The sequence below is a fragment of the Tetrao urogallus genome (assembly GCF_951394365.1).
Source record: "Tetrao urogallus genome assembly, chromosome: Z".
NCBI lineage: Eukaryota > Metazoa > Chordata > Aves > Galliformes > Phasianidae > Tetrao > Tetrao urogallus.
The window spans coordinates 71,317,673-71,441,418 of record NC_136816.1 but is presented as its reverse complement, the minus strand read 5'-3'; the positions used below and the strand labels follow the sequence as shown (position 1 = coordinate 71,441,418).

Genomic DNA, 123,746 nt, shown 5'->3' with positions numbered 1-123,746 from the left:
AGCTGAATGAGTACACTGAATGCCTCTTCAAAATAATTTTAAAAGACAGGAAAGTTTTTGGTTTTTTTTTTTTTTTTTTTTTTTGGTAACGTTTTCTCTAAGCATTTGAAAACACCCTGCTCTCAAAAATTTCTTAGAAATATACCACAAAGTCCTGTGTGCAATAACAGGAAACACATGTAATTTGTACCTCTGTCAGATGAACAAGACCAGCAACCGCTGCAGCCAACCATAATTAGTACTAACCATAATTAGTACTCCTTTAAAGAAGAGGCACCTAAAGATAGGAGGTACTGCTGTGGCTACTCTGTGGCAGATCTGCCAGATAATGCAAATACTAAGTGATTAGGGTAATGCAGATTCTCTGAGCAGCACAGACCACGAGGAAGACAGGTGTTAACCGATGTTGTGTGTAACAAGCAAATTTGGGTAATACACTGGAACCACCTGTGGGCCTTTTAGAGCTCTGGTGGATCTTCCTCCATCAAAGCAATTCTGTCTGTCAGCAGAAGCAGCAAAGACCAAGACCTGTTTCACAAATAGCAGATTCATAACCAAATCAGTCCTTCTTATAACTGGGAAGGACAAACAATTATTGAAAAAGTAACAAGCACTCACGTGCATTTATGAAGAGGTTATTACTTTGTTGACCATTCAAAACAGATTCATTAAGCACTCACTATGTGGTACAAAAGTCAATTTATTCCTGAATCGAGAAAACTCAGTAGTGAAAATCCTTTCAGAAAGCTAAGAGTTAAAAACATAATCCTCTACCACGCCATGTCTCAGCAGGTAAGATTAAACATACAATACAGAACAACTCAAGACTGTAATAACAAAGAGTTTATTAGAGTCAAGAATATATAATCACTGTACAGAAAACATTCAGAGTTAACGTGTGAAATACTGAACTGCTCACTGTGCATTACGGTTGCTGAGCCGGTTAGCGATCATTTAATTGACTGCCTACAGCTGGCTAACTTATCAGCAGATAAAAACATTTCTGTAAGCAGGGAAGAAATGATTGTCCTTTCTAAACGATAACGTTTCCCAAGGTCAGAAAGAAAGGATCATACAAATTATATTTAAAACTTACTCTTGGAATAAAGGTGGTAGGGGGAGAAGAGTGGTTAACAATCCCATGTTCTTCTGCAGTGAGGAACAGTTGCTGCACTTTGTACATACACATACTTAGTACAGTAACTATTTCCATTTTTAAATAAGGAAATATTGCCATCAAGTCCAGCACCTTCCAGGTGAACTGGGAGGAAGTTGTGTACTTCAACCTTTGAGGCTCATACATTTCACCAGAAAGAAATACCAGAGTACCCATGCCTGATGGATGGTATAAATAAACATTGGTTAAAAACAACAACAACAACAACAACAAAAGGTTATTTTTAAACCTTCAAAGAATAAAGACTCAAAAAGCTTCTGAGCTCCCAGTTCTCCACGCTCCTAAGTCTTTAACTTCTGCCTTTCAGTACTGCTTGGTGAAATCCATAAAGGCTTGAGAAGTTTATTCTTGAATATTTGCCGAGACCTGTTTCCACCCATCGGGAAAGGCTTATTTTCTCCAGTACTAAAAGGGAAGAAAAAAAAAAACAGGAATTTGTTCAATCTTTACTTACTCTTAGAAACCAAAGTTAAGAGTAAATTGAACTCTAGGTTTGAAAGACACTGAAAATCACTTCCCAAAAAGGCAGGTGATTTTCACAATCCTTCAAGAGAACAGACAACTTAGAAATCAACTCTACCTGGCATTGGACAGATAGTATCATGCAATGTACACAGTCCTGGTGGTGGATATTCCATGTTTTATTCTGACAAGCAAGACTGGATCCCACCAAAAGGATAAAAACCAGAAGCACTGTCTCGAGTAAAAAGAATCACTGCTGCATTCTGGGATGTAGCAGTACTGGGAACACAGCTTTGGGATATCCTAAAGCCTCTTCACATTTACAGTTTAATTGAGTTTGCACCTTAACAGGGCACAGTCATTAGTACAATCCCAGCTGCACAAATACATTTTAGGTGGGACACTCTTCATCTTCCAAGTTTTCCCTTTTTAAAAGTCAATGCTTAATATTAGCCCAGGATACAACTGATGTGAGTTGTACATTCACAAGGAACAAATGTGAAGTAAGTTACTCCAACTGGAGAGTGTTTCCCCCTTCTGCAGAAATAATGCTAAAATGAAAGCAACTTTCCAGGGAAAAAAATAGCTATCCAGCCTTTATTAGTATCAACTGAAATTAGTACGCACTTTTTCTCATTTCTCAAGCAATGCAGCACTGCACCATTCACTTATTCTAAATATTAAATTTATTTAATCATCAAGAGTTCGTTGATAACCATTATGAATAAATACCACATAAAAAGGTCTGTAAAATACCTAATAACACATTAGAAACTAAAGGCTTCACATGAACTGAATCCAATTCACAATATTATTACAAGAGAACTCTACCATGCTGATGCCAAAATACCTAGTCTATTTTACAGAAGAACACTACTACCTACAGAGTGACATATCGAGTGTTCATACACAATGGTTATTGCAACAACCAACTTATTAAAAAGCTTTTAACTGTTGCAGTGGAAAGCACAGATTCCCTAAAGGGCTATTTTGGAGGCAGAAGGAGAATAAATACCTATTGATAAATTAAAACAAAACCAAAAAAAACTTGAGGGCATTTCAAAAATGGAAAATCGTGGTTTTTTAGGACCTAATTTAAGTGAGTACCATTACACCTGCATAGGTTATTTGTTTGGGTTTTTTTTTGAGACAATTTCTATGACTATTTAGAGGAAGGTCATCAGCAATTCAATGCAGTATTGTACACGAACAAACCAAAAGCTTCAACGAGCCATTGTGTAAGGTGACTACTGCAAATTCAATTATGCATTAATTGTTCATTTGTTCAACAATTTACAGCCTCCAAAGACTTCAACAGCAAATACTTAAAAAGAAGACAGCTTCGGAAAATGTTGATTATTGAAGTAGTAAATATCACTACAAAGTGTCCTACCTCATTTTGTAATATAAAGAGAATAAACTTACACTTTTTTAAATTTTTTTTTTTAATACAGTCTCTAGAATGTTAATTCTTATGAACTGCCAATTCATCTGTGACTATTCTTTTTGTATCCTCACACTGACACGCATTCAGCGTTCTGCAAGGGGAAGCCTGCAGCTGTAGCTTTTTACAGTGTAAGAATGAAGGCAATAATCAGAACTCCAAAACTAGCCGAAGACTCCTATATCACATGGGGCTAAAACATTTTAAGCACATAATCGCAGGAAATAAAATAGAAAAAAAAAAGCTAAAGGACATAGATGTCAAACACTACAGCAGCACAAACTCTGCACACAGAGTTCACAGCCTCATGAAAAACAGCTTGTTGCTTAAAACACCATTCTAGATCTAGAAGCCTCAGGTTCATACTCTTGGTTACTGTATGTATTCTGAACAAATCTGTCTTGCAATTATAAGAGCAGTTGTAAGGGTTGAAGAAAGGTCAAGTTAGAATAAGTCTGAGTGGAAAAAGAAAAGGTCAACTGAATCAGATCCATAAACTCTGACTTACTAAAACAGTTTCACAAATGCAATAACAATTATGTAGTACAGACTGGCAGTCACCCAATACCAACGAAATAAAAAGATATGTCTTAAAAAGTCACTGTTGGTATGTGATTAAAAGAAAGGTCTACACACATACTGGAGGCACTTGAAAATTTTAATCTTGGATCTTTACAAAGGCCTTATTTATTTATAAGATCCTGAGTTGTTAGGCATTTTTCACTTTTTAAAATAACCATTCCACAACCTATGATCAAATTCATCCATAATATAACAAATTTTGAAGCATTTTCATTTTCCAACAGAAAATGTAAAATCACCTTTATAAAATACATAGGCAGATGAAAGTGACATTTTTACTCTCTCCCCTGCACTGTAATGAAGTTTTTCAAAATAAAAATTTAATTTGTAGAACAATAAATTCTTTGGAACTCCTTTAGCAATATGAATAGCCACAGAAACTGAGGACATCTGATTTTATCAGTTTTTGATCACTCTTCTGAAGGATTAAAAAAATATCGGTATAATGTCAAGCTTTTGAAACCACTTTTATCTTTTCTCTCAAATCTATTTCTTCTCACGAGTCTAATATTCAAGTACTGCAATATCTTAAATCTCTGATAAGCACAAACTTCAATAGCTATACGGAAAAAGCATTTTTTGTTAGCACAACTTCACTCAAATATTTAACTTCTTTTTATTTACTATGAATTATACTAGGATAGCAGCCATACATACGGTTAACAACTTAGTCTACAAACTCTAGCAGGAATTAACTTCATTATTAAGAGACAACATTTTGCTCCTTTATTTGGTGATGCAGGTTCTCCACTACTTGACATCTTCTGGAAGCAAGGAGCCCTTTTCCCATTGTCCCAGTACAAGGTCTCAGGCCAAGCTGCATTCCTGAATGAACTCTGCCTGTTTGGAGGTGCCTAACGTAACAGGGATAGCTGCTTACATAGCTGCTGGGGACAACACCTTGTAGTGCACTATCACTACTGAAGAGAACCTTTATGATTTTTGAGCAGAGATCCTGGCCCCTCCTATGCACCCTGTTGTGCAAGCTGCTGCCTTAATTACAAAGGTAAGTAATTGCAACACACAGGTCAGGAATTATCACAAATTAGGAAAGGAAGGAAATCTATCAGTACTTTGGGAATGAAAGATACAAGAGTTCTTGACTTTTCTCTTGTAGAACTCCAATGTTCCAATTTGCAGTTCTTACCTTTGGTAAGGCAGTCAGTTACATCTCAACAAGTATGTTTGCTAAGTGCCTAAAAGAATTTTCTAGAACCACTGAGAGCTTGCTCTGCAGTGCTGTCAGCAAGAACACATTTTGAACTTGCTGAAAAATAAATTAAATCAATGGTAACAATGAAGTCTTGAACTTGCCACTTTGAATCTGACTTTACTCAGTTTTCAGAAAAAAACACCAAGGAGCTATCTCACCTGTGCAAACTTATGGATTTGTTCCACCACAGCTGCAAAGAGGGCATGGACGCTTTCATCAATTAGGCTCTGCATATAATGGACGGCTTCTTCATCAGAAAGGTCCAAACGGAACTTGTCCTGTACCTGAAATGGGGTGTTCATGTCAAACAGGAATTTAATTCAACAGTTACAGCATACACAATTGTACCCAAACCAACAGTAGCAGACATTGGCATTAAAACTGTAGAATTTTAGTAAATAATCTATTTAACTTCTAAATTACAGCAGATTACTGGCAATTAGCACTTTTATGTAAAATGCCAGATTTCTGAACTGCTTTAAAATGTCATTAAAATGTGTATTTAAAAAAGCAAGAATACCCTCCCAACACTATCTCCATGAGTGGCTAGGTGGAGACACTGCTATTCCATACACTGTTTTCTTTTAAAGCAACATATTTTAAAAATTGTATCCATTGTACAAATAAAGCATTTTGCCTGTTAACTGCAATTTGTATATGAATTAAAAGCCGAAAGCAGTGTAATTAAAAATAAAGCAACAAGATCTATACTGCCCTATTTCAGCCGTGGCAATAACTGTGATCCATGAATATTTACAAAGGCATAGTGAATGCCTTTTTGTGAATTCCAACTAATTTCAAGGCAACTATCAGGACTGCTCCAGATGGCAACATCTCATAAGCACCGCTACTACAGACCTGCAGATTTTTCCTTTAGTACACAGAACTGGCAAGAGCTGAAACATCTAAAACAAAGCAAAAAATTTGCTTCTCAGGAGCTAAGTAAGTTTAGTAGACAGTACTTTTTATCCCTCGAGAACATAATATGAGAGTCAGGTGCATAAGTGAGCACATTGGATGAGTTCAAGTAATTGGAGGGAAAGAATTGATATAGTATTACAAATATCAAAACATAATTTCTAAGTTTTACAGAATCACAGAATCATAGAATCACAAGGTTGGAAATGACCTATCGTTTATATTCCTATCTAGACCAACTGTCTCCTCATCACCATTGCACCACAAGCACTAAACCATATCACACAGCACATCGTCCAGACGCCTCTTGAACACTGCCAGGGACTGGGACTCCACCACCTCCCTGGGCAGCCATTCCAGTGCCTGACCACTCTCTGAGAGAAAAAGTTCTCCCTTATGTCCAACCTAAACCTCCTCTGGTACAACTTGTGGCCATTTCCCTGGGTCCCGTTCATTGCCTGGGAGAAGAGGCCAAATCCTCTTCAAATTCACCACAACCTCCCTTCAGGAAGTTGTAAAGTGCAGTGAGGTCTCCCCTGAGCCTCCTCTTCTCCAGACTGAACAATCCCAGCTCCCTCAGCCACTCATAAGACTTGTCCTCCAGATCTCTCACCAGCTTCATTGCCCTTCTCTGCACACGCTCCAGGACCTCAACATCTTTCCTGTAGTGAGGAGCCCAAAACTGAACACAGTACTTGAGGTGCGGTCTCACCAGTGCTGAGTAGAGGAGGATGATCACCTCCCTGCTCCTGCTGGCCACACCATTTCTAATGCAGGCCAGGATGCCATTGGCCCTCTTGGCCACCTGGGCACACTGTCGGCTCATGTTCAGCCGAGCATCAACCAGCACCCCCAGGTCCCTCTCTTCTTCACAATCATCCAGCCACTCATCCCCAAGCCTGTAACGCTGCATGGGGTTGTTGTGCCCAAAGTGCAGAACCCGACACTCGGCCTTGTTGAACATCATCCCATTCACCTCAGCCCAGCAGTCCAGCCTTTCTAAATCCCTCTGAAGGGCCTCCCTACCCTCAGGCAGATCGACACCACCTCCCAGCTTGGTGTCATCTGCAAACTTACTGAGGGTGCACTCAATCCCCTCATCTAGGTCATCAATAAAGATATTAAACAAGATGGGCCCCAGTACCGAAACCAGGGGGACACCACTTGAAACGGGTCGCCAGCTGGACTTCACTCCATTCACCACTACCCGCTGGGCATGGCCCTGTAGCCAGTTCCTTACCCAAAGAAGTGTATACCTGTCCAGGACACGGGCAGCCAGTTTCCCCACAAGAAGCCTGTGAGGGACCGTGTCAAAGACTTTGCTGAAGTCTAGGTAGACTACATCAACAGACCTTCCCTCATCTACCAGTCTGGTCACTGTAAGACATTATTCTGTTAACATCAGTGTCTCAAAGCTTGCTGGGGACACAGATGGACTTGCTCAAGTCCAGGCAAGTCCTGGGCAAGGGTTGTGAAATCCTTTGTCTGGGGGACACAGATGGACAAGGCCAGGGGCAAGGAGAGAGAGGAGCTGCAGCTAAATAGCTGTGAAGTGCTCTTTTGTGTGGACTTATCTCAGGATGATGGCCATCTCAGGGGGTACTCAATGACTCTTGCTCAAGGCCCATCCTTGTCACCTAGGCAGGAGAACAAGGAGGATAAAAGAGGAACCGAAAACCATGAGAACAGGGTTTCTGCCAACAGATTCCTCATGAAGAAGAACAAGGATTTCTGACAACAGATTCCTTATGAAGAAGAACGAGGATTTCTGACAACAGATTCCTCACGAAGTGATGCCTGCATGCTGACGTAGAAGAAGAGGTGTCTGAGATCAGATTCCTCACACTACGGAATTCCCGCATGCTGTCGAACTCTCCTGGGCATGCTGCCTGAGCACTGCTGCTTCCTCCTGGATTGGCTCCACGACCGCCTCTTGCTACCTGCTTGCTGCACAAGGCCAGCCATGCTGCTGCTCTCTTCCCCCCTCCCTCCCCCCCTCCCCACTGCTTCTGCCTCGGACCTTCAAATGTCGAGCAGCGGGACACTATGCACATGCCGTGCAATCTCATCCAAGATGATTTGCTCCATAACCTTTCCTGGTACTGTGGTCAGCCTAACAGGTCTATAGTTCCCTGGATCCTCCTTATGGCCCTTCTTGAAGATGGGAGTCACATCAGCAAGCCTCCAATCCTCTGGGACCTCACCAGTTAACCAGGAGCGCTGATAGATGGCTGAGAGGCGGTCGGCAATATTATGATATGATGCATGCGCAAGAAGTTGTTTCAATGATTAAGTTTTTCATAGGGAAAAACTGTGACTTATTTCCTATCCAAACTTTCCCATTTTCCATCTCTGACAGTTGAGCTCATTACTTTTTTTTTTTTTTTTTTTTTTTTTTCCCCCTAGGAATTCTGCAGCACAAATCTCTTATAAAGGGAAATGTCAAAGTCTTAAGTTCCTTCTAGAACTTCTCCCAGATAAAACTGAAGACAGACTGTAAGCCAAAATGAAGTTTCTTTTGAACATTTTCTATTAATTTACCTTTATGCATTGACAAAAATGCCAATTTTTTTAGCAATGTTCTTAATAAAGCCATATTAATGATATATCATAATCTTTTCACCCCCTTTTGTATCCTTTTTATATATCAAGGATACCACATATGCATCCACCCTTTTCTTTATGACAACAAAACCATCTAAGATTTCAGTTAATTATTACTCTGCATTCTTTCCAAAGCAAAGTATTTTAGAGAAGTACCTTTCAGCACTACAGTAAAAGCCTAAATTAATTGGCCAACTGTGGAAAGATAACACTGCTGCACTCAAAATATAGTTACAACTCTATTCTTATTTTCAACATACCAACAAAAAATTAAATTCTTCAGCAATATTATTTCAAAAAGAAGCATGATCAGTATGGAAGGAAAGATTAAGCTGGAAACATTCAAAATCTCAAGAAAGCAAACAGCAGGAAGGGAATTAGAGAATACTTCAGACTAATGCTTCTATTTTCATAGTAAGTGTTTGTTATCTCCCATATACATGTTAGAAGTTTGACAGTAAGATGCAAAATAGAATCAAGCTGAACTTAATGGACTTTTCACATGCTTGCAACTATGCACAAGCTTAAATACTTCCGCAGCGGAGACCACAGGCTTCTATCATAATTATTTTCATGTTTACTGGAAAGGTGATTTGAGATTTTAAGCAAATTTCTATTGACAGCTTCTAAGAAACAAAAACAATTCCTCAAACACTATCACTTTTTAACTATAGTCTTCAAGCATTTCAGCTATTTTTTGATGTTCTCACAGGAGAACTCAAAATCATACATCGTACATTATGATGCTACTTTACTCTAGGGGATTAACGACTCAGCTACTTCCCACCTTCCCCAGGAGCAGACTGAGATGGTTACATATGCGGAAAGATTTACCCACAGTTACATTCTAAAATCAACTTGCAAGTAACAGCAGGATCAAATGCTGCCGAGTATGAGATCCTTACCTGAAAGTTTTTCAGCACTGCAATTAAAAATGACTGCTGCAATCTAGCTGAGAAGAAGCATGGCATGATGACAAATTATCTCTAGAGCTGCAACATCATCAAGAAATTTAATATACATTGACTTATGGTTCTTGTAACAAAACCGACAGTAATTGTTGCTTGAAATCTCTCAGCTCCAAAGTAAACCATGTATTCTAAAAGCCAATAGCTTCTCACAGAAGATGTGCAACTAGCAAAAGATTTTTGCACAATATTATGCAAATATGGAGGTCACATTCTGATGAGTTACACAATTACCTAATTTTACACAGCTAAGAATAACTGTCGCTATGAATATATAAAAAATATTCCAATTGAATTATTTACCAACAGTTCTCATTTTGTCATTTAAATTAAACAGCTCTTATTAGTTTGCTATTAGTTTTATTCAAAGAGAAAATAAGTATATTTGATGAAGACATTTAAGTTTTTGTTTTTGTTTTCAGAAAAGAAAGTTTTAAACCCCAAACTGTATACATACAATAACTTTAAATTTATTTCATAATGTTTCATTATTAGAACTTGAACTGTTATGGGTGACAGTATGAACTACAGTATCTATGAAAATACTAATATTAAATTTCAGTATCTTAAGTAGCCACTTTCTGTCAACCTGCACACTGGATAATGTAATTTAAAAAAGAGAACAAACGAAAAAAAAAGTAGTTACATGGACTCACAAGACTTAGAAATTCAGAAGGGAAAGATATAATGAAGATGAACTAAGCAGAACTGCTCAGAAAACAATATAGGAGTGTGGAAATTTAGGGATAAATACTTAAGTATTAATTAGTTTTAAATGAATTGATGAAGGGAATATAAAAGCTGACCATCACTGCAGAATCTTATGGAGGAAGAGGGAAACTCCTGCAGGTGGCAAGCCAAAACAAAAAAACAAGCTCTATAGTATAACCATGAGTAAATACTGCTTAGCAACATGATCATCACATGTAAAACCATAGGCTTAGGCTTATCAACTCTTGCTGAAATAAACTCAAGTGAAAAGCACTACAAGAGGAGAAAGTAGTTAAGTGCCAGCTTCTTCCCCAAGTTAAATGTCAAGCACAAGCTGAAAATACAGCACGGTAACAAAAATAGGGTGCTCAGTTAGTTTTGATTCCTACATATGGATCAAGTCTTTACACACTGAAAGACTGCTAACATACTCAAATTCAGTTTAGAATTAGTGCAGTTAACCAAATTCATGTTTTGTGAACATCTGCAGATACAACTGACAGAATTATTGAAAAAAGAAGCAATATATTTTGAGCAACTTACTGCATACATAAGAAAACCCTCTTCATGCTATTTCACTCTCTAACTACAAGCCAGCAATTCCAAAGACTGATGGCCACTCTAGCATGTATTCTCACAGTAACATGAAGCACCACTGCTGAAGTTTACTGCAACAGCTAGCTACAGATCTAGCTGTTAGCTATTTTTATCACTGTAATACAGAATTGCTCACTGCAAAGTCGGCTTACTCAAATGTAAGACAAACTTCAGTGCTCTCTTTGGTGACAGTACGCATCGGATGCAGGAATCAGCAGCTACAAAAACCTCAAATGAAACCATTTAATAGTCAAGAAATTAATAAAATTTATTGAGATCTTTTGAGTTTTTACTGTTACGCCCTAAGAATGATAATAACAGCCAGCATTCACTGCTAATATAGCAAAAATTGGCATTTCATTCTTGGCTCAACCCTTACCACATTGTATCTTTCTCAAAAAGCTTTCTCTGCTTTCTGTTGTTTGATTACAACACAGTTCAAACAACTCATGATACGAACTATTCAGATGCTCTATTCACATGAGTAATTTCATTTGAAAGGCTATCCTGACAATAGCTTTTGTTTTGAAGGCTTTGATTTGAACAGGTTATAGTTTTCAAATGAGCTGCTATAAGCTTCAGCATTATTGTTTTTAAGTAAAAGCCAATAAAGATATCTCTAAATTGATCTTACAGAAAAAAATTGGGTTTTAGCTCTCGCAACATACAAAGATCACTGTTACATTTTAGAACTTCCTAATACTGGCCAAATACGTACTTATGATCAAATGAACAGCATAATATAATGAAACAAGAACACAGGAGTATTCTTGTACTCTATTCACTCTGGTTTATTCCAGCCTTTTTGGATTTCAAAATGAATATATATACAGAATCAACAGCCTATAAACAGTAAAGCTGGATGTGCAGCTGCAACATCATTACCCAAATGAACTTCTACCTAGGTAAAATGAGCTCAGTGTCACTGTGACAGTATTACAAAGAATAAACCTCAGAGGAGGAGGGAGTAAATACAAATTCTGAAATCAAGAGATTCCAGCCAAGCAAAATTGAGTTCATTTCTCCTACATAGAAATAAGAAATCTCCTCTCAATATTAATAAATCTCAGATATGTTTCCTAGCTCCATCTTTCAACAAATATTAGTACTTTCAGTTAGGTGGAAAGGGACAGAATTCCTCTTTAAAAAGAGGCATATCAGACAACAAATTAGAAGTCTTTCCACTGACTTGAAAACTCAATTCTCATTTATCCCTTGTGACAAAGAGGAAGAAAGATGACAAGGAGTTTTACTATAATCCAGATGAGAAAAACAAAAACAAAAACAGAAGAACCTCATAAATGAACTCAGGTTTGGAAACAAAGCTAGTTCAGAAACCTTGTCTGCCACCTTACGTCCCAGTGTATTTGTTCCAGATTCTCTGCCTGTAGAACAAGAGTAATTTCACCTTGATGACTTTAATGTAAAAGAAACATTGAGCTACTTTCACAAACAGCAGTTACCTTCTGCTTACAGGAAGACAGTATTTATGCCACCTATGTTTCCTTCACCTTCACCTATAAATGCTACAGTTGCAGCATCTTTACAGTGCCTTCTTTTAATCAATGGGAATCTGAAACATAGTTCAATCAATTATAACACTGTCCTTCAATGCCTGCCGAGTTCTTTGTGTGACAATGAATCACTGGTCCCGGTATTTTCTAATTCAAACCTCAAATTTGCTATGAAGGACAGACAGAAGCCATCTGGCGTTTCCAGCAGAAAAATCAAAACCTTTTTTTTTTTTGTTAAAAATGATAATACTGAATATTTTTCTTATGCCTGAAGAGTGATAATCTACTTCCTCTAGGCAAAGCTGGCTGTATAATTCACTGCATATTTTAGTTATCCCTCCTTAAAACTAGAGCATTATGTAATTTTGAAAATTAACTATTAGCAATAAGCATTGCAGCTGCACAGAAAATAAAAAGGCTAGTTAATAGCAGTGGCAAAAAAAATGTAGGAGTGGATTTGCATTGTACCATCAGATATTCATTGACACGTCGACCTAAACAGATTTTGGCCCAGTCCTTTTCCAGGAAAATGAGAAGTGGAAAAGAGTAAGCAAAGACTGGAAAATTTAAAGGTGGTAGCTTCAGAAGCTAGAGAAACTGACATGAGAACATACTGGGGAGGATCTTCTACTACTGTTCAATTTAACTTCAATTTTGAGCCAGAGTAGTTTTTCAGAGAAGCCTGAATCAGAGCACTGCAATAGGAGATGGTGTCATTAACCATGAGTTGAAGCACACTAGACTGACAATCTTCCTTATGAGTAGTACAGTGAGTATAAAAGGAGACAAAAGGTTGAAAAAGAACTAATTTTAAGCCTTGCTGCTACTTTTTCTTTTTCCTATTGGGAAAAGCACCAAATGAAACTGGATTGAGGGAAATGAATCACTGAAACAGTATTTTAAATTTGAAAAGTACTACCTGGGCACAAAGTGAAGGTGGATATTTGGTTTAAAATAATATTCTATATATACTGAAAGAACAATCACGAAAGCTGAAACTGCAAATGTCCTCCCCCCACCAAAACCAATGCGGACGTTTGTTTTTCAGTCCACTCTTAGGTGTGAGAACGTATCACCAAGGTCTGCACTAGTTTAATTTCTGAATATAGATGTTATGCAAAGTAAGAAGGCACTGTCAAATTTTAATGTGTTCCAAATCCACATCTCCACCTGAAATGACTGGAAGTTTTTGGTATGTTTTGTGCTAACACTAACAAAACAGCCACACTGCCTTTATCTCCCTGATAAACAAAATTAGCCTGTGCAGATTTCACTCTCCTTCAAAGAAGAAGAAAGCACCTTCAAAAATGACAGGAACAGAGAGCCCAACTCCACTTACATCATCCTGCGCCACAAAACATGTCAAGCAGGTGTAGTCTACACTTATTATACAGAAAATTGTACATGAGAGGCTGCTATTTCAATTCTGTCTTAACTCAGTACATACTTCTCCCAAGATGTATCAGAAACACTGGACAGAAATGTCACCCAGACAACAGGCTTGTTCTTTAGGATGTTATTTTCCTTAAGAGCTATTTTCCTTTTGCACTCAAATATTTCTAAAAAGTCTCAATTAACACAGTAGAATGAAAGTGCTTTAAAAAGACTAAGGTCACCCAGTGCCACGTTAAAGGGAAAACACATAATACTTTTTTCCACTGTTTTCTTTTGTGTTCTACTTGGTCCAAACCTACGGAAGGCAAACTTTCAACCACCTTTACAGCCTGATTAGTTAGCATTATGTTATACCAACTTACACCACAGGAGGTGACAAAAAAACACAAGAAAGGAAGCCATACAAAATGGTTGCAGAGATCTTTATGATTATAGTATCATATACAAAAATTTTATTTTCATTTAGAACAGTTATATGTTTATAAAGCTTTTAACACGCATTCAGGCTGTAAGGTAATGCTATTCTAGAAGTTTATAAAATAACACTATGATATTTCTAATGCAACATTTTACTTGCCAGTGTGCTTTTACATCCCATTGTTCACGAGCTTGCACATATTTTGTGCAACTTACAGTACTTCCCTGCGTATTAGGAAAAAGGAGGACACATTATGCTGCTTTGTGAAGTGATGGATTAGACTGCAACCCAAGCTACTGCCTAACATAATGCTTTAACTCTGAGGAATCACATGGTGGTCATTCATGAAAAATCTTTCTTATTGCTTCAACCCTATGCAATGTACTCTGATATATCTGCTTCAATAGTAACAGAAACATGACACACAACCAGTTCAGCAGAAGAATTTGCTCAGAATACAGTAAGTATGTTATAAACTGCCTGCTTTTTTCATCTCATTAAGCCAAACTGAAGGAATTGGCTTCTCTTACACCACAAGAGGGGTACAGCTGCATCTCATGAAAAATTATAACTTTAAGGAGTGCTGAACAATTTAAGCAATACACAAGTTTCCTTGTAGTTTAATGACAAGTTGTACTCTTGACTTATCAACAAACAAAAACAATCTTTTATTTTCTAAATGACTTGACAGCTGTCTGCAAGATCAGAGCCTAACTAACTCAATGATACCTAAATATTAAAAAAAAAAAAAAAAAGACTGAGTATTGCTGCATTACCAGTAATAAAAATGCTGTCCACAACATTCCATCAACATTACTATTCAGAATGCCTTTTTAGATAAAGAAATATTTGTGAATCTCCATCTTTGTCTTCCACTAGTGCGGAATTAAGGTTGAAACAGCTATTGACTCAAGTAAGAAAAAGGTAATTTAATTTTACTGGTCAGTCCCAAAAGGATCTTTAGCTAATGTGAGTCTGCTGAAATATGCATCGATTTTTTGTTTAAAGTTTTTTTTAAAATAAAAAAAAAATGATAAAAAAAATCAATTGAAATACTGAAAGCATTTATTCAATTTTCCTACAATAAGGTATAGTGTTATCTTACTTCTTAAATGATCTAAGAAACCTACCATTCAGCGCAAGAGACAAAAGATACAGTCTTCTTTTTTTTTTTTAATAGCACAACTAAAATTCAGAATTACTTTCAGGCAGACTAATGGGCATTAAATATCCAAAACAAATTTTCTAACACATTATCTAAAAAATCACCTGTTCACTTTTTTACAATGGATTAAGATTATTTAACAATTTTACAGTGGATTTAGGATGGTTCTGCTGCTCAGCCATTTTAGAAAGCACTTTTGTAGTTACTTTGAACACAGTTTAGTTATGCGTAGTTATGTCTAGAAAGACAAGGAAAGTTTTCCAGTTACCTTTTTTACAGTCTTGTCAGGCTCAAGAGCAATATCTGGAATGTTGGCATCTACCATAAGGGAAAATAAGTTCAAGATCAAGTTGGAGTACCTGAAGAGAAGAGCAAATTAGGTAAATGCACTTTGCAGCCTGTACAAAAGAAAACATTTTGTGAACAATTTAGTTTAAAGAGAACAAAATCATCTTAATATGAGTGGGTAACATTTCAGAGAAGTTTCATACATGTTATTCTCACATATTTGGATAAACATATGCTAGAATGTCAATTCAAAGGTTTTCTATATTAATAAGGATAGTAGCGATGCAGTAGTATTATATAAATTAACAATCAAACAAATGAAGTCCTCACAATAAGAAACAATTTTTCATTTTGCTGCAAGGGCTCCTGCCATAACAGGTTATATTTAAGTGGTTTAACCAGATCTACATATGCAGTTGCCCAGTTCAGCTGAAATAACTCCAACAGAGTATTATTCATAACCATTTGAAGAGAAAAAACAGCAGTTTTCAGCTTTAACAAGGTGCTGGTGGTACTTCCAAATCTTCTAAGGAACATCATTTTACCCTTGCAGGAAATTAACTGTAGGTTGCTTACTGAAAGGATAATTTCCAAGCCGTTCAACATAAAGTGAAGCTTCCTTTGCTCTCTCTGAAGACATCTTATCTCCTTTTAGAGTAAATGTATGCAACAATCTTCAAAACCCCAAATACTACTTTCCTAAAAGCATTATTAAGCTTTTTAGATGGTAGAAAATGAATTAATAACAGCAAAACCTACTAGAAAATTTCAGAATATATACAAGCTGGCAACTTTACAGAATACAGAACTAACTCACAAAATCTTTTGCACATAATTATTTTAATTATTAACAGGAACTAGTATTTCCTAGACCATTCTGTGAGAATCCTTCTTTGTTTTTTGGCTCAAAGCTTGCTTCCTGAGGTATTTCTTGTTATAAGACTCTGATTGATTTGTTGAGGAGGCAAGTGATGGGTGCTAACCGTGTGACAATCGATATCACTTTGGGAACATTTGAAAGCCCCTTCCTCCAGAGCTGCTTGCTGTGTAGAAGAGAGGATGAGAGTGCTCAGGAGTGTTCACTGGCAGAAGACCTGGCCTGTGACTAAACAGCTCCAGCTAGGTATGGGAAAATTGGGGAATGATACCATCATGTTCTGTGAGAAACAGGATGCAGATGGGCATCCCTGCTCCCTCTTATCTGCTGGCAAGGCCCGAAAGATGAGAACAAAGGAGGTTCTGCTGAGATCCCAGAGCCAGAAGCTGCCACCACAAGGAGAACTGACTCAACCACTTTGGATTTGAGCTGTCATTTCAAAGACAGCTGACTCGACCACTTTGAAAGCATTGAAAAGGGGCCATCATCGCCATGGTCATCGTCCTAGTCGTAGTCGTTGTCAATAGAACGACTCTGCCTGACGACCCACCACTACTGAAGATCAAAGACTGAACTACGAACCACACTGGATCCATGGTGGTGACTATGTCCTTCTTGCTTCCTATAAAGACTCCTTGCTTCTTCTTCTTTCCTATCTTTTCTATTACCCTCCTTCCCTTCCCCATTACCCTAATTCATAATAGTGTCTGTCCTCCCCTTCCCCTTTCCCTGATTAAGATTTGTAATAAACTGGTCGGACCAACATTTGAACCGTTGCTTCTTAATCTCACGCTGGGTATACAGATATTAAAAGAACCTCCTGTCCCTCCTATAAATTGGAGCAAGACACATTCCAATATAAGGTTTAACTCTTTAGTACACAAGCAATTATTTTGAACTGTTTGGAGAGAAAAGCTTCAGCTGTTCTACCTCATTTTCATGAAGGCAAAAAAATTACTTTTAGCACAGATTAAATTAAAAAGAAATAAAATTTACTTTTTTTTTTTTTTTTACTTTTTTTTTTTTTTTTTTTTGTTTAGTTTTCGGTTTTAGTTTTGTTTTGTTTTCCAAATTGGGCAAAAGAAATATGGCAGCCAAGTTGCAGTAGAGCCAGAAATCACCATAAGTTTTCATGAAAACTTGTTCTACTTGCTTGAGACTATCAAGACTCATGTTAAACATACTTAAATCTTGCAGCTTTACTCTATCAAGACTGTTTCTAAGTCATCGGTAGCTTACAGCAATAGCAATTTCCAAAGACGTACTTCCTTCTTTGCTTCTACTGCTCTTTTGTAATCAGATGAAAGCAACTTCCAGAGGGACAGGCTTGAGCAGAGGATCCAGCTGAATCTCATGAGATTCAATAAATCCAAACAGAAGGTCTTGGTTGCCCTAGGTTGAAGCAACATCCACTGTCAAAACAAGCTGGAGGATGAGAGGGCTGAACACAGCCCTGCCGAGAAAGACCTGTAGTATTGGTAGATGGGAAGGTGACCATGAGCCAGCAACGTGCTTCACAGCCCAGAAAGCCAACTGTATCCTGGGCTATGTCAAAAGCAATGTGGCCAGAAGTGCAAGAGAGGTGATCCCTCTCCTCTACCCTGTGCTGATGAGACTTCACCTGGTGTTCTGGGTCTAGACAGGGAGTCCTCGGTACAAGAGAGACATGGACGTGTTGGAGCACGTCCAGAGGGCCACAAAAATGATTCAAGGGATGGAACAGCTTTCCTACAAGGACAGGCTGAGAGAGCTGGGGCTCTTCAGACTGGAGAAGAGAAGGCTCTGAGATGCCCTGATAGCAGCCTTTCAGTATTGAAAGGGGAGCTACAGGGAAGAAAGAAAGAGACACTTCAGCAGGGTCTGTGGTGATAGGACAAGAAGAAATGGTTTCAGGCTTAAAGACGGTAGATTTCAGTTGGACATAAGGAAAATGTCTTTTACAGTGAGGGTGGTGAGACACTGAAGCAGGATGCCAAGTGATGTGGTTGATGCCACGTCCCTGGAGAATTTCAAGGTGATGATGGATTGGGCTCTGGGCAACCTGATCTAGTTGTGCATGTCCGTGTTCATTGCAGGGCAGTTGGACTATATAGGTCCCTTCTAACCCTAATGTTTCTATGATTCTACAAACTTGAATTATGTGGTGAGAAATTAAGTGGACAGCAATGGGAGGTAAAGCAGTACAGAATAAACTGGACAGTGAACAAAAAGTGTAAAGGGATGCAGCTGAAAAATGGTGAGATTGCAGATACTGATGGTAACTCCTGAAAAGTTCCTGTGTAGAACTGCAGTTCAGCAGAAAAAAGAAAAACATGATCAATAGCCAGATGTAAAGGTGTGTACATACTGACGTAAGACACAAGGAGAGAGAAGGCCAACTGCCAGGTGACAAGAAATCCAGACATGGTCAACAACCCAACTCTATCCTAACATCAGAAATTCTGCTGAAACAGTAGAGCTAGAAATCTGATTTGTAGAAGGATGAATACCTTGAGAATCTCCTCTATTTTCTTAACGGTTCTAAGTGATGTTTGTACCTTGTTATTCATGCCACATCCTTAACATTTACATTGACAAGGCCTCTGTCATGGGTAGCCTCAATCCACTGTCAAAGAATTATTTTCTTTCCACATTTAAGAAGCTTATATCAAGCACATGAAATTAACCCTGAAATGTTCTCACTTATTAAACTTGCTTTCTCAAAGCCCAGTACAAATTAATTTGCAAAGGAAGGACTGTTCACCTGCACTTGATTCACTGGTTGATTAAACGCATGGTTTGAACAGGAAGTGCTAAAAACAGTGAAGTTCTGTAAAAATATATGAAATCCAATTAAACTCTTCACCCACAAAGAAGCTTCATGCATGTTGTATATGTATATAAATTGACTCAAAAATTCTTAAGTTTTAAAATAGGATAATCAGAATCATAGAATCACTAAGGTTGGAAAAGACCTAAAAGATCACCCAGTCCAACCGTTCACCTATTCCCAATAGCTCCTACTAAACCATAACCCTCAACGCAACATCCAGTCTTTCCTTGAACACCCCCAGGGTCGGTGATTCCACCACCTCCCTGGGCAGTCCATTCCAGTGCCTGACCACCCTTTCTGAAAAGTAATACTTCCTCATGTCCAGCCTAAATCTCCCCTGCCGTAGCTTGAAACCATTCCCCCTGGTCCTATCACTAATGACACGAGAGAAGAGGCCGACCCCCAGCTCACTACAACCTCCCTTCAGGAAGTTATAGAGAGCAATAAAGTCTCCCCTGAGCCTCCTCTTCTCCAGGCTGAACATTCCCAGCTCCTTCAGCCTCTCCTCATATGGCCTGTGTTCCAGACCCCTCACCAGCTTCGTTGCCCTTCTATGAACACGTTCCAGGGCCTCAATATCTTTCTTGCAGTGAGGGGCCCAAAACTGGACACAGTACTCGAGGTGCGGCCTGACGAGTGCTGAATATAGGGGAACAATCACCTCTCTGCTCCTGCTTGCAACACTGTTTCTGATGCAAGCCAGGGTGCCATTGGCCTTCTTGGCCACCTGGGCACACTGTCGGCTCATGTTCAGCCGAGCATCAATCAATACCCCCAGGTCCATTTCCTCTACGCAGTTCTCCAGCCACACCGCCCCAAGCCTGTAGCGTCGCCTGGGGTTGTTGTGGCCGAAGTGCAGGACCCGGCATTTGGCCTTGTTGAAACTCATCCCATTGGCTCCAGCCCAGCTCTCCAGCCTGTCCAGATCCCTCTGTAGGGCCTCGCTACCCCCAGGCAGATCCACGCTTCCAGCCAATTTGGTGTCATCTGCGAATTTACTGAGGGTGCACTCGATGCCCTCATCGAGGTCATCTATAAAGATATTGAAGAGGACAGGCCCCAGCACCGACCCCTGCGGAACACCACTCACGACCGGTCGCCAGCTGGATTTGACTCCATTCACCACCACTCTCTGCGCCCGGCCCTCCAGCCAGCTCCTTACCCAGCCAAGAGTGTACCCATCCAAGCCTCTGACTGCCAGCTTCTGCAGGAGAATGCTGTGGGAGACAGTGTCAAAGGCTTTGCTGAAGTCTAGGTAGACCACATCAACAGCCTTTCCTTCATCCACCAGATGGGTCACTAGATCATAGAAGGAGATCAGGTTGGTCAAGCAGGACCTGCCCTTCATGAACCCATGCTGGCTAGGCCTGATCCCCCGGTCACCCTGCACATGCCGCATGATCTCCCTCAAGACGATCTGCTCCATAACCTTCCCTGGCACCGAGGTCAGGCTGACAGGCCTGTAGTTCCCCGGATCCTCCTTACGACCTTTCTTATAAATGGGAGTCACATTGGCAAGCCTCCAGTCGTCTGGGACCTCACCAGTCAACAAGGAGCGCTGACAGATGATGGAAAGCGGCTCGGCTATCACCTCCGCCAGTTCCCTCAGCACTCTTGGGTGGATCTCATCTGGCCCCATCGACTTGTGACAGTCCAGCTGGAGCAGTAGGTCTCTGACTGTTTCTTTCAGAATCACAGGGGGGTTAGTGTGCTCCCCGGCCGAGATTACCAGGTCAGAGAGAGGGGTATCCTGAGGATAACTGGTCTGACTTTTAAAGACAGACGTAAAGAAGGCATTCAGAACCTCCGCCTTTTCCTTATCCTCAGTGGTCACATTCCCAGCCTCATCCAGCAAAGAGTGGATATTCTCCTTTGTCCTCCTCTTACTGTTAATGTATTTATAAAAGAGTTTCTTATTCCTTTTCACACCAGCAGGGTGAATGAGGTTCAACAAAAGCAAGTGTAGAGTCTTACACCCAGGGAGGAATAATTGCATGCACCGGTACAGGCTGGGGGATGACCTGCTGGAGAGGAGCTCTGTGGAGAGGGACCTGGGCATCCTGGTGGATGACAGGTTGGCCATGAGCCAGCAGTGTGCCCTTGTGGCCAAGAGGGCCAATGGCATCCTGGGATGCATTAAAAAGAGCGTGGCCAGCAGGTCGAGGGAGGTGATCCTCCCCCTCTACTCTGCCCTGGTGAGGCCTCATCTGGAGTACTGCGTCCAGTTCTGGGCTCCCCAGTACAAAAAAGACAGGGATCTCTTGGAAGGAGTCCAGCCACAAAGAGGGCCACAAAGATGGTGAAGGGCCTGGAGCATCTCTCCTATGAAGAAAGGCTGAGTGAACTGGGCCTATTTTAGCCTTGAGAAAAGAAGACTCAGAGGGGATCTGATCCAGGTTTATAAATATCTGAGGTGTGGGGGCCATAGTGTGAGGCCAGACTCTTTTCAGTGGTGAGTGGAGACAGGACAAGGGGAAACGGACATAAGCTGCAGCACAGGAAGTTCCGCACGAATGTGCACAAGAACTTCTTTACAGTGAGGGTGACGAAGCACTGGAACAGGCTGCCTAGGGAGGTGGTGGAGTCTCCTTCTCTGAAGATATTCAAGTCTCGCCTGGACGCCTACCTGTGTGACCTGGTTTAGGGAACCTGCTTTGGCAGGGGGATGATCTCTAGAGGTCCCTTCCAACCCCTACAATTCTGTAATTCTGCGAAAATCTTTTCTGCTATGTTGCTTGGGACCTTCTGAGACTAATTCTGTCTCTTCCAGACATGCATATATATATATTCCTCAGTCACTACTGCACCCAACCAGCTATAACACACTATGGTATTATTCTTCCTAAAGTTGTTCTTTATAGTGAAAACTTCATCAATACTGATTAGATCCCACCTATTTCACATTATCTCTTAACAATCAAACCCCTTCTTCTAGAAGACTATACAGTCCTTGCATTGCCTAGCTACTGTCCTTTCAAAGAATCAGTCCTTTCCAACAGTCATCACAGCTTTATATTTGCTACTCAGAGTTTCTTCATTCTTTACATTACTACCCATCTTCTGTCCATGATACCATCGTGAATAGTCTAGGAAAAACACTCTGATCTACCTGGTTGGATATTATCATTTAGATTGAACAAATCTCAGCTCAAATTATAGATTTGGTCCATAGTTACTACCTACTCTTTTGTTCCCACCTATAACCACTTACTCAAACTGCATGCCAAACCTGGCGAGGAGTAATGTAACCTCACTCTAAAACAAAACAAAACAAACTTACAGATGTTGATGCTAGATTCCTTTCTACTGGATCCTGCTGAAGACTTGTAAACTAGGAATTTACTGGGGAAGGGAAAAACTGATGCAACAGGACTTGAACATTTTTAAGTAAGCTCAGCATGTATAGTGAGAGTGTAACATGCAACTGCAAATCAAGTGAGAACTAAAATTCTCCAGCCACAGTCTGCCCTGCAGCAGTTAGCACTCAGAGGCTGCTACTTCATTAGAGTATTGCTGACAAACACACAGAACTGATCAGCATTCAGAAAAGTAGGAAGATGCATCTCCCAGGAAAAAAAGTAAATAAACAAAAGAACCAAGAAAAGCCCTCAACAATGATCACGTACCAAACTACTTCCTATCTAAAACAAAAAACAAAACTTTTTCCACTTCCAAGTTTTAAATTATTTTTGTTTTTGCTGTGCATGCACATCCTACCAGAAACACAAAAAGACTGAGATGCAGCACTTGAAGCATGCAGAGAACTGTCTATAACCCAGTGAAATTAAGAACATAACAAATTGAAGATGAAAAACATGGTGTCTGAAATTCGACTTAGTAAAAAGGTTATGATTTCACCATACTTCACCAGAAGACATATCTGTGAATAGGTTTGCCTCAACATATAGAACTGTTAGAGCTAAGCCATTCCTCTTTATTCACTGACTCTCTTCCTAACCCATTACACAAGTAATCATGACCATTTTTAATTCTAGCTGTTGAATGTAATAGTTACTGTAATACTAATATTATCCTTCTATGTTAAAAGCCTTGAAAATGTACATCCAGAACAATTTAAAAATACTTTCCTATTATCCTGAAGAAATATTGGAGAATAATTACAACTACAGTTCCAGAATTAAAATGAAAACATTCTGATTTGCAGTTCAATTTTATTCCAAAATCACCACTATACTTCATGTTTAACTATGATCTCTGCAGCAAATTCTAGTTAATGTAATGGATAATTCTTCATCAATATAACAGACCCTTCTACTGAAATAGTTAGATTTAATCAGCCTAACTCTGAATTGTCTCAAAACTAACAAATACAATTTTATCAAAGAATTTTGGAATTTAGAATATTTAGAATTTTAGCATTTAGAATATGGAATACATGTCAGCCTTTCTGACCGTTCTCTTAAGTTATATGTATTGTTTGCCAACAGTGCATCATTATTTTTCCTTCTGCTGCACTGCTTTTAATCTATTAACATCAGTCTACAAAAAAAAATCCTTATTTTTACTTCATTTCACTATTAGCAGAACTACCTGTATCTTTTTTCTGATATTTCTTATCATTGTATACGTATTACATACGTGTAATTTTCACATTCTTTTCATAAAACTGATATTTTTTCACATACTTGGAGGTTCATACTATACGATCCAGACACTGAAGGAACTTTAACCATTATGTCAATCATTGGCCACAAGAGTGCCCACCTGTGTTCTGTTGAAACAGATCTAAAAGAGTGATTTGCTTGCCTATAAATAAGTCTAAAAAGATTTAACCTCTTGCAGGTATCTGCAGAAGCTAACATACTTGACTACTACGCACAGCAGCTTGCAGGACCTTCATCCAGTTAAGTTTAGTTTCTCAAGACAAAGAATTTGATTCTGATCATCACTAGCCTAAACCGGAGGAGGGTAAAGCAGTAAAATAGCACGTGACTTAAGTGGATAGTTACTTGATAAAGAATAATTAGAGAAAAAACTGCTTAAGGGCAAACCAACATCCAAAATGCAAGATAAAACTTCATAACCCACAGAATTTACGAAACAGCTGATAAGATTACTAAACAAGCAAAACCGGGGATCTTAACTTAAAAGACAAAAAAATTCAAGCTCCACATTATACAAGTGCTATTTTCAAATAACTTAGCATTGAAATAGTATCGTTACCTGCGGAGATGGAGAAAGGCTGTATAGCACTGCTTACGGAACTCCTGGTACTGTTCACTCTGTGTGCCTCCCATGCCTTCCACCATCTCCTTATTCAGCTTCATTGGGGGAGGTAGAGGCTTAGGGTCCCGACCCAAAATATAACCAAAGTCAATGTGAAATAGTTTTCCTGTAAGACAAAAGGTGAATGCAATTCCTTACTTCAACAACTCATATTGTATCAAATCTTGATGACAAACAGTAATAAAAAATAGATAAATCCCTAGGCGAAACTTCCAGAAGATAAATTGTTTTCACTGAGCACAATTCACTGCTTTCTATAATGCTTACACCTTCAGCTATCAAGCTGAAACTACAGACTTAAAGCTAATATCAAATTCACTCAGAGCAGTTAAAAAAAAAGTTTTGTGCTTTTTTGGAATACATTCATAAAGATTCAATCAGTAATGAAAACAAAGAGACATAAAATATAGTTACATAATACTCTTTGCTCCTTAAGAACTTGTTACAAAATAAAAATATTAATATACATAGTGCACTGTTTTTAGTATTGCATTTGGTTCTCTGGCATGCAATATGTTACCTCAGTCACATGTTAATTTTACCACAGGAAAATAAGAATAATGGTCTTAAAATCCTTTGTTTGGATGAGGTTAAGATTTTTTTTATCATATTTCATAATTGAGTAAACATGATTACCATATCAAACGTGCTTTAAAATTGAGGAACTTTCTCCTGAGTTTTTCCAACATTAAAATACAAGTTACAGCATTTGAGCACTACCTTTCCCTTCTCAGATCAACTATGTCTACAATGTTACTACAGAACTATCTTGAAAAAAAAAAAAAAAAAATTAGATACCCCATCTCAAAGGAGGCAACTTTAGTTACTACCTGAAGCTTATTTGAAACAATGTTCACAGTATTATCCATAAATCTATTGGGAAGCATTCACTGTCTGTCTCTTCATAGAATCATAGAATGGTTTGAGTTGGAAGGGATCTGCAAGATCATCTAGTTACCACTCCCCTGATATAGGCAGGGACACCTCCCCCTGCCCAGGTTGCTCACAGCACCATCCAACCTGTCTTTGAATGCTTTCAGGGAGGGGGAATACACAACTTCACTAGGCAACCTGTTCCAGTGTCTCACCACCCCTAAAGTAAAGAATTTCTTCCTAATATCTAGACCAAATCTACCCTCTTCCAGTTTGAAACTATTTTCCCTTTTCAATACTACTGAATCTCATGAGAGATGCAGAATGGAGCAAAATAAAAAAAAAACAGCAACTTGAAACACCAATTTCAAACATAATATTATAACGTTTGCATAATCTAAAGATTATATATATATATATATGCAAACAAAAATGCAGTCATCAGAAATGTAAGAATTCATCAATTCTTAAGAAGCCACTTTCTAGAAACACTTCTGACTTGCTTTTTAAATGGTAAATATTAACCATATAAGGCAAAAAGTGTTTTTGAAAATGTTCTACAGATTTTCAGTTTGAAATTAAATTTTGAAATGCATCATTTCAAGAATACTACAAGCTGCATAAAAAAAAAAATAGGTCAAAATGTTTTATACTAAAAAGGAAAATATTAAATAAAAAATCACAGAACCACAAAAGCATAGAGGTCGGAAAAGATCTTAGAGATTAGCAAGTCAAAATCTACCTATCATGTCCCAGCATTAAACCACATCCTTCAGACATTGTCTATACGTGGATGGAGACTCCACCATTGCTCTGGCCAGTCCACTCTAATGCCTGAATGTCTTCTTGATATCCAACCTAAATCTCTCCTGAAGAAAATGGTATCAAGTATCATCAACTCTTATCACTTGTCACCTCAAGAGATGGATACCTGCATCATCTCAACTTCCTTTCAGGTGGCTGCAGAAAGTGTTGCAGTTTTCTCTCAGCCTCCTCCAAAATAAACAATCCCAATTTTCTCAGTTGTTTTACTCAAGTCTTGTTTTCTCATCCTTTCATCAGCTTTGCTTCACATACATTCACACTATTCAAATTTCTCCTTGCATCCATGGACCCAAAACAATTTTCAAGGTGTGGTCTCCCCACACCTTGAATGTACACTCATTTCCCTATTACTGCTAGTCTGCTGAACAATTTCCTTAAGACAGAGAGAAACCGTCTTCCTGCAGTCAGCGTGAAGAAAGAAAGGAGGTAAATAAAGGACAAACAGGTGTTTGAAACGTTAGCTGAGTTTTACGTCCAAAGCAGAGTTCCCTAATGACACTAATACGTTTAATATTACATTTTCTTCATAGAGGAAAATGAAACGTGGATGCAGAACTGAAGAAGTTTTCAACATGAAACTAGAAAATGATTACTATAATTTATTTAGTCACAATAGCACAGAAGCAGAAATAGATGTACTAACTCTTGCTTCAGCATTATGGAACTGACCAGTTATGAACATGCTTTTCTGTTTCTTTTCACAGAGAGTGATGAGAGAAGTGGAGGCTGGAAGCTATCTTGGACAGAGTGATCATGAAATGACATAGTTCTCTATTCCTCATGAAGTCAGGAAGGGAGACAGAAAAACTGCTACCTTGGACTTCCAGAAGGCAGACTGAACTGTTCAGGAGACCACTAGGGAGAGTCCCTTGGGATTCAGTCCTGAACAGCAAAAGGGTCCATGAGGATTCCTCAAGAAGGAAATCTTAAAGGCACAGGAGCAATCTATTCCCCTGTGCCACAAGATGAGACAGCGGGGAAGAAGACTAGTGAAGATGAACAAGAAGCTTTTTCTGCAGATCCTAGAGAAAAAAAAAAGTATCTACCTTCTGTGGAATTAGGGACAAGCAACTTGGGGAGAGTACAAAGAAGTTATTAGGATGTGCAGAGAAAAAATTAGAAATGCAAAACCCCAGCTTGAGCTCAACTTGGCTGCTGGATTAAAAAAAGAACAACAACAACAACAAAATTACAAATATATTAACAGTGATAGGAGGGCTAAGGAGAATCCCCATCCTTTACTGGATGCAGTGGGAAATGTGAGCACTGAGGATAAGGAAAAGGCTGAGGACAAGGGGGCAGGAAGGCCCTACAGAGCAATCTGGACAGACTGGATTGCTGGGCTGAGGCCAATGGGATGAAGTTCAACAAGACCAAGTGCTAGGTCCTGCACTTTGGCCACAACAATCCCACGCAATACTGCAAGCTTAGGGCAGAATGGGTGGAAGATTGTGTGGAAGAAATAGAATTGAGGCTGTTGGTTTATGCATGGCTAAACATAAGCCAGAAGTGTGCCCAAGTGCCAAGACAGCTGATGGCATCCTGGCTTGTATCAGGAATAGTACTATCAGCAGAAGCAGGGAGGTGATCAACCCTCTCAACTCAGCTCTGTTGAGGCTGCACCTTGAGTACTGTGTTCAGTTTTAGGCTCATCATTACAAGACAGACACTGAGATCCTGATGTGACCAGAGAAGGGCAATGAATTTGGTGAGGGTCTGAAGCACAAGCCTTAAGAAGAGGGGCTGAGGGAACTGGGATTGTTTAGTCTGGAAAAGAGGAGGCCAAGGGAAGACCTCATAGTTCCCTTTCCTATCTGAAAGGAAGATGAAAGAGGATGCGGCGAGGTGGGGGGGTCAACCTCTTCTCTGACATGCCTAGTGAAAAGACTAGAGGGAACTGTCTCAAAATGCACACAGGGAGATTCCCATTGAACATTAGAAAAGATTTCTTCTCCAGAAGAATGGCCAGATGCTGGAACAGGCCGCCCAGGGAGATGGTTGAGTCACCATCACTAAAGGTACTGCATTCAAAAAACATTTAGATGTTTTATTAAGGGACATGGGATTAAGGGATTAGTGGGGAAATACTGATATGAGTAGACAGTTGGACTGGATAATCTAGGAGGTCTTGTCCAACCTGTTGATTCTACGATTCTGTATTTGTTTGCCAGTATTAGAACTTGAAGCACCTCTATTCATTTCAGCAAGCTTAAATGATCAACATTCTTGAAAAAACTGTAACAACTAGTATTTTTTCAGCTAGTCATCTGTCTGTCTGTATCACTGAATAATAGATTTTCCGTCACCAGACAAAACTGCTTGAGATCTGTCATAAGTACTCTTCAACTCAAGAAACAAATTCCATCATGGTCAATTTTCTGAGAGAAATCACAAGGATACTTAATAAGCAAACTAAATATTTGCTAGTTGATAAATGTCACATTCATGACATTTTGCATATCTAACTGTGCTAAAAACTTCCCTGAATAGTGTTTTCACACTGTTACAGAAGTTAGTTTACAAAAATGAATTTTAAAAGTAAGTTGTTTGAAGTAGACACTGATATATACAGATATCTTCATTGCATTATAGAAACTGTTTAATTAAAGAGTCTGGGAGAGGGTCTGTTTTCAGTTCACTTATCCAAATCTGTCATCATGAAGAGTTAAGGGACAATATTTGAATAAAAGAATAACTCTACTGGCAGTAATTACATCTTTTCTTAGCTTGCTTTGGAGGTAAGGAATAAGAGGCGCTAATTAATAATGTAAATTAGTAACTAAGATGTACCTGAACCATTCAAAAACATTAACATGAGTGTATATGAACACGTATCATTTCATACAAAGAATCACACACAGAATTCTAGGGGTTGGAAGGAACTTCATCAACTTATGCCTCAGTCCTAAAAATGAATAAAATAAAGATGAAGCCATCTTTTATTATTGTTACAGTTTCTCTAGTTGTGGTTCAATATTCAGCAACATTCAGCAGATTTTTAGGCTATGACTCAAACGTACACCGAACGTTTAAATTTGAATACATTCAATATATTTAGTTACATGAAAAATAATAAACAGGTTTAATTTATTTTTATTTGGTTAGCTCCAAGATCAATTAAGCCTCCATACTAAAATATGAAATAATGATAGAAGGCTCTCTTGGTGTTTTTTAATCAAGGGATGACACTTGGAATCCCACTCTAAAGAAAATGATTGAGATAGTTGATCAAGAACCTCAGGAGGGTTCCTGGATCTTTTAGAAGTTTTTACATCCCAAGTTAATGATGCTGAGGACAGTGTTATTCTGCATCATCCCTGAGAATTATCAAACCAAAACTTCTGAGAGAGAACTCTGACCATATTTAGTTAAAATTTTTATTCTGAGAATTGACTTCTACAGTGAATAGTGTATTTACTTAGCATAGTCATTCCTTCTGATACACATCTGTAAGGAAGGAGCCAAAAATCAACAGCAACTTTTCTTCACATGTACAGCTCCTCAAAACACCATTTATTTAAAATTTGTCAGCCTCAGGTGTGACGATACTTGAAAAAATAACCTTAGGTATGAATTTAAGTTGTGCAGCAGTCTACAAGAGTGTCAGCATCATATTTGACAATACCAAGCTGAGTGGAGCAGTTGACACAGCAGAGGGAAGAGACACTATCCAGAGGGATCTGATCAAGCTTGAGAAGTGGGCTCATGTGAATCTAATGAGGTTCAGTAAGACCAAGCACAATGTGGGGCAACCCCAGATATGTACTCGAACTCACGGAAGAACTCATTGAGAGAAGCCCTGTGGAGAAGGCAGTGTGGGTCCTGCTAAATAAAAACATTAATATGAACCAGTAGAGCATATTTGCAGCTTGGAAGGCCAACAATATCCAGGCCTGCACCAGAAGAGGGGAGATTTTGGTAAGTGAACTTATCAAAAAGAGGAAAATTATATTTTTTACACAGACAGATGGACAAGACAGAATTGTTTTACAGTAAAAAAAGGAGAGATTTAGATCAGATGTTTGACAAGAAATTTTTCACTGAGAGGGTGGTGAGGTGTTGGAACAGGCTGCCCAGAGAAACTGTGGATGATCCCTGGAGGCCACGCTGGATGGGGCCCTGGGCAACCTGATCGAATGCCCAATCTAGTGGCTGGCAGCCCCACGCACAGTAGGACGCTGGAACTGCACCTGTACTTGTGGTCCTTCTCAATCCAAACCGTTCTATGATTTCATGTTAGTTTAGTAGCTATTGAGTAAAGTCTTTCAGTTCTGAAATAACGTTACAAAAAGCCGTCATCGATTGAGAGTTCCTAGAGTTACATAACTTGACTGGTAAAAAAAGCCAATCAGATTTAGAGGATTGCTTATGTCATAGAACAGATCAAGTTGGAAGGGACCTTCTGGAGAACATCTCATCCAATTTCACTGCTCAAGTAGTGCCACCCAGATCAGTTTGCCCAGGACCACATCTAGAAAGCATTTCAATCACAAGGATGGAGACTCCTCAGCAAACTTTGCCAGGGTTCAGACACCTTCACTATGATTAGTATTTCATGCCACATAGCATGATATTTATATATAATTATCTATCCTCTCAGTACCAGACATCTTATGAACTTCATGCTTCTTTTAGAGGCTTTTTTCCCCTTTCTTTAACATACAGTGAGTGCCACAATAATGCACATCTTAGGTCGTGGTCCAACTTGATGATCTTTAAGGTCTTTTCCAACCTGAGTGATTCTATAATTTTATTTTATGACTCTATTCCATTTTCTAATCCAGTTTCAGATTTATTACACATTAATTTGAAAAGGTTTATAATTATTAGGATGCTTATAAATTAAAGATAAAGACAAAACTGGACAAGTATTGATTTATTACTTTTTCCAAATGACTGTTGAATTTCTATACCATGACATTATTCATTTAAAAAAATAAAAATTAAAAAAAAAAAAAGGGAAGATACTTTAAGAGGTGAAACAGATCTGATCCCGAGACATTTTTGTAGGGCTAGAAATAAAAGACATGGATTTCTAGTTCAGGGATACTGAAAGTAATAAATTCAATTGCTTAAATATAAACAAGAGAGTATGCATATATGATCATACCATTTAAGAAAGGTGTTTCTAGCTTACATTCCTTGAGGTAAGAGGTTAGCTTTCCTAACTTATAATGTCTTGGCTTGTGAAAGAACAAAGGTAGCAAATGAAAATAATTTCAGGCTCTGAATTTACTGTGGTTCTGCACTGCCCTCTGCTGTTCTGTTTAAATTGTTCCTGTAAGTCAAACTAAGCTACAGTTACTTCCTAACACAGCTTTACCTCTAAAAAACTGAGTTATTATCAGTCTGACTATGCAAACAGTAACTGTAATAAAAAACACTTTATACCCATGTCATATAAATAATTCAAACTTCCTGACAGATTTTTGAATGTTCATCTGCACAACTGCGATCAAATAAGGGAAAACATATTTGCTTTAGCTGTTATCCCACAAGCTTACTTCAAGACATTCTACCAGAATTAATTTCCAACACTTTCGTATGAAGTACTCTGAGTCACTGCATCATATGCCTCAGGCATACTGCAAAGCAATCCATGTGGATATGTCTCATTTCCCCATATAAGATATTTTATTTACACTTTTGTCATTCAGTAGATGCTTACTTTACTATAAACACTTAACATCCAACTTTTCTTCATTAGTAAATGAACATATCTGAAGTATCAAAACACCTACAGAAGCTATGGTTCAAAAGTAAGCATGCAAAAAAAAAAAAAAAAATCCATATCCATATTTATTAAGGGTTTCTGCACTTCATCTAGCTATGAAGTTACTTTCAACTAAAATATTTTAACTTCTCCCATCATATGATATTAATGGTATTAGTTAGAATAGCTTGATGGTAAACTCTCGTACTGCCACTTAGTTGAGAAACTCAACACAATTCATCTGAGACTATTTTCTTCCGTACTTGCTAAGTGCTTTCTAAGCATTCAAACAGAGAAATTCCAGAAGATAGGTTGATCAACAAGGCAAGCTATCTAGAATTCCTTGAAAACACAAAAACTTGAAATACAGAAGATATCCAGCATTTTTATTTTGCTACACAGGAGGCAGGGAAGAGAATTAAATGAAATATTCTAAATAAAAAAGACAACAAAATGGATGCTTTTTTGAAAAGCAGTTTCCTAAGTAAGAAAGCATTTCAGGGTTTTTGTTTTCATTGGCATTTTGGGTTTTGTTTTTAAACCTTCCAAACTCTTTCAAAAATGAAATGTTTAACTTCAAATTAGAGATTATATATAATACTATTCAACTTGAAATAAACAGACTGCACCTCTTGAGTCCTAATCATTATTTTAGCTGAAACCATGCATTATTTCTTTTAAACCATTACAGAACTTAGTAATTTAGAATCACTAACATTATGCACTCTACATGGCCCATTATCAGTACATATCATGCAACAAAAAGTAATGATACAAACAAAACAAATTAGAGATATTCAAAATACATGTCTGTTATTTTGAACTGCCAAGACACATGGGTTTTGTTGCAAAGGAAAAGATGCCATCTTTTTTTTAGCAGCATTCCTGTATGTAACGGAGGTCTACAAGAAAGCCGAGCAGGAACTCCGATCAGGGAGTGTAGAGACAGGACAAAAGAGAGGATAGATTTAGACTCGAAACTGGAACAGGCTGCCTAAAGAAGCTGTGAATAGATGTTCCACAGCTGGAAGCGTTCAAGGCCAGGTTGGATGGGGCTAGTCCAGTGACAGAGGATTGGAACTAAGATTTTTAAGGTCCCTTCCAAACCAACCCATTCTATAATTCTGTGATATATCTCATTTAATTAAATGATAACTTCTACTACTTCTGCTCCCTCAATCATGTATTTGTAACGGGTAGGACATTAAGACCCTAATCACTTTTACAAATAGCTGGGAAAAATAAAAACCCAGCTTCAGTAGGGCTCTGGTATGATCCTGACTATCAGTTATTCTGATGGAACACTTGGATTATTACTTTTCTGGGGCCTGGCTTTCTTTAAAAAAAGAAAGAAAAAAAAAAAAAAGTGTTCAGAAGCAAGAAAAAATTTTGGAGTGAACGCTGCTCTGCCAGGTCTTATGTGGCATTCCCAGTTTGGGGTTGCATCATGTTTTCAATTCCTTAGAAAAGCACCTGTAAAGTTCACAGTACCATTTCTTTCAGAAGAAAGCAAAATCTGAGAGAATATCAGATATCAGGGAAGTTATGAAGATTATATCTAATTCCATGTGACAACTGAGAATACTTGTCATAATATCTACTGTATTAGGAACAGTGTACATAAAATATTAAAATGCAACTGGCATGCAATTAGTACGTCTTGAAATTGCTTTTAACTGCATGTTAGGAAATCTGAAAAACAGGAACGTAACAATTTAATGAATAATTAAATTGTTTGATGAAGATCAATTAGGATATTTGGAGTTATAATTACTTCACAGCTACCTACTACAGCATTACTTTTTTCAGCTTTGAATAAGCTGTTATAGAAAAAATTGAAGTATGATATTTATACAAGTTTAAGACAACAGCAACAGGTTTTTTGATCCTAGGAAAGGCAAACAAGTTTCATCCTATACTATGCCCATACTACTTTCAAAAATGTCAGCATCACTTAAGAAAAAACTCCTGTTCTTAAACAGCTCTGAAGTCGAGCTTTCGTGAGTACAAAAATTCCAAAGTAGAACACAGGATGGTAAAATAAACCAAGAGAAATCTGTACAGAAAGCTAGTGTTTGTAAACATTTCTTTGTTCAAAAGAATTCAGACTTCAGATATATATAAGCTGTGGTTACACAAACATCAATACCACATACCAGCTAAATGTTATCTCTTGCCTAATTTGATTAATCTACTTGTTTCCTTACTATTCATCTGTCATGTATTTTATTTTATTGGGGGGTTGGAAGTAAATGATCTTTTAGGTCCCTTGCAAAATAAACTCTTCTTTGGTTCTATACTACTAGTAATTTAAACATACACAAATGACATTATAAAATTATACTAGTAAAAGGAATTTACCTGTTTTTGTTAGTAAAAGATTATCCAGATGTCTGTCTCCAACTCCAAGGATGTAAGTAATTACACAGTAACCAGCTGTAACGAGTAAATTGTAAGCATCAATACAAGTACCTTTCCTGGAGAGCAACAAGTTCTGTGCAGTTAACAACAGCATATAATGTAACCGTAATTTTTGCTCACAAGCAATATACCACAGAGGGTCAGAAGACCGGGACGAATAATCCAGATTATCAGCAATACGAAGAATGCAAAGTAATAAACTAAAATTTGAATTTACTCAGAAACCTAAATTAAACTTTTGCTACACAGTTATATGTATAATGGCGTCAAAAAATCCAGTGTCTTTCAATACTTGGATTAAAATATTTCAAAGCACTTTGGGCAAATTAAATGTACACACTTCAAACATTTAAAGATATTTATCAAACTGTAAACAAGCATTAGACATTGATATGAAACTGAATGCACGTGTCAGTAGTAGTTACAAGCTAAGAAGAAAGCTAGGATGTGATAAATAAATTATATCTAATGCAAACACATTTCTTTCACCAACTAATCAGAACCATTTTAGGAAGTTCTAACGACTGCATCAGAAAAAATAAAAAAGACACTGTAGAGCAACAATTGAATGACATTTTTTGTAGGAAAAAGCTGTTCAGTTTAATGGACAGAAAACATGATTTTGGACAGAAAACAGGTTTTAACATGTCTCTTACGCATCTTTTATGCATCCATTTACAGAGCAAAAACTACACTACCACATTTTCTTTTAATCCAAATGGAATAAGAAATTAAAGTGTCATCTAAGAAAAAAAAAAAAAAAACACTTCCTTTACTAGCAAATTAGAATTTTCTATCTCAAATACAGACGATTAATTATTGAACAAATGTTTTACACCTCCCTGAATTATGAAGAATCTAACTGATGAAATAGAGGAATTGTAGATAAGATTACTGCTAGAAAGAAAGGCATTTTCAACTTCTAATCTCTTCAAGAAAAAGGAAAGAGGGCAGAGGAGAGAAAAAGTATACTTCATGTCAAACTCAAAATTACCCTTTTATTAGTCAGCAGCATTCCCCCTTGAGGGCTTTGCAGACTCCTTGATCGTAATGGGAAAAAAGCTGAAATGTTTTGCAATACTCCTCCTTTTCACATACCCACCTTCCCCCAGAAAGGCACTAGGTAGTAAGAAAATTCGGATTTTCTTTCATTATCTCAAAAATCTATGTAATGATGCTAATTACCAAAAAAACTCATGGCCTCTAATTCTACCCTGAAAGCTGCAAGAAACCTGAACATTGCTGTAGTCCTGACAAATTAATGACTAGCTTTTTGTTCATTAGAATCTTTCAATTAAAAATGAAAGTTAAGTTTAATAGCAAATCACTTAATGACTGGTCTGCTGAATAAACTTTAGACCTCATCGGCTATACAAGCAAGATCTACCCTTGCTACAACAGAGGTTCTCACAGCATGCAGTTGTATAGTCCTCCAGCTGCTGACATCTAAATTGAAGTGCCTCAGTAACTCATCAACCCCAATTATTATATTTCAGAAACAAAATTATCAGTCACAGTATCATTACTGTCACTTACCACAGCTCTTAACATACGTGTCCATCACCTCTGCACTTATTCCATGAGGTCCAGTCTCACTAGGTGCGTGCTTTCTGAAGAAGTTCTGGGGAAGTCATCAATACATTTAGTTACCCTTTATCACCCGTAACATGATTTTTATAACTAGTAATTCAAGACATAAAACAAGACCACAAACAACCAGTAGCGTCAAGTTAAGGTAACAGCCACCTCCCAATTCCCACCAAAACTAGTAAGATCTATTTAATTCTACATTGCTGTCTTTACATTTCATTTTAATCATCATATTTGCACACTCAACAGAAACAGATATGAATTTTAAATTGAAAAGCAGATCTTTAAAATAATCTCAGAAAATTAAGAACGCATTAAGAATAACCATGAATACAAAAGTACGTCTGTTTGTGACAGGTCAGGAAAAAATCACACTGAACTAAGTTCTGTGAAAGAAGAATCTGAAACAGCTAGCTGACAATCAGCTGAACATGAGCCAGCAGTGAGCCCAGTGCTTCCTGGTCCACCCAGTGGCCAAAAAGGCCAGTGGCATCCTTGCTTGTAAAGAAAGTGCTGTCAGCAGGGAGCAGGGAGATAATCAACCCTTGCTCAACTCTCCTGAGGCTGCACCTTGAAAACTTTTCAGTTTTGGGCCACTCACTAAAAGACACTGAGGCAATGGAGTGAGTCCTGGGAAGAACAACAAAGCTGGTGAGGGGTCTGGAACACAAATCTTAGGATGAACAGCTGAGATAACTCGGATTGTTTAGTCTGGAGAAGAAGAGGCTTAGTCCTTATCATTCTTTACAACTACCTGATAGGAAGTTGTAGCAGTGTGGGGGTCAACCACTGCTCTCAGGTAACTGGTGACAGAATGAGAGGGAACAGCCTTAAACTGTCACAGAAGGTTCAGATTATAGGAAAAAACTTCTCAGAAAGAGTGGTCAGGCACTGGCACAAGCTGCCTAAGGAGGTCATGGAGTCATCATACCTGGAGATGTTCAAGAAACATGGGGATGTGGCACTTGGGACATGGTTAATGGGTATGGCAGCAATGAGTTCAGTTGGACCAGATGATCTTAGGTCTTTTACAGCTTGTGCTATGCTTGAAGCTGTATGATTTTTTTTTTTGTCTAACACTATTCAACTACATGTCCCTGTTTAATCTAATGAATGATACAGATGTCAAAAATTAAATGGACAAAATATGTTGTTGCTCAATCTAAAAAACATTACTACATGCTTTAACAAGGTATCAAAATCACTGAGTAAACAACAGAAATATCTTAAAAACAGAAGAATACAGAAAAGCGTCTGGCATTACTTTCATCATTACAGGAAACCCACAATTTCAGTATCACAACTAAAGATTGAGTTTAATTATATATATGGTGTTACTCTTAGGTCATGAGACAGTCATGTGGCAATTAAAGTGTGGTTTTCTAAAGCAAAAAAAAAAAAAAATCTAGTCCATTTGAAGTCTACACCTGTCTTCTAAACAGCAGACACAAAAAAATCAGTGGAGACTGTAAAGACTGATGCATAAGATCTAAGGCTGCAATTTACACTGTCTGATGAGTAGAAGACCTAAGTACTACACCACAGACCTGTATACTTTCCTCAGTAGCAAGAACTTCTGCAACTGGCACTGACTGAATAAACTGCATGAAGCCTGCAAAAGAAACAACAAAAAATTTGAGTGCACAGACATCTGAAGATACAAATTTTTATTAAAAGGTTTCACTAACACATTCACTCAACTGGTTCTCAGCAAACTAGCAAAGCAAAAGAAAAAACACAACACTTTTTTCCCCGAATTTTCAGGCCTTGATAACAGTACCACTTATCCTAACTCCCAATCAGGACAGAAAAAGCCAGTTTCAAACTTTCAACAGAAGAGAAAGTTATATCAGTGACATTCTAAACGCTTATCCACAATGGATCTGAAAGCATAGCCAAGTTTGATGTTGTTCTGTTTTTTTTTTTTCCCTCCAGTCAATGCAAAGGTCAGTAGGAGAGTTCATGTGATTTGTCCAAGACCTCGCAGCAAACCAGCATGAAAATAATGTCTGGAAATAGTCTAATGACTGTCACATATCACAACCTATGGAATACCGTGGTCAATTAAGTTGGTTACTTCAGTAATTTATATACTTTATCTTACACATTTGAGTTCTTTTTCCAGAATGCTGTATATTAAGTAAAGTATCTATGTCACAACAGTCAATGAAGGAGAGAAAGAAAAATACCCAATACTGCATTTTTGGAAAACAAAGTACTCATACCATGTTTTGTACTGGTAGCCAGCACTTTATACGGCGTCAGTTTCAAATCCAGATTTTCTTTTCTTAGCAGCTGGGATGGAGTAGAAGGAAGTATTAAAATGAGAGCAACAAAAATCAGCTATGTTTCTAAAATAATACTGGACATTGATCTATGAAGTTCTTCACTGTAATGAGTAATGAATAAAAGCTGATTTAAGAATTTTTTTTTTTTTTAAATATAAACAGAATCTGAAAAGATCTATAAAAAAAAAGTAAGGTCAGAAAAACCCTAAAATGTATTAGCTATGTCAGTAGCCATATTAGACTCATTAACAGTTTTTACGAGTCTTGCTGTTGAGAAGAATCAAGAACTCAGAAATGCCACATGAGACAGCAATCCTTACCTTATCCATAAGTGAAATTATCTGAAGAATAAGTTGATCTTGACGTAAATCATCCCCGTGCTTAAAAATTACAGGATATTTGCTTCCATCTTCTGTCTTGAAGAATAACTGAGCGGGCATTAAAGCACTCTGGAACAGAAAATCCTACTGAGCTGGCTCAAAGCAACATCCACATTAACATCTTGCTACAGTACATTTCTAAAATGTAAATCCATATTTACAACATTATAAGTAAGTGAAATAGGCAAGAATAAGGCATAAGGTATAAAACTGAGTGACATAGAAGTCTCCTTGGTTATTAGCAGCATGGCAGCAAGGACCAGAAGTTTCTTAATGTTCCTCATTATCTGTCAAAAAATAAGCAAATCCAAAAACTTCTTAAAGTAGTTACCGACTATTCAGGAATCAATTAGACTATGTCATTCTCAGATATCACAGTTGTGATCTAAGCATGTTATAAAACATAAAAATAAATTAAATCCCTTCAGTTCTTCACTCTTTAAAGAGAAAAAAAAATAGTGAAGTGTAAACGATACACTCCCTAAATGCTACCCCCAACCCATGCCTGAAGACAAAAGGGCAGAAGGATTCAAATTGTTTGCAGGCATTTCATTCCAATCAAAATGAAAGCGCTGAGCAAAAGGTCACAACAAAACAAATTTTAACTGACCAGATCAAAAAGACACAATTATAGGATAAACATCAAAGAAATGCTAGAGGCAAGTCATCTTTAAAAATTAACTGCTTCCTTAATCTATTTAGTAAAAGCAAAAATGCCATTTTACGTTGTCGTTAGTGAAAATCAATTTAATTGTTTGTTGTTTCTTCAGATAAAATGGATTGAAAGGGATCAATTATCGACATGAATAATTTCAACTAGTGCAAATGACCAAGTCGCTTCCCTCAACACAAAAACAATAAAAATCAAGGACACTGTTTAATATTTTAGCAGCAATGCTATATTTTTCACATGGAATACATTTTTTTTTAAAGTTCCATAAATCTGCCATGTGATGTCCAAAAGCACCAAAAATTAGTCATTCATCTAGGAGTTCGATTTTTTTCTCACAGAGCAAGATTAGTGATTAAATGGAAATCAGTAACCATTCAGAATCAGGCCAAAGTTATCTCCAATTTAAAAACAAGCTACTTGAGCCTGTAGTGGGAGATGAGTACTCTTCAAAGTAAGGGATACAAAAAAAAAAAAGTGAGTGGGGTATCAAAGTTGTCAAACATTTTACATATTTGGAAAAACGTTTCCCTAAGTTGACAGAAATTAATACATTTCACAATCACCAAACTTTGCAGGTATAAATAAATTTACAGCCTGGTAACATGCTGCAAGAGCAGCTAGAATCTTTTTTTCCTTCTTTAAAATTAGCACTTAAGCTGCTGGTTAGAGGCCTGACCAGTAAAACATATTTAGGTTGACTACATAATTAAAGTTAAATTTATAGGGAGGTACTACATTATTGAACACAGGTCCAGGTTAGCATAACCATCCACAATCCAGGTAGCATAAGCAGCAAAACAAAACTAGTTCTTTTAACAGCATACTGACTGTTCAGTAACTACACTAAGGAATAGCCATATAACCACAATCAACAGAACTGGTATAATTTAATGAGTTATTTATCCTTAGGTTACATGATCTACCAAGCAGTCCATTGCTACAAATGAACAATCATTTTTCTTTCCAGCCCCTAACAAGAGGTTTATTTTAAAAAGGAATACATGCTCATTATGTATCTCAGGTGACTTGATTTGTAAGATTTTTGATCATAAACGATATTCCTGCTGACCAGAGACTCATCAAGATTCAGATAAATTCTGAAGCATTGTCAAGTTGGGAAGAACATCTCTGGCTGGTGAACCACTTGCATTATTGAAGTTTTGTACAAAAATTTTTACCCTTTTCTAAAGGAGAACACAGCTACTTCATAACATTATCAGTCTTTCAAAAGCTGTTTGAACTTGGTGCCTAAAAATACTTCCAGAAAAACAAACTAACAAACAACAAAACTGTTATTCAGTCACTTTAAGAACATGTTACAGTTAGATCTTGCCTTGACTAGATCAGATCATTTCAACATTCCAACTGATGTTTCCAAGCTTGGTGGCCATAGTTTGTATTGCATCTATTTAGATGCCATTTACCTTGAAGAGTGTGGCTTTTTCTGGGATTATTCCTTTAATTTTCACCTGAGGTTCCAGAGGAAGAGGAATAAGTTCCATGTCTGCTAAATTCATCTTTTCATTATCTGCTAGCAATGCCTGAAGCCTCTCATTCTAAAAGAAAAAGAATCAAATGGTTGTTTTTTACTCAAAGCATACTTACTAGGTACACATGAACAATTAAAGTCTTCTAACAGTAGATATATAATAATTACTAATAAATCACTATTTTTTTCAATTCTTTATGCTTCAAAAATCAAAGCCGTGTGGTTTAGCTTGAAAAAAGAACATCTGAAAGAACACTACCAAAACACTGCACAAGCAGGCAATACATTCCTATGGACTAAAAAACCCTTCAATCTCTTTAGGTGATTATACCTTTCTTACCAGCACATAGCACTACCATAAAATTTCAGAGAAGTTATACAATGCTTAAATGTTTCATTTTCCTCCACAAACATATCCCAAAGACAGAAAAAATAGTGGAAAATCACACCGAAAACTCACCTTAAAGAATAATAGTATACATCAGAAGAAAAGAAAATAAATTTCTCCAAGAAATTCCTTGGAGATCCTGCTCCTTCTCCATACCTGTCAAGCTCACCCAGAATTTTAAATTAGAGTGGTGAAGTATCTTAGAAGGTACTTATGTCAGAAATTCTTCTCAAGGCTAACAGTTCTGTTTCATGTAGTTATACACTCATCTTACAAAGGAATAGCTTTTTGATTTTTGCTCTTGCAACAAAATAAGTCTTGCTAGCTGAATTTCTTGATTTCTTACACTGACATAAATTTCCTTGCACAAACAAACAAATGAACGAAAAAAATGAAGGTCTGGTAGACACTTTGCAGTAAAGAAGGCTAATGGTATTGGATGTATTAGGCATATTGACCCAGAACTCAAGGGAGATGATCGATCCTCTTCAATCAGTATTGACGAGGTTGCACCTGGAGTGCTGTGTCCAGTTCTGGGACCCAGATTACAAGATAAACTTGGGCATACTGGAGAGAGTCGCAGTGCCTGGCTTCAGAGAAGGGCCAGGGTGGATTTTATTCACATACAGAAACACATCAAGAGAGGGAGCAACCAAGAGAGCCAGACTCTTTTCAGTGATGCCCAATGCCACAATAAGAAGGAGGAGGGACAAAAACATGAGCATGGGGAGAGTACAACTGAAAGTCAGGAAACACCTGCTCACTGTGAGGATGAGTGAACAATGGATAATATTGTTTAGAATCCTTGCAGAGTCTCTACTCTTGGAATTATCAAAAAGCTGTATAGGACTAGCCCTACTAACAAGGGATATGTTTGAGAAATGGGTAAGACAAGTTGACCTACTGAGGTGCCACCGAACCTCAGTCATTGCATGATTCCTGCATTGCATGACAATTCACATCATAAAAATCATCACAACAACCTCTGTCCGCTATGTTCTCATGTCTTCTGTGACTTGTTCTTTCTTGCATCACCAGCTCTTCATGTTATTCCAACATGTTACTTCTGCCATAGTAACCTGAGACTTTTCTGAGGGGGCTCTTTTTTCCACCTTTGAAGTTTCAGAGCACTTTATAACCTTGACCCATCTAATATTCTCCTATGTTTGTTTAAAATTAGCTGAAATTGTGTAACAGTTGTGTAACATCTGTCCTGTAACATCTCAGTGCTAAGAATTTTTCATTAAAAGCTGACATTCATGCTGTTAATTTCTACCCAGAGATAAGTTTTCCAATCTCTTATTTACCTTTTTCTTACGATTTCCACTTTCACGCTGCACTGCTTTCATTACATGAACCAGCCGATCCACAAATGTCTGCTGAGCTGCCAGTAATGAACGCATAACCCTGACAGACTTATCACCCTAAGGGAATTAAAAAAAAAAAATAAATTAGCTTTTTGTTCCTTAATTATCTCATCTAGAAATTATTCTTGTGATCTTAGACTTTTGGACTTTAAGAAGTGAATGAAGATCAGTTTCTTTTTAATTCAGAAGATATTTTCTGTAAAATACAATCAAAATTACTGCATCTGACAATTAATTATTTAACTTACCAGCATATTTTGATTTGTATCAATAATTTTAGTTGTGAACAATCATGCATGACAAACTTATTCACACAAGTTAGTAAGAGCAAGCACATAGAACATTCTCCAGAGCCTAAGAGTCAGATTCAAAAAGCATTTGTAAAATGGAAATAAAAAACATAAGACACATTAAAATCGGGAAAGACCATGTATCTACTAAAAAAAAAATTATACACTACAATTCATAAAAACATTTTATTTTGTTTTTGCTTTTTCCCCTACATAACTCTCTGCTGAAGGCAAATAGAACTACTCTTCTTCTGAGTTTGTAGGACAGGCTTCTTGACTCAATTTCAACTGCAAAAGAAATAACTGACTGCTTATACAAGGCAAAGGATTTTAGAATCAGCATGTTACTAATGGAAGCAAGAAATAAGACAAGAGGACAATTTTCAATAATTCTCCTTTACTTTTTTTGGTAGCCTCTTTATAGTTTACCACAAACACTGAAAATTCAAGTAAAGTGGAAGCTTTCTAGATAACTGACACAACAAAGTGTCATTTTCCTAGACATGTATTTTTTTTTTTATTATTATTATTATTTTTACAAAATGACTAACAAAAAACACCGTGTTAAGGCATTACCTTTAGCAAAGCTTGACTAAATCTTCTCATCACATTTAGGTACATTTCGTGAGTCTTTGGGTCCCTCTGCTGAGTGTCTTGGTCTTCACATTCCACAATTACATACCTGCAGTATAAAAAAAACTCAAGTTAGTGCAGCCCTGTACTGTATGTCTGGACCTGAAAACAAATTCATTCTTGAATGAGATAACAGATGAGCTCTCCGATTCAAAATTACAAACTTCCACTTGAATTATGACTAATGCCTATCAACATTTCTGAGGTGCTTCACTACTGCAAACATCTCATCTCTTAAACAGGACAAGACAGAAATGATAAAATATTCCAAGCAAGCACTGTAAGTGCTGCCAACCTCTACAGTCCAGGCATAATGCAAGCTTTGGATTCAAGTATACATTAAAAAATCCCATCTGTTTCCTATCAGCAAAAGTAAAAGAAAGCATACTGATCCTGAAGTAGCAAACTCTACATTTCAAATCAAGTTCTTCTAAAATTATGATATTGGAACAAAATTAAATAGGATAATTTCAGATGGTTGTCCTGTAACTGTCAGTATTTTACTCTGATATAATAATTAGCAATTTGGTACATTTTGTGTTTCTTTCTATTCATAGCACTGACAAGCAACCACTGCTGTGCACAAAAGATCCTTTCTGTTTAAGAAAATATTTCCTAAGTTTTATCCAGAAAAAAAAGAAACCCACTATATATATTTAAAAAAGAAAGAAAGAAAAAAAAAAAAAAAGAGATGAAACAGCCTCTTTTCAAATATAGTAGTGTTTGAAGTGACTACATACTCATCATGTTTCTTCCCCTCTATAAGTGACTTTTCATATGGGTAGGGGGCTTTCTGTGAATAAGCAATGCTATTTTCAGAGTCCTTTACAACTTCAGGTAATGTTCAAGAATGCTAAGCACACTATATGGGTTGTTTTTGTTGTTGTTGCTGCACACTTCAGTTTTACACTGATTTCAGATCAGCTTTAATATGGTAGAACATAAATGGCAAAACACCCTGTACTCTATTTACTCTATTTTTTATACTCTCAACTAAAAAGGAGAAGAAAGGAAATTGCCTGTGAACAGCTCAAGTCAAAAACAACTCCCTTGCTGTACACAAACTTCCTTCCTCCTAAGAAGGTGCAGTCAGAAAGGTATATAATCAGTTCAAAAGCAGTTACAGGTATCCATGATTCTCATCTGTACAGAAAGTCATATTGATAGAAGAATTTCATTGTAGTTTCAGTTTATTTTTCTTAAATTTCTATCTGCATAAACTAATTTTGAATTTTCTTGTTCACGCTGACGTAAGAACTCCACATTTAAAAACTGCATATGTTGAATTTGACTACTTTTATTTACAAATAAATATAAAAAGTAAGGAATATGCAAAGCATTCAATGCATATTCTCCAAATGGAAGTTACTTCCAAAGCTTTTTTCTTATACTGGCTTACACTGTTACATTCCTACAGTGACAAAATTAGATTGCAATGGTATGATCATAAGCACAAAGATCTTTAGTCTGTGCAACGAAACTTAAAAGGAAAATTGGATGTAATAAAATGAAATATGTAATTATCCTCTTCATTTGCTAAAACAAACAAAAAACTAGACAACTTCTCAAAACTATTTTAAAAAACTTGAGTAGGTGTCTCATATGCCTACACAGGGAAAAGTAAAGCAGTGAATTTTGTAGGCACACTTAAAGTACAGTGATAGGAGAGCTTTAAAGCAAGTGAATGAGCAAGGAGGTTTAATTTTCGACAGCTAATAAACTTTTCCGTTATTTTAGGTGCACACTGTGTCTGGATAGCTGAAACAAGCAGCTGATCAGCAACCAACTGGAGTTTTGGCTACATCAGCTCAAACAGTGACTTCAACATTTATATTCTGCCACTGAAAAATTGAGATGTCTGGAAGGAAAACAATGAACAAATTGACTGTGTGGTGTTTTCTCTGTTTTTTTGTGCATATTTTTTTTTTTTCCTGTTTTTGTTCTTGCTATCCAGTGACAAAAACTTCTGAGCTTTGGACACTTAAACATCCTATAGGCTGTCTGAGATGTTGCTGAAATGTCAATGCACAGTTTATGTGAGCATGATAGGAACTAGCTAATCTACCAACATTTGTTTTAATGAAGAATATTTACTTAGATCAAACATTTGGCTTCTACCCACATTAATGCATTATACCTATAATTTAGCCATTTCAATTTAATTGCATCTTTTTTATGGTGACAAGCATCAACTTTGGCCAGCACAATAAAAGTACATATGCTAAGGAACTACTTAAGCCAGGCATTTACATGCCTTAAAGTGATGAAAAAATAAAACAAACCTAAATCATTCTTGGGGAGGTTACGATACTTAAAATTTTAATAACACCATGTTTTTACCATACAAAATACTCAATTTATAATTAGCACTTGCTAATGTGATAAGTATTTATTAAATACATCTAAAAGAATAGAAATCATAACCATTACATTTGGCTAAAATCAGAAGTACAACATTCTCCACTATAAAATGTGTGTCTCGTGTACATCTGCGCACACAGAAACATATACACACTTGTGAATTATCCTGTCTTAATATTAAAATAGCGTTGTACTCTACATCTGCAAATGATTATTCTATTAGGTACATCAGAAACCCAGATGACTAGTTTAAGAATCTAGTTTAGCTCTTGAATTGTATAAGTGAGACAAGATCTTACCTCTTCATTATCTAGATGAACAATTCATAACTAAATTTATCCCATAAGAAAGTATACATCTACAATGACTTTTTGTTTGTGATCATAACATAGGCACAAATCAAATCTAAAATAATTATGTTCGCACAAAAAAATTAGTGCTTTATGAACCTTTGTGAAGTTCACTCTTGTTTGAGAAACTTTACTCATTGCAGAAGATGAGCTTTCTTACCTACCACCATATACAAATTGAATGACAACATAAAAATGTCTGGTTTTAGTATTTTTTTCTTAAATGCTGTACCTACTGTTTGTGTACATGCCCCTTACTCACAGAATACTGTGTTCAGATGCATGTTGTTTTAAATGCACTACTTCATCCTGACAGCAACAGAGACTCTCAAGTTCAAAACAAGTTGTCTTTTCCTTCACATCCCTGTGGGATTTCAATTACACATGGAAACACAGTTTACTACATACCAGTATAAGTAGTTTGCCAACGTAGAATTTTTGCATGCTCGTGATATCAAGAACGTACAAAGATCTTGCTGTGAGGGATTTAAGAAAAGCAGAATTACATAACAAAAGAATTCTGAATGCATCAGTAAAATTTAGTTAAGGAAAAATAACAAATAATGCACAGACTTAAGAGATCCCTTCCCTTCTAAAGGTCGAACCCAACTCATCCTACAATGAAGTTATTTTTAATTTTCACTTTGAACAATCTGAGCAGTAAGCTGGAAGTAAAAAAAGCCTACTGAAGTACCATATTTACCAACTAAAGATCTTCAGTATTAACTTTTTATGTAAAATAATTTACACTTGCCTCCTGTGCAATTTTCCAAGTGTGAGATTCAAGCCTAAAGTGGTAGATTTGCTACCCAGTTTGCATCAAGAACTAACACTCATCAATATGTTCTCAATCTTCATTCTAGTGAATGAATCTGTAGAGTTCACTGAGCATTTAGCTACTTATCCAAGGTATAATAGTCCAAGAAGAAATCTGCATATCCTTGTTCATATGCTTCATTTGAGGATTATTTTCTATTCAGTTCTGAGACCCAAAAAGACAAATTTGTGAAAAGGATTTGTGAAATCTGGACTTTTTGTTCAGATATCAACCAACTATACATCAGGAAAAAAATTAAATTTCCCCAAATTGTTTTCACTACCTTTCCCTCCCTGTAGTCCCATTTTTGTTGATCAATTCCTACTTTAAACAGAAGAGCAAAATCCTTGATGGATATAAATCAGCATAGTGTCCTTAGGCTCATAAGAAAGAAAAAATGCCAACATGGCTAAAGGAGGAACACACACTGCAGATATTAAAAGCATTTGGATAACTGTTTTGCATTATAAACGGAGCTTTAGTACAGCTCAAACACAATCACATGATTGTCAGTATCTAATCAGCATGTATAGTCATTGCAGTTGTCTTATACTTAAAAGAGTCATTTGCTATCCTGACCAGTTCAATGCTCAGCTCCCTCTAGACTTGGACTAATGTAACCAGAAACTCACATAATCAGCTGCTTTGTTTGTTTGCTTTTGTATTTAATTCACATTTATATTATTAGAACATTTAAGTATTCTGCAAAGTATAAAAGAAAAATCCAAACACACACACACACACACACACACACACACACACACACAGAAAAGTAGAAAGTCTACTAGAAAGCTTCAAACATCACAATTGCAACATAAAACACTTGACTTACATCAAGGTTCTCATTGTCTGCAGGTTCCTTCATTTTTGAAGTTAGAGGTGGTGAGGAGACAGATGGAATAGGAGTCATGATCTGGGAACTACACAAAGGAGAGCGTGTAATTGCCATGATTTAAAGTTCTTTCTTGGGGAATAGGAAATGTGCAAGGAAGTAGCAATGCATTTGACTTCCACAAAACAATAAACTCAGAAAATTGTAAAGGAAGTATTTTCTATATAAACTCTTTACATTTACTAGCAAGTAAATAATCAAAATTCTGTTCCAGAACAAACGGAATGGCAGCTTTAATCACTACTGCTCCTGAAAATATCAAACATCTGTGCCCAGTTGTTAAACAACTTATGGTCATGCAGGACATTCAGTCACATCAATCTTACTGTTTTCTTTCGGCTTCCATAAAAAATAAACAGACAACCACAAGAATTTAGCAAATTCATGTTTTCAGTATAAGCTTTTTAAAAATGTTTTTGATGAAGTTGCTAAAACACAACACCTGCAAACCCTCAAATCTGGAATGCAATCACATGCAGTAGACAAATCCAGTGTTTGCTAAGTAAAATTATTATACAGTAAATTTACCTAAGTAAAAGGAAGTAATCAAAGTCCTCTATTAATGTCTAAGTGTCACTGCAGCACGCATCCCAGTATATTTACTTTACAGATCTGCAGTAAGATCAGTGAAAAGGAGTATATTTATAATATGGAGAGTATACATTAGAGACACAAGTGGAAAACCTGAGATTTGTCTGTTAATTTGTCTGTTAAACAAATTAGTTTGTGACTTAATGACATGTTCAGCCCTACTCTTAGACTGAAATTAATAGAATGTATGTCCCCAGCAGCTCCTCTACGTTCACTGGATTCTCCCTGCAAATTCTTTTAAAATTCTTTTTATTGAAAATCTTAGCTTTTTACCTGTCTATTTCTGTACCATTAGTTCCAGATGTTGTCATGCTTTCTGACATTGAACCTTGACTATCCCTCTTGCTAGGTTCCAGTCCATTTTTTATGTCATCAAAGTTTTCATATTTCAATGCCTGGACTAGCTGCAGTAGGTACATTAGTAAATCCTCATGAAGGGGGAAAAAAAAAAGAAAAGAAAATGAATTCACAGGATCAGTCAAAGCTGCCTAGATTTTAGAATCTAGAAAAGAACAGAAAAACTTGGTCAGTAAAATGGAATAGTATTTCAACAGCAATATACAACAGAAGAACTGGTGTAGGATGGACTCAGACTCCCAAAAGGTAAGAGTTATTACATCACTACTTCTTCATTACAAAAAGTGTTAATTAACTAATTCTTTCAGGGAAAAATATGCTTTTAAAGCACACTTTACTTAAGCTGCCCTACTTGCTTCGAGTGTTCACAAAATACATTTTAGTTCACAGCTTCTAGAAATGAAACAAAATTTGGACCACAGTACCAAGAAACAATCTTTCCTCCTCTATTCTGTACAGTTGTTTTTTTTTCTCTTTTATCCTTAGCAATGAATAAGTGCATCTGATGTATGACTAAAACATAGAATTTTAATTACTAGCTCTTCATAATTCATTTGTTTTCTCTACTACTCAATTTTCTGAGTAGGATTTAAACATTTTGTGAAAAGTACACTTCACAGACAAAGCAATACAACCTTGGAAACTGAAGAGGGATTTCTAAGATTACAGAAGAGAGCATTCCCAATTTTAATCCCAACTGATTACCAAGAATTTGAGATCTACAATAGTATATTAACAGTATTTTATTTTATTTTATTTTTTACTGTTGAATGTAAATAATTACAATTTAAACCGACCAGCATCTATAAAGCTTGACTTACAATTCACAGCTCATCACTCTAATCAGTATAAAATTGGAAATACCTTTTTTCTACAGATGTTTATCTACTCATTTTCTTCATAAATGATATGATGATGTACTGCTTTAACATCCAAGGCAGCTGGAAACCTTTTAGTTTACTTCTATGAATGTTAACGTTCAAAATTTACAATGGGTTTGAGGGGAGAACACTTGTTTCAACTTGGAGAAAAAAAAAAAACAAACTACCACTGACTGTTCACACTAATTACCAATACTGTGAATTTCCTTCCAAAAAGAGCCCAACAACAGCATTTCCATCACTATTATTTACTTAAATGTCTTTGAAGGTAAGAAGCACCTGCTAAAAATCCTCTGTGCTCCACGTTCTGAGATGAGAGAACAGTGAATACCTCATCATCAGCCTGCTGAAGTCTAGCAACAGCATATCGTCGAACTGTTGGATTTGTGAAGTGAGATGATAGAAGTTCCAAGGAGTCCTCCACATCCATTGGTTTCCACTTGCCCAGCAGCTCCAGTGCTTGCTTTGCCTCTTGTGGAAGGTCCCAGTTAACACATTTCAAGAATTTTGTCAAGGCCTGGAAAGAAAGATCAAACAAATCTATTTAAGAATTAATGTCTCATGTTAAGAAAGAACTAGATTTGAACTATATTTACATGAGCACAGATCCAAGAAGATGTACTGACATATGACAATATAGTGTGGAACTGCTTTAATACATCTTGAAAATCTGGAGCTATCTTTAAGTAAAAAGTGAAGTCAATGGTTACTGCTCTACCACCATCATCAATACATAAAAGTAGTCACCATTAGATTGTTATTTACTTAATGCACTTTGTTTTTTTGGTGTGCTGCTATATATTCTGGTAGTACATAACATTAACTCTTTACTAAAAAGGGATGGACAAGCTATTTCTATTTATTTCTCTTTGCTGACAAAGAAAATAAAAATATCACCACTAGCACTGTAAACTGTCATTCTGGCTTTATACAAAAACTACTGCAATAAAAGCTAGATTCTATGATTTAAAGAGACTTTGACTTTAAAAATCTGTGACTTCAGAGAAAGTTAAAATCATCTTAATTAGCTACTAAGACACTTAAAGTCTGTATCTTCAAGGGAAGAACAGTAAAAGCAGTGTCAGATGAAACGTTGATTGCACTAATAACCCTCTCAAGTACTTCAGCTTACCTTCTCCTGGTTAGTAAGGTAATATCTGAATTTCCAAACTAGATCCTGTTCCTCGTATGTTAGCTGTTTTGTTGGTGGGTAACTCACAATGATCTATTAGACAAATAGAAAGTCAGTTCAAAAAACATGAGCATGCATAAGCACTAAGTTAACGGAATATACTGTGATGAAACAAAACACTGATGACACAAAAATAGGTAGGAAAAAAAAAGTTTTCAACAACACAAAGTTCTCATGTTGTCACGGTGATGCTTCTTAGTTACAAGGTTGAAGGAACCGACAATGCAGGCAAACAGAAGCAGTTATGACTCCCATCAACAGCGAGGTATGTGCACAACATGTGTTATGAAACCCTCAAAACAGAAGTAATATGTTTTTCTTAAAAGATAAAATTACAAAGTTAAATGTATTTCTGTTTATTTCTGACTTGGACTCACCTAATTACTTGTGAGACACACCTACTGATTTTTCTTCATTGATGATTTTTTTCAAAGTGAAATTAAACATTTCATTTAAATTCTCAACACATATTAATAGTGAACAACATAAAATAACTTTGAATTTAATCATGATATGATTGACTTACATTAAGCTGATCTCGAGTAGCCGCATTGGGCTTCAGATCATGATCAGAAGGTCCGCTTCTTAAACTTCGAGCAAGCTTGTGATGTTTGCTTTCTACTAAGTTCTCCTAAACGCAGAGGGTAAGTCAATATACATAAATACTTCAACTCTAGAGAAAATTAGTATTGAAACCACCTAGCAAAAACTCTCCAGCATGTTGAATAATGCACGACAATTAAAATTCACATCTAAAAAATACAGCATCTTCTGGATTGTTTTTTGTCATCACTGAAGTTTTTACTAGATATTCCTTCAACAATATGCCCTTTAAACCAGTAAAAGAGAAGAAGGCTGTAGGGATTTGAATTTATTTTTATGTATTTATTGTACTTCACACAACTTACAAGCCTTATTTTGCCTTTTGGTGAATTGCTGCAAAATGCAAGTGTTTCAGTCAACACACCCGTGATTTAGACAGCACTCAAACGTGCTAGCTGCTTTCTAAACATATGTAGGATGTTTGCAGTAGGAAGCTTTGTATGCAACAAAAACATTCTCAAAAAGTTTTCCCACTGTTAATACCATGTTAGCAACAGTAGGAGCCACAAAAAGAGCCACGGTGTCAACAAGATTTCAGCAGCCAAGGCAGTTTTCAGCATTGTCAGACTTGCTCTTGCAGTGTTAGATTACACAGTGCTCAAACAGTGTTGCCAGTAGAAGCCCACTTACATTAAGGTTCCCAAAGCTGCCAATACCAGTCCCACTGAATTGGCATCCACAATAATGGAAATCTTTTCTAGAATTGTATTTAGGCACTGTCTACATGAAAAACAACATACAAAAAGAGTGTAGGGAAAAAAACATTTTAACAGACGAAGTGACCAAGAGTTACTACACCTTCTTCAAAAATTCCTTTGTCTTCTTCAGCTCCTTCTTGTCTAATTTTCCCACCCTCTCTTCTACCAGCAGTACCCCTAATCTGCTCCCCCACATCTCAGAAGAAAGTACATTAAGTATAGTAAGGAAGAAACTCATTGTAAGCATTAAATAAGTTGCTGTATTTAAAATCTAGCAGAAGCAATAAAAACGTACTAAAAATCACACCAACATACTTCTCAACTGGACAAATACATCTTTCCCACAGGACTCTGAACTACTGACAGTAGGAATACAGACAAGCTTTCACCTCCATGTGTGGAAACCTCTCAGCAATAAGACTGTGTTACAGAATGTATTACGTAGAATAATGCTTACCATAGACATTTGTGGATCTGGAATCTTAACAATTTCAGAACTTGTTAAAACTGGAGATGACTCATCACCATCCTGAAAGAGTTAAAAGTTTATTTAATATTTCTAATTCTAAAGCAATGCCAAATTAGTATATTGCTTTTTTATTAACATACAGCATATCATATTTAAGTGAAAAAAATGATGCAACTACACCCAGCAGTTTTGATGGGCCTGAAGGAGAAAAGATACATGTATTTTTATCTGTTTTTTCCTGATAAGCATGGTCACAATATAGGTTGAAGTTCATCCAGTGAAATAGATCCCGGCAGCTCTTCATCACGATAGCACACAGGTGAGTAGAGAAATTTCATGGTATCATTATACACATCCTCTGGAAGCAACAAAATAAAACAAAGCAGGACCTCTATCTCCAACAGAAAACAAGTGCTTTGCTAAAAAACAGCAGCCATATTTCAGAAATTACTTGAGAATATTTCAGCAACTAAGGCTCCTTGAAACAGTCAAATTTAAATATACATATATGTGTATATATATATATCTATTGTTGATTCCAAATCACAATAGATTTATAACATCACAGTCTACATCACAGTCTCTTGTGGAAGTTTACGCTGCGCTGTTCTGAGCAGAACGACAGCAGTCAGACAGGTGAACTTAGGGAAATCTGTGGCTCCATAAATAACATAGGAGAAGCAAAATATTTTCTTTGAACCCATCAGAAGGTAAAAATTAAGCCCACCACCATTAGATCAACTCCAGTAATTGTCTTCCTTTTTATTAATGTCCAACAGTTTAGTTTTTCCTTTTTTTTTTTTTTTTTTAGCTACAGAAGTGGAACCTAGTATTAATTCACACACATAACCTAAAAAATATTTAAGACCAAAAAAAAAAAAAAAAAAGAAAAAGAAAAAAATAACACACAAAAAAAAGTATAATAAGCGATACTTCAATAAGTCTCTTCTCAGTTAGTAGGTAGCAGATCAGAATAATGAATCCTAACAGAAATATCTCATGTCAGAATGATCAAACAGGACAGAAGTAATAACGGTAGAACTTCCAAAGACTGAATCAAACGTTTATCCACATTTTCAAAGATAAGCAGGGACTAAAAACACCTACTGGAATTATTTTCTAAATCTACATTTTTACATTTAAAAATTCAGCCAAGGGTTTCATCAAAAGGCTACTGCTAACAATCAATCTTCCCACTGTTTTCATCACTTTATTTTTTCTATCTTTACTGTTGACTCTCCACAATTTACAGAGGCATCAGGGATACAGAGAGGAAAGAACTGGTAGGCCTGGTAAAGATGTGCAGCATTAGCTGAGAAAACTAAAGCTTCACTGGATTTTCAAGTGTAACACATAGATCTAAAAGCTAAGCACTTTAGTTAAGGTAGGTTCAGTTTCATTTTAAGAGAAATGGGCATTTCAGATCAACCAAGAATATACATTTTTTCTATATCAGCACTTCCCTCAGTAATCTGATTCTTTATATACCTTATGTTTTTTTTTCAGAATTAACTTTCAAAGAAATGAGGAACTTATATCAAGGGGGGAAAATTACCTAACTGACACCAACAACAAAAATTAATATTTCTAACACTCTTTCATGGGAAATACTTTTTAAAACTATGTAAATTCATATGTTGCTGACTATTACTAAAATAAGTACTTTCAAGACACTTCCACATTTACTGGTGTCCTATACCTTTCTGAATTTGAAAAGTAATGGCATTAACCACATATACATCCCTTCTAGTCAAAGTTAGCATGCATCCAAAATCTGGCCGTGACAGATGATCCGAGAACATAAACAAAATTTCTCTTGCCACGAGATTTCTAAAAAGCATACATACTAACACTTAATAGGGCATTTGTTTACATTTTATTTTAAAAGAACATCCCCTAAATAATGTACTTAGCATTATCTACATAGTATGAAAATAGTAATTCTGAAGTAGCTTCATTATAGCTAAACACTTCTGTGTCAGTGTAACAGGAAATGAATAGAGTAGGAGCTAGACTGACAGACCAGCATTCCCACTGTACTAAAACTTTTGTCACAACACTGGAAGCAACTTTCAGATCATGAGTTACTGATATTAGGTAAGAACAATGAAATATTAATGAGTCATGCTTTGTCAGGAAAATCCATCAAAAATAAAATTTGACAATAAATAATCACAGATCAAGTTCTATCATCTCATCAGTTATGTTTCTAATCAGAATCGTAAAAAGACTGCAATCAGATGTGGCTCTCATAAAGTAATAAAGAAATACAAATACCCCAGTGACAAATAACACCTCACTTAGTGTGGACCCCTCACAAAAATCAATGCAGAAAAACCTGTCTCAGCAGTGTATATAATAGCAACTAACAGACGTTCAAAACTCCCGCTGAAGCATTTGTAACATTGAGATCCAGGTGGATTCCCCGGGGATGGGCAGTAATAATGCTCATACCATTACATCTTCCTCTCTGAAAACTTTCAGATAAGATAGGCAGCTGCAAATTCTGACAAAGCTTTTAGACTTCTAAAATTGGACTCCACAATGAAAAGCCTATCACAGTGATTAGTTACAAGGATGAGAATTACAACTGACTTAAGTTTACGTATGCACAAAACAGGATTTTAAAAAGGCACCATACTTTCCAGTGACCAATGTCATAATGTTCACAATGTCTTCAAATTGCGAAACTAGATTTTATTTCTAACACACTGCTTCTTAAATCCCTGAAGACCTACAATGACACCTTTAACTACCTCCTCTCAAATACATAATGCTGAAGAGTTCTGGCTATTCTGCTGATGTACCAGGAAAACTCTGGTTTAAACCTAAACTGTAAGTTCGATCTTGCTGTTTGAATCAAGTTTTGCAAAAGCATACATGGGCCAAGCTATCCAGAACAGACTACTTTGTCAGTTAGTCTTCCTGTGAAGGAAGTCAGCTGTTTTCTATGCCTTCAATTACTTAGCACTTGGTTCTAATTCCGTGTCATACCTTGAAAACACCATGTGGCTCACTATTACCCTTATCATACAAACTTACTAAACTATATCAGTGTCTGAGAGTCAAACCTAAATTAGCACTTGAATTTGGTCAGGTGCATGCTTTCAAAAATATCCTTCCTGATCATCCTCGTGTAATGAGGTTTCACAACACCAATAAGTAAGGTCTATTAACCTTGCTCTATACTACCATCATCTTTCAAGCCATGAAAACAGCTTTCACAGATAATGAAGGCTTTCACAGATAATGAAGTTTCGTTTTTGTTTTTGTTTTTTTAAATCGCATGCTTTAGTGCAATCAATTTATTTAAACAAAGGTTTCATTTGAAACCACCACAAGGTTATATGTACTGAAGAAAAACATTGTTATTTGCATTCGGAAAAAATCACACTGAATTTTCCCTAAGTGGAGAATCAGAAGTGATGCTATTGTTACTAACAGACTATTAACCTTCCCATCACAAATGTTGTATTAAAATTAACAGAGAACATGAAAATGATCACTGCTACCTTACTCCACTGTACTTGAAGGTTGAGTCAAGCAGGGGATGCTAGAATTGAGATTCTTTAACAGTGCAGTAAACAAATTCATCAACAAAATTCTGACAAGTAATCTCCACTTTGCCTATCGGTCAGAGACAAGTGACAACAAAACCTAGTTTCAATATACTGGATATGTATACTATATGCTGTAATTGAAGGTATGAAAAAACTGAGAAGACAGGCACTAATTTATGTACTCTTTTCTACTGCTGCCAGGAAAGAGGTCAATAATGTGTTGAAAAGCTACTTTATAATAACGAACTCCTACAAGTAACTGCAGTTTGAGCTTTGATATATACCATTATACAACCAAATACATCATTTCCAAAAACCAGACAATCTATAGTTATTTTGTTCTGTGCATTTCTAATGTATTTCAGAAAAATCGGCAAAGAAACAGATGCATGTTTAAAGTCTGAGTCTTCTTCCCTCACTTTTGATACTTGTAAAATCATAACAATGACTGAAGAAAAAATAGTGCACATAAATAAGCTATAACAGTACATTTCTGGAGGTAGAGAGAGAAACCATTTTTAGGAACATCACATTCAACTACAAAACTAAAAAAGCCAAGTCAGTACAAAGCTGTGTTAACGATGTTTATTATTTTGTACCTATGACAAGTACAGAACAATCTGATTTAGGATCTTAACCTAGTGCAAGAAAATTGTTAGTGTTCCAATGTTTTGATTATGGTTCCATTGTGCTCTCCAGAAAAAAAAAAATCTCATCCACCCTGGCCTTGGACGCCTCCAGAAAGGGGGCATAAGCAGCCTCTCTAGGCCACCTGTTCCAGTGCCTCACCATCCTCACGGTAAAGAATTTCCTTCTGATATCTAGTCTAACTCTACTCCCTTCCAGTTTAGAGCTTTTTCCTCTCATCCTATCACTATATGCCTTTCCAAAAAGTCCCTCCCCCCATTTTCCAGTAGGCCCCTTCAGGTACTGGACCACTAAAGGTCAGAGCCCTCTCCTCTCAAGGCTGAAGAGCCCCAGCTCTCTCAGCCTGTGCTCACAGGGAAGATGCTCCAGTCCTTGGAGTAAAACGCCAATGCTGCCTATCACTGTCAATCCTCTCTTCCCCTAAATTTGAACTCACGATCCTGCTGTCACTTCTCAAATGTCTCACTATGATCTTATGCATTTATCTTTTTAAACACCTACTTTTAAAGATATTTTTCTGGATACTACAGAATAAAAAACTTGAAAAGCGAGAAATTAATGACACTGAAAAATTTCTCTACATAAATTGAAAGTATTCAGGGATACTGTTTAGAGAATGGTATTTTGTTATCAATACCTACATATAATTTTTCTTTGGAAGAACAATAATAAAGTCACCAACATCAGTTACTACACCGGAGATCTGTTTTGTAAACAGAAAGAAAAGATGAAAGATATTTCAAGCCAGAAGTTTTCTGCTAAATTTACTTTCAAAATATTTTTACCATTAAAGGGTAAACCTACTTGTTCATTTTCAAGCAAATATTCACAAGGAGAGCACCTGTGCCAAGTTTTTAATAACTTATCTTTTATAAAATTACCAGTCAACGCAGGTATATCTCTTCTTGATGAGAGCCAATTTTACCTACAGGTACATTGAAAGTACAGCTGGATGACTGAAGGAACAATAAATCAAAAACTTTTTAATCGCTCACATTTAGAAATTCCTGTAATCTTCAACTGTTGCATGAATGATTGACTTCTGTAATCTCATTGCATCTATACCATTTGATTTGTATGTACATAAACAGCTGCCACTGACAGATGCCTGCTGCTATCCTGCAGCAGAATATTTCACCTCAGTGGAAAAAAAAAAAATCCATTTAAGGTGCACACGCTGCTTTTTAAAGACAACCGTAAGTCTGCAAGGCACATACCTTTTCGTAGTAAACTATTCCATATTCTTTATCATCACTCTTGACGCAACGGAATTCAATCATCAGGTACATAAAATTAGAACTTCGTTTTTCCCTCTGAGAAGAGACCCACCACAGATGTGTATCATATTAAAGAGTACCGATCTTCAGCATTCTCAGCACAGCAATTACTCAGTTATCAGTTGTTGAAACAATTATTAAGTTAATCATTTCATCACACTATTTGAGACCTTTCCTGACATGCTTGCTTCTTTACATCCCTACACAATCTAACATTCAGAAGTAAACAAAATACATAGTTTTCATCAGTGGCTTGAAATTGTGAACCTAAAGGTCAGCAAAAAAGCAACAAAAAATAACCAGTTGTTTGCATTTTTTTACATGCTTACATATAATAATGCATGTCAGTCAAAATTAAGACATGAAAAAAAATCACATTTTAGATGGAACAATGAAAGGAGCAAATAAAACTTGGACTAAGGTTAAATTTGCTTCTCATTCACTTTCAGAAAAAGATTTGCTCATGTATGTATTTTTCAAACCTTTATTTAGTAAGTGTTTAGAATTTTAAAATTTTGATAGGAAAGAATAAAGAAATTATATGTAATCTTCATAATATATTTTATTTTAAAAAAGTAAAACCTTTGAGAGCAAGCAACTCAAGCTCATTTGATTTATCAATATTAAGATGGACTTGCCAGCACAGGCAAAGGCATTCTATACTTAAGTAGTAGGTCTAGCAATAAAGGATGTTGAATTTTAGGTATTGTAACAGAGAGAAAGCAAAACAATATCCATTTCTAATGTGGGATGCATTGAAATCTCATAAAGACTAAAAAATGGTTATATATATATACATATATTGCAAAGGAATCTGAGTCTCAGATGTCCTAATGCAAGTCTCGGAGCACAAAACAGAAAACAAAGGAGTTTTGTTGTGCAAGATGAGAATAATCAGTTAGTGATTTTACTCACAGAGTGTTTAACACCACATTCAGGTGCCATAGTTATTTAGAGGTCTATCTTGTTTGTTATTGTATTTTAAACTCACTCAAACCTTAATCAAAAACAATAAAGCTGAATAGGTCAAAAGCCAAGGAACAGCCTGTATGGCCAAACAAGCTTCCCATCACAATACAAATCCTAGAATTAAGTTAACCAAACCCTTAAACATTTGTTCCAAGCTATCACAAATTATTAATAAATATAAGTCACTTGAAGTTGACAACTAAGATAGTTTTCTATTTATTAACTGTCCATGTCAAGTTCAAATTAGAAGTGCAAAGAATTATTTTTTCTTTTATCATATACACCATCATATCAGTTGATGAAAAACAAGACAAGTTTGTCTCCTAAGTGAACAGTCCATATTAGCAAGATCTGAAAAAAAAAAAAAAAGTGCAACTCTGATGTAAAATGACCTACCTCGTTGATCATTTCTATTTCTCTAAAGGTCAGTCTGTCCAGCCAGTCCACTTTCACCATGTGACCTTGTCGATGAGACTTAGTGAGCTGCATAGAAGAACACAAGACTAATTTTGAAATTGTTAGTACTAACAAAAAGAATATCAATTTTGCAGAGGCACTAATAGATGAAATGCTTGTGCATACAGTAGTTCTTCGTAAACTGCTAAGCCGTGACACAATACTTCTAATATCTCAAAAAATCAAGGCAAAGACAAAAGCATGTTACAAGCATGAGATCTTTAAGCACATCAAACATTAAAAAATAGGAACCTGTTTTTTAAGCAGTCAGATAACAAAAACACTATTTATCTTAGTTACTTGTTTTCATATAGTATAACTTACCTTTGTTTTGTTTGATTTGGTATTTCATTCCAAACTGAATGAAGTGTTTCACCAAAGCAAGTTTACAAACTGAGATTTATACAATAAGACCAGTGAAGTTACAGAGTTAGTTTTCCCTTTCTTTTTAGGCAACTGAAGCCAGTACTTCAGGAAGCCTAGTGAAATGAAGAAAAGGATAATTCTCTCTGCTTAGCTTTTATTTCCCAAGACACAGTGAAGCCGCCATTCTACCTGCCTTCTCACCAATGTCCCAATTCTTTGCCTCTCCAATAACATTCTCACCTGCCAAAATCTTCTATTCAGAGCCAAAGAGCATGGCTGAAGGACTCTGGAAATTGTACAGTCTCAAAGTACATTAACTGACTGCAGGTTGCACAGGACAAGTGCAGTCAGCTTATGAGCATCAACAAAGACACACCTCACAATCCCTCTCAATCTATTCCAGCTTTGATCATCCTCACAACAAAAAGTTTCTCATATTTAAATGGAATTTCCTGTTTCAGTTTTGTACCCAGAGGTCTGGTTTTGTCTTTGCTCCCTCTTGTACATACCAACTGCTTGTGCCTTCTCTAAACTACCATAGTTCCTAAGCCATCCTTGAATGACAGATGCTTGAAGCCCCAAATTATCTTTGCAATCCATCACTGTACTCACCCCAATAGAGTAATCTCTTTTCCTCACTATAAGGCCATAAATAAACTCTACACTTCAGATACATCTCATCAGTGCCACAGTCCCTTGACCTGCTACCACTGTTTCCTAATACAGCCCAGGACACTGCTGCTGTGCAGCTTTGCTGTACAGAATCACAGAATCACTCAGGTTGGAAAAGACCTTAAAGATCATCGAGTCCAACCACAACCTAACCATACTATCCTAACTAACAACCCTCTGCTAAATCATGTCCCTGGGCACCACATCTAAATGGTTTTTAAACATATCTAGAGATAGTGACTCTACCACCTCCCTGGGGACCCTATTCCAGCACTTGTAAAGGCAGAAGACCTTGCAAAACATTTTTAAAGCCTTTTTGAAGTTCCTTTATAGGAATCATATGCCTATTTTTCCAGTCTGTTGAGGCCCCTCTGAACAGCTGCACAACCATCCAGTATATCAGCTGCTTGGGAGTTTTGTATTACCTCCGAATTTGCAGAAGATGTGCTCAGCCATTACACCCATGTCATTAAGGATATATTAAAAAGCACTGGGACCAGTACTGTTTTCTACAGCACACTGTTCATAGCTGGCATCCAGTTGGACTTCCTGTTGCTACTGTTGAACCTCTTCTCCAGAAGCTTCTGCCAGCTTTCCTTCCACCTCTGCATCCATTTAGTTTCTACTGCAATAACGTTACAGAAGAATGTATCAAAAGACTCGCTAAAGACAAGATATTCACTGCTCTCCCCTGCCCATCAAGGCAGTAATTTTTTAAGTGTACTTTCCCTAAAACTCAATGAAGCTTATAGAAACACAGAAAAAAATCAGGCGAGAACTTTCAGGTTATTCATTCATTTCATTCCTCCTGCTTTGGAATGGGTTACCCTTGATTCTTGACAGTTTGATGGCAATGTGCACTAGAACTGTACTCAAAGTTTAATACAATAGCTGCCTTTGACTCATATACATTTGATAATATATTCCATTGGAAGAGAATCAACAGCATGCAAACGTGTTATAACCCACATTTTCTAAGGCAGGCTAGATATCATCATTTAATGCCTTTGTAAACATCCTATCAAGTCCACAAGTTCTACTCATCCTCAACAACAGTAGAAGTTCCTTACACTTACACATCCCTCATTTCAACAACTTCCAAACTATGTTCATTTTTCCCCCCTTAACTAACAAAAGTACTCTTCTTACCCAATGTAGCCCTATTTTTATCACCCTATACCAGCACTTCAGCATATCATATATTCACATCCAGCGCACACATAGGTTTATGACAGCCCTTGCCAAAACCTTTGCTAAAAAGATCCAAATAAGTTATGTAAATAGCTCTGTCAATTTTTAGTTTCACTGCGCTAGAGAATAAGGGAAATAAGTATTCTGTATTTTACTGGAAAAATATTAGTCTCAAATCTCCAAATTTCTCTTTCAACAGGAAAAAAAAGTCAAAAGACATTATGCTAGTTATGCCAGCATACAAGACTTTGTAGGTGAATATGTAGTTGAAGAACTTCTCCCTTAGATTAAAAGTTTAAAATTAGAGTCTCTTCAAAGAAAGAACATCAATCTTCTGCTACTACCTAAGATGTATCCCTTTAAATGCTATCTTAGTGCCATAATTAGATAATTTCAGCTAACAGAAGTAGTAAAGGAAATTAATGGATCAAAAAGAACTTAGAGTATCTTTTGTTTATGTAGAATAAAATAATCCATCATGTGTAACAGATTAATTTTCTATAATAACAAATACCACCCACATATATACAAAACTCAGAAGGATGTCAAGAAGAAAAAAGAAGAAACTTTCTCAACCAAGCTCTTCTCTAAAGTTATTTACTACTATCTGTAGGACTGATTTGGCATCTGGTATCAGATGTTAAAAAGTACCCTGACAGTTACAAATCATACATCTTTCCAATAGGTAACATGAAAAACCACCTCTAAGAAGTAATCAAGAGCAAAAAAGCTTGTGTGATCTCATCTTGTATTTAATCTGTCCTACTATTCTTAAGTACATTTAATGTACCTTCCGATACAGCATCAAAAGATGGTATTCAGTAACTGATGAGCAAGTGAAAGGAAAAACTGAAACAGATTATATTAAAACAACAACTATTTAGGAATAATACATCACAAGCATCTCATCTGCTATGGAAACAGCTGTGCAAATGAAGGCTTTTGCAGACACTACACAGGAACTTTGTTCACTCTGTGAGCACCTGCGGATAAAATATTTTTATAAAGGAACACAACAAAATACCACTGAAAACAACAGCTTCTGAATCTTTTTGGAATTAGTATCTCCAAAAACAGCTTAGAGGAGATGCTCTTAGCAATGCTGAAAGCCGTTTCCTAGCCATTAATTAGAATTCTTACTTGGGATGTAAAAGGAGAATTCCGTCAATCTCTTTGAAGGCTTTAGGCCCTCCAATCCTAGCTGCCAAAAGAACAGGCTAGAACAGACACGTGTATTTTGGAGTCTGAAGTACTCTGTTATTTGTGTCTCTTGAGCTAGGAAGCACATAGAAATGAAGAGGAGGAAAAATGTTGGTATGGTGCTGCACAAGCTAACATGAAAATGAAGACCTACACTAGTATCTTTGTTCAAGACCCACTACCTACGTCACCTATCATGTAATAAACTACAAAAAAAAAAAAAACCTGATCTGTACGGCCTGTCTACAGAGCGTCCCTCCTCTCAAGGGGTTTTATTCTACTACCACAAAAGATGAGGCTTACAGAAAGCTTTGCACAGATACATTTAAGCAGAACAAGAATATGCAATTATACTAACTCAAGAAAAAATTAAGTCTAAAATGAAGAAAAAATTAATTTGTGTCTGTGGTGCATATCAAAACCTTAAGATCTTCTACTCCTTTTCAAACTCAAACCTACAATGTTTCTTTTCTTTAGAATGTTATTTGAAACACTAGCTACAGGTTTGAACTCTCAACAAAAATCATTATTTAGTTATGCAAGTATCTCACTTCAAACCTTACTCAAAAAGCTGTTGCTGTGCATCACAAGGTTCTTGTGGTTCAAAGCATCACTGAACATTTATAACAACCTACTTCCTACAACTCACAAAATATTTATAATGAGTTTTGCAGTATAAATTCAAGGTGATCTAGACTAATAAAATAGACTGTAAATGCAAGTTAGTTTATTGCTATTATAAATTTCTACATGAAGAACAGACATATTTATGGCACTAGACCTTTCTTTCACATGGAGCTTTAAAAAAGGTGAAGATGAAAGCCAGGCAACCAAAATCAAGATGAAAGTACACCAATAAGGAGGAGCTGAGATATCTGGTAAGCTTAGTATAAGTTCATCTGAGGAGTGTCACCAGCTACTTAAGCAGTTCAAGAACGAATATTTATTGAGTTCCAGAAGTAGTTTTCACAGCAAAAATACAGTCTGTCAACAAGCTAGAAGGAGAAAATATTCATGTGGACAGCTACGTGTGATCTAAAGCTAAAGCAAATCTGGTTAATTTTTTAAGTCTACTAAAACTCTTTCTAATGCAGAGGCAAGTCATACATTTCTGAACATTACACCAGACAGTCTTAAATTTCAAAGGATGGCTACAAGGAAGGAAACTTGACTTGCTTTCACAAGCTGCTCTTAGGACTGAAACTGTTAAGAGTTTTAGCTTCAAGCATCAAGTTACATTGGTATTTTCACTCTTTATAAGGAATTAAGATTTAAAGTTGCTTTAACAGTATGTCAGATATATTAAGTTTCTTATACCAGTAGAAGTATTTGTGTCCTATTTCAAAGAATAGTGAGTGGTGAGTTTATTTGTTTCTTTGAATAAATTCTCTGACTTATCAAAGCAATTAAAGGCAGACAATTTTCATGGGAAAAAAACACCACTGAAACCTTGTCTTCATTAAAGTCTCTCTTCATTTCACTCCAATACAGTGCAAACTTTCCACGCACATCTTAAAGGTCAGTATTCCATTACCTTTGCCAAGCGGCTCATTTGATCTTCAGAGACTGTACTGCTAGTTCTCCCAGGAGTTCTGGTGGGTTCCGAGCCATCAGCTTCTACATTGGGCCAGACTTTCAAATCATGCATTCCTTGACGAAACATACTAGAGGGAAAAATGCAGTATTATTTCAGCTAATTAGATAGCAAGAACCAAAGTGCAGCAGCAGATGCAAGAAAACGAAAAGTTTCTTCTGCCAAACCTAAAAACACACATAGCTATGCACAACATAACTGAACTGTAGAAGTGCCTAGAGCCTTATGCCCTCTCTGGACTTCATTTTTACTGGCACACGGACTTTAAAAGAAACAAATATGAGATAACTTACTTGGCAAATGGAAGAAAAATGGATAATTCCCAAAGTCAATGGAGTGGCACAAACACGAACTGAGGAGAGAGCTTGACCTTCATACTTTTTTATTATTTGTAATGAAGCAGAAAAAATCCTCGACTTGCAAATTACAGTATTGACTTTAGATCTTCCTGACAAAAAAATTAACTAAAAAACGATGTAAGTTTCATGTGAAGGTCAACTAATAAAAAGCAGCTTTCTCAGCTGGAAAAAAATACAACTCTCACCATACAATTTTCTCCATCTATGCCTGAAATTGAATTGGTAGTTGAAACTGTGCCATGAGCAGAACTCTGAAACAAAACTTAAACCTCTCTTCTGCATACCCTTGCATTCCTTGCATATTTTCATTCATCCATCTACAAAAATGCTCCAGAAAATCAAATGCATTATTTCTGCTAAGAAGAGGGGACCAACCAACTAAGAACTTCAGGCAAATGCAACTAGAAGGAACACTTAGAAGTCACACAGCTAAAAATGAAAGACACTAACTACAGGAAAGTCAGCTAATCTTAAAATCACAGATGGATTTGTAGAAAGTTTACCACTACTCTGCTACTAGGTTATCAGTTTATAAGCCAAGAGAAAATTCTGAAATATTTATTTCTGTCTGAACCGCTCCCCAAAACACTGGAAATAAAGGCAAATTTTGTCCAATACAATTTTCTACTCTAAGATAACATCAATCTTTTCATCAAAGCAAGATCTTTAATGAAAGAAAGTTAACCTCTTTTTACAGACGTTTTCCACGTTCACTATCACTAGGATAAATTTCCTAAATCTAAACTGAACCTGGCTTGGTTCAACTAAGCCTTATTACTTCATACTTACTGGCAAAATGATTTGCTCCGCTTTCAAACACTGTCTACATACTAGAAAAGTATTCTCATGGCCTTTTCTCCAGCCCCATGTTTACTTACTTCTACTCCTCTGCACCCATTTGCTAGATATTCAATATCTACTCCCTCACTCTCAATTGTGAGAAACTTACCTGAAACTTTTTTACTACAATCAATGAGACAGAGTATCAGTACCTCATACTTAAATTGTATCCTGTGTTCTTTTTTCAGTCTCCTTTGTACTTGGTTAAGATCCATTTCATGCATTGCTACCTTCCAGTTAACTTGTACTTCTTCCCAGCTCCCTGTTATCTACTGTAATTTACTGATCTCACTCTCTACTGAATCATGTATATTATTAATCTAGAAGATTCCTTGTTTCTTGAACTACACTTCGTTCCTTATGGATAATGATCTGTTAAGGGTCCAACTGCAAAATTAACTTAAAGAAATTAAGTAGTTGGTACCAGAATTAATGCATTACAAAAGTACAGAAGAAAATTATTTCAGCATTTGCTATGTCAAAATGTATGCTTACTTGTAAAAAAAAAAAAAAAAAAAAAAAAAAAAAAAAAAAAAGAAAAATTAAAAAAAAAAAATCTGTGTTTTGACTTTATCTATGCACTTCCTATTGCACCTTACTAATCACAAGTGAGCTTCAAGTCTGTATCATGAAAGAAATAGCAGTATACCCATATTTCCCAAAGAGCGAGACTGTTGTTCCTCCCACAGGAACTGCTTTACCAGGTCCATACACATCCCAGATGGTTAGAGCCACCTGAGCATTGCGAGGCAGGTCTGGATACTTCACAGGCAGTTTCAGCCACTCATTCCAGCTGCAAGGACATACTTCATATTAGTCATGAAACCTCAGAATTCAAGTCACCCTACAGTAGTTTACAGAACCTAAGTTCTCCTTAAATTATGCACTTTGAAGGGCGTATTAACTATCTGCCTATGGGCTTTAATTATTCAAACATTTAAGTGTTGTTTTGAGTCATTCCATGCGATTAAAAGGCCAGCAAAGGAAAAAATCTTTGTCCAGTATGCAGCAAAAAAGTGTGCTATTTCAGGCTGCAAAACTTACATAATTATTGAACCATGCCCAAAAACAAAAATAATTGTATTATTACTTACTCTTTACACAGAAAAATCAATTTTGTGATACTTAATTACACAGAGACTCACAGAAGTGTAATAAACTTAAAGAAAACAACACAAAAGATTTAGGATTTTTTTTTTTTTTTTAAATGCAAACAAAAGATACATCATAACTAACAGATAGATGGAATAAAAGGCAGTGACTTACTTCCATCTAGTGCTAAAAGCTTTGTAGGAAGTTCTAACTGGAAGAGCAAGAGGCTTCCCTTCTGCAAACACCTGACAAGTTACATACAAGTCAGAGCAAGTCTCTTGATACAGTCCTGAGAATTTCAGCATTGGGTCTTCCAAGAGAGCTTTGTAACTTTTCTGTTCTCTTTTCCCTTCCAGACTTCCTCTGAAAAATAAATAAATAAATAAATAAATAAATAATAATAAAAAGAGCAAAAGTTGTTTCTTTGTTTTTTTAATCCACCGTGAAAATTCAGTTTCCATTACTCATATTTAGACAACATGGATACCTCTATTTTGAATAACTAGTAAGCAGTGAAATCCAAACATCAAAAAGAAACTCTGCATTTGAAAAAATACACAACCCGCTGTAATACTGATTTAGGGGCAAAAGAGAAGCAGAAAATAAAAGAATTACGCACTTGAGATAGAGACACCTTCTAATAAAACCTGTAGATTCTTAGACTACACCATATAAGATACATTAAACAAGGCAACAGGGAGATGATAAACACTGCAATCATTAAATAACTATAGACATTAAAACATTAGTATACACTTGCATGAAAAAGGAAAATAAAAAAGGACGAGGAGTCTTATTTTAAAACTGTGAAATGTGAAGTGTATGATTGGCTTTGGATGCCAAAAATCAATGTATTCAAACCAGAGTTGATTAGAGTTGATTAAAGGTCAGTAATAATGTGCAGAATATTAGTGCTAGATTTAACAGACATTAAATATAGTCATGAAAGACAAAACTTCACGTATCTCAGAGGTCTTTTCCAACCTTAATGATTCTGTGATACTGCAATATGAAATATCTGACTGTGGATGCAGATAAAAACAAAAAAGGAATGACAGCGTTTGTGCAGACAGGAGTAATGCACCTTTCAGCAAACAAAATCTTTCAGAAATAGAACAAAAGAGTAGATGAAGAAGTTTCTTGCAAGAAACAAGCACAGTGCATTCTAACAGTAGGCTAACTTTAAAAAAAAAAAAAAAAAAAAAAAAAAAAAACCTTAAAAACTCTGTTTTTTTAAGTTAAATTTTTATTAGAGTATTAGTAATGAAGTGAGGTATGTAGCTGAATTCAGTTGCTATCTGCTATTAAAATGAAACTTACATAAGCCCAATATTAGGTTTTCCTGAGTTACTTTTCAAAAAAAATGCAACATACCTCAGTGTAGCTACATAGCAATAAACTATAGGACAGGTCACATCTGTCCCACATGAATTTATACTGCCCACTGCTGTGATGCGAGGGGAAAAAAGAAAAAAACTTTTAAAAATATGAACCAGCAAATGCATCAGCGTGTGCAAATGTGAAGTTGAACAAAGTGCCTGACCTTCCCCAAAACACATTTATGTGCCTTAGCACATACGTGCTTCCCACATAGTGGGAAGAAGTGCCTTCAGCTTCTCTCCATCCCTTAACGCTAAGAGAGAGCGGTGCCACCAGCAGCTGAAAGGTCACCAGAGACATTAGGGCTGAACTGAATTAACCCGTGCCTTACAGCACTACAGGACCTAAGGACACGGATATGTCAGCGCTCAGAGCAGCCTGCAGCAGGCCCCGGCACTGCTACGTCGCGGTGCTGCTCCGGGACCCCGCGGAGCCCTAGGCGCGGCGTCACAGCCACCCCCACCTCAAACAGCGGGCGGCCCAGCCACCTGCGAGCCGGCGGGGACCAGGCCCCTCCCGCACACCACCGCGGCCGCCCCACACACCACCGAGCGTCCCGAGCAGAGCAGGACAGCGCTGAAGCCCCGGCTCCTCTCACTCACATCTTCAGTTGCACGTTCATATCCAGGTCGCAGCTATACACATAATACAGCTTCTCAGTCTCGCCCATGATGACCGCGAGCCCGGTACGCCCAGCGGCACGTGCACCCCGCACCGCCACAGCCCGCGGGGTAATCACCGGCCAGCCGCTTGGGCCCCCTGCTTTCGCGCATGCGCCGGCGCCGCCATTTTGCTTAAGGGAGGAAAGAGCGAGTACACATCTACCCTACCCTATACCAAAATGGCCGCCAACCTGGAGCTGACCTGGAGGCGGTCCCAAGGTGGCTGCCCCCATGTGTACGGCACGCAAAAGATGGCCGCCTCCATGGGAGGCATGGCAAGATGGCTGCTAGCAGGCAGCATCTGGCTGCGAGATGGCTGTCCCTGTCCAACTTCGGAAGCAATGTGACTGAGGGCATCCGGTGCAGGAGCCCCCAGCAGCATTGGCTTTCCCCCTTCTTTCTCCTCATACTGTGATTCTCCAGACTGCAGCACAATCAGGACAGTCACAGCAAATTCCCACTGTAACTCTAAACCCTTCTGTGACCCCAGTGATGCTGCTTTCTGACAGGGAAGGGATGATCTACACAGGGCACCTGCGTTTTGCTAGGGGCTGCCACGCTGTTTAGTTGCACTGTCAGTCATTCTTGTTTCAGCTCTCTGACACCTTTGGAGAAGGTCAAGCAAAGCTAGCAGTTGTCTTCTGCCCTAAACATAAAAGCGGTACAAGGCAGCATGCAGAAACTGATGAACTTTTGCAATGATCTTAGCATTAATTGGCACTTAATTTGACTGTATTCACTCATTCGTTAGATATTTTCTAAGGCTGTTAGAATCAGTAACTGATCTGTAATCACCAAAACAAAAGAGAAAATAATGCAGAATTATTCTGTCTGGGCTTTAAAGACAAGAAAAAAAAAATCTTACACAACTTGTATTCTTTAAACAATCATATGACTTTAAACAATGTTTAGTATTTTGAGGATTAGTGAAGGTTGCAGGCACTTTAAGTGACAAAAATGTGTACATTACTGTCATATGCTAATTCTGTCTGACTAGGGAGAGCAAAGGAGGTTGGTGTTTTATGATTTGCCACAGGAGCTGAACAATGCTGCGTATAAAGTGCTGTTTTGATGTAGCTCAGTGTAGTGAGTGATGTTTGGAAGCACTGGTACTGAGAAGGCATCAGGACATGTGAGTTCTCCAAGTATGTGCTGCTTGTACAACAAAAACATGATGTTCGATGCTTAGAACTGTTCTCCATTTTCACATCAAGAACCATTAACTTGAAGCAATGGAAGGATATGTTATCAACCAGTCCTCTCTCGACTAGTTACTATGGGGACAGAAGAGGCCAGAAAACAGAAGAATGCCTCTTTAAATAAAAAAGTAAAAAGTATAAAGGACCATTGGACCATTTCACCTTAACACTATTTGTTTTTCACTCAGATGCTGTGAGCAGGAGGTCTTTTTAAATTCCTATCCAGAACAACTTAGAGAAGGTTATAACCCAGAACCATGCAGTGCATGGTTGCTTTTACCTTGCTTTACAGCGTTGCCAAACTGACTGTGGATGCCACGGGTGAAAAATGTAATTTAAACTCAAATTAACAAATTATTTTGTACAGATTATGTTAAAATAACTTTATTAATATTATTATTATGTTGAAATATCTTTATTATTATTATTATTATCATTATTATTATCATTATCATTAGTAGTAGTAGTAGTAGTAGTAGAATCATAGAATCATAGAATCACCAAGGTTGGAAAAGACCTAAGAGATCATCCAGTCCAACCGTTCACCTATTCCCAATAGCTCCCACTAAACCATGTCCCTCAACACAACATCCAGTCCTTGAACACCCCCAGGCTCGGTGACTCCACCACCTCCCTGGGCAGTCCATTCCAGTGCCTGACCACCCTTTCTGAAAAGTAATACTTCCTCATGTCCAGCCTGAATCTCCCCTGCCGTAGCTTGAAGCCATTCCCTCTGGTCCTATCACTAATGACACGAGAGAAGAGGCCGACCCCCAGCTCACTACAACCTGCCTTCAGGAAGTTATAGAGAGCAGTGAGGTCTCCCCCTGAGCCTCCTCTTCTCCAGGCTGAACATTCCCAGCTCCTTCAGCCTCTCCTCATATGGCCTGTGTTCCAGACCCCTCACCGGCTTTGTTGCCCTCCTCTGAACACGTTCCAGGGCCTCAATATCTTTCTTGCAGTGAGGGGCCCAAAACTGGACACAGTACTCGAGGTGCGGCCTCATGAGTGCTGAATATAGGGGAACAATCACCTCTCTGCTCCTGCTTGCAACACTGTTTCTGATGCAAGCCAGGATGCCATTGGCCTTCTTGGCCACCTGGGCACACTGTCGGCTCATATTCAGCCGAGCATCAATCAATACCCCCAGGTCCGTTTCCTCTACGCAGTTCTCCAGCCACACCGCCCCAAGCCTGTAGCGTCGCCTGGGGTTGTTGTAGCCGAAGTGCAGGACCCAGCATTTGGCCTTGTTGAAACTCATCCTATTGGCTTCAGCCCAGCTCTCCAGCCTGTCCAGATCCCTCTGTAGGGCCTCGCTACCCCCAGGCAGATCCACGCTTCCAGCCAATTTGGTGTCATCTGCGAATTTACTGAGGGTGCACTCGATGCCCTCATCGAGGTCATCAATAAAGATATTGAAGAGGACAGGCCCCAGCACCGACCCCTGCGGAACACCACTCACGACCGGTCACCAGCTGGATTTGACTCCATTCACCACCACTCTCTGTGCCCGGCCCTCCAGCCAGCTCTTCACCCAGCCAAGAGTGTACCCATCCAAGCCTCGGGCTGCCAGCTTCTGCAGGAGAATGCTGTGGGAGACAGTGTCAAAGGCTTTGCTGAAGTCTAGGTAGACCACATCAACAGCCTTTCCCTCATCCACCAGATGGGTCACTAGATCATAGAAGGAGATCAGGTTGGTCAAGCAGGACCTGCCCTTCATGAACCCATGCTGGCTAGGCCTGATCCCCCGCTAAGTAGTAGTAGTAGTAATCTTTTATCCAATTTTCTCTATCCAAATTGGTCTCTTTTTGATGACATTTATAACTGCTAATACTCTGGCAGCTTCCAGTCATTTACTACCTACCTACCTACCCCATCATTTATGTGTTCTGTTCGCTTGTTAGTTTAGTTCCTGAACAGTTGTTTACATAAAAATTCAGCTTGCCAGAAGAAAAATAAATAAACTTACTCCTCTGCTTGGTTATGCAGGAATACTAAAGCTAAATGTAAAAAAAAAAAAAAAAAACCTGTAAAAATTTAAAAGGCACATAGATGTCATAATTTTAAAGCTAAACAATTAGTCAGTCCTGTGTGTATTCAAACTAAAAGTATTCAGACATTCACATGTCCATACTATATGATTTTATCTCAGGAAAAATTGGATTCATTTTCAATTAACCTCATTAATACTATCAGTTAAGTAATCTTACCATCAGTTTCACCACTATAGAGACATTTTTAGGTCATTGTTCAACTATGTTGAATATGTGTCCCATTGAAGAATTGTAGGATTTTATTCCAAATGCTAAGTATCAAAAATAGCACATCTATTCTTGTGTTACCCACTTGATGTGCACTCATCATGTGCACATGATAGTATACAAACTATCTGGGGTTTCCTCTTCAAGGGTACAAACAGGTATATTCCACATTGAGCAACATAGGGACATGGGACCAAGTTCTGAAAGTGAATTGGGATGCTGTTAATACAACCACACTGTGAAGCAAACTCTGACTTCATGCCAACAAAGGAAGGGCACCTGCTACTTCCGAACTTGTGGTGAATCTAAGTAGGGCCTGTGGGGCTAATGATTCTTAATGATAACCAATTTCCTCAGCCTATGGCCCAGTACTCTGTTTTGGTGTCCCTGATGCAGAAATACCATAAGGCAGCCTGCAGGGTGCCTCACGTGGGCTGATGTCTCAGACTTGTTCCATCACCTTATAGGGTGCCCGCAGCTGCTCTGACTGCCCCCAGCCTGTCCTGCCTAATGGCTGGTTGATCGGACATGCCCTGGCTTTCTACCACAGCACTGTGCAAACATATATTCCTCTAGCACCCTGAGGTTTACTTTATCTTGAAGCACCAGTTTAATTCCATGTGTGGGAGCATTTACAAAATTTTCAGTAAAGTACACAAAGTGAAATCTGTTTTTCACAAAAAGAGTAAAAGAAACTGACTACCTAGATCTTGTTACTTACAGATGCTGCACCTTTCTTTCTGTTGAAAGAACTGTAGCAAACTATGTAAAATGACGAGAGTGGTATTCTCCATTGTTTTGCACATGCATTCCTCTGCCTTTTTCTGTTTCTCAGTCAGATTGTCAAGTCTCTGAGGCTTGCTGAGGTGAAGCATCTAGAAAATATGGGGAACAGTAGAGAGCACTGCTTCTGACATGATTCTCTTTGGAGGGGATGGTTCTATTTTCTTGTTTTGAAGCAAAAGTGTCACTTGCAGTCCATATTGTATCAATAGCAATAGATAAATATGTCATCTCTCAGTCCTAGTAAGAAATGCTTTCCATCTGTGAGAGAAAATCATGCTTCTGTATATATCATCCATCTTCTACTACTAGGATGATAAGCATGGCAAGTGATCAGTTCAGATTTTCAGCCAGGTCTCACATTCTTGGCAAAGACTTTCATCAAAAGACTTTCATCCTAAATTTATCTATGTTTTCAGTCTTACTTTGTTTTGTCCTTTCTGAGTGTGGACGTATGTACACTATAAACCAAACTGAGACAACTAAAAGCTGTACATAAACCTTTATACATCTGTCAGATAGTAATTAGTGACTTTCAGTCACTAATGAACTGGAACAAAACTACATAGACAACAGCCTTTTTCCCTCTAGTAATATCCTGAGAAAGACTTTACATACTGAATATGTGTGTGAGAGAGTTTTTGCTGTTCAGATACCACTATGATGGACAGGTCTTCAGATAGTGAGGTAGTGGCTATCATAACAGTTATCAAATATCCTTTAAAAACTGTTAAGAATGGAGTTTAAGAAAAGAGCATATCTTTCTTTTCCTTAAAATATGCTTTACTATTTGTAGTAATAATTTATAATAAATATTCTATTTATTTATAGACACATTAAAATGTCAGTGATTCATGTACTGTAGATATTGAATAATTGTGAGTATCTGTGCAGAAACATAGTTACGTGTTTTATAAATATAGATATATATGTATATATATACACATACATAAAATTCTGAATTAAATTCAAACTTAGAAGTGTCATTTTGGATCAAAACTTACCCTTCTCACAATTCTAGCCTTGGAATAAAACTATTCCTGTAATGTACTCAGGGAACATTTGATCTAGAACATGTAGAGCTGAGAGCAGCTGTCCAAATCATAACAGACAGTGGTGCCTGGCCAGTAGGTTATATATACCTCTGTAGAGAGCTGAGGCTCTTACAAATGTGGTTCTATTGTGATTCTAATGTAGATGACAGTCATCTACATAGCACACTGCCACACATAAAGATCTTTGAAAACTTAGAGCACCAATAAATTATGTTTATAAAATGATGCTCTACTTTAAAAAAAATCATCTTTCCAGATGATTATGCATCATTCCATAATTTAAGACTATTAGATTTAGGCCAGAGTTCTTTGAGAAAGAAGTCGTCTACCCTTCTGCAGTTTTGCCATGCTTCACTGTTACAGTGCTAAGCCCTCAATCACAAAAAATTGTGCTGGCCCTGTTCAGTAACATTGCCACTGAACAACTTTACTATTCCAAATCTTGTTTTTCCAGTTTTCTGCCCAAGAACAACAGCACCATTCCTTGTGCTTAGAGAAACATGGGACTTGCAAGCATCTCTTTGTGAGTTCAGTCCTGTCATTTTATAATGCCAACCTCAACTGTTCAAATCTGTCACTTCAAGTCCCATTTTATAAGCAAAAAAGTGGGTTTTGTCTCCACTAAGCTCATAAGAATATTGTCTCAGAACTCTCCTAGTTTAGAAACTTCTTTTTTTCTTCCAATCCATAGAGTCTGTTCTCACTGTGTCCAATCCAGAGCTGCATTTCTGCAGTTTTCAGGAGCCAAAAACTCACAGTATCCCTTTGCTTGTGGAACCTCTCCATTACCCTTCTTTCTATTATTACTGATGTAAATACGGTGGAGAAGATAGCCATTCTGCTTGGCCATAGGAATCAGAGTACTCCAAGGTATGGGCAGAAATGAAAAGCAGTATTGTTAGGTACCTTCTGACAATATTAGATTTTAATCTATTAAAATCACATATTATTTTACTTTCTTTTGTGGTCAGTACCTTCAGGTTTCATTATGTTAGTTGAAGCTTAAAGCAGACTTAAACTAGACTTCTTACAACGTATAATTTCCAATGAAATGACAACAAAGGTGTAGACTTCCCTTTTATTATGGAATCAGCCTATGCACTAACCCTCTTTGCAGGAGTCTCTAAACTCATTCATCCCTGTATAACTTGAGCTCAATAAAGCTGCAGTTTCCTGAACAAAGAAGGGAAAGGAATAATAATAAGGGGAAACATGAAAGTTAGTAAAGCCTATTCAGAAGATAAATAAATAAGTTAATGCTAAAGCAGAACAAAACTACTGAGTCAGGTCATCAGCTAGGGAAAATGAGCGTAATTCCTTTAAATGGTATTGGATTATGCCAGATGACGATCTTCCATGCATTTTTTTTTTTTTTTCCCAGTTTCCCATCCTCCTCTTATATTGCAAAAGTTGTTTTAAAAAAAAATCTAGGCTGCTAGGTTTTGCAAGTTCAGTAGTCTGTTAACTGAGTAAGTAAAGATATAATGAAAGCAATAAGTGCTGAAACATCACACATGCGGTACATACCTCCAGCCAGTCCAATTTTATGCATAAGGAGACTGGCAGAGTTCCTGCTGCGATTCAAATCTTATGTCAAATTTATAAACTTGTTTTCTCCATTCTCCTCTCCTATCCCTGTGCCCCATCAATCAGAGCTTATACCTTCACAAAAGGCTGATCCATCATTAAGGAGGCAGGTTGCAGACAAATGTAAATTTACACTTTAAAAAAAAAAAAGGAATAATGCTCATGCTGCAGGGCAGGGTCACCCTCTGACCCTAGGCAATCTGCCTCTGAATCTGCAGAACACAGGCTAAAATAACATGTCCACCGAAGAAGCAGTAAACTTTTCTGCTTCTGCCTTTTTGAAGATTCTTGGAGTTGCTGTGTCTGCCGGCTGACACTGTCTGTCTTTTAAAATATGAAAATCTCCTCCATATGCATTGAGCTCAGTTTTCTATTTATCATTTCAAGAGCCCTAAAGACCTTCAGGGGAAAAAAAAACCCAACATATTCTGAATTTTCAATTTTGATGACAATTTGCTTTCCCTACATGATGTGCAGAAACACCTTGAAAACCTCGTCAGCTGCACTAAAGGAAACGTTTCTTGCCATGAGAATGAAGGCATATTACTTTCAACTAACTTAGGGAAAACAAGTTTGACTCTTTTGTAAAAGTGGGTTCATATTTTAACTTGCACCTCTTATTGTCCAAAAGTAGCAGAACATCAACTTCAGCTCTTTTGGTATTGCTCAAAACAAGGAACAGCAATAGTAACAACTTTTAAAACAAATAAATTTAATTATGTTTGTACAATGGCAAATTTTAACTTATCTGTTCTTCCACTCATCCACCCACTAATAAAGGCATTCATTTCTATAGCATCTGAATCCAAATAAAACTTTAGGTCATCAACAAAAGATTGTTCATTTCTTTTAAATTAGATTGCTAGAGCATGGTACATCATTTTATCTCATCTACATTAGCCTCACCTTGCTTTAGAGTCAGTGGAAGGAGACAGTAACATTTAAGATCAATATAATCACATCTACCTTCAATAATTTTGTGAGTCTAAGATGTATCACTGTTTCCAAAATCATTTTTTTTTAGTTCCAAAAATTGAAAAGGGAGCCTAAATGACCTACTTGTTTTAAAAATTGCTCTTATAAGAATTTTAAATTAAATGAATCTTACCCTTAGGTTGAGATTCATGTGTTTTCTCTGTAACCGAAAGATGACTAAATGGGATATTGCAAATGTTAATTTTCTCAGCACCAGTCCCACCCATGGCTTTCAGGGTGAGCTTCCATCCTGTTGCTTTTGTGCCGCAGATGGAAGAAACTGAGTTACAGGGGATATGAAGTTCAATGTTTTCTCCCATTTGAACTTAATGACAAAAGCATTATTGACCCTACAGGAGTTAGTAACAAATTTTATGGGCTGGCTGCTCAGGACACCCAAGTTTACAGAATTTTGGATGAAATCACAGGATTTCAGTATACAGGATGCTCAGTATTCAGCCTTCATTAGCTTCTGACAGATGAACCAGGAGCTGCGTTAGGAACAGAGAAGATAAGCCTTGATTTCTAGGCTTGTTTTCCAGCCATTAGACAGCACTTATCTTTAATGTGAAACTCTTAGTTTTAGAGATTGGACTGATGACAATCATGTTTGCCTGCCATTGTTGTTGTTTTGTTTTTAATATTGTTGGGTATCTCTGTGTACTACACCGAATAGCTCAAATAGCATGAATTCTATCAGTTTTATATTTCTGTTGCTAATCCTGATTTAGTCTTGACACAGACAAATGTGATATTAAGCAATGGAAGGTGTTCCATAAACAGTAAATTCTGCCTCTCCTTCTTTCAGTGGATGCAGAAATTCACACCAGGGCAGCCAGTTGCAATTTGCAGTTTATATTGTGGAGTATTCAAGTATTTTTAAGTGTAAGATTTCATTACAAATATCTTCGCTAATTTTTTGTCCAGAGGGAGATGCAAATCCAACAATGACTGATAAGGACATGTGAATGAATAGGAATGTTTACCTAGATTGTATTTCTTTGCCGTTGTGGAAGAATTTTTGCACTTACATTTAAGCTTCCACTATTGATTTCCGTGTAGTTACGAGCAGGCACCTAAGGACAAGATAAACTCATCCATCCACCTACTGACTGGTCAGGCTAAATTTTCTCTTACAAATTCCATTTCCATAGAAAGGCATGGCTGGGCTTGATCTCACGACCAGGCTATACAGCATCATGGCTGCAGACACAATATGGATATATAGCTCAAAACAGTGGGTGCTTATGTTGGGTACAGATGGCCTGAAGTCCCCCAGGACTCCCTGAAAAGAAGGTTAGGCACACACCAGCAGCTGAAAGTTTGTTGCTTTCTTTAAAAAGATATTTAATAAATAGTCAAAGCTCAAAAAGCAAGTTAAAACCTCATAATCAATTTTGTCATTCTTGCTTTCCCTTCTTATTTGTAGGAAAAAATTAATCACTTTTCTCCCACCCTCTGATAAGACTAGGCTTTTGCACTCTATTAACCCCAGGGGCTAAAAGATAGACTGTTTTCTAACAGGTGAATTAGTGCTAGATAGCATTACCACAAATGCCAAGTCATTAAACATGTAATTGGAATTTTTTTTTCCTATCTTAACTTTTCTACATTATAAAGGATCTTTACAAATTAATGAAAGAATATGAAGCTGCCCTGAGAGCTATTTGCCTATTAAAAATAGGCATGAAAAACTCCCATCCCCATCACATGAAGAACTATCCCACCAATTTCCAATTACTTCTGCCGCTGACAGTTCACTGGACTGTTAAGTTATATTCTGCACCATGCTGCTTAATGTGGCTAAGTCAGGCAGGTATTTGCTACTCCCTTTTTTTTTTTTTTCTTTCCCATTCTTCTTCTTTCTAATTTTTTTTCCCCTGATTGTGAAGCAATTAAGCTATGTCACTAATGAAAAAGGAGGATTTTTGTACCACAAAGGCATAGTTAATTTAAAGATGAATCCATGGCAATAACTAAATAAATCCTCATAGCACCCTGGCCCAAAAACATTTCTGAAAGTTTATTCAGGTCCAATAAAGGCCTTTTAATGGCACTTGCAGGTATTCTGAGATAAGAGGTCTTAGTAAAAGGAGGCAAAGATCTTACATCTGCAACTGGTATTCACAATGATAATATTAGTGATAATAGTTCTAAGAGGGAGAAGTATTCACAGTGAGATTTCTTTTTTCTTCAGTTTGATGGAAACGTTGAATTGAAAATTAAAGATGGGCAAATATGATAACTTCTAAAGTCTAAGCAAAATACCATGGTGGAGAAGCTCCATGGTGGAGAAATCAAAGTATGCACCCACCACCTGTGGATGGACCCTTTAAACAGAGATGTTAATGGCATGGCTAGGAATAACTCAATAATAAGACACTTGTTATTATTTGGTAATAAGACACTCCTCAATTCATCAGTGCCTCTGTCTGAGTTAGAGCTGTGCTCTCCATGTTCCTTGTAGTTTTGCTTTTCACTTTCTTGAGATGCTTGTCAGGTCTCTAATAAGGCATCAGTTCTCTGCAAATTGGTGAATCGTACCTTTTAAGTAACACCTGGTTCATTAAACATTTACATTCTATACAACTCGATTGGGAATATTTATTGAATGAAGAATCCATCTTTGTGTGGATGAGAGTAAGGTGATCACACTATACATGGACTTTGTCAAAGCACGCTGTACCTGGCTTTTTGCTTCTGTTCTTCAAAGCTGCTGAGAGGATCACCTTTGAAACAGTACTGCGTTATCATCTATATGCTTTGGAGACATTTTAACCCAGAAGTTTTTTAGTTTTATTACCAAGATTGGGCAATGACCTGGACTTTCCAGAAGTTGCAGATGTCTATTCCAACCATATGAAAGACAAGTAAATTCTGACAGAAGCCTCGAGACATTAATAATCAGAAAACACAGAATAATCCAAAGTGCAGGTACAGATCAGGAAGAGTGAAGAAGGGAACCTGTTCTATAAGGTAGGATTTAAAGAAAACAGGTTTTTAAACCAAAGGAAGTGAAGGAAATAGGGAAATAATACTATTACTGTATAATTGTCATTCCTCATGGGAGCAAATCCATGGAAAGGGGAAAATTTATTGAAGTTAAAGAAAAACATTAGAAAATGAAGATATATGAATATAAACTGGATAGCTGGATATATCTGTCCTCTGGGTGGGAAGTGCTAGAAGATTAACAGGCTGTCTCACTCCAATTTATAGGAGGGAGACGAGGTTCTTTAATATCTGTATACCCGGTGTGAGATTAAGAAACAACGGTTCATATGTTGTTGCATCCAATTTATTACTAAGACCTAATCAGGGAGACGGGGAAGGGAAGGAGGGCGATAGAAAAGATGGAAAAGAAGCAGGAGTTGCGTAAAGCGGGGATAGTCACCAGCAGGATCCAGCAGCGGTCCCGTTGCACGGTGTTTGAAGGTCACGGGCAGAACGCAGCAGAAGACGGGGAGCAGCAGCGTGGCCGGACTTGGGCAACAGGCCGGTAGACGAGGAAGTCGAGGAGCCAATTCTTGAAGCAGCAACAGCAGTCCGGCAGCAGGCTCAGGAGAGTTCAACAGTATGCAGGAATCACCTCAATCTTCAGGAATCCCTCTATCTTCCGGAATTCCTCTCTCTCCCTGAATTCTTCTCTCGTGGTTTTCAGTTCCTCTTTTATCCTCCTTGTTCTCCTGCCTACGTGACAAGGATGGGCTTCGAGCAAGAGTCATTGAGTACCCTCTAAGATGGCCCATCATCCTGAGATAGGTCCACACAAAGGAGCACTTCACAGCTATTTAGCTGCAGTTCATCTCGCTCTCGTTGCCCCTGGCCTTGCCCATCTGCGTTCCCCCAGACAAACGATTTCACAACCTTTGCCTAGGGCTTGCCTGGACTTGTCCATCTGTCTCCTTAAGACAAAGGTTTTCACCGTCCTTGCTCGGGACTTGTCTGGACTTGAACAAGTCCATCCAGCAAACTTTGAGACACAGACCTTGACAGAATAATATCTTACACCACCCCGTGACTCAAAGGTTGCTTTAAAATGGGACACAGATGATCCATAATGGTGAGAGAAAAAGATAGCAAGCATAGGGTTAAAGGAGGGGGGGGGAGCAGGGGGTAGGGAATCAAAAGTTTCATACAATCATTACAAGAGATTCATCAGGGTTGCTTACAAATATTGCCCTGATCTGCTTGACTTCCCCATCAGTAGAGGAGATTACAAACTACATAGGTGATACAACACATTTTATAAATCACGGAACCATACAATTAACAAACATAAGAGTTGCAACAGCACACAATATCAATTTGCCCCAGACACCACTCGGTGATACCTCGGGAGTGGTGACACGAATGTTACATGATGAATAAAAAGTAGAAAGTGAAAAGAGGCAACCATACATTTGGCAATAACCAATAACAAATAAATATAACAAATAGAGATACAACATTACTACCCACAACAACACAAAACATAGTAAAAATACAAAATGTAATCAAGAGGTATATTCAGTATTCTAACATGATCAAATTTTCAATATTTCTGTCACAAAACATTAGAGTCCTTTCTGTGTTCAGTCAAGGTCCATAGGAGTATTCTGAAAAAATAAAACGAGACACCGACTTGCCCTTTTTTTTGGGGGGGGGCTTTGTTAATATGGTTAAAAAATGAGGGAACAATCCAGCAAGTGTTAATTTTATATTCCTTTTTCGAGGTGTCCTTGGCCTTCCAAGGATATTTGTTAAGGTATCCCGTTAAGGTTAGGGTTAGGGAAACCAGCCTCAGGTTAGCTGAGTCAATCGACACAGGCTGGCCCGGGAGATCAGGGTTTCCTTAGTGGCTTGGATAGCCGTTCAGGTTCCCTGAGAGAGGCCCTAGGACCTGGGGTTTTGCTTTCCTCAAGATTCTCGAGCTTTTGTTCTGGCCACCAGTTAACTAATTTCTCTAACCTATCTGTTGTCAATCCATCCATCAAATTTCGTGGAATACCCTTTTTCCAGCCCAGAGTCCAAAGTCCATTACGTTTATGAAAGATATTCCGCCTACCGGTTTTTACTGGCAATGAGACCCTTCCAGACCCACTGAGCTTTGGGCTAGGTGGCCTGGGGGCAATACTGGCTGCTGAAAGCCTTACACCACTGGGTTCAGATTTACTGGGAAAAGAAACCACCGGCCCATATTTTCTTCCATAATTAATTAACTCTTGGGCTACCTCCCCCCACGTCCATACTTTGCATCCTGACTGCAGATGGTTGGGGGTTACAGTTTCTTCTAACACTGCCCGGGTTCTTTCTCCCTGTGACATAGCTTGTATCCTTGCTTGTAATTGTATGCCTATGGGTTTCAGTGATTCTGGAAGCCCTCTAATTAAAGGGGTCATTCTCTCAGGATCAACGAGCATCATCATGGGTGATTCATGATGTGGCTGCAGCTTTCTATCATACATCAGTTGGAGACAAGCAGCCTTTTGAACGCTTTCTACTAATTGGTCAGTAGTTCCAGTAATGGCAAGAGGGTCTCCCCGTTCTAAAGGGTTGAGACCACCTGCCCAATAGGCAGCCCTTTGCGTTAATGACCAGGGAGCACGATTGTTACCAGTAGTTAAAAATACTCCTGGTCCCCAATAACCTTCTGCTTCCTTTTCTGTTAACCGAATCTGGTCGCCACCAGTGAGACTCACCCTCCATACATATTCTGTTTCTGATTCCTTTGGAGAGCGACTAAAGTCCTTTTTGAGTTTTGCTATTTCAGTGGCCGAGAACGGAATTTCCTTAACATTCATTTGAGGATCTAGATCCTCACTGTTATCAAAGGTATATTCTGTTTTTATCAAGGGACGCAATGGGGCTATTGGGGTTTCTAATTTGTCTAGTCTTTCCTTTATTTCTTGTAGTTCCTCCTGAGGAAAAGTTTTTTCTTGAGGCAAACTATGGGTGACAGTATCGATAGTATCTTTACGTGTTAACAGTTCCTTGAAAGCCATCTGCAACAAGGCCGAATTATGTTTCTCTCTTTCTAGTTGTTCCTCGAGATTAACTATTTGATACTGCAGAGTTTTTACCAATTCTTGTGTAACTCTAACCGATTCCTGTAGTGCTTCTATGGTTTGGAGTTCTGCCGAATGCTTTTCATTTCGGAACTCCACGGCGGCTTTTAAAGCAGCCCCGAGAACGGCACAGATAAACGACTTTCCTTTTCCAGCTCGTGTACGAGCCTCATTCTGTAAGACGCTAATGCGGTCCGAAACACTCTGCAAATTATGCCAATTTTGGCGTGCCCAGTCCACCCCTGACACAGAGGGACGAGCACCATGCTTTTCTAAAAGGTCAAATAACACATCTTCACTTTTCATACTGGCAATACTGTCACTCATTTCTTAATACAATGAAAGATCTATACTAAGGGAGGAGGAGGTACACGTGTTCAAAAGCTCAGTTACTCCTCACCACTCCTCCCAGGGAGATACACAACTAAACAAATGCAAATGCTCCAATCACTCCTCCCTTTTGTTGACGGGAGCACACAAAGAGGTCCAAATTTCACACTTAAGTTACAAGATACTTAAATCACAAAATTGCAGAGAGGTCTTCTCGAGGAGGCACACACGTAATCAAAATTAATTCATACATCCCCGAGAGGCATACACATAAACAGCAAAGTTTCAGAATGCGGAGCGGTCTTCCTGGAGAAGGACTCACGTCTAAGTTTTCAAAAATATCGCTCCATGCAACTCCAGGAGGTGCACACAGCTCAAACCACTCCTCCCTTTCTCTGGGGGGAGCACAAAAAATGTGAAGCTAAAGCAACACTTTCTAGGTTTCAATAGAGTAAATAAAACTTCTTGGAGAGGCACACACGTTTAAGTCACAACATATCACTTCAAGTTTCGCACTTCAGTCACCAAATAACCACAGAGGTCTTCCCGAGGAGGCACACACGTATTAAACAAAATGCAAATAGTCAAAATACGTCCCCGAGAGGTACACACATAAAAGGTAAAGTTTCAGAATATGGAGCGGTCTTCCTGGAGAAGGACTCACGTCTAAATTTTCAAAACTATCGCTCCTTGCAACTCCAGGAGGTGCACACACACAAAAAGAGTTTCAAACAATATCTGGAAGGACAACACTCTCACAGCGGGTATCCTGCCGACTACGCCAATAAAAAATGTCTCGCTCCAATTTATATGAGGGAGATGAGGTTCTTTAATATCTGTATACCCGGTGTGAGATTAAGAAACAACGGTTCATATGTTGTTGCATCCAATTTATTACTAAGACCTAATCAGGGAGACGGGGAAGGGAAGGAGGGCGATAGAAAAGATGGAAAAGAAGCAGGAGTTGCGTAAAGCGGGGATAGTCACCAGCAGGATCCAGCAGCGGTCCCGTTGCACGGTGTTTGAAGGTCACGGGCAGAACGCAGCAGAAGACGGGGAGCAGCAGCGTGGCCGGACTTGGGCAACAGGCCGGTAGACGAGGAAGTCGAGGAGCCAATTCTTGAAGCAGCAACAGCAGTCCGGCAGCAGGCTCAGGAGAGTTCAACAGTATGCAGGAATCACCTCAATCTTCAGGAATCCCTCTATCTTCCGGAATTCCTCTCTCTCCCTGAATTCTTCTCTCGTGGTTTTCAGTTCCTCTTTTATCCTCCTTGTTCTCCTGCCTACGTGACAAGGATGGGCTTCGAGCAAGAGTCATTGAGTACCCTCTAAGATGGCCCATCATCCTGAGATAGGTCCACACAAAGGAGCACTTCACAGCTATTTAGCTGCAGTTCATCTCGCTCTCGTTGCCCCTGGCCTTGCCCATCTGCGTTCCCCCAGACAAACGATTTCACAACCTTTGCCTAGGGCTTGCCTGGACTTGTCCATCTGTCTCCTTAAGACAAAGGTTTTCACCGTCCTTGCTCGGGACTTGTCTGGACTTGAACAAGTCCATCCAGCAAACTTTGAGACACAGACCTTGACAGAATAATATCTTACACAGGCCATATATAACATCACTGTATGTGCTGGAGTATCACCTTCTAACATGCGCTCCACGTATGTACATCTGTGTGTCCTAATACATTTCTTCTTTAGAAGACCAAACTCAGCAAGTTTTCCAAGCAGATTAGTGCTGATATATTTCTGGACAAGATGGTGTTTGAGCTGGAAACAGCAACTCATCCTACACTGTCCGAAAAGCAGATTTACAGGCCTGATGCTTTCCAGTGGAGCTGCTGCATTTACAGCCTCTCCCATTTGCCAGTCTTTTTTTCTCCATCTTCAAATCTTTCACTGAAGTCCATGCTAATATTACCAAAATTTACCTTGGCTGTCAGCTTCTGAGGATTTACTTTTGGTTCCACAACAAAAGAACAACAACAAAATCAAATCATTAGCACGGTAGAATATGTTTTCTCCTCTTATGGCTTTTCCTGTCTTTATATATTGTTCTGTCTCCTTCAACTTCTCACATCTAGAGGCAGGGATTTGGGACCGGATTTCCTTTTATCTTTTAACCTCACTCTTATTTACACCAGTATGATTACAAGGTGAAATACATAAATGAAGAGGACATCATTTGACACCCATTTTCAGTGTTGGAACAATTAAACAAGGCTAATCATTTCAGAGGTGAAATGAAGAATTATGGTTTTAAATGCCCATGTTCAATTCAAGCCGCCTCACTGCTGTTCTACAGAGTGTATACAAATAGTACGACTTAATAATGAATCAAAACCCTCTTGCTTCAACCTGTAAATTAATAGCTGAAATGTACTCCTGTGCAGACAGACAGCGTCTGGGCCAGTTCACACCTGGCATCACACCAGGGCTTATGTGAAATTCAGGCGGGCCACAGGCTTTGTGCCGGGTTTTTGAGCAGGGCTATTTTCACTCTGCAGCAAGCAAGTGCAGTCATATGTTTCTATAAGAGACTTATCCGTTAGCAAGTGAAAATGTTACCACTAATTTTACACCTTGAAAACAAATCAGGGTTTCACAGTTCGAAAGCAGAAACCAACCAGCTATAAACAGTCAGATTGACTGTGATCTCAGAATTGAATAGGTCTATTTGTTCTAACAAACAGTTAGGCCATTAAATTGCAAAGCCTTCCAGTGTTTGTCCAGGTAAATAAGGACACATCCAAATTGATTATCTGTTGTTCGGAGGTAATGATACGTAATAAACTATTCGCTCTGGGTAACCTAACAGAAATGTGCTTTAGTGCCCACATGGGCAGTATCTCCCAGCTTAAGAACAGGATAGGATCTCCCCAATAGTTTTTTCAAATCCTGGGTGTCATCGCTCTCACATGCCCCCCAATCCCAAAGGCACAATGTGTTTGCTTTATAAAACAGAAAAATATTTTTCTTGCTCCATGTGTTATGCTTCTGCTGACGGGGAATCTGCATGTGTGTACACCCACGGCCCTTAGAAGGAAAAGATTTCAGAGACTTTAAGGTTAATCCTGGTCCTTTCAGTGTTATTATACTCATTTGAAAAAAAAAAAAAAAGAAAAAAAAAAAAAAAGAATATCTATCATCACAGACTTCAAATCCGCTAGCTGCCCAGCAATAAATCTTGTGCTTGTGTCAAAATGTCTCCAGCAGAATTTCTAGGATGAAACTTCACAGCTCAACATTAGGCAGCAATTGATGATATATGATCCAGGCAGCATGAGCAGTATTCTAACAGGACAAGAGGTAATCTAAATTTTGTCAAATTGGAAGTAGTTAAATGATTCTTGCTTTTCTCAATTGGAACTTAATTGACTTTTTTTTAGCTGTCATGTAAGAATTTCTCCTATGCACACATTCTTGGTGTCTCCAGAGTCAGACTGCGGCCACATATAGCTGGAAATCTCCAGTGCAGGGGAGAGGGAATGAGCTTTGGGGACCAAGAACCGGTGACAGAAACATTTTCCATAAGTGGTGGTACTTTCTTGATGGGATTCTGCTCCATCACTTGTGACAAATGCCAAATTGAATGTTTGTGGGGACAAACTCCGAGAGGGTAATAACCCGTGTTGAGGCAGTTTGAGAATGATAAATGTTTTATTGTCTTTATTTTTCTCACATCGCTTGCCAGTTAGACTTACAAGGTGAAATTAGTAACCTTCTGAGGTGGAATTTGTCTTGCCAAATTTTAGCTGACTAAAACATTGAGTGGGATGGCGTACACAAGGGAAACATGAGTTTAGAAACATCAACCTAGGGATGTTGATGCTAAGGTGGGTATTTATTATAGCTGGCACAGAGGCAGCTAGTGCTGCAAATGCCACCTAGGTTGTTATTTCATCTATCTTGGTGCCCACTGTTGTGTTAACAACATCATCCCCGGGCACCATGATCTGTTCTGTCCACTTTCCCCTGTATGTCAGGGGTGTCTAGGCACACAGGGATTCTCTCCAAACTGTCTCATTTCAACATGCCCTGCCTGGACTGTAGGTCAGGGAGAGGCCAGATCTCTTGTAGCATGTTTCATGCTCACCCATGCCCCACGCATCATGCATAGCCTGGAGGATCTTGGTGTTGTGGAGAGGAACTGAATGTTGGTCACCCAGCTTGCACCTGTAAACTCCTTTTGTAAGCCACGGAGAAGGCAGGTGCCTTCAGCAGTGTTTTCATTTAATCTGTCTAAAATGTCTACACTAAATTTAATTTATCCCAAACGATTATTTAAACGTGACAAGCAGAGCCTTACATAACAACAGCAAAAGCCTCATTCTAGAGAAGAATCACATAGAATTGGTGTAAAGGAGGGGGTCACCTCTACCTGGCTGTGGTGTAATTTAATACCAGGAGAGGAATGCTGAGGGTACTCTTGAACAATGTCCACTGAAATAGAAAGCAAGATAAGTAATCAACAAGCATTATCTCTCAGTGATCACGTAACAGATGGCAGACAATATGGAAAGGGGAACACACAAAGAGAGATATTAATTTAAGACAGGCAGATAGATGGAGCAATACTTTCAAAAAGTAATAAATGGATCAAATTGAAGGCCAATTCTCAAATGTGTATTCAGAGAGTTATGTGTTCAGTGCTTAATGAAAAAATCAGTTATTTTGAAAAATATAAGTAAAAGAAGGATCATGCATTTAGATTGATTTTCATCCTCAAAATAAGGAAGAAAGAAAAAAAAAACAGCAACAAAAAGAGATGCAGCTACATTTTTCTCTTGAGCCCTTTTTTTCTGTCTAATTGCTAAACAGTGCAGTTTTCCTGATAAAACGGAAACAAAACACTTAAAAAGACATCAATATTTTCGCTTTAAAATAAATGGAGATTAGTAAGAGGAAATGTGTTTCTTTTTCTTTATTTTAGAATACGATGAGACTGCTTTGTGTCTAAAAAAAGATACCGAAATCTGAATCCAAAAAATCCTCCGGCAGAACTGCAAATATGTTTCTAACCACTAGATGGTACTTAAAGCACGGCGTTGAAATGAATTGCCGTTTTGTGAACTGCGTGGTATAGTCAGGGTGCCTATGCCAGAGGCTTAGCGAAGTCAAGGTTGGTTTTATTTTCCCATATCCACGAAGAAAAAAAAATAATAAAAAGGGAAAAAAGAAAAAAAAAAAAAAAAAAGACTAAATCTCTTCTGTGCCTTTTTTTGACTTAAAAAGAAAAATGGATGTGGCAAAAATGTTCCTGATTAGATTGGTACAAAAAGATGATGCATTCTTTCTGGATGAATCAGGAGATATGAGGTTCTGTCACTCTTTAGATATAGACCTGAAATACTAAGCTTAAATTTATAGCTTCTTGAATGATCCACAGGACTCTGTTTACTCATATAGTAGAATTGGGTGCAGTTCCAGCAGTTCCTTTCTGTGATCAGTTACTTTATCACCTTGATCAGTTCAGAAGATACAATAACTCTCTTTTTTTAATAAATTCTACTACATTAGATCCTTTATCAACCTTCTTTGGTTTTAATCACGCTTCTGAGCAGGAATGCTCTCCCCATCTTTCTCTTTGACACGCGTGCAACCACATGCTCTTATACCCATAAATGTCTATGTGCTACCTTTTGACCTCTTGCAATTTTTATATTTTCAGGGGGGAAAGGCTGGAAGAGTACAGGATCTAAAGAAAAGATCACTCAATTACAGCTGTTCCTTTGTTTTGGGTTCATTCCCCACCTAAATATTTACAGCACGAAAGAACACTGGGAAGATCAATGAGATTTTCCAGAAAATTGAGAATAGCAAATATTTTTCTGGTGCTCCTCCCATCAAACACCCTGCTGTGCAACTGGGAGAGCTTCATCCCAACCTCTTCTGCCAATAAACTGCGCCCGGAGGTATGCAGATCAATACTATTGCTTAATGTACATGAAAAGGTTAGTCTGGTACTTATTCTTTAAAAAAACGCCACTGGATCGTTTCTAAAGGTATCAGGGATTTGTCTCTGAGGTGTTCTGTGGCACTGAGTTCGAAAACGTCCAAATATTTGTTTGGCATCACTAACTATTAAAAATAATAATAATCATTAGAAATAGAAAGAGCAAGCAATTCTATTATATCTTTCGACAAATAACTATGAATGAGATTAAGGTTGGAAAGATGAGTCTAAAAATGTTATTGAGTATTAGACCACCCAGTGAGTTAATAGAGAATGGTTTGGTTATCCAGGTCTACATTTTCTTTAGGAAATAGATGAAGCTTTGTCTGCATTTCCGTAATTCTTTGCTGGTCCATGACAAATGTCACCACAGAAATGCAACTTCCATGGGCCTGATCCAAACTGCTTGTATATGGGACAAGTTCTCCCTGAGGACAAAGTCCATTTGTTAGCTTCATGGCAGCCCCTGTGAGCAGTAATTTTTTTTCACAACAACCACTTTAGGAATAGCTGTAACATTGATCTCATCACTGAGATTTACTCTTGAGTAATAGCTCTGCACCAGATGACCTGGATTTGGTAATGAGTCTATGTGTGAAAGCTTTGAACGTATGGTTTACCCTGCAGTTCCCAAGTAGCTGTTGAAGAGGAAGTACATATTTTCTGTTTTCAGTTGTTGAGGAATAAACTTCTGGGCAGTTCTAATTTTGCTCAGTGGTTTTTCAGAAAAAATACAGTACAGGCATGTTCAAAAGTCACATGCTGGTTGTATGTGCTGGTCCGATGTGTCCTTGGACTTGGAGGATGTCCATGTATGAGACTCAACCAAAGAGTGCTTCAAAATGTTTTGTTCTCTGTTCCAGTTGTTAACTTCTGCTGTAATAGTTGCAAGTCGTCTCCAAACTCTGCAATTCCTTTTCAAAACTACATCCTAAACTGCACAACTCCAAACTTAGCTGTGGTTTTATTCTTTTATTTCCTCTTTCTCAGAGCAAATTTTATCTAACTCTATCTGTCCATTGCTCCATCTGTCTGTCTGTTCTGTTGCTCTGCAGTCTGGAAGGGACTGCCTTTAAGACTGTTTCATATACCTCTTTGTAGAGGTTCCTATAACCTCTACAAAGCTTTACCTGAGGGGGCCAAATTCATCTGTGATGGGGAAACTTCATTAACTTTAAGGATTTTGTACATATACATATATATTTAATAAGGGATGATTTTGATCCACAGCCTTCCTTGGGGACCACTGCAGATGCAAAACGTGTGTCTGTGCATATGAACAGCCAGACTGGGGAGGGGAATCCTAGTTAAGGTTTTGCAGAGACTGTTCCAACACTAAAGAAAATCATGTACTCATTGCTGCACTGCACAGAACGCGCTAAAGGAGAACAAGAAAAATGAAGGAACATGCAATTCTGCCCACTTCAGCAGTTAAGCTTTTGTTAGAATACTCTTAAGCAATTACAAAGCTGCCAAGACTGTATTTAATTAAATATATAAATATCCAGACAAAAATAAAACCCAAGCAACACTTACATCATACCTACAAGGTGTTATTGTTTTGTTTGTTTTTTACAGATGGGCATTTTGTCAGGGAGAAATTTGCTGTGAGGGAGAGAGGGAAAGAGAGAGGAAAAGAGGTGGAAGAATGTACAGAAAAGAAATGTTGATGCTGCAAGAGAAATGTCATCTCTTATATTTCAGAAATGCGAACACTACAGTGCACAAGTGATAAGAAAGTGTGACTTGAGTTCCCTACTTAAGGCTTCACTGAAATTGCCCAATACTTTTGGGAAAACAGATGACAGAGTAATTAGAGATGGTGCATATACATAGTCTTGAACTTCGTGTGGCTGATTTGGATGACCAGATGACTTGACTATGTAGACCAAGTGCTTGAGGTGGGGAGCGTGGTTTGAACAGAGTATAAAAAAAAACCAACAACAACAAAAAAACAAATTTACCCCTAAAATACGAAAGGCATGCCTAGAGTTGTCCTGAAAAGGGGGAAATTCTTTATGAGACAGACTTCACGCTGCTTTGCTGCTGATGGAAGGACAGCCCAGACACCTACAATTTCAAGCATGCACTAAAGTTTTGCCTATACATCTCTGTGCCAGGAGAGGATAAATAACATCTTGCACTGGAGAACCTTTGGAGCTTTCCAGCTGGGAGTAAAATAAATACTGGTCCTGGTTAGTAGGAGTGTTTACCAGGTGCTATCTGATCCAAACAGCAGCAATAGCCCCATTCCTCTGTGGCTGCATCTATGCAGGGAAACATCCCTGAAAAGGCTATGTCCTCACACAATGTTGGGGGCAAATTAGTGCTGGGCAGAGCAACTCAGGCAAAGTGATGCAATGTACAGTTTATGTCCTCTTGGTTATATAATCTCAGAAATATGAATGTATTCACAGAGTGGTACTTTCTGAAATGTTAGTGTACTTCACAGAGGCTACCGAGGCACCAGTAATAGAAAGTGTTGCTCTGCAAAACATCTTTTAATGGGACTCAAGCACGTCAGGTACTGTCTGGAAGTCATATGGCCTGCTAAAGCATCCATTCATGTTTGCCAGTGTTGTGATTATCTTATTCTGCCCAAAGAGGGGTCCAAATCTATAACAACTCACAATTCCTTTCCATGGGAGCAATGCCTGCAGGTACTACCAGACTCTCTCAGGACTGGGTCCTCAGCTTGAGCAAGAGAGTCATTTGGGTCTGCCTACTGGCTGGGTGCAATTATAAAGGGAATGTCAAACTCATATGGTCCATATGTGAGGCTTTCCCATCATTTGTTTTGCATATGTTCTGCATCCCTGCATGACCTTCGAGAGCATGAGCCTGCAAAGGTTTTTTTAGAGCAGGGGAAAATGTGCCCACTGTTACCAGTGGATATGTCAATCTCATTCCCCGAAGGGGGAAAAAACAGTGTTTAAAGTGAAATAATGGTTGAATTTTTCTTTTGTTTTCTAAAGGCTGTGGCTGAGGTTTTCAGAAAGGCTGTAGGAATTAAATATCCATTCTTTTTTCAAGTGAAAAGTCCAAATCTCTGACCTGAGCCTATAAGGTAAATGTTTTGCTTGCTGTATTTTAACCTCAGAACTGATTACATGAGCATTTTATGCTATCCATGCTTCTCTATTAACTTAACCATGCCATGATAATCATTTTCTTCATAACAGATTCTATGTTAATTCACAACGAGAAAATCTCAGGGACATCCATAAGCTCCCATATAGAAGCACTGATGAGGAAACAACTTAGCATTGGGTGTGCTCTCTCTATTTTTCTCAGACTATCTCAGGTGGTGGCTGCAAAATGAAAATGCTCGACTGATAAATACTTGTGAGGTAGGTGGAAGAAGCTCTCATTTCAGGTGCAAATCCAAGATCTTCCCCCGCAGTTTGAGGGAGAGGATTAGGTCCTTTTGCCTCACATTTCTCCTATCTCCACCCCTCCCACCCCCCTCCTTCCGCATCTATATCCAAACCCTGCATCTGAACAAAAAAGCTGTATCTGTCCCTTAGTAAAACATCTTTTATTTGCCAACTTGTTTTTCCCACAGACTCCCGCTCCCTTTTGTGTTTGCGCTAATGTTCCGAATGTCTACACCGCGTAGCTGATGATTATTTGTGAGACAGAGTGAGTTAATGCAGATTTGCAAGCTGTTCCCATTTGTTAAATGTCAGAAAAACACATGCAAGTCACTGGCTTTAGCACTTAGCTGCCAGCTGGCTCTTCTGAAAGGAGGGGACAAATGACAGTCTATCAAACAGCATGCTTTCAAAGAAAGAGGAGACCTGTTCCAGAACTGCAGCTTCAGAGGCTCTTTTAACAACATAAGCAAAACTGGGAGCCAACCTCATTTTTTCCCCCTGGCTGTAATGAACACACAGCTTTGCTACAGCAGTCTCCCACCCCCAGTAAAATGAACCAGAATTACGAAGCTTATGAAGAAAACAAGCTTCTTTTTTTTTTTTTTCTCTCTCTCTCTATCTTTTTCCTTTCTTTTTAATTGTTTTTCCCTGTTTCTTTCTTTTTTTTTTTTTTTGGATCAAAAGTAAGACAAAAAAAATGTCAAAAGGCAAAGGATTGGGGTTCTGAGATCATTCTCAAATCTCAGAAGAAGACTGCAGGAAATGGTGCCAAATTGAAGTGTTTATCCATGAGTAAGTGCCCAGTGTAGATTAACATATTTTAATTATGGTCTCTGGGTTTGCTGCACTCCCTGAGGAATACACGATTTAGGCCTCACTGGTGAGCCAAAGTTGTCGGGGGGGATTTTTTGTTTGTCATGCATGCTGATGGGGAGCACTGTCCTCAGGATGTGCCTTTCTCCTCCAGCATCCTCAAGCGGAAGCGGCACCGGCTTTTTTGCACTCTACATGCTCCGATCTCAACCTGGTGGCCAGTGGCTGTCAGCATGGAGGCCTGGGCATGGCGCTGCTTCCCCGGGTGGTGTCCACCAGAACCTCCAAGATCACCCCCTCATTAGGATGTCTCTGAACAGCTGTCATGTGGTGCTGACTTTTTGTCACAACTGACAGTGGTGAGATTAAAGCAGGTAGCCAGTAGCTGAAAGACTCTCTGTTTTGTTACAAAGCTCTGAGTCATCTAGTCTCCTGTTATAAATATCAGTCGTCAGATTTGGATTCACACTGAGTCACTTGCAGTCTTGGGTAGGACCCATAGCACTAATGGGCAGTTTTGTGCTGTGGGACTATTAGTATACAAGATTGCTGCCATTGTCAAGATATCAAAATGTGATCTTGTGTGTTTAATAGTTCATAATTAGCAAGTTGCACTGCTCTATTGAACATCTTCCATTTATTCAGTGAGATTTGGAAAGGAGTAGTCAGTTCCCAAAATTTTTCCTGACTCAAACTCCAAAAAGCATATTGGGAAGAAAGACCATTGTGTAGGGCAAGATTCAGGTGTTATACTTTGTTACATGAAGTCAAGTGCTGCCTACACTAAACAGCCAGATTCATTTTCACAGGCAAAAGAGAGACAAAACTATGAAGGTAACCTGCATACGTTTAAGAGAAGAGAGGCTCAACTGCTTACCTGCATTACTGCAGAGAGTCCAGTGTCCCAGGTGACTTTAGGATCAGTGCTAGCCAGTGAAATGCGAAAAATAAGGTGAAATGAAGCCTTTTCTAATTACAGACACTGCTTGCAAAGCTCATTGCCCTGTAGTTCACAAGTGCACCTTAGAAGTAATCTCAAAGAAGGACTTTGGTTTTAAAAGTAGTCACAGATTGTCATCCAAACCACACCTACGCTCAACTTCTTGATCCAAGGAAAGCATAAACTCACTGGATATGGAAGCTTTTACCCTGAAAATATACACTAGGGAACCCTCAATTTGAAAGTGAGTGGCTAACTCCTTCATTAATCCCAGCAAGATCCAGGAATTAGGCAAAGTTAAGGCTCTGAATCTAATAAGCACAAGCTGAACAATCTTCAGTGTCTTCAGGATCAACACATGGCCTTGCTTCTGTCTTCTTTCAAAGAGAAAACAACTCTATATATAAACAAAAGGTGAGATTTCCCAAGTTTCAGATTATCAGCATTCAAAAGAGTATGAAATAAGATACCTCAATTACTCTAAGCTTTCCATTATAATCTCAAATTCTAGATTTTGAGCCTATCTGGAGAAACAGAATGTGAGAGTCATTGTTCTACAGCTGTATCAACTTGACTCCATTTTGAATTTTACGTGTTCAGTCTTCAGAGCTAGATCCACTGAGATATTTAGACCCACAGATATTTTGGCACTCAACTTTTGTTTGTCCAACCACCTACATTAACAGAATTTAAAATCAACTTGGTGTAAAGAGCTTCAGAAAATGAAAGTACCAAGCAATATTTGCCTTTAGAGAGAGAGAAGGCAGTTGTTATCTAAAAATTTCCTCCACATTAGGTTCTTATTATCTTTCCTTTTGCACCATCAACTGCTCCATACAATTGTGCTCAGAATCATTCAACTGAAAAGAAAGGCTTCCCTGTCCATCTTCCTAGCAAATGTGTTCAAAGGTACCTCCTTTTTTCATTCCTATTCTCGGATCTGGCTGATGAAGCTTATCAAACAGAGCGTTAACGGCATAGCCTCTCTGAGTCTCCGAAGTCTGACCCCAAGTACAGAGATCACTGAGTCTGTTTCAGGTTAGCATATGGCACTTGTTTGAGAACATTGTTAGTGAAAGACTGAATCTGGCACCCTTGACAGATCCAAGTCTGCTGTAGCTAGCACTCTGCCCTGAATCCAACCACGATACACACACATGGGCACTCATATGCAGTATATATGCATTTAGAAATATCTATGCACATCCACATAGGTCACAGGCAGACACACAGTGCACTCATACAAGCAGCCTGTACAAACCGCTTCATCCTGTCCCCTATCTGGCTGATAAGATTGAAAGTCTGTCAGTGCAAATAAATAAATAAACAAACAAACAAATAAATAGGATATATATATGTATGTATGTATGTGTGTGTGTGTGTGTGTGTGTGTGTGTATACAAGGGCTGCTCTATAGGTAATAGCTCCTACTTTATTATGTTGGCCCATGATGTCAGAGGTGGATGTTGCTGCTATCACACCAGGGGTTGAACCTTCCCATCAATATTCCATACATTTTGTTGCTGTGTGACAGATGGCAGCAAAGGGGCAGTTTGACAGAATGGTGTCTGACATGGAAGTGTGTGTGAAGCAAAGTTTTGCCACTGAATTACACCATGTGGAAAAACTGCACCTTTTTTGAAATTTTCTAAGCTTTTATGGAGACCAACCAGTAGATGTCAGCATGGTGAGGAGGTGAGTGGTGTGTTTCAGTTGCGACACCAGGTCAGCTCAGCTCCTGCAGATTTTTTATGAGTACATCATGCAAACTCTTGTTCATTGCTGGTGAAAATGCAGAGCTAATGGTAGTGTCTGCACTGAAAAATAGTTTTTTGCATCTGAGAATTTGCTCTACCAAATAGCATTATTGTGTTCTTTGTACCTGTTGTAGTTTCTACAGAAATTGAGAGGAGGCATTACTTTTGGAGCAACCTATGTATTTGCAGGCAGATATGTATATAAAATATAGATCCACTAGTAGCTAGGCTCAAAATTTCAGTGTGCCTAGTGGCTGCTCCTGGTTCCCAGTCTTACTTGTTGAAGGCAAAACCTAAAGGGTTAAGTAATCTGAATGAAGAGGGGTTTTGGTTCCTCAGGTTATTTTGGTTTCCTCCCCACTGCTGGCCTCTCTGCTCCTCTGTATGCATGGAGATGAGCCTTTTATCTCAAAAGCTGACAAATATCTGCTTTCTGTGAGATTTTTTTGTTGCGTGCCTAGATCCTGCTCTGTCTCAGAGGCACATAAGCTCTGTCATACTCATTACATGGAGATCATCAGGGCAAGTAAGCCCTTTCTCTTCATTTTCTTGAAAAAATGTCAGGTTCAGACTTAAGCAGTGAATGCTCGTTGCTGCAAAAATGTGGTTTTTGTGGGGAGATTGTGAGACAAGATGGGTTTAGTAAATAGAGCAGGGCATAGCTAGATGGGCTCTGGGAGTCCTGTCATCAGCTCATGGACTTCACACCAGATGAAAGTCAGCATCCCCTTTTGACAAAAGGGGATATTACTGCTAGCTTTCTTTTGCGACATCAGAAGCTGTAAGTAATGCTAGCAAAATACTCATGCTGTTAGTGCCAGACACACAAGCCACTGGTAATATTGAAATCTCATTTTTAAGTGCACACAAGACAGATTTTCAAGGATGCTTAGATTAAAGATCAGTAGATGTGAGAGGGGTTTTCAAAAGTTGTTATGAATTTCATTCCTATTAACTCCAGCAGAAGATAAGCGTTATTTTCTAACTCCAGTTGCCACCTATGAATATCCTTAAGTATCTAGGTATCTTTAGAAACTTCTCTGGGAACTTTTAGATAGAAACTTCTTCATTTTAAAAGTGAGCACAAAGTAATATTTCTGCCAGAGTGTTTAGGTGCCATGCTGTCAGTATCATAATGCAGTGGTTATCCTTTCACTGGGGAATGGTTAGTCACTGACTTACTGGCTAAACTAGATTCTTGGGCATGATGGAGGACACATTAAACATGACAGAAGATATGAGAAGTGAAAGAAGCAAGAGCTGTGTTTTGCTTTTGGATTCATCCTAGGCACTGTGTTAGCCATGTGACAGATACGCTTAAACACACAGAGGTAGAATAAAGAGCTTATGAATGGAAAAATCTTTATTTATTTACTTACTTATTTACTTATTAATTTTCTTTCACTACTTCCAAGGTGATTTTAAGCAGGTTATCCTGGGCATCTGTGCTATATTTTCTCAGTGCACCTTTAGCATTTTGCATTGAGCCATCTCTCAATGAGGAGGCTGAAGGGCCTCAGTTTACCAACATGAAGTTGGGATGACCATCCTGCTCCTGCAGTCAGGGCACTTCTTTTGACAGCAGTGCTGCAGTGCAGACACCCAGCTATTCTGGAGCCAATTTAAATCTCTGTCTCACAATGCTGTCTTATATAGAGCAGGTTTATGCTTAAAGGTTGGTCCAGAGCTCCCAGAAATGAACAGGATGCAACGCTTCAGCAAACTCCACCTAAATCATGAAGTTCTCCCCACCTCACTTCCATTCCTTGAAACAGGGATAACCTTTTTTTAATACGGTGCCTGCCTTGCTCAACACAACAGATCCCTAATCATGCAGGGAAGGAGAGAGGAGAGGGAAGGGCAGATGGTATCATCTTAATGCAAATAATAAATAATCAGAATAATCCCTCCGTCATGACAAGACTTACATTAAGTGTGGAAATAAGGAAAAGCCCTGCTGCATTTCCAGGAGTGAGTCAGAGAAGGATATGACACAAAGTGTTCCCAAGCTTTTCTCTTCATTTTGCTTTTTTCCCTTTATGTGTGTGCGTGTGTGTTTGTGGTTATAATGAGAACAGAGCAATTTGAGAGGGTAGAGGCATAAAATTATAGTGCTGGAAACCAACTTCTGTGTTTAAAAGATTTTTGTCAGAATCTCATGAGCAGGGTGACCAAATGCTCACATTGTAGGGGTCTTATTGTCATGATCTGCACCCATATGTCACACACTTAATCAGAGAAGCATGGTCGTGGGATAAAACAGGCAGATCTGAAATGTCAGGGCTCAGGTAGAAAGCCTTCTTTCTGCTGCCTTCTTTAGCTGAAATGTTGAGCACTTACACTCATATTGCTAGTTCTTGGTTGGGCTGTTTCTATTTCCGCAGTGTCCTCATGCCTGTCATTGCTTGGACCTGGTTCAATAAACACATTAGCCACATCTGAGAGTACAAATATTTCTTCAGAGGCTTAAACGTCTGTTTGAACACGTGATTGCAGTAACCACACGTGCAGTCAGAATCAGCCCTGTATACAACATCAGCGCTGACATGTCCAAATTTAGGCAGATCACACATGAGAGGAGGACCTGATTGGATGCCTACCTGTGCGACCTGGTGTAGGGAACCTGCTTTGCCAGGGGGTTTGGACTCGATGATCTCTGGAGGTCCCTTCCAACCCCTACAGTTCTGTAATTCTGTGATTCTGTGAACTACACTGGGAATAGGGAATGCTGGCTGCTGTCATCAACAGGGTCTGTCTGAGGTGGTCCTGCAAATAACAGCAGATGTTTGGCTAGGGCCACCAGTCCCTTGAAAATCCTCCACAAGAAAGATGCACATCACAATCCGGCATGTGTCTGTGCTTCTCCTGAGCAGAGCTTTGTGCCTATTCCTCAGTTGCTGGCGGAAGGTAGCACCTTTAACCCTACTGACAGCAGTGGCAGTGGGGTGCCGAGTAGAAAAGGGCTCAAGGTGGCATTTAGTGGCACACTGAAGCCTAGGAAGTCACTGTGGAAAACCTCCACATTGCCACTCTGCTGAAGTTGACCCAGGAATGAGTCATCAGGTTATTCCAAGGAAAGGGGTATTGTTCTGAAGGTTCCTCTTTAGGAGAGACTGATACAAGTGGAAAGTCGGCTGCACTCCTGGATTTCTTCTATTGTAATTGCTTCTAGCCGATACAAGCTTTTACAAACAACATGAGTTGAGCAAAGTGAGTATTTAATATGTGAAGAATGATTTATAGTGTGCTTTGCGGGAAAGTTTTCAGCAAGTCTGAATTCTCTATTAAAATCTGCTTGCTTCATTACAGAGCTACCAAAATAGGCAAAGAAAATATTCCTTGCTTATCCCAAGACTCCTTAACTCCTGACAATTTTAATAAATCAAGAAACATTTGTAAGTACTAAATGTTAAATGTGTATTCACAGTTAATTTTTAATCAACTAACAACGGTGATGTGTTAATTGAATGCCATTAAGAAACCATAACTTGATGCATTAGCTATTTTCCAATGCAGGGGAACTTTTCCCAAGGCTTTCAGTTTTTGCCCAGGCTCCTCTTGGAAACAAATAAATAAATAAATAATAATAAATGTGTGCATATTTATTTCAAATGCATTTTGACCTGAACTGGATTGTTCAAACCCTAAAAGTTCACGTAAGGTTCTCTGAGATTCATAGCTTCATGAACATGAGCTGAATTTTAAACAAGCCTGGGCTATGTTTGAAGTTATCTTTCGCTTGGAGGTAGTACTTACAACCTAAAAAATGTGTGTAGGCCCAGCATGTAGACTGCTCATTTCAATGTTAGATGTTTAATTTTTGAGACGCCAACTCAGAGGTCCAGGAGAAACTCAGAAGGGTGACATTCAACTCATCTTTTTGGCATTTACGAAACATGCGGTTTTTGTATCCATCTTTTCAGCTGGCTTCTCAGCAGTAGAACTATGCCACTTCTCCTCCATATGAGGACTAAGGCCTAGATCATACAGCGTTGGTGACTTTATTGCCATCTGCTGAAGAAGTTACAGCCCTTTCTATTCACTTCTACTCTTCCCGGCTTGCTGGATGGACACTTCCACCTCTCCTTAGAGAAGAAGAAGGAGGTTATTTTAGCTAGACTAACTAAGGCAACTTTGCTCACCTGGCTGAGTAAGGATGATAATGTTCACACAATTAGCTGTGGGGACAGTTTTCATGGGATGACTGTGGCTATTCCTCTGGCCAGCTACAGCATAGACTTTTTTTTTAAAAAAGTAGAGAAGCCCCCCAGATTCTTCTTCATACAGAGTTCTTGTATGGATGCTTTACATATTTCACTAGGGTCTGAAATAAGTCTGATCAGAAATGCAAAGAGGAAAGGGGGAGGAGAGATGCGAGACAAAAACAGCCAAGTTATAAATATCTCTATTTTTAGATACTCAGATGAAATTTGCTATGGGGGTTTTTAGTGATGGTAATCAGGAGAAGAATGAAGGGCATCAGTAAAGATGATTGAAACCTATCCAACAAAAATAATCTACTGCAGTTGGCTCATTTTCTTTCTGATGTTGTGCTCAATGAAATGAATTTAAACTGTTTATTTTACAATTAACATGCAATGTGCACTTCCAAAGTAATTTATGAGAAACAATTTTCATTTTATGTGGGGCTGCAGCATACAGAGAGCAGAGCTTCAGTTCACAACTGCAAGGTGAAGTTCCAGGGAGGAGGAAAGTGCTTTCTTGTATCTGATATTTGCTATTTTCCATTAAATTTACAAATGCTATCATTTTAACATATCCCTTGCCTATAAAGGTATATATAAGAAAAGTATATGCTCTTTTTTGGGTACCTGGACAAGGACCCTTGCCACAACAACAAGGGAGAATAAGAAGCAGAGACAGAAACCAAGCCTGATGCTGATGAACATGTGAGAATGCAGACATGTTTATTCCATCAGAGTTACAGATAGAGGATTTAAAAACTGAGAGACATTATCAGATATAAACATAGTCAGTTGAACAAATTGATAAGAAAAGAGACAAAATGTGAAAATGTTGCTTCAAGCAAGGCTGTATGACTGAGGATTTATGAATCAGGATAATAAGAAAAGAATCATCTAATCATTAAATCGTAAAATTGTAGAATTGTAGAATCATAAAATCATAGACTCATAGAATCATAGAATTGCAGAATGGCTTGGGTTGGAAGGTACCTTAAGTACCATCTAGTTTTGATCCCATCTGCCACGGGAGGACTGTTAACCACTAGACCATCTTGCCCAGGGCTCCCATTCAACCTGGCCTTGAGCATCTTCAGAGATGGGACATCTACAGCTTCTTTCAGCAACCTTTTCCAGGCAATGATAAGCAAAATGTTGAGACACAAGCCTGGCAAACTAAAACAAAAGCAATGACAAAAAAGTGTTTCTAGTAACAACAAACAAGTAGAAGGGTGAGGTAGTCAACAACTTTTTTTGTCTCAGTCTTCAATAGTGACTGCTCTATTCACAGCCCTTGAACAGATGGCTCAGAAAGTGAGAACTTGGGGAGCAAAGCTCCTCCTGCTGTAAGTGAAGATGAAGTTTGTGGCCTTGTGGGGAACCTGAACATCCATAAGTCTATGGGTCCTGAGGAGATGCATCCTGGTGTCCTGAGGGAATTGGCTGGCGTAATCACCAAGACATTTTTGATGATAATTGAAAAGTCATAGCAGTCAGTTGAATTCCCTAGTGACTGGAAAAAAGACAATATCAAACTAATTTTTAAGAAAAGTAGAAAGAATGACTCAGGGAACTACAGACTTGTGAGCCTCACCTCTGCACTGGGAAAGATTATGAGCAAATCTTCCTGCAAGCTATGCTACAGTACATGGAAGAGAGGGAGATGATTTGGGATAACCAGCATGGTTTCACCAAGAGCAGATCCTTCCTGATCAACCTTCTTGTTTTGTTTTTTTTTTTTTTGAATGTTTAACTGCATCAATGGACAAGGGAAGAGTCACTGATACCATCCCTCTGGACTTCAGTAAGACCTTTGACACTGTCCCCCATAATGTCTTTCTCTCCAAATTGGAAAGATATGGATTTGACGGGTGGCTTGTTCGATGTATGAGGGACAGGTTGCAAGATCATACCCAGAGAGTGGCAGTCAGTGGGTCAATGTCTGAATGGAAATCACTGAGAAGCAGTGTCCCTCAGGAGTCAGTACTTTGACCAGTATTCTTTAACATCTTTACCAATGACATTGACAGTGGGAGCGGCGGTTGGAGCGGTGCTGCAGATCGCAGCCCAGTACCTGGTGTCCTTCCTGGAGGAAGATTACCTTAGAAATCCTTTCTGATTTTGAAGGCTAATTTTGGTTCTTTGCTCTCTTATATTTTTCCTTTGTGACTGTGTGCAAAGTGCCTCTGAAGGGAAATATGCTGGGGATAGAAGGATCTTGAATCTTGAAGGTAGTTTCAGCAAGAGCGAGTAGCTGGAAGCCAGACAAAGTCTTGTGAGAGAGAATGTGTGCACTTATAATGGAGAAGGGAATTAATTATTGTAAAAAAATACAGCGATATGGGGAATTTTCTGACATTTAATGTCTTCAATTTGAGGCTGAAGAGTAAATGTAACCACAGACAATGTTTTAGCCAAATCATAGTGACTGGTCTTAATACAATGATAGTTGTGTGTCCGTAAATAGCTAATGATAACCTATATCCTCTGAGGCTATAAAGTGGGAAGGATTTTTGAAGTATTCTGTCCAGTTCCACCTCAACTGTTAAATGAAACAGATATGACTAAATAGGAGATAAGAGGTACAGGATTCATCTCACCTCAATTACATTGTCTGTAAGTAAGGCATCTAGTAATTAGTTACTAAATTTTTCTGCTGAAGTTGATGGAAAAACCTCATAGTCATTTTTGCCTGCATTTGCATTTGCATTATAGGATACTAGGTATAGAACATTCTCTGGTCATGCTGTCTCATCAGGTAGAAGAAAACCTAAATGATAAACACAGACCTGATAATGATTTTTAAGAAGTGGATAAAGTTGGATAAGATAAACTCCAACTTCTGCATTCCTAGTTCAGATGTTTAGCAGCAGTAGTTATCTTCACTCTTCTTGTCTCACAACACTTCTTATATTTATCACTTTTTAAAGACAGTCCTACATTTCATATCAACACCAAAATGACTTTCACTTTACCAAAAGCAAGACTGTGCTTAAGAATTAATTGCCCTCTGAAGATGTTTACTATTTTTTATTATATATGATGGAGCCAAGGTGTCTAGCTCAGGCTTAAATTATTTTCTGTCCTGAGCTGTACATTTGTTAGCAATTGTTAAAAACTTGCTGTGTTTCATCCTACCTGTGCTAGAGTTTTAAAAGATGGTTTTGTAAGGAAATCTGAGACTCACCAGATGAGAGGAAATATAAATATGTGGTAAAGAGGATGGAGAGGAACAGCTCCTATAACTTCATGTGTTGAAAAGTTTTAACATTGACACCTGACCGATCAGATTAGGCTGGAACCATGAGCATTGATGTCATCAGTTGCAGACACGTGTCCCAAGATTACGCCAATCATCATGCCAATCAGGCCAAATTCACTGACTTCAAACATCTTTCTTATCTGTACCAGTTAAAGATAGGCATTTATATCTTTATGTAGATGATCAAGGAATTTGGAGCTAGAGACCATCGAGTAGTCCATTTGAATTTTTGAATATTATTCCATTGAATATTTGGCTTCTTAGCAAACTTGCTAACTGAGAAGTACATTGGCTGCTTTGGTAGTTAATAAAACAGTCACCTCAAGGATGTTTCAAACCAAAAAAATGATCACCTTTTCAAATAGTATCTTTCCTTTTTTGTTGTTTCTCTTTGGGATATGAGAAATTCAAGGGTGACAAAGTCGTAACTTACAGTCATCAACTAAATATATAAAATTATAGAGGATGAATTTGCGATGACAAGTCTGCAAAAAAACCCCTACAAACTAACTGAAATTCTGCATCCTAGTTATAATTTTATTGACATTGCTGGGTGTATTTTAATACTTATTCAAATCTCTACATAAAGATATTTATATATTCATTGGTATGATATTTATATGTCTATTTATATGAATATTTGTATATTCATATAGATCTTTCCACCAAGAAATTCTCTAATTGGTACTGCCAAAGAAGAACAGTATTTCAAAAAGAATAATTTTGAGTTTGGAGAAAGTTTGCATGAGGTAGCAGCTTAGGTCCCGATCCTGTATATAAATAGCATTACAGTGCAATTCATGGTAGCAATTACATAATTAACATTAGCTATGTAACACTAGACCCTATCAAGCTAGCTAAGGTACACATATATCATATTTGATTATAAATCAACTATAAGTTGTGGAGGAAAAACATAAAGATGTGCCACCAGATGTCATGGTGTGGAAATTTCCAGTGGCATTTTGTTGTGGTTGGGCATGATATTTTTGTTTTATTTATTGGCTGGTCATCCTTTTGCTATCTGAGGTAGCAAATGATAATCCAGTGTATCTGCTGACAGAGACATTTAAATGTTGTCTGTTTATGAGCTTCCGTGATGTTTTCCATTTCAGAATTTTAATTGATGTTCTCTCCTCCAGGCAATTATCTCTGCTAAACTCTCCACAGTTTCAGCTTTAAGTTCACTGGCTGCCCCTAGGAATAGCTGTGTTTCTCCACCTAGGTGACCTCTGTGAGAAGCAGCAAAGCAGATTTCTGGACAAATTCTCTCATCTGCCACCTGACTTCAGCTCCACTTTGGTCTGCAACGGAAGGGTAAAACTTCTTCTAGTCCTAAGATGTAGTTTCTTTTCCTCCAGCATTTCTCTGCTCCTAAGTATCTGATCTTTTCTCATTGTAAGATATGCTTTCATGGTAACTACATGTGCCTAATTAGAGCTCAAGCAGCTTCTTGAACATAGTGGTCTGCTTTGATATCTTTACACGAGAGGAAGTCACATCTTGCACCACAATGGGGAAAAAAATAAAAAAATAAAAAAATAATAAAAAAAGTCAAGCAAATTCTTTTTGAAACACCAAGAATGGATTCAATCTCAACTGGTTTGCATTTCACCCCAAACTAGCTATTTTCACTCTAGGTATAATCCTCAATGATATTGTCACGCATGTGTTGCTGTAAACACAAACTGCACTGCATTTGGAGATGGGGTTATTTTCCACCCCTAAAATAAAGAGTGACAGTACAGTTTGCTTGATGTCAGAGGGTAGATGGAGTACTTGAGACCCAGACTCAACATCAGAGAGTAATCTGACTTAATGTTGTGGGCAGAATATAATTTGATCTATACAAACACTTCACTGTAACACAGCATGGATTGCAATTCTTCCACCTACCAAAGAAATATTTAGCACTGCCAGGGCTTAAGATCTGTGATCCTGGTATGCGTGAGCATTTTAACACACACGTTAAGGGTCCATAAGAGTTAAGCAGATGCCCTCCTGATAGCACAGGTATTTTTCATAAAGCTCTATTCCACTGTTTGTAGAATACTACAGGCATGCTGATGGCAAACTTTGATTATACCGAATCCTCTTTTGTCTGCAGGTGAATAAATCAAGAGAAGCACGAAGCAAACAGGAAAGGAATATTGCTTTTCCTAGGAACATTGTGATGCATATTTCTTATCACAGCAAAGTCAGGGATAGGCAGATTTTACCTTGGTTTGCACCTTCACACAGGAAGGTGCGTCTAAATTTCAACTGCCAGGTCTCACTGCCCCTGATGGGAAGAAGGAAGGATGTCTTTTCCTTATATTAGATTTTCTAATATTGCTTGTTTGACAAACGTTATTTTATCTTGGCTTCATTCCAGCGTGATGAAGCTTGGGTTTGCTCTGAACTCTTTTCCTATGTCCCTTATTCTTTCTCAGTGATATTAACAGATGCAAAATTTCGTGGTTTACATTTAAAAATAACCTTCTGTTTTCATCCAACTTTCAGGCTTGAAAAGAAATTTGTAAATTGTCAAGTTGACTTAATTTTTCCTCTGGACTTGCACCTATTTGCTGTAATAAGAATTTCCCCCTTGGGTTTCACTCATCTCCAGCGTGTGGCAGAAAAAAGGGATTAGGATTGTATTTGTCTTCTTTCTGAAGCCAATACCCTTTCAGCAAGTCTGCTATCAGTTCTGGCTGCCAAAACAGCATTTTAATGCCTTACCTTAGGGTCAAGTATTTTATATTAAGTTAACTTTTGCCTCTGCTGACTTTCAGTATTCTATTTACTTTGGAATCTTCGCTCCTTATGGAGTTTACAATTGTTTTATGTTCGCTCAAACCTGTATTATGCTTTTTGGTTCTTCCTGCAAAGAAATGGGGAGGGAGTCTTGGGGCTTCTTCATCCTCCAGTAATGGCCCATTTTAATGAGTTTATCCTCTGATTTGGAGAAACTCAACCCTTTGGCATCAGGAGATGGAATTTCTTGACACTAAGTGCTCTGCAAATGCATTTTTGTCAGAGCTACGGACCATTGGTACCTGGGGGGATTTACACAGTACTTAGCAGACCCATTTATTTGCAATACAAAATAATGTTTTGTTTACAGCATCCTCCCCACAGGGCATTAATCATACGGCACCTCATTCCAGCTGCAGATTGTCAATAATCCAGGGCTTTTTTTGTTCATTTTTTTGTTGTGGTGTAGTAGATCTCTTATGTCTTGCGTTAAGAAGAAGAATGTATGAAGTTCTGTGTGGAGATTTTTCCGAGGTGACTTGCAGTTTTGGGAGGTTTGTGAGTTCTAGCTCACAGAATGAGAGTTGTACATGAACTAGATGGGTGCTGCTGCCAGTCTCTGAACAGACAATACAGACACATGATGTCAATAAAGCATCTGTCACAGTAATACAGAAGGGCAAAAATTTGTATCAGCTAACTACTGGTATCTATCATTTTGGTTAAAAAACAAACAAAAAAAAACCCTGTAAATTTTTACCTGCTATATCAACTAACTATTGTACTAGAGAACATAAAACAACAGTGAGTATTTCTTCTGGGAAATGCTGAGTTTTCTGCTCCTTCTGACCAGTCTATATGAATATTTGCCTGGTATTCAGCATCACTTCATCTGCTGATCTGAAAGATGTCAATACATTAGATAAATTGGTCAAATAAATTTCATATTGCATATTGATAACTCCGTCAATAGATTGAATAGAATTTTCCAAATGATGCACAAGATATGTCAGTATTCCTAGTTTTGAATTGATACAAGAAAAATCAATGGCATTTTTCTTAAGGGGATACAGTCTATCTAGTATCCAACAGGGCCCTTCATGTATCTAAATGTATAGATAAATGTATAGATATAATTTTATATTGTCTTTAATACTGAACTTCTCCATATACATGTAAATCCAGACTCAACTTGGCACCTGAACCACTCAGTAGGAGCCCTCACCATTTGTATTTTTACTACAGCAATACACTTATCTGTACTTTGATACATATTTGTTTTTCCCTCCTAACATATAATCAAGCCGACACATGAGTATATAGGAAAACAAGCTTTAAAAGCCAACAAACAAAAACAAATTTACCAGCCTACTGAAACCATCCATCTTTCTTTTTTTTTTTTTTTTTTTCCTTTTTTTTTTAGGACAAGGAAATAAATGATCTTTTATTAAAAAAAAAAAAAAAAAAAAAAAAAAAAGTTTTATTTTCATTACAATTTTTTAGTATACCAATGAGGTTACTTTTATTTATGTGAGATTCTTTTGTCATTGAGTTATTTTTACAAGTATTTGGCTGTAATTTCACTTACCTGATTTTATTTCTGCTTCCCTCTACTGAACAAATTGAAAAGTGGAAGGATGAAAGATAGAAGGAAAAGGATACAAAAAAAAATGATAGAGGAAAAAAATCTGTCTACTTCATAAGGGGAAAATTTTGAGGATGAATCATTATGAGGGCAAAGAATTTTCTCCAAAGACATTCCCCAATTTTGAAAATGAGTCCGTTTTATTAAAAACATTTTCTGTTTGAAGAGTTCTGGCTTGCCATTCTTTTCTTTTACTGGTCATTTCACCTACACCACAAAATCATGCCACATGTGGAAGCAGTCCTGCTGTACTTGTGAAGCAAGCTAGACTCAAATAAACACACTGTCTCTTCTTCCTTATCATGTCTTGTCCTCTGTGATGTCTTTGCATCTGTCCTTACATAGCCTCAGTCCTGCAGACTGCTGTTTATTGCAGGAAGATCAGTGGTTCAGGGTGATAGTGCACTGCTTGTTCTGTATTGTCTAAAGCAGAGTTGGCTGCACTGCAAAATAACAGCAACAACAACAAAAAAGTGATTATCATCGCGCAAAACAGTAGTGCTTTAAAGGATAAACTGAGATAACTAGTTTCAGAGAACTCTTTTGGCTGTGATCAACAGTGTCTGGTTGTTGGTTTGGGAAAATAAATAGTTTCCAGTGATGGGGCCTGCTGCTTCCTGCAACATCCCCAGGCAGAATCAGTCCCTGCCTATTAGCATTTTCACAACCTGACAGTAATCAAGGTATATTTTAATTGAATCAGATCATCTTTTTTTTTTTTTTTTCTTTTTTCTTTTTTTTTTTCCTTCCCAATTTATGTATGACAAATTCACTTTCTGTGAGATAGAGGTTTATATTCACTTCAGGAAACACGGTATCTGCTACCTGGGTTGTCATACAGCATCAGAATTATCTACTGTCTTCCATGAGGTTATTATGACAGGTTCCTGTGTTTTTGTGGCCTGGCTCCATGAAGCATGCCACATTTGATGAATGTCTGACAAACATGAATTGCTATTTGTAGGCTTGATTTAGATGTGAGGGAAGTTTTGCTAGGAGAGCTGTTCCCTCTGGATATGATCTGATTCCAACACTTTCAGTTCAGGACAGTCAGTCTGAAACCCTGACTGAATGACGGGTCGATATCCAATAACTCATGATCAAAAGCTGAGGTCTTCTTAGTCAGCAAGACTTGAGTTTCCTTCAGGGGATGAGAACACTGTGCAACCATTCTGACAGAGACGCTATTTCTATTTCCCTTTAATCTGAGGACACTACAGGCAAAACTAACTTGGAATGAAACATTTCTTACACTAATTAACACAGCAAGATAAAAAATAATAGAATATATTTTTTTGTGCCCAACCAGTTAACATCAAACCCAATTCATTTTAGGTCAAAGCTATGCAATTAAGGTCGAGATTTCTTTAGGATGTATGTTTTCCACTTAATTGAGCTACACTATCAGCAAGTTAACTTTTTCCCCCAACTACAAGCAGGAATATTAATAAGACATCGTGGAGCTTTTTATTTTTTTCATGACTAGGTTGTTAAGTGTCACGTTTCTTTAACACAGCAACTCAGAGAGGAATGACAAATTGATCTAATCTATAGCCATTCACCGTGGTGTCCAGGTACAGAGCATGGAAATTTATGATTGTCAAAAGATTTTGCCATAAAATACCCTGCTGTCTGCTGCCTAGTTGAGCCAGCATTGGAGATTTCTTTGTCTTCCCTGTTGGTATGAGTCAAGTGTCAGACCTGACTTGAGTTTTGCTCTGGGACAGAATCTTTCAAAGGTATATGACACTCAGAGCATCTCAGCATTTGGCCAACATCTTCCTGAACTGTCAAGACCATACTAATCTTAAATTGCTGATTTGTTTTCTCTTATCTCTGTTTATTTATTTTACAGAAAACATCTTGTTGCTTAATGATCAAGTTCTTTTTTTTTTTTTTTTTTTCCAGGTATGTCATATTCAGTATTCAGCATTATTTACTGAAATTTATTTTTCTGATACTGCTTTGTTAAGCTCCTCTTGGAGAACTAGCTCATGTGTCTGAAACTTGAGGACAGGAGAAAGGACTTTGCAGAACTTTTGACTTCTCAAATCCTGGGCCCTAAAGGGGAAGACAGCACTGTGAAGGACTTGTGCATGGCAACACAGTGGTGATAGAAAAAGCCTTGAGAGACTAATTCTTTTGAAAACAAAAGGCAGACAGCACTAACCAAAGCAAAACACAATATGGGGAAATATTTAATGAGTAGTATTTCTGCTAACTCAAAGGAAAGTGCCAAATCACATCCTTAGTTAGCCAAATACTGAACCTACAATTTAAGTATCCCTATTGACCAAAGCCATTCCCTCCTTTTAACAGATGGAGAGGGACTTTGTTAACAGTAAAATTTTTGATCACCAAGTTTCCAGTGTATATCTGGGACAATGACAGCCTCCCATGAGATGGAGAGATCATTTTGTTTGTACCTGTAAACAGATCATGGTCTGGCATTGTTGAACAGCTAATGCCAAAAGCCATCTAACTTTGCCCCTCATCCTTTACATTTCTTCCTGTTTTTAACTGTTACTCATTTTTACAGCACCTCAGGTGTGTAAGGTTTTCTGAGCTATCATAAAGCCAAGCGGTCCCAGTCCATTAGTGACGCGTAAAAGCTGTTTGCAGTTTTATGTCTGCTAGTTTAATCGACTTTTCTGCAGACTACCACATGGCGTTCCTTCCATTATATCACACTGAGGTATAGCAAGAGAGCATTCAGCGTCAATAGGATCAAAGCACAATGAGCAAGAGCCATATGAAAACTGAAGAGCTGCTATATGAAAAGTATTTCCCTTTGGAACTGGTTAAAGGCTTTTTTTCTGCCTCTTGTTAAAGGTGGATCTGAGTGGGACACTTCTGTATTGCATAAAGATAAGAAAACTCCTCCCAAAGAACACTGGAATTCATATTAATAAAAAAAGAGCCCACTGTTTTCTCCACAGTCATTTTGAATGGGGAAAAAAGAAAAAAAAAAAAAAAAGTACTGAATGACAACATAAGATCTGTTATAACTCAATAAAAAGTCAATAAAAGAAAATTTGGTCACTGATGCTGTCCTCTCAGAGCAAATGCTTAATTTCACTGGCTGAGAGAGTAGAGTAAGGAGTAAACTCTTGAATGGAAAAAAGAAAACTACATGTGGCTTAAACTACAGTATAAAATTGTAAATTCTCCACTTCTCTTATGCTCAGAGTAAACTAAATTCATTCCTGCCAAAAACAGATATTAAATCCACTATCTTTGGGACCTTAATGTATTTGAAAAGACAAAAAGATCATATGTGGGTCTGTAATGGCCTATGATCCTCCTCTAGAGTGGTCCATCTTTTTAAGTAAATATTTATATTCTTGTACTCTTTATAAACCTTGAAGAGATCTTTAAGATAATACAATCAGAAGGACTGTCTTAAAATCCTTTTAGCACAACACTCAGTAGTGATCAAAAACGGTTAATAGTGTGTTAGCAATGAATAGGAAAGGAAATGGTGACTGAATGGGAAGATCTTGTGCTTGCAGGATTTTAATAGATCTCCCTGATAAGTTCTAGGAAGGAGAGGAAATTGTAGGCTACAAGTTAAAAATGCTGCATGCTGTTATGCTGTTTTATTTAATGCACTTAGCTGAGAGCACATTTTGCCATTCTAATTCAGCAGCACAGTCTTGGGAGTAAAAATTTGCCTGATCTAACTCAGTTCACTGACAGCTTGGACATAAAGGCTGCCTACAGAGTAGTAAAGAAAGGGGAAAAAAAAAAAAAAAAAAAAAAAAGAGGAATAATTTTGGTAAAGGGTTGCATAACTGAAGTAGCAGAATAAGAGTCAACTATGGTGAATGTACAATGAATAATTTTTATTTCAGCAATGCTGAAATGGGCAGAGTAGTCATTTGAAAGAGAAATATTAAGAAATATTCCTTTACACAGAGATGACGGAGATTTTTCCTATCATGTAGATAGGTGGAAAGAGTTCTGAGTCTGATTCTCAATCTGTTATGACAGTTTGCATCACTGTTGCTCCATTTACTCCAGATTTACACTTCGATTAGCCTAGACAAGCATGAGGATTCCCATAGTCCTGTCTGTGTTGCTAAATGTTCTCAGCATTTCTGCATTTGCCCATGTATGCCTGGTAGATATCCCGTGGTTCTGTGGGCTGAGATGCTTTAGTGTTATTTCCCAATGAGTTGTTTCATTATTTATCTGTCCCTGGAGGAGGATTTGTGGGAATGGCATTGGAGAACTGTCAGCACTTATATGTTCTCGTTTGCATCCTCTTGGCAAAGTGAGTTCCAGATCAAGCAAAGCACAGCTCAGATTTGAATTCATATCCTAACTAAGTACATTCTCAAAGAGCGAAGCCTACACTCTTTAGGGTTTTAAAACACATTTGGCAGGTGCTGTGGAAAAAAGTAGAGTGTGTGGGCTGCATGTTCATTTTTGTTTAAGAGCATAGTGCAATACGATAATGTAGATTTCCCTGGGGATAATCAACTGGTGACACATATGTTTTCTGTGAATATATCTGCAGGAAGGCAAAAGAAAATAGATTTTACTGTTCCTAGTTCATTCTGTTTTGTATGCCACACTGATGTCAGAAAGTCCAGACGTCAGCCTGAAGCTGGAGTTTCAGACTGCCAGAACTTGAAGTAATGACTGCAAGTCAGGAACAAAAAACTGTATAATTATACAAAGATTAGGAGAATCTCATCTAGTGATATTTACTAAAATAATCAAGCCTAGATAAACAAGTCATTTTCCTATTTTACTGTGTGGCAAATGCATTTAGAGAAAGGCAAGAGCTTTGTAATTTGTTTTTTAATTCTTCCCTTAACCTATCCTATAATTCTGTCCATGTACCTCTGTAGACGTATCCTTTTTTGTGTCTTGTCTCACTTGCCTGTTTAGCTGTTCAGGGATGCTATGGTGCACTTCATGTACAGTTCTTTTCACAATGGCGGCACAGGAGTTTGGGAAACCAGTCTCCCACGTGTCCCAGCACCTGTCAAACTCCCTTAATATCTGCAGAACACAAGAAATATCTTCAAACTGATGAAAGCAGTAAAGCAACAGGTATTTTGCTTATGCTGCAGTTTTGACATTCATCAGGAAATTTACTTTGTAATGAGAGTGAACAGAGACTGACCTTCTTAATGTTTATGAAGTAAAACAAAAATTGGAAAATTCCTTCTGAGTACTGACTCAACCTAAATATTACTTAACTCCAGGTATCTAGGAAATAGCTTGTTAGTTTGTGTGTTTCTAGGGGAATATAGCATATTTGTAATCTCCTAATGTTTTGTAAGCATCTACATGTGGTATTAAAAAGAGAGAAACCAGCAAAACTGAAAGACAAATGTGTCATGAAAAGGCATGACCTCCTTGAGCCAGTGTGGTGTGAGGGCTGAGCTGAATGATTTTCAAATGGAGGCTAACAGCCTCTGGAGATGAACATGGGGAGATGTCAGAGGAGATTTTCTCCAGAAAATAAGCTATCTCTGTTGGAAAACACGTCTTCCACAGCAGAAGGAGTTCTGCCTAGTGACTTGGGGGAAGAAGATGGAAGGAAATTCGGATTCTGTTTCTGTGGTGATGACCCTCAGAAATCAGCTGTGCCTCCCTGGGCCTGTTTGCCTAAGCAAACTTTGTAAAAAGTGCTACTAGTAAAGAGAAGACTGAAGATCCAAAGTGCCACAGGGCAAGACTCAGGCTGTTAACTTTGGCATCTCAGTACATGAAAAAAATAGATACCTGACTGCAGGAGTGCAATGCAGGCTGGGATTCAGCTCAAGATTCAGACCTCCAGACATAAAAGTTTCTATAAGTGCTGTGGGTCTGTTTGTCTGTTGCAGTCAGCACAGTACAGTCAAAGTATTAAAAGCTATTTCTTCAATTAATACCACAGATAGCTAAGAAAATGCTAATATCCACTTTAAGGTGGACTGAATAGTGGTTCATATAGTTCTGACTGAATCACTGCTGAATACAATGAAATCTCAGGCTGCTAAGCCCAGCCGTAGACATTTCCAGCTACACATCAAATACAAGTCTAAAGCTGGCCTTATTTGTATCCCAGGTCACAGAAACTGCTCAGTGACTAGAGGGAGATAGCTCTGAATTGTGATCCAGAATTGAACTAAGTCATCAAGACTTAGCCAGAAGGAAAACTGAGATGTAGAGCATCTCTGAGGTTTTATGCTGTTGGCCCTAAGTTTGTTTGTGAGTTGCTCCTCTCCACTCAGAATGTTGCCCTTTGCAGGGAGTTTGTACTTCCAACTTGTGGTACTTTTTCCCACAATCAGTGAATGATCCCAAACTCCACCAGTTAATTCCTAACAATGATTTCTGTGAGGCAGTGGCTACATTCTATGAATTAACTTATTAACTACGCTAACAACAGCAGTTGGTCAGTGTTAGGAGCCCTGATCTATTCAGTATTGCTGTCAGCATGTTATAAATCAGATAGTCTATCTTGGCTTAGATCAATACATTGTTTCCAAAACTGCTTAAAACTGTTGGGAGCTGAACAGTAATAACAAGAGTGAGAAACATTTGCACATCTTCCCCTTAAGATATACAAACTTACGATATTTCCATGTCCCCCTTAAATGACATTCAGGCACTGGAATGGCTGCCCAGGGAGGTGGTGGAGTCACCGTCCCTGGTAGTGTTCAAGAGGCGCCTGGATGAGGAGCTACGAGAGATGGTTTAGTAGCTTGTGGCTTGTGGCACTGATAGGAATGGGAAGGTGGTTGGACTGGATGATCTTGCAGGTCGTTTCCAACCTTGTGATTCTGTGATTCCGTGATTGTGAAGAGGAAAAGTAATGAAGGTAATAGCTAGATTCCTGCCTCACGGGGTTGTAATGAGATTAATAACCCATTTCTAACCAGTTTGAGGTTCCTGAGTAGGAAATGTTACGGCAAACTTAGGTATTGCATTAGTATTCTTTTTCTTCCTTTTTGGAAGGGGAACACACCCTTCGAAGTGTTCTGTTTTGCAACTGCATTCTTATGGTTGCTGATGTATAAACGTGGAGCTTGGTGTGTATAATTTATAACCTCTACAAATGATAAATAGCCTAAGGAAGAGGGGTGATTTGTGTGTTCAAGTCCTGGGATTTTCAAGAGGAAAGTGAGTTTGTTTGGGAAATTGTCTATAACTTCCTACGAACCATTATTTAAACTGCTTCTTAGCAGTGATTTTTCTAATGACACTGATGGAATTTAATTTTGAATGCATCCTTGCTCTGATCTGGTGTTGGTGGAATCTGTCCAGGCCTGCTGTAGTCAATAGAAGCAGCAGATCTTGAACATATTCTAGAGTGTAATACTCTGCAGGTTCAGATCATTATTGGTATTACAGAGATCTTTTTGATTGGGATAAATCAGAAATGAATAAATAAATGCTAAGGATTTTAGCTATCAGAAGAAAATGGCGGTGGATTTTGTCTCCTTCAATGTATTTATATATGGGACTGGATTATAAACCTTCCTAAGAAAACATGGAACTCAACTGGAATTTTTCCAAGGTAGATTTCTCTTCTCATTCATCTACATGGGATAGTAGCCCCTTATTCATATTGAGTAGACCTACTGTACATTATTTTGCAGTTGCTACAAATTAGAATTGCCTGAGTAATTATTGGCACATAATACATTTGATGATTGTTAAGGAACAGTGTCAAAAAAGTTTGTCTTTAATCATATTAGCTATACTATGTTCTCTAAGAGGCATTCTGCAGCAAAGAGGAGGAGGGAAGGTAAAGAAAGGCAAGGCAAGGCAAGGTTTTTTAACAGTAAACTAATCATCAGCAATGAATAAACATGAATTTCATTTTAGTAATGTCTTCAAATTTCTGTGTACTTTTAGTGTTATTACTGTAACTAAAATGTTATCCTGAAATTCCAGATTTCATTGTTACAGATCTCTTAACATGCTGAGCATGTCTGTATCGTTAATGGAAGCTGGGACTATTCAGCGGCTCGCAAGTTCAGGCCCAAAATGGTTGCATTTGGTTATATAAAATGCCTCAACCTTCTAACCTCATTTTACAAAAGTTTCACATTGTTACGGAATCAGCTTAAATGATTCTGTCTTAATGGAGCTTTTGAGTGGTGGTTACCAGAAGCTCTTTCACAGGTCAGCTAAACACTATTATGTTGATGGCTCCTGCTGACAGAGACTAGCAAGAAACAGGTCTTCATAGGAGATAAAATACATATTTCATTGGAGGAAGTAGGAATGTTATTCTGTATTTCAACTTGTTCAGACCCACATTGCAACATTTAACCTCATGATAACAATGTTCTTCCCTCCATAAAAGCATGAAGTGTTCACATACACAAAAAAAGCACCTGTTTTGTCATGAAAATGGGATGAATATATGAATCCAAAGGAGGTTTCTATACTTGTCAGCATCATTATTTGCAGAACTCAGACAGTTCCAATGTAAAGAAAAAATGTAAAGGCAATTGCACCAGTTTGTCAGCTGCAATTTGTACAGAAAGAGTTTCCTACAGGCCTTGTACATCTTAATCCTGTATAAAACTGATGTCATTGTCTCTTAGCAATTTTTTGACAATAAATAATTGAATAAATAAAAAATAATAATAAAAAAAATCTGTTTCACCTAAATCAAGACTTTTGCAGGAACCTACCAGGTCTGTATGACCAGTAGATCATGGAAGAGATCAGAAAGATGTCACTCATCCATTAGATCTATAGTCAGAATGGGACTGTATGATGCCCCTGACCTGAGATGTATAAATGCTGATGGAAGTAGAGGAATATTCTTCTGCAAGAGTTCACAAATTCAGACAGCAACAAATTTCATCTCACAGGTACTTCAAGATACACACAGTTTCTACCATTCTTTCAAAACTGACCACCAACACCTCAACATCCAAAAATTCAAAGGCCAGGGGAACTATTATTTTGTTACCTCAGCACTTGGAACCCAAAGAAGGCTGATGTCACTTTTACAGTGATGCAGGGCATTTCCACTTTGCAGACAGCATAGGTTAAATAAATGGAACTTGTATGACATAAATGGATAATGAAAGTGGAAGTGCATAATGGATCTTAACAATATACTCAACTAGTTGGGAGAAAAGCCAGTCCCTAGCTCTCAGGACAGTGTTATGGACACTAGAAAAAGGTACCCCAGCAAAAAGGGTTCTCCATAGAAGTATCTGGGTGCCAAAAGGTGCCCAGTTGCAGACGACTACATGACTTGGGGAAGTTTGTCTTTCCAGTTCATTTCAATTTCCCTCACCTTTGAATTATTTTGGACAACCTTTGATTGTCCAAACCAAAGTGTCTGAAATAGTCCAGGATTTCTCGGCAATTGCAATTTTCTAAGCAGAGGAGGCGCCCTGGGGCATTTCACATGGCTTCAAACATCTACCTGTAATCAAATGAGCTTGGTTAAGAAAGAGTTAAGAGCTTAGTTAAGAAAGCTCTCCCTCCCCTCCTTCTGTCTGTTTCTCTCTTTTTTTACTCTTGGAGGTTTAAAGGCTAAGAGGGAGCTTTCCTGTTAAATTGGCTGAATTCAATACTTATTTGCAAACACAGGATGTGATTCTTTTCTCTCTGACCACAAGCTTACACAAGTGAACACACACTGTCTTAGCTGTTCTTACTGTGGTCTACATAAATATAGGAGGAGAGAAAAGCTGGCTTCCTGCTTCTATTTTTTTTTTTTTTTTTTTTTTTCCAATTCATTACTTTGTCTCTTCTGCCTTACTTGGAATCACCAAGCAACAGTAACTCATTTCTTCTTACACTTTAGGTGACCATAAGCAGAGTAATAAAAGGAAATTTTGTAAAATGACTGTATTCAGGAACCTGCAGGGAAGAGGGAATTAACACACACCACCAACACATTTATTTTAATGGTTGTATGTAGAGAACATCAAAAAGTCAACAAAAGGAAACAAAAAGGGGTAAAAAACCAATTTGATCCTCATTAAGGTGCTAGAAAAGCCCAAGATAAACCTATTTAAAATTGATCTGATAAGCTGGGGAGCTCTGATTCACTGAGGTGTTTTTCTTTGTTAATGGTCCTCTGCTAATATTTATCCATTGCTTTGAGTAACTATTAATCTCCTAAGTTGAGAAACTCTACAAATGCAATTTCTAGAGCATTTAACCTTTCATGTTTGCTGCCTCCAGAGTTTGGGTTGACTAGGATACCAAGCACTATATTTCACTTAGTCTTCATGAGCTCTAAATTGCTAAAATAATGACACAAAGGCTATGTAAATTTTTTTCTTTTATGTCCACCAAAAAAGTATCGCATCTGGAATGAAACTGAATTTACTTTTGCTTTGCCACTTGCTCGCTTCTGTCTGTTACTGAAGCTCCTTCAATTGCCATGCGCTTCTAACCGTCATTTTTTTCCTCCATAATTTGACATTAGAAATGGCCACAGAGGTAGCAGCTCAGCAGCATGAATGTCTTTCTAATGATCTCTTGGAGGAAAAGGAAAAAAAGAATCTCACTACATGCCTGATGATTCTAATATCTGGTAATAAATCTTGATTAAAAAAATTCCATAGACTTCCTAATATGTGCAAGCACTTAAATTTATCTTTCACATCAGAGCTTTTGAACCTTTTCTTTTTCTCTTTTTCTCTCTTTCTCCCCTTTCCCTTTTTTTTTTTTTTTTTTTTTTTTTTTTTTCTCTACCCTATTCTGGCCATGACAACTAAAGGCTTTTGAAAAAATGGCCAGGGCTCTGAACAAAGCCTGTTGTTGCAGGTAATTGTTGAAATATCAAGGGTATTCCGTCCTCCATTACTTAAGCTTTCATTTGTGGCTTTCATGGTTTTGAGGAATGTTTATGGCTGACAATCCTTTCTTTACGGCTCTATCCTTCAAGCTCTGGCTGATACCGCTGAGAATGACCGCATGAGTGACTGATAAAATGTCAAGATGCCATTATTTCCAGGAGAGTGTTTGGGAGCAATAAGATCCGTTTCAATTTATCTCATCCACCTGACTCTAAGGCTCCAGGTTTTACTTCTTGGACTGCTACAAGGGAAAACAAAACAAACCTCCCCCCTGCAACAAACAAAAAACTTACAGCTTCTCAGCACTCCAATCTAATATTATGCAGATGTGTTATAATGGCAGCCGTGCAGTGACATTTGAGCTATATTTCACAAAGCATGTCGGTTCAATATTTTGGACTTAATTAATAATCTCAGTGAAAGCCAGTTTATGGATCGTAATAACCATATTTTAAAACTTGTGAAATACCGCAACAAAAATGCAATTCGCAAGGCAGATGGTGAAGCAGGGTCTGTAGAGCAACAGAACAGAGAGATTTACAGTGAGTTTCAAAGAGTCTTCTGTTAGAATTTAGCCGTTGCCAAAACTGTACCACTTCTCAAATAGTCTTTGAGGGTCAACAGACTACTGATAAATCTGGGCCAAGAAAATGAGGTAAAACAAACTGCCAAATGAAATAAATGAAAATATGAGTTAATATTTTGCGTGGATGGTTTTCTAATGCAATTACTCTAAAGTCACTGCACCCACTTTAAATTAGATAGCAATCACTTGACATAGTTTCTCTGGAAACTTTCTAAATTTCCAGTTCTTTGGGACGCAAATTGCCATTTTGTTGTACATTTGCACAGGCCCTCACAAATTTGAGTTTTGTTTCTGTTTGGTTACTTGTGAAAAGACCTGTCACAATAATTTAATAATAGTAGTAAGAATAAAAACCCACACGCAGTGAAAAAAAAACAAACAAACAACACATCACCTGTTAAATGTGCTAATGGTACTTCAGCAGCCTCCTCTGGGGGCTTCACTCCTATGTTTCAGGAGTCAGTTCTTGATCGTGATCAAGCTGGCACTGCTTGAGCATAGTCTTCAGACCAGATGACCTGCAGATGTCCCTTCCATCACCATCCATATGATTCTGTGATCCTTTTCCCAGGAAAACAGTGGCAAACCTACATGAATCACCTTCCCAGTTCTGAGCTCATGAGTGTTACTATTTGCCCTTTGTAGGACAGAAAGGTGGTTTCACGCTGGAGAGAAAACCCTCTGCTCTGACTCAGCTTTTACAGAGACATTTCAGATACATTTCTGTCCAGTGTGTAAGGTACTCATATGCTAAAGCGATTAATCTGAACTACAAGAATGTAATTAACTGTCATTTAACTAGCAACTGCAGTTAAACTAGCATTTAAATTTGCTGAGGCATAGATTTGATAAAAGGTCTTGAGGTGTGGCAGAACTGCTGATGATGACAAAAAGCTGGTTCTGGTCTGGTTTAAATTAACCAATCTGATTTTAAAATTTCAATCTTGTTTAGAGAAACCTTAATCTATCTGGACTGATAGGCTGTGCCTCAGACCCATTTCTAACTTAGCTCATTTTATTAAATGTTTAAAGTCGCAGAGCTAGGCATATTTTACAGGAAATTTTAAAGAAGGCATATTTAACCTGTAGTATCTATGTGAAGATAGCTTTTGAGCTTTTGTCTGAAAATGAAAAATCAGAAATAGAACTGGGAAGTACATTTTTTTTTCACCAAAAAACAAACAACAAAAAAAAAATGAGGCAGCTTTCATGAATCTGTTATGCTTGTTTATGAAAGAGAAGCATTATAACATGAAAATTTTTGGCCAACAAAACAAAAATTAACAAGCACCAGTCCCTCCTAGGAGTGAAGTTCTAGCCATACAAATTAGAAAGGTCGATTGGGTATTGCCCTACAGATTGAAGAGGAGATTCAAAACACATCCAATAAAATAATTTACATGCATTGTTAATTCTCTGCACCTGGAAACACCAGAGCAATGAAAATTCCATTCTAAGAAGCCCACCCTTTTATTTCTTTATAAAGATGAACTGAATAAAATTTAATATTCCAAGTAAGGGTACTGGTGTGCCTAAACCATTAAACCAATTCAGTTTTGTTCTATTTTCTGTGCATACTTACATGATATAAGCTCAGCGATGCAGATAGTCACATCTCTGTCCTGAGTGTTGTGGTGGGAAGTGGTCAGAGCTTCACTTCTACAGGCAGCCTGAATTGGAAGAAGGTAAACAGCTTGGCCTAGGTAGACAGGGACAGGTACAGCAAGATAAACACATCAACTGGCTTCAGCATTGGTGAAAAACATTTACATCGGATATACGAGAATACTTAGACAATCAGTTCTGTTGGGAGGTTCTAACTCCATACAAGGGTAAACTGCTGATCCATATTATCATCGCTGCTGCAGTGGCTAGGTCTGGTTTCGAGGGATTTGGGAATAAAACAGCATGACTTTGGACATTTTGCTACTCCCAAAGTGCTTTGCTGTCTTAGATGACTGCCTTTTGCTCAGGGCTGGTCTTGTTCATACGAAGTTTGAAATATAAGTTTGTGGAAGAATCATTCAGTAACTCAAACTCTTTTCTTTCCAAAGATCACCATTCTCTTTGCCTGTTCCAAATTTCTTCTGCTATCATCGTCCACACTGCTCAGTCTTTCTGAAGATCCTCTAAGTCTTCTTGAATCTTGACCTGCCGCTGTGTTAAGTAAAGCTTACTTCTGTGAGAAACAGTTCAGGCAACTTCAAGATTTCTAGCACTGATTCTCTACAGACTGTTTTTCCTGTGCTTACTTTGGGCATTTCAGAATAGATTGTTATTGTTTTGCTCTGCTTAGAATAGCAAAACATCAGCTTGTGTCCCTAGAAATACATATGTAACCAAGTTCACTTACCAAGTTCCATTTTTACTGCAAATGACATTTTGGACAGAAAGTAGAAATCTTGTCAATATTTTTAGAGAATCTGCTCATAGGTTTTTGGTCTGATATTTCAAACTGAAGTAACTGAATGAACATTCAACCAGAAGACTCTTCTCAACATAAAATAAAGTTCAAACAGCTATTATCCATGTTATAATTGCACTAGGTATTCCTCTCTGCTATCAGAGTCTCTTTTGTTTTACCATAGAAGCGAAATAAAAGATACTTAAAGAAATGAAATTAGTAATAAAGCAGATCAATGAAAGATACAAGTTTCTTGTCATCCACTCCTGTAGTTTGGTTATTGGAGCATCACTTATCTTCTAAGACCAAAAGTCTATGCTGATGATAACTGCTGATAAGCAGTTCACTTAGATAAACCTTCACTTAGACTTGACTTATACTAGGATTCTTCATGAAAACAAAGGTATAGATTAATCAGCAAAAAGGCACTTCAGACTTTCTAATGATCAGCTGTGGCTGCTGATGGGTTTGATTCAGTTATGTTTGTCTGTCCAGTCGTCCTGGTGAGTGAGAGTGGCAGAATCTGGTCCAGGAACATTTAGCCTTTTGCCAGACAATAATAACTTACTTCCTGTGCATGTGTCATCTCTCTAACCAGATGCACTTTAAAATAGGTTAGTCCTTTACACTACCAAAAAAAAAAAAAAAAAAAAAAAAAAAAGTTTTTTTTCCTTATGTGAATAAAAAAATAATAATTGAAAACCACTTACCTGGTCAACATTATTTCATAGGGTGCTGAAGTATAAATCAGACACAGTGCGACCTTCATAGAAATTTCAGATTTATTTACAGTGGTTTGCACTGATCGCTTTATCTACAAGGAGCTCAGTTTCCCCTTGGTGACTCATAAGTAATGTGGTCCACGCAAACCTGTGTAAATAGATCCAATATTTCAAGGAAGGTCATGCTATATACTCTCTTTGTTTCTCAAGAATAGATGATGGCTTACTGCAGGGCTGATACGACATTTATCTTCATGAGTGAGGAGGTTGATTGTGTGGCCCAAAGGGCAGTAGTCATGGCTGGTGGGCACCCAACGGGAATGAAACACACCCCATAAAACTCTCTCTATTTTTGTGTCTACGTGATAAAAACTGTTTACTCTCTAGATAGTCTGCAGAATACACTTAATGGTAAAGAACAGTTTTCTTTCAACATCAGCAAGAGAAGGGAGATAAATCTTTATACCTCCAGACATAAGAAGATCTTCCCTTGCTGTAGGAAAGGAAGAAAGTTCCTTCGTAAGAAATTTCTTGAACCTTCTTCTGATGACTCCTTTGTTACTGCAGGATGGCACGCTGTATCAGGTCAAGCATTGGCTTCAAGCAGTCTGGAACTACTTGTTCCCCCTCTCTCCTGTAAATAATTCAGATCTACAGATAGAATATATCACTTCAGAAAGTCTAAATCAAAGGAAACAGATAAAGTGCAGTGCTCTTAGACTTTTATTTACAGTTTTATATATGGTTTTGTTTTATTTAGTTTTTAAGTCTTGCTTTCTCAAACAGCATGATATCACAGTCTACATTACTAACCATAGCACAGCACCAGAATTTCCAGCTCAGTGTCACAATACATGCTGGTTAAGAACATGGCCCGGGTTATATTCGTAGAAGGAACATCTTCTAATATGGTGACAAGCACAAGCATTCCGTCTTCTTCTGCTGTTTTTTGTTTGTTTGTTTGTTTTGTTTTGTTTTGTTTTGTTTTTAATCAGAGCATCAGACTTGGTGGTGTTAGAGTTCTCTAGGTATGTAGAGCACGTCTCATACACTTCGGAACTTCACATAATACTGGCAGTCTCAAACATTTGGTAATTGCCTTAAGAGGGCAATTTTTTCTCATACAGAGAACCATCTCAATGGGCTGAGCCCTCATACAAAAGATGAATCCAAATTATCTGTCAATTTCCTCCAGGATATCTAGATTATATCATCTTTCATCACCTGAATGATATTATATTTATCTAAGCATTTCAATCAGTAATTCAGACATCCTTTGGTTTTGTTATATCCTATGTTTGTATTCCATATAAATTAATGAAATTATTTGTTGTTGAAGTAGCAGTCTGGGACTAAGGAAATAAGAATTAAATTATTAGTTTTGCAAAGATTTTATGGTTGAATTTTCTGGAATTCTTCAAATTAGGTAGAGAGAGCATTTTCAAAATGTCAGTACCCAAAACTGTTTTCTATTTGCCTCAGTTTCTCATTTTGAAAATAGCAATAATTATATTTCCTTTCCT

The 123,746-nt window shown here is 37.9% G+C and overlaps 1 protein-coding gene across 1 annotated transcript; it reads right to left on the bottom strand.

Annotated features, from left to right (window-relative positions):
* Window positions 1-3,153: 3,153 nt before the first annotated feature.
* Window positions 3,154-68,807, bottom strand: PIK3C3 (phosphatidylinositol 3-kinase catalytic subunit type 3; the record flags this gene model as incomplete). The annotated part of the gene is given in 27 exon segments (XM_079548930.1): window positions 3,154-3,177; window positions 3,183-3,203; window positions 5,037-5,162; window positions 15,437-15,527; window positions 24,330-24,498; window positions 34,165-34,239; window positions 35,761-35,845; window positions 37,362-37,426; window positions 38,040-38,109; window positions 38,423-38,551; window positions 40,580-40,711; window positions 42,340-42,456; window positions 43,266-43,371; window positions 46,442-46,509; window positions 47,683-47,770; window positions 48,607-48,761; window positions 49,903-50,088; window positions 50,704-50,796; window positions 51,290-51,394; window positions 51,997-52,086; window positions 52,522-52,593; window positions 57,959-58,054; window positions 59,384-59,470; window positions 64,407-64,536; window positions 66,315-66,458; window positions 66,932-67,120; window positions 68,740-68,807. Coding segments are annotated over 27 exon segments (2,781 nt in total).
* Window positions 68,808-123,746: the final 54,939 nt, after the last annotated feature.